Source organism: Bacillus rossius, chromosome 16 (assembly GCF_032445375.1).
Source record: "Bacillus rossius redtenbacheri isolate Brsri chromosome 16, Brsri_v3, whole genome shotgun sequence".
NCBI lineage: Eukaryota > Metazoa > Arthropoda > Insecta > Phasmatodea > Bacillidae > Bacillus > Bacillus rossius.
Genome location: NC_086343.1, coordinates 39,755,898 through 39,877,793, shown reverse-complemented (window position 1 = coordinate 39,877,793; position 121,896 = coordinate 39,755,898). Strand labels below are relative to the sequence as shown.

The 121,896-nt window shown below is 41.9% G+C and overlaps 2 protein-coding genes across 2 annotated transcripts; both read left to right on the top strand.

Moving 5' to 3' along the window:
* The first annotated feature begins 770 nt into the window (after positions 1-770).
* On the top strand, positions 771-59,266 carry LOC134539894 (uncharacterized). Its single transcript, XM_063382242.1, has 7 exons — positions 771-1,163; positions 43,542-45,297; positions 46,569-47,627; positions 49,319-49,437; positions 51,587-51,749; positions 53,007-53,223; positions 59,192-59,266. Exons 1-7 carry the CDS (start codon positions 771-773, stop codon positions 59,208-59,210), a joined length of 3,726 nt encoding a protein of 1,241 aa, XP_063238312.1. The 3' UTR covers positions 59,211-59,266.
* A 32,792-nt stretch (positions 59,267-92,058) lies between these two features.
* On the top strand, positions 92,059-93,687 carry LOC134539893 (keratin-associated protein 16-1-like). The gene has a single exon (XM_063382241.1). It carries the CDS (start codon positions 92,059-92,061, stop codon positions 93,685-93,687), a length of 1,629 nt encoding a protein of 542 aa, XP_063238311.1.
* The last annotated feature ends 28,209 nt before the right edge of the window (positions 93,688-121,896 follow it).

Here is a 121,896-nt window from a genome sequence, read left to right as displayed (position 1 = left end):
TTTAGAATTTTAATAGCGCCTATGCATTCAATAACATATGTTTTTAATTATATGGTTATTGGTAAAGATAATTTATAAGTTTCAGTGAAAACTTTATCTTTAAAACGAAGCTTTACCATTCATATAAACAGATTCAAACAATGACATTAAAATAAAAGTTAGTTTTATTTATTGACTTTACAAATGTCGTCAGAATGACTTCCAAATGTAACGACACAGGAAGCTTAGTTTTTAAAAAAACTTTTTTTAAAAGCTTTCAGTGTAATAAGTCTCCATGCCTCTGTGAATTATAGTTTGAAATCTTATTGACGTGAAGGCCATCTAATAGCGACAACGGCGCAGACACGGAAGGAAGCAGCGGGAAACTGGAAGCACCAAGATGAAACCTACCGTCGCGTCGTCAGGGAACGCCCCTGAGTGGGCTAACCGACACGAACTGACAGGAAAACTTCATAATCATCCATCAGCGTACTTGTGATTCCCGCCATGGTTTGAATACACGTGAACATGAATTATTTATTTATTTCGACTGAAATAATCTGCGACTTTGCGAATAATTTGTTGTTGTATCTCCTTAAGACCGAGTAACAACAACAACAAAAAAATATCGTTTCTTTCCAGCTCGTCAACAATAAACACGTGGAGCGACAAGACGAAGGTAATTGTTTGCTGGTAACCAGGGCAGCAAGTTGGCCGGAGCATGTCTAAATTACCAGTGACCTAAACCACACACACACCTCCACCCCAGCAGACAGTGAAAGTAAGGCGAGATGGACGGATGCCTCGCCGCGCTGCGCGCAGAGGCGGAGGCGCTGATGGCCAGACACCAGCTACTCAGGAGCGCGCTGCTGTCGTCCTGCGCGCCGGAGGACCTCCAGCGCTGCGCCGACTGCAGCCAGCTCTTCAGGGACGCCCTGCAGGAGTCCTCGCAGGAGGGGCTGGAGCAGCAGCTCAGCGGGCTCCAGCACGCCGCGGCGCTGGAGCGCCTGGACAGGAGCCGCCTGGAGGCCCGGCTGGAGTGGTGGCGCCGCCTGTGCGAGCGGCAGGCCGGCGAGCTGGAGGCCGTCAGCCAGGGCGTGGCGGTGGTGCGGCGCGAGGTGCTGCGAGTCGTGGGCCCGGCGCTGGGCTGGACCGGGCCCTCTGGAGGCCTGGCGCGCCTCCAGGTACTGTCACTGCACGTTACCACTCTCTGTCGCGCCGAGCTGGGCTGGACCGGGCCCTCTGGAGGCCTGGCGCGCCTCCAGGTACTGTCACTGCACGTTACCACTCTCTGTCGCGCCGAGCTGGGCTGGACCGGGCCCTCTGGAGGCCTGGCGCGCCTCCAGGTACGGTCACTGCACGTTACCACTCTCTGTCGCTCCGAGCTGGGCTGGACCGGGCCCTCTGGAGGCCTGGCGCGCCTCCAGGTACTGTCACTGCACGTTACCACTCTCTGTCGCGCCGAGCTGGGCTGGACCGGGCCCTCTGGAGGCCTGGCGCGCCTCCAGGTACTGTCACTGCACGTTACCACTCTCTGTCGCTCCGAGCTGGGCTGGACCGGGCCCTCTGGAGGCCTGGCGCGCCTCCAGGTACTGTCACTGCACGTTACCACTCTCTGTCGCGCCGAACTGGGCTGGACCGGGCCCTCTGGAGGCCTGGCGCGCCTCCAGGTACTGTCACTGCACGTTACCACTCTCTGTCGCTCCGAGCTGGGCTGGACCGGGCCCTCTGGAGGCCTGGCGCGCCTCCAGGTACTGTCACTGCACGTTACCACTCTCTGTCGCTCCGAGCTGGGCTGGACCGGGCCCTCTGGAGGCCTGGCGCGCCTCCAGGTACTGTCACTGCACGTTACCACTCTCTGTCGCGCCGAACTGGGCTGGACCGGGCCCTCTGGAGGCCTGGCGCGCCTCCAGGTACTGTCACTGCACGTTACCACTCTCTGTCGCTCCGAGCTGGGCTGGACCGGGCCCTCTGGAGGCTTGGCGCGCCTCCAGGTACTGTCACTGCACGTTACCACTCTCTGTCGCTCCGAGCTGGGCTAGACCGGGCCCTCTGGAGGCCTGGCGCGCCTCCAGGTACTGTCACTGCACGTTACCACTCTCTGTCGCTCCGAGCTGGGCTAGACCGGGCCCTCTGGAGGCCTGGCGCGCCTCCAGGTACTGTCACTGCACGTTACCACTCTCTGTCGCTCCGAGCTGGGCTGGACCGGGCCCTCTGGAGGCCTGGCGCGCCTCCAGGTACTGTCACTGCACGTTACCACTCTCTGTCGCTCCGAGCTGGGCTATACCGGGCCCTCTGGAGGCCTGGCGCGCCTCCAGGTACTGTCACTGCACGTTACCACTCTCTGTCGCTCCGAGCTGGGCTGGACCGGGCCCTCTGGAGGCCTGGCGCGCCTCCAGGTACTGTCACTGCACGTTACCACTCTCTGTCGCTCCGAGCTGGGCTAGACCGGGCCCTCTAGAGGCCTGGCGCGCCTCCAGGTACTGTCACTGCACGTTACCACTCTCTGTCGCTCCGAGCTGGGCTAGACCGGGCCCTCTGGAGGCCTGGCGCGCCTCCAGGTACTGTCACTGCACGTTACCACTCTCTGTCGCTCCGAGCTGGGCTGGACCGGGCCCTCTGGAGGCCTGGCGCGCCTCCAGGTACTGTCACTGCACGTTACCACTCTCTGTCGCTCCGAGCTGGGCTAGACCGGGCCCTCTGGAGGCCTGGCGCGCCTCCAGGTACTGTCACTGCACGTTACCACTCTCTGTCGCTCCGAGCTGGGCTGGACCGGGCCCTCTGGAGGCCTGGCGCACCTCCAGGTACTGTCACTGCACGTTACCACTCTCTGTCGCTCCGAGCTGGGCTGGACCGGGCCCTCTGGAGGCCTGGCGCGCCTCCAGGTACTGTCACTGCACGTTACCACTCTCTGTCGCTCCGAGCTGGGCTGGACCGGGCCCTCTGGAGGCCTGGCGCGCCTCCAGGTACTGTCACTGCACGTTACCACTCTCTGTCGCTCCGAGCTGAGCTGGACCGGGCCCTCTGGAGGCCTGGCGCGCCTCCAGGTACTGTCACTGCACGTTACCACTCTCTGTCGCTCCGAGCTGGGCTGGACCGGGCCCTCTGGAGGCCTGGCGCGCCTCCAGGTACTGTCACTGCACGTTACCACTCTCTGTCGCTCCGAGCTGGGCTGGACCGGGCCCTATGGAGGCCTGGCGCGCCTCCAGGTACTGTCACTGCACGTTACCACTCTCTGTCGCACCGAGCTGGGCTGGACCGGGCTCTCTGGAGGCCTGGCGTGCCTCCAGGTACTGTCACTGCACGTTACCACTCTCTGTCGCTCCGAGCTGGGCTGGACCGGGCCCTATGGAGGCCTGGCGTGCCTCCAGGTACTGTCACTGCACGTTACCACTCTCTGTCGCTCCGAGCTGGGCTGGACCGGGCCCTCTGGAGGCCTGGCGCGCCTCCAGGTACTGTCACTGAACGTTACCACTCTCTGTCGCTCCGAGCTGGGCTGGACCGGGCCCTCTGGAGGCCTGGCGCGCCTCCAGGTACTGTCACTGCACGTTACCACGCTCTGTCGCTCCGAGCTGGGCTGGACCGGGCCCTATGGAGGCCTGGCGCGCCTCCAGGTACTGTCACTGCACGTTACCACTCTCTGTCGCTCCGAGCTGGGCTGGACCGGGCTCTCTGGAGGCCTGGCGTGCCTCCAGGTACTGTCACTGCACGTTACCACTCTCTGTCGCTCCGAGCTGGGCTGGACCGGGCCCTCTGGAGGCCTGGCGCGCCTCCAGGTACTGTCACTGAACGTTACCACTCTCTGTCGCTCCTAAATGAGCTGGACCGGGCCATCTGGAGGCCAGGCGCGCCTCCAGGTATTGTCACTGCACGTTACCACTCTCTGTCTCTCATAGTGGGCTGGACCGGGCCGTCTGGAGGCCTGGCGCGCATCCAGGTACTGTCACTGCACGTTACCACTCTCTGTCGCTCCTAAATGAGCTGGACCGGGCCATCTGGAGGCCTGGCGCGCCTCCAGGTACTGTCACTGCACGTTACCACTCTCTGTCGCTCCGAGCTGGGCTGGACCGGGCCCTCTGGAGGCCTGGCGCGCCTCCAGGTACTGTCACTGCACGTTACCACTCTCTGTCTCTCATAGTGGGCTGGACCGGGCCCTCTGGAGGCCTGGCGTGCCTGCAGGTACTGTCACTGCACGATACCACTCTCTGTCGCTCCGAGCTGGGCTGGACCGGGCCCTCTGGAGGCCTGGCGCGCCTCCAGGTACTGTCACTGCACGTTACCACTCTCGGTCGCTCCGAGCTGGGCTGGACCGGGACCTCTGGAGGCCTGGCGCGCCTCCAGGTACTGTCACTGCACGTTACCACGCTCTGTCGCTCCGAGCTGGGCTGGACCGGGCCCTCTGGAGGCCTGGCGCGCCTCCAGGTACTGTCACTGCATGTTACCTCTCTCTGTCTCTCATAGTGGGCTGGACCGGGCCGTCTGGAGGCCTGGCGCGCATCCAGGTACTGTCACTGCACGTTACCACTCTCTGTCGCTCGTAAATGAGCTGGACCGGGCCATCTGGAAGCCTAGCGTGCCTCCAGGTACTGTCACTGCACGTTACCACTCTCTGTCGCTCCGAGCTGGGCTGGACCGGGCCCTCTAGAGGCCTGGCGCGCCTCCAGGTTCTGTCACTGCACGTTACCACTCTCTGTCGCTCCGTACTGGGCTGGACCGGGCCCTCTGGAGGCCTGGCGCGCCTCCAGGTACTGTCAGTGCACGTTACCACTCTCTGTCGCTCCGAGCTGGGCTGGACCGGGCCCTCTGGAGGCCTGGCACGCCTCCAGGTACTGTCACTGCACGTTACCACTCTCTGTCGCTCCGAGCTGGGCTGGACCGGGCCCTCTGGAGGCCTGGCGCGCCTCCAGGTACTGTCACTGCACGTTACCACACTCTGTCTCTCATAGTGGGCTGGACCGGGCCGTCTGGAGGCCTGGCGCGCATCAAGGTACTGTCACAGCACGTTACCACTCTCTGTCGCTCCTAAATGGGCTGGACCGGGCCCTCTGGAGGCCTGGCGTGCCTCCAGGTACGGTCACTGCAGGTTACCACTCTCTGTCGCTCCGAGCTGGGCTGGACCGGGCCCTCTGGAGGCCTGGCGCGCCTCCAGGTACTGTCACTGCACGTTACCACTCTCTGTCGCTCCGAGCTGGGCTGGACCGGGCCCTCTGGAGGCCTGGCGCGCCTCCAGGTACTGTCACTGCACGTTAATACTCTCTGTCGCTCCGAGCTGGGCTGGACCGGGCCCTCTGGAGGCCTGGCGCGCCTCCAGGTACTGTCACTGCACGTTACCACACTCTGTCTCTCATAGTGGGCTGGACCTGGCCGTCTGGAGGCCTGGCGCGCATCAAGGTACTGTCACAGCACGTTACCACTCTCTGTCGCTCCTAAATGGGCTGGACCGGGCCCTCTGGAGGCCTGGCGCGCATCCAGGTACTGTCACTGCACGTTACCACTCTCTGTCTCTCATAGTGGGCTGGACCGGGCCCTCTGGAAGCCTGGCGTGCCTCCAGGTACTGTCACTGCACATTACCACTCTCTGTCGCTCCGAGCTGGGCTGGACCGGGCCCTGTGGAGGCCTGGCGCGCATCCAGGTACTGTCACTGCACGTTACAACTCTCTGTCGCTCCTAAATGGGCTGGACCGGGCCCTCTGGAGGCAGGCGTGCCTCCAGGTACTGTCACTGCACGACACCACTCTCTGTCTCTCCTAGTGGGCTGGACCGGGCCCTCTAGAGGCCTGGCACGCCTCCAGGTACTGTCACTGCATGTTACCACTCTCTGTCGCTCCGAGCTGGGCTGGACCGGGCCCTCTAAAGGCCTGGCACGCCTCCAGGTACTGTCACTGCACGTTAAAACTCTCTGTCGCCCCGAGCAGGGCTGGACCGGGCCCTCTGGAGGCCTTGCGCCTCCAGGTACTGTCAAGCACGTTACCACTCTCTGTCGCTCCGAGCAGGGCTGGACCGGGACCTCTGGAGGCCTGGCGCGCCTCCAGGTACTGTCACTGCAGGTTACCACTCTCTGTCGCTCCGAGCTGGGCTGGACCGGGCCCTCTAGAGGCCTGGCGCGCCTCCAGGTACTGTCACAGCACGTAACCACTCTCTGTCGCTCCGAGCAGGACTGGACCGGGCCCTCTGGAGGCCTTGCGCCTCCAGGTACTGTCACTGCACGTTACCACTCTCTGTCGCTCCGAGCTGGGCTGGACCGGGCCCTCTGGAGGCCAGGCGCGCCTCCAGGTACTGTCACTGCACGTTACCACTCTCTGTCGCTCCGAGCAGGGCTAGACCGGGCCCTCTGGAGGCCTGGCGTGCTTCCAGGTACTGTCACTGCACGTTACCACTCTCTGTCGCTCCGTACTGGGATGGACCGGGCCCTCTGGAGGCATGGCGCGCCTCCAGGTACTGTCACTGCACGTTACCACTATCTGTCGCTCCGAGCTGGGCTGGACAAGACTCTCTGGAGGCCTGGCGCGCCTCCAGGTACTGTCACTGCACGTTACCACTCTCTGTCGCTCCGAGCTGGGATTGGAGCGGGCCCTCTGGAGGCCTGGCGCACCTCCAGGTACTGTCACTGCACGTTACCACTCTCTGTCGCTCCGAGCTGGGCTGGACCGGGCCCTCTGGAGGCCTGGCGCGCCTCCAGGTGATGTCACTGCACGTTACCACTCTCTGTCGCTCCGAGCTGGGATGGACCGGGCCCTCTGGAGGCCTGGCGCGCCTCCAGGTACTGTCACTGCACGTTACCACTCTCTGTTGCTCCTAAATGGGCTGGACCGGGCCCTCTGGAGGCCTGGCGTGCTTCCAGGTACTGTCATTGCACGTTACCACTCTCTGTCGTTCCGAGCTGGGCTGGACCGGGCCCTATGGAGGCCTGGCGCGCCTCCAGGTACTGTCTCTGCACGTTACCACTCTCTGTCGCTCCGAGCTGGGCTGGACCGGGCCCTATGGAGGCCTGGCGCGCCTCCAGGTACTGTCTCTGCACGTTACCACTCTCTGTCGCTCCGAGCTAGGCTGGACCGGGCCCTCTGGAGGCCTGGCGTGCTTCCAGGTACTGTCACTGCACGTTACCACTCTCTGTCGCTCCTAAATGAGCTGGACCGGGCCCTCTGGAGGCCTGGCGTGCTTCCAGGTACTGTCACTGCACGTTACCACTCTCTGTCGCTCCGAGCTGGGCTAGACCGGGCCCTCTGGAGGCCTGGCGCGCCTCCAGGTACTGTCACTGCACGTTACCACTATCTGTCGTTCCGAGCTGGGCTGGACCGGGCCCTATGGAGGCCTGGCGTGCCTCCAGGTACTGTCACTGCACGTTACCTCTCTCTGTCGCTTCGAGCTGGGATGGACCGGGCCCTATGGAGGCCTGGCGCGCCTCCAGGTACTGTCACTGAACGTTCCCACTCGCTGTCGCTCCGAGCTGGGCTGGACCAGGCCCTATGGAGGCTTGGCGCGCCTCCAGGTACTGTCAGTGCACGTCACCACTCTCTGTCGCTCCGAGCTGGGCTGGACCGGGCCCTATGGAGGCCTGGCGCGCCTCCAGGTACTGTCACTAAACGTTACCTCTCTCTGTCGCTCCGAGCTGGGCTGGACCGGGCCCTATGGAGGCCTGGCGCGCCTCCAGGTACTGTCACTGAACGTTACCACTCGCTGTCGCTCCGAGCTGGGCTGGACCAGGCCCTATGGAGGCCTAGCGCGCCTCCAGGTACTGTCAGTGCACGTCACCACTCTCTGTCGCTCCGAGCTGGGCTGGACCGGGCCCTATGGAGGCCTGGCGCGCCTCCAGGTACTGTCACTGCACGTTACCACTCTCTGTCGCTCCGAGCTGGGCTGGACCGGGCCCTATGGAGGCCTGGCGCGCCTCCAGGTACTGTCACTGAACGTTACCACTCGCTGTCGCTCCGAGCTGGGCTGGACCAGGCCCTATGGAGGCCTGGCGCGCCTCCAGGTACTGTCACTGAACGTTACCACTCCCTGTCGCTCCGAGCTGGGCTGGACCAGGCCCTCTGGAGGCCTGGCGACTCCAGGTACTGTCACTGCACGTTACCACACTCTGTCGCTCTAAGCTGGGCTGGACCGGGCCCTCTGGAGGCCTGGCGCGCCTCCAGGTACTGTCACTGCACGTTACCACTCTCTGTCGCTCTGAGCTGGGCTTTACCGGGCCCTCTGGAGGCCTGGCGCGCCTCCAGGTACTGTCACTGCACGTTACCACTCTCTGTCGCTCCGAGCTGGGCTGGACCGGGCCCTCTGGAGGCCTGGCGCGCCTCCAGGTACTGTCACTGCACGTTACCACTCTCTGTCGCTCCGAGCTGGGCTAGACCGGGCCCTCTGGAGGCCTGGCGCGCCTCCAGGTACTGTCACTGCACGTTACCACTCTCTGTCGCTCTGAGCTGGGCTGGACCGGGCCCTCTGGAGGCCTGGCGCGCCTCCAGGTACTGTCACTGCACGTTACCACTCTCTGTGGCCCTGAGCTGGGCTGGAGCGGGCCCTCTGGAGGCCTGGCGCGCCTCCAGGTACTGTCACTGCACGTTACCACTCTCTGTCGCTCCGAGCTGGGCTGGACCGGGCCCTCTGGAGGCCTGGCGCGCCTTCAGGTACTGTCACTGCACGTTACCACTCTCTGTCGCTCCGAGCTGGGCTGGACCGGGCTCTCTGGAGGCCTGGCGCGCCTCCAGGTACTGTCAGTGCACGTCACCACTCTCTGTCGCTCCGAGCTGGGCTGGAAAAGGCCCTCTGGAGGCCTGGCGCGCCTCCAGGTACTGTCAGTGCACGTCACCACTTTCTGTCGCACCGAGCTGGGCTGGACCGGGTCCTCTGGAGGCCTGGCGCGCCTCCAGGTACTGTCAGTATTCGTTACCACTCTCTGTCGCTCCGAGCTGGGCTGTACAAGGCCCTCTGGAGGCCTGGCGCGCCTCCAGGTACTGTCAGTGCACGTCACCACTCTCTGTCGCTCCGAGCTGGGCTAGACAAGGCCCTTTGGAGGCCTGGCGCGCCTCCAGGTACTGTCAGTGCACGTCACCACTCTCTGTCGCTCCGAGCTTGGCTGGACCGGGCCCTCTAGAGGCCTGGCGCGCCTCCAGGTACTGTCAGTGCACGTCACCACTCTCTGTCGCTTCGAGCTGGGCTGGACAAGGCCTTTTGGAGGCCTGGCGCGCCTCCAGGTACTGTCAGTGCACGTCACCACTCTCTGTCGCTCCGAGCTGGGCTAGACAAGGCCCTTTGGAGGCCTGGCGCGCCTCCAGGTACTGTCAGTGCACGTTACCACTCTCTGTCGCTCCGAGCTTGGCTGGACCGGGCCCTCTAGAGGCCTGGCGCGCCTCCAGGTACTGTCAGTGCACGTCACCACTCTCTGTCGCTTCGAGCTGGGCTGGACAAGCCTTTTGGAGGCCTGGCGCGCCTCCAGGTACTGTCAGTGCACGTCACCACTCTCTGTCGCTCCGAGCTGGGCTGGACAAGGCCCTATTGAGACCTGGCGCGCCTCCAGGTACTGTCAGTGCACGTCACCACTCTCTGTCGCTCCGTGCTTGGCTGGACAAGGCCCTCTGGAGGTCTGGCGCGCCTCCAGTTACTGTCACTGCACGTTACCACTTTCTGTCGCTCCGAGCTGGGCTGGACCGGGCTCTCTGGAGGCCTGGCGCAACTCCAGGTACTGTCACTGCACGTTACCACTCTCTGTCGCTCCTAAATAGGCTGGACCGGGCCCTCTGGAGGCCTGGCGTGCCTCCAGGTACTGTCACTGCACGTTACCACTCTCTGTCGCTCCGTGCTAGGCTGGACCGGGCCCTAAGGAGGCCTGGCGCGCCACTAGGTACTGTCACTGCACGTTACCACTCTCTCTCGCTCCGAGCTGGGCTAGACCGGGCCCTCTGGAGGCCTGGCGCGCCTCCAGGTGCTGTCACTGCACGTTACCACTCTCTCTCGCTCCGAGCTGGGCTGGACCGGGCCCTCTGGAGGCCTGGCGCGCCTCCAGGTGCTGTCAGTGCACGTCACCACTCTCTGTCGCTCCGAGCTGGGCTGGAAAATGCCCTCTGGAGGCCTGGCGCGCCTTCAGGTACTGTCAGTGCACGTCACCACTCTCTGTCGCTCCGAGCTGGGCTTGACCAGTTCCTCTGGAGGCCTGGCGCGCCTCCAGGTACTGTCACTATACGTTACCACTCTCTGTCGCTCCGAGTTGGGCTGGACAAGGCCCTCTGGAGGCCTGGCGCGCCTTCAGGTACTGTCACTGCACGTTACCACTCTCTGTCGCTCCGAGCTGGGCTTGACCGGTTCCTCTGGAGGCCTGGCGCGCCTCCAGGTACTGTCAGTGCACGTCACCACTCTCTGTCGCTCCGAGCTGGGCTGGACCGGGCTCTCTGGAGGCCTGGCGCACCTCCAGGTACTGTCAGTGCACGTCACCACTCTCTGTCGCTCCGAGCTGGGCTTGACCGGGCCCTCTGGAGGCCTGGCGCACCTCCAGGTACTGTCAGTGCACGTCACCACTCTCTGTCGCTCCGAGCTGGGCTGGACCGGGCTCTCTGGAGGCCTGGCGCACCTCCAGGTACTGTCACTGCACGTTACCACACTCTGTCGCTCCGAGCTGGGCTGGACAAGGCCCTCTGGAGGCCTGGCGCGCCTCCAGGTACTGTCAGTGCACGTCACCACTCTCTGTCGCTCCGAGCTGGGCTGGACAAGGCCCTCTGGAGGCCTGGCGCACCTCCAGGTACTGTCACTGCACGTTACCACTCTCTGTCGCTCCGAGCTGGGCTTGACCGGTTCCTCTGGAGGCCTGGCGCGCCTCCAGGTACTGTCAGTGCACGTCACCACTCTCTGTCGCTCCGAGCTGGGCTGGACCGGGCTCTCTGGAGGCCTGGCGCACCTCCAGGTACTGTCAGTGCACGTCACCACTCTCTGTCGTTCCGAGCTGGGCTGGACCGGGCCCTCTGGAGGCCTGGCGCACCTCCAGGTACTGTCAGTGCACGTCACCACTCTCTGTCGCTCCGAGCTGGGCTGGACCGGGCTCTCTGGAGGCCTGGCGCACCTCCAGGTACTGTCACTGCACGTTACCACTCTCTGTCGCTCCGAGCTGGGCTGGACAAGGCCCTCTGGAGGCCTGGCGCGCCTTCAGGTACTGTCAGTGCACGTCACCACTCTCTGTCGCTCCGAGCTGGGCTGGACCGGGCCCTCTGGAGGCCTGGCGCGCCTCCAGGTACTGTCACTGCACGTTACCACTCTCTGTCGCTCCGAGCTGGGCTGGACCGGGCTCTCTGGAGGCCTGGCGCGCCTCCAGGTACTGTCACTGCACGTTACCACTCTCTGTCGCTCCGAGCTGGGCTGGACAAGGCCCTCTGGAGGCCTGGCGCACCTCCAGGTACTGTCACTGCACGTTACCACTCTCTGTCGTTCCGAGCTGGGCTTGACCGGTTCCTCTGGAGGCCTGGCGCGCCTCCAGGTACTGTCAGTGCACGTCACCACTCTCTGTCGCTCCGAGCTGGGCTGGACCGGGCTCTCTGGAGGCCTGGCGCACCTCCAGGTACTGTCAGTGCACGTCACCACTCTCTGTCGCTCCGAGCTGGGCTGGACCGGGCCCTCTGGAGGCCTGGCGCACCTCCAGGTACTGTCAGTGCACGTCACCACTCTCTGTCGCTCCGAGCTGGGCTGGACCGGGCTCTCTGGAGGCCTGGCGCACCTCCAGGTACTGTCACTGCACGTTACCACTCTCTGTCGCTCCGAGCTGGGCTGGACAAGGCCCTCTGGAGGCCTGGCGCGCCTCCAGGTACTGTCAGTGCACGTCACTACTCTCTGTCGCTCCGAGCTGGGCTGGACCGGGCCCTCTGGAGGCCTGGCGCACCTCCAGGTACTGTCAGTGCACGTCACCACTCTCTGTCGCTCCGAGCTGGGCTGGACCGGGCTCTCTGGAGGCCTGGCGCACCTCCAGGTACTGTCACTGCACGTTACCACTCTCTGTCGCTCCGAGCTGGGCTGGACAAGGCCCTCTGGAGGCCTGGCGCGCCTCCAGGTACTGTCAGTGCACGTCACCACTCTCTGTCGCTCCGAGCTGGGCTGGACCGGGCCCTCTGGAGGCCTGGCGCGCCTCCAGGTACTGTCACTGCACGTTACCACTCTCTGTCGCTCCGAGCTGGGCTTGACCGGGCCCTCTGGAGGCCTGGCGCGCCTCCAGGTACTGTCACTGCACGTTACCACTCTCTGTCGCTCCGAGCTTGCCCGGACTGTCCACTGACATGGTATCCCAACCCATGAACCTCTTGGTTTCTGTAACCTGGCGATCGTGCGTGTCCTTTTTTTTATGACATTAGTACATTTTCATTCGTAAAAATAATAAACATTTTAGCATTGCAAGTGAGTGGTAATAATTTACAACAAAATTAGTTTGTGCTACTGAAATTTCGCCTTCCGCTTATAGTTTTAAGAAACCCGTCTTACATGGCGTAGCTGTTCTAGAACCAATCCAGTACTTTCATTTCCTGTAATAGATGTTTCCTCTTTGGTTGATTGAAGTGCAGCAAGAGCTTCTCTCGCCAATATGAGCCAATAACAAAAGTGAGATGTTGCAAATATTTTCCTAGTGTTTTACACGAAAATATTTAAAACTTTAACTTAATCGCTATACTAAATTCTTTATTTTTTTACAAATTAAAATGTACCATAGTATTAAAAATAGGACAAAAGCACATCATTTGTATTAGCATATTTCTCCTTAGTTGTAAAAACGCAAGATTTGAATTAAAATATCTCCACGTTTTTATTATAAACACGTGCATAACCTTTAAGGCGAGCAGACAAAGCTTGTGGCCTGGTATTTTCCATTCAACTGGTACAGGTATGCCCACAGAGTATCAAAAAATAAAACATACTGGAATAACTCTACACGGTGACAGAAACCAAACTTAAGAACTCGCAGCAAAATTATCTGTTTACATAGCATAGGACATTTTGCAATAGTTAAACATGTTGGTGAAGAACTAATACATGGTATCTCCCAGGAGGTATGTGGTGTAAACGTCTGTTTTGAAGCAAGAGTCACCCTGGTTAGCAATTATTAGCAAAACAAGCCGTGGCTGCAAAGCTTGAGAGGAAAGAACGTATGTATCAGTAAGGGATCAGCATTAAAAATAACTATAACAAACAGTGTTTTGCTATCCATATCGAAAGTACAGTTCACATATAATAAATTATTGACATTGCTAAGATATCACACACTCACTCCCCAACTTCTTGCCTCTATGGCTTTTCTAATCCAACATAGCGTTATCCCAGTTTTTAACAACCTGGCTAGTTAATTCGGTTTCCTACAATCGTTCAGCAGATATTCCTCAGTGTTTGCGAGCAAGTTCGTGCAGTGTTTTCGACTATTATGTTCGAGAGTATGTCTTACAGCCCAACCCAGGACCTATGACAGGGTTTCATGTGCATTTGTAGCAGCTACAGCTCGGTCCCCCGGCACGGGCGGTGGGTGCGGGGTTTCGAGCCAAAGGCTGGGTACGCCATCTTGGGTTGTGACGTCACGATGGACATCTTGGATGACCTTGACCTTTGGCTTTATGGACCTTAACCCTAGCAGCCATCTTGAATTCCGCCACTATGAATCATGACGTGACAGCCGCCAACTAGAACTTTTCCACCATATTGGATTATTACGTCATAGCCCCTATCTTGGAATCTAGAACTTTCCGCCATCCTAAATTATGACGTCAGAGCCACCATTTGGTTTTCTAGAACACATTACGTTTTTATTTATGAAGTATTGTTCGCCATCGTGGATTTTAGAACTTTCCGCCCTCTTGGATTCCGCCATTTTGAATTATGACTTTATGTCAGCGATTTTGAAAATCCGGGATTATTAACGACATAAATAAAAAGAATGAAAATTTATAAATCTTATTTATAAAAAAATTTAATAAAAAGAACACTTATTTCATGGACTTTGGTCTCCTTGTCTCGAACCTGGTTAGGGCAAGAAAAATTGCGGCGGCTCCTGGCGGCTCCTCCCTCCACACAGGCTACCAGTAGACTGACACCCCTCCCTCCACACAGGCTACCAGTAGACTGACACCCCTCCCTCCACACAGGCTACCAGTAGACTGACCCTCCTCCCTCCACACAGGCTACCAGTAGACTGACCCCCCTCCCTCCACACAGGCTACCAGTAGACTGACACCCCTCCCTCCACACAGGCTACCAGTAGACTGACACCACTCCCTCCACACAGGCTACCAGTAGACTGACACCCCTCCCTCCACACAGGCTACCAGTAGACTGACCCTACTCCCTCCACACAGGCTACCAGTAGACTGACCCCCCTCCCTCCACACAGGCTACCAGTAGACTGACACCCCTCCCTCCACACAGGCTACCAGTAGACTGACACCCCTCCCTCCACACAGGCTACCAGTAGACTGACACCCCTCCCTCCACACAGGCTACCAGTAGACTGACCCTCCTCCCTCCACACAGGCTACCAGTAGACTGACCCCCCTCCCTCCACACAGGCTACCAGTAGACTGACACCCCTCCCTCCACACAGGCTACCAGTAGACTGACACCCCTCCCTCCACACAGGCTACCAGTTTACTGACCCCCTCCCCAATAATATCGCCTACCAGGATGATGAAATCATGATGGCCATCTTGGATCCGCCATTTAGTTTACTTGAGTTCACTGCAGCCATATTGATTTATTTTTTAACCCACTAAAGTGCAGGTTGTCAATCACCAGACTGTCGTAGCTTGTAACATTTTGTCGGACATATCGGCCGACATTGTCCCCCCTCCCTTCCTTTTACCGTAAATAAAAAGCTTCTTACTGTGGGAGCCCAAATGCGCTTGGGAATCATGACTGTGAGACGGGTTTGATAAAGGTAAAAGTCAAAACTATGTTTTATGGAAAATATTGTGTATATTATAGTTTACTTCATGCATGCGTTTAGGCCCACATATGGGCAGTTTACATCATACTCCACGCGCAAAACACTCGCGAATATTACAGATTTGCGCCCGTGTTGGCCGCCATGTTGAAAATCTGTAATGATAAAATACACGTAAGTATGTAAAAAAAATTTAAAAAAAATTAAAACAGAATTTATAAATAAAGTGATTGATTCGATCGATTACTGTCCTAGTTTCGATTCTTACTGATATGGGAAAGTTATTTTTAGTATAAAAATACTTATTTTATTAAATATGACGAAATGTTCCAAATTATCTTAAATTTCTTATTTTCTGTCTCCAGTAGGACGCTCAAATCTTTTTAGCCAACATCTTTTAAATCTGTAATTATATATTTAAAATACGGAAAATAATTCCTAAACTCTTAAAAAAAATAACTCTTAATATATTTGTTAATTCGATAGATTTCAGTCCTTAGTGCGTTCTGTTCCCAGTGCTGAAGGTAAAAAAAAATTAAATTCTTAATTTAAAATATATTTTTCCTATCTTCGGATGAGTTTATTATACTTCATTACTAAGACCAAGGAATCTTTTCAAGATATGTAACTAAATAAATATGTTTCACAATATCACTATACCTATTTGAAGGCCACCAACGACGCACTTTATGGTAACTAAAGTGCCAACCACAATCATATAGGCCAAGCGTCCCCGAACCACAAGACCTTCTTTTTCGATAGTTGGCATTCCTTTCAACCAAGTTAAAACAAATTAGAAGCATAATCTACAAACGAAGAGACCTTATTTTTCGAAAAAGGTCCTTCTATCCGGCATACTTCTGTTGTAAATAGGCACTGCTCATACTGCAATTGTCTCCTGGACGTACACAATTAACTTATTGGAATATCTGCGAATGTAAAGTCTGGCGTGCAATTGCTGTTTGTCAAATCTGAATTCACAACTCACTGATTGGCTAAAGGCCAAACGTGTCAATGTACTAGAACCAACCATGCACACTGCTGGTTGCCAGTGCACTTGACTGCGCCCGACTCGACACTGGCGGATCACTGGAACGTCGCGTCGCTGCCCAGCGTTCGCGCATCCTCTCAGCCAGTGAAGCCCGCTACGCCAACATTTCTGTACATCTGTTCGCGTCTCTAACGTGCAGAAATATGTTCGTTGCTCAACAGAGGTTGCTTGTTTTGGAATATCTTGCAAACCCACTGAAATCATGCCCCGCAATTTACGAACATTCTGTGTGTACTTATAAGTAGTATAGAATAGGGCATACTGGCACAGGCTTCAGGCTGAGGTGCGAGGTGCCGGGTCAATGGCCGATTGCTCTGACGTCACGGCGGCCATCTTGGATGAGTGTAACGGGTCACAGTGTAACGGGACACGGCGTAACGGGACGCAGTGTAACAGGACGCATTAAAACGGGACACAGCATAACGGGACAAGTAGATCACGGTGGCCATCTTGGATCCGCCATTTTGAATGACGTCATTTTGTTTTCCCGAACATTCCGGCGTTATGTTTTCAGCCAATTTGAAATATTATGACACCGTTGCAGATTCCATTACGGTCGCCATCTTTAAAATCTTTATTTATTATCCGATTTTAATGGAAAAAAAATTAAAATTTATAAAAAAATTCAAATAATAAAAATTTAATAAATTTTTTATAAAAAACAAAAATTTACGAAACGGACTTCGGAGTCCTCGGTTCGAACCCGAAGAGTGCAAAAAAATTAAAAATGGCGACAGGCTCTTTCCCCCGCGGTGGCTGCTGGCAGACTGACCCCCACAACTTTTTTTCAAAGCATATATATCGTCAGCTGATATGACATCATGTCCGCCGTCTTGAAAATACATAATTTTTATGCTAGAGATGCGGGAAAAAGTTCAAAATTCATTAAATAAATTGACAATAAATATAATAATTGATTATATCGATTCCTGTCCTCGGTTCGAAACCTGATCGATGCAATAATGTTTAATTTTATGTAAAAAAATAATAATTTCAATAAACCATGTTCAAAATTCATTAAATAAATTTGTAATCTATATAATGGTTGATTAGATCGACTAAGGTCCTTGGTTCGATTCCTGGCCGATACAAAACAACTTAATATTTTAAAAAAGTACCACAAAAGTGGCAGGTTTGAGAAAATAAAAACACCGCAAGTTCTTTTAAAAAAACTTTATTACATATATACTATACTACTACAAGTACAAAAAAAAAACACAGACAAATTACTAAAGTTTTGTGGATTTCTCGATGTCTGCATCTGCTACCTATGGATTAAAGTGAGGTGGAAAGCCGTCTTATCAGTTTATCAGGTCGACATATTGGTACACCACAATTTTCACACAAAGACGAATTATCAACTTCATTAAAAGGACAGTGATAAATTTCGTGTCGTTGTGCACTTTGAATATTTGCTAATGTTTTGTTACAAAATATACAGCTTGATTGCGATGAATGTATAGCCAGTCTATCACAATTCCTGAGGTGGCGTTTTAATCTTCCATAGAGTATAAACTTGCTTAAACATCTGTTGCACTGATATTTAATGCGTTCAGAGTTACTACTGCAAATGTGTATTACATAATCATGTAATTACAAATTTTTGATCTTCTCGCAGTATGTGCAGCCGGGTGATGGAACACCGTTGGATGCACCTTCCTTCATCAATGCCACTGGAACTGTTGACAACCATTGTAACACCGCTGACATGTTAACTTCTGAAGCCGTTGAGGTCTGCTCTGCGGAAGATGTTGCACGCGTCGAAATCTCCTGCTGTGCTGAGAGAGTAGGTGTAGCTGTAGACATCGTTGTCATCGGGCTCTGCACTGATGATGGTAGACCTTCTATCCAGGTTGGTGTTGATACTGGTAATGATGCCATCGAGTTCTCAAGAATAGCTAGATACTGGTCTATTATGTTATACAAGTCTAACTATCCGATCCGTTCATCACCGCAGCCAGAGACAGACTGAAGTCCATATCATTTGGGGTCTCACTTATAAAGTCTCATTAGCTTGTTCAACACATGAGTCAAAACAATAACCATGTTCATTATACTCGCACTTAACTTTCTCGGAGCATTTTTATAATGAAGATGTAAGCTATCAAGACGTGAAATTAGTTTTTTGCTCTTATTGCACTGAAATTGTATTCTTTTAACATTATTAGAACAACTGCTTCTTTCATGTCTGCGAGCATTTGAGGTGATAGTAAATGATGCGTCACAATATTTGCACTGACGCAATGTACGCTCTTCATTAGTTGAAGAATCCATTGCTGATGATGAAACTTCGGATGATGGTGGTATCACATCTGTTGAAATCTCCTCCAATGTTGACGTCGTCGTTGCCAACGGGATCTGCACCTTCTCCGTCGTAGCTGTCGTCAAGGTTCCCGTAGTCGAAGGTACAACCTCCATCGAGTTCGACGTTAAAGACGGTAAAGATGCCATCGAGGTCTCAAGAACAGCTAATTGACACGACTTATGCACCAGAAGAAACAAACTAGGCGATCCTTACACCGCCGACGTCAGTAACAAACTGAGAGACCTGCTGTCTAGGACTCGCTTATATACATGCACCGTATAGAATAATACGCTAGTCAAATCAAGAACCATTTACAATAATACTAGAATCAAATCTACAAATTAAAAAAGAGGATCATTTGATCGAAAAAAAAATTCGATCTCTCCAATATAAGCCAGGCTCCAAGAGCTACAATTCGCGTCATCAGATCCATCTACATTTTGGTCCTATGCTTCAATTGACCATTAGCTTCAAGTGCTCCAACAGCTCCATCAGCTCTAACACGTAATGTACGCAATGTACGCGCAATACATGCAATGTACGTGCAATAAATGTAATGATCACCCAGTACACACAGGAAACGGAACGTACACACAGTACACACAGGAAACGGAACGTACACACAGTACACACAGGAAACGGAACGTACACACAGTACACACAGGAAACGGAACGTAAACACAGTACACACAGGAAACGGAACGTATACACACAGTACACACAGGAAACCGAACGTACACACAGTACACACAGGAAACGGAACGTATACACACAGTACACACAGGAAACGGAACGTATACACACAGTACACACAGGAAACGGAACGTACACACAGTACACACAGGAAACGGAACGTACACACAGTAAACACAGGAAACGGAACATACACACAGTACACACAGGAAACGGAACGTACATACAGTACACACAGGAAACGGAACGTACACACAGTACACACAGGAAACGGAACGTACACACAGTACACACAGGAAACGAAAAGTACACACAGTACACACAGGAAAAGGAATGATCACACATACAGTAGCGGAAACACACAGGCGGAGTAGGAAATCAGAATACAAGAAATAAAAACATTAAATTTTTACTTTCAATATTTAATTACTTCTCAACATTACACAAATACAAGTAAAAGAAGCCATTATTGTATGTAGCCAGCTTTCCTCAGTTCTTTGAGTATGAAGGATATTTCTTTTTATGCACGAATAGTTTCCTGCACAAAGCGAGCCATGTAGAAGTCTTAGCCGGTCAACCAATATGTTTGGATTTTTCCATGATGTGTAATCAATCTCTTCTACCAACATCTTACTTGCTTGTTTATTATAAATACTTTTAATATCACAATCGTCCCAGTGATCATAATAAGCATTATCAGATGTATTTATTATAACACGTCGTTTCCATCGTTTCGGTCTCAGGACATCGCCACATTCTTCGATCTTGTCAGCTCTAGGTGCTTCATCACAGTCTATGCCTTTGTCAACAGCCTCAGAGTCACTGCAACAATCACTGTAGAAGACATCCTCTTCACCCAGATTACCGTATGAATTTCCTATCGATGATGTCGAAGTGTCTTCATCGTCTTCATGCTTCCTTTTTAGAAGTCCATCATTTTTACAAAGAATGGAGGATCTACTGAATATAGGCTTGAATGTATTCTCAATTTTCACGGTGTTGATACTTCCATTATTTTGAGTCTTCCCGAAGCCATTAGCATCCTTCAATTTATGTTCTTCCTCACGATCGGGTGAGCTAATACCATCACGCTCAGGACAAGGAAAATTATTGTCGTAATGAAGATCACTCTTCATTAGTCTAGTGGATTTATCGGTGTCCTCTATACCGTAAGTAGTCTTGACTTTACATGTTCTGCCATGTCTTTTTAAGCTGTCAATTCGTGTTAACAACCTGCTACAACGATTACAGCTTAACATGTTGCGTAGTGGGTTTATAGCATAATCATTCTTCTCATGACGTCTAGCATTCCTTCTCATGACAAAATCCTTGCCACAGTATCTACAGCGGCTTCCTTCCGATTCAGCTGCAGATAACAAACCATGATCCATGGTAGCTTCTGTGACTAATGTTAGATACAAACTGCCAGTTTTCTCCAATTGGAACCATTTCTTAACTTCTCTTTGATGTGCAAAGTTAGAGTTCTAGTACAAGCCAGAATGTTTGAAATTTTTTTTTTTTTATTTTTAATTTTTTTATTTTTTTTTGGATTTTTATGATATCAAAGAAAACTTGTGGTGGTTTTCTCCTTGTGCTTCCGATTATTCTTGTCAATATTATGGTGGTTTTCTCCGGGTGCTCCTGATCATTCTTGTCAATATTATGTTGGTTTTCTTCGTGTGCTCCTGATTATTATTGTCAATATTTTGATGGTTTTCTCCGTGTGCTTCCGATTATTCCTGACAATATTATGGCGGTTTTCTCCGTGTGCTCCTGATTATTCTTGACAATATTTTGATGGTTTTCTCTGGGTGCTTCTGATTATTCCTGACTAGACAACTGATGGTTTTCTTCGAGTGCTTCTGGTTACTGATGAGGAATTGATCTCTGCACGAAAGATTTTTTTACTTAATGAGGTATGTCATTTTTATTCAAGGTTGCATTTAATTAGTGAACTTCTGCTACTTAATCATCACTAGTAATATTTTTATCAGGTGGAAATTAAAAAAAAAATCATTACTCGGTCGAATAATAATAATCTCTGTGAAATCTAAGAAAGGACAAACTTCCTTCTCCTTGGAGTCTAGTGAAGCCAACCTTCCTTTGCGATCGATAGTGAGTATTCCGCATCCCGCATTAATGAAATAGATATTATTTACCAGCAAGCAACACGTGGCGACATCTGTTGATGACAACCAGAACTACTTGCATCAATTTGCTTTGCATTAGATAACTTAACTTCGCTGATGAAATATTTAAAAAATTCTATTTAAGAAAGGTTCCAATTGGAGAAAACTGGCAGTTTGTATCTAACATTAGTCACAGAAACTACCATGGATCATGGTTTGTTATCTGCAGCTGAATCGGAAGGAAGTCGCTGTAGATACTGTGGCAAGGATTTTGTCATAAGAAGGAATGCTTGTGCTAGAAACCCACTACGCAACATGTTAAGCTGTAATCGTTGTAGCAGGTTGTTTACACGAATTGACAGCTTAAAAAGACATGGTAGAACATGTAAAGTCAAGACTACTCACGGTATAGAGGACACCGATGGATCCACTAGACTAAAGAAGAGTGATCTTCATTACGACAATAATTTTCCTTGTCCAGAGCGTGATGGTATTAGCTCACCCGATCGTGAGGAAGAACATAAATTGAAGAATACTAATGGCTTCGGGAAGACTCAAACTAATGGAAGTATCAACACCGTGAAAATTGAGTATACATTTAAGCCTATATTCAGTAGATCCTCCATTCTTTGTAAAAATGATGGACTTCTAAAAAGGAAGCATGAAGACGCTGAAGACACTTCGACATCATCGATAGGGAATTCATACGGTAATCTGGGTGAAGATGATGTCTTCTACAGTGATTGTTGCAGTGACTCTGAGGCTGTTGACAAAGGCATAGACTGTGATGAAGCACCTAGAGCTGACAAGATCGAAGAATGTGGCGATGTCCTAAAACCGAAACGATGAAAACGATGTGTTATAATAAATACATCTTATAATGCTTATTATGATCACTGGGACGATTTTGATATTAAAAGTATTTATAATAAACAAGCAAGTAAGATGGTGGTAGAAGAGATTGATTACACATCATGGAAAGATCCAAACATATTAGTTGACCGGCTAAGACTTCTACATGGCTCGCTTTGTGCAGGAAACTATTCGTGCATCAGAGAAATATCCTTCATACTCAAAGAACTGAGGAAAGCTGGCTACATACAATAATGGCTTCTTTTACTTGTATTTGTGTAATGTTGAGAAGTAATTAAATATTGAAAGTAAAAATTTAATGTTTTTATTTCTTGTATTCTGATTTCCTACTCCGCCTGTGTGTTTCCACTACTGTATGTGTGATCATTCCGTTTCCTGTGTGTACTGTGTGTACGTTTCGTTTCCTGTGTGTACTGTGTGTATACGTTCCGTTTCCTGTGTGTACTGTGTGTACATTCCGTTTCCTGTGTGTACTGTGTTTACGTTCCGTTTCCTGTGTGTACTGTGTGTATACGTTCCGTTTCCTGTGTGTACTGTGTGTACCTTCCGTTTCCTGTGTGTACTGGGTGATCATTACATTTATTGCACGTACATTGCATGTATTGCGCGTACATTGCGTACATTACGTGTTGGTGCTGATGGAGCTGTTGGAGCACTTGAAGCTAATGGTCAATTGAAGCATAGACCAAAATGTAGATGGATCTGATGACGCGAATTGTAGCTCTTGGAGCCTGGCGTATATTGGAGAGATCGAATTTTTTTTTTCGATCAAATGATCCTCTTTTTTAATTTGTAGATTTGACTCTTGTATTATTGTAAATGGTTCTTGATTTGACTAGCGTATTATTCCTTACGGTGCATGTATATAAGCGAGACCTAGACAGCACGTACGCTCAGTTTGTTACTGACGTCGGCGGTGTAAGGATCGCCTAGTTTGTTTCTTCTGGTGCATAAGTCGTGTCAATTAGCTGTTCTTGAGACCTCGATGGCATCTTTACCGTCTTTAACGTCGAACGATGGAATAATGTTAAAAGAATACAATTTCAGTGCAATAAGAGCAAAAAACTAATTTCACGTCTTGATAGCTTACATCTTCATTATAAAAAATGCTCCGAGAAAGTTAAGTGCGAGTATAATGAACATGGTTATTGTTTTGACTCATGTGTTGAACAAGCTAATGAGACTATATAAGTGAGATCCCAAATGATATGGACTTCAGTCTGTCTCTGGCTGCGGTGATGAACGGATCGGATAGTTAGATTTGTATAACATAATAGACCAGTATCTAGCTATTCTTGAGAACTCGATGGCATCATTACCAGTATCAACACCAACCTGGATAGAAGGTCTACCATCATCAGTGCAGAGCCCGATGACAACGATGTCTACAGCTACAGCTACTCTCTCAGCACAGCAGGAGATTTCGACGCGTGCAACATCTTCCGCAGAGCAGACCTCAACGGCTTCAGAAGTTAACATGTCAGCGGTGTTACAATGGTTATCAACAGTTCCAGTGGCATTGATGAAGGAAGGAGCATCCAACGATGTTCCATCACCCGACTGCACATACTGCGAGAAAATCAAAAACTTGAAATTACATTATTATGTAATACACATTTGTAGTAGTATCTCTGAACGCATTAAATATCAGTGCAACAGATGTTTAAGCAAGTTTATACTCTATGGAAGATTAAAACGCCACTTCAGGAATTGTGATAGACTGGCTGTACATTCATCGCAATCAAGATGTATATTTTGTAACAAAACATTAGCAAATATTCAAAGTGCACAACGACACGAAATATATCACTGTCCTTTTAATGAAGTTGATAATTCGTCTTTGTGTGAAAATTGTGGTGTACCAATATGTCGACCTGATAAACTGAATAGACGGCTTTCCACCTCACTTTAATTCATGTGTAGCAGATGCAGACATCGAGAAATCCACAAAACTTTAGTAATTTGTCTGTGTTTTTTTTGTACTTGTAGTAGTAGTAGTATGTATGTAATAAAGTTTTTTTAAAAGAACTTGCGGTGTTTTTATTTTCTCAAACCTGCCACTTTTGTGGTACTTTTTTAAAATATTAAAGTTGTTTTGTATCGGCCAGGGATCGAACCAAGGACCTTAGTCGTTCTAATCAACCATTATATAGATTACAAATTTATTTAATGAATTTTGAACATGGTATTGAAATTATTATTTTTTTTACATAAAATTAAACATTATTGCATCGATCAGGTATCGAACCGAGGACAGGAATCGATATAATCAATCATTATATTTATTGTCAATTTATTTAATGAATTTTGAACCTTTTCCCGCATCGCTAGCATAAAAATTATGGCGGAAATGACGTCATAACAGCTGACGACATATATGCTTTGAAAAAAGGTGGTGGGGGTCAGTCTGCCAGCAGCCACCGTGGAGGAAGGAGGCTGTCGCCATTTCTAATTTTTATGCACTCGTCGGGTTCGAACCGAGGACTCCGAACTCCGTGTCGTAAATGTTTGTTTTTTATAAAAAATTTATTTAATTTTTATTATTTGAATTTTTTTATAAATTTTAAATTTTTTTCCATTAAAATCAGAAAATAAATAAAGATTTTAGATGGCGACCGTAACGTAAATTGCAACGGTGACATAATATTTCAAAATGGCGGAAAAAATAACGCTGGAATGTTCGAGAAAACAAAATGACGTCATCCAAAATGGCGGATTCAAGATGGCCACCGTGATATACTTGTCCCGTTTCGCTGTGTCCCGTTACGCTGTGTCCCGTTACACTCATCCAAGATGGCCGCCGTGACGTCAGAGCAATCGGCCATTGACCCAGCACCTCGCACCTCAGCCTGAAGCCTGTGCCAGTATGCCCTATTCTATACTACTCTTATGTATACATATAAGTAAACTAAATTTATACAAACTGTCGCTAGTTTATGTTTCAGAAATCGAAGAGGGCGGTGATAGTAGAGTATAAATGACGATACTGGGACTTCTGGCTGCGAATTGATGATTGTTTACATTTCTTTCCCCTATCCGACCATCATCTGACGTCTCGGCGGCCATCTCGGACTCAAAATGACTCAAAATTTCTAAAAATTTCTAGATTTCAAGGGAAAATTTCACGTATTGAGGGAAAATCTCTCGTTTTATTCCGCGAAAAATTTAAAAATTCTGAATTTGACAAACCTTCAATTACTTTTGTCTCAGAAAGAAAACAATTTAATTCCCAAAGGTAGCTTAAATTCCTTAGCGTCAAGCCTCTCTAAGCCGCTAACATCAGGACTTTGACAGTGACTTTGAACTTGACCTGGATGAAATTCAAATTTTTTAATTTTCAACCAAAAAATTTCGAAAAAATTCTAAAAAAAAATATTTTTAAAAATAGCTTACTTAAAATGTTTAGTTACTTAATCTAATTTGGTCTAATTCCCCGCGAGAGTAAACACGTAATTTATTTTATACATTTAATAAATTCTTAAAAAAAATAAAAAAGTGACAAAAATTTTCTTACATCACCCGCCATCATCAATTCTGACGTAATTGCTGAAATTTTTGTTACGGCTGCCATCTTGAAAATCCGTAATTGTTATCAGATATAAATAGGGAAAGAATAGAAATTAAAAAAAAAATAATTAATCAAATTGCAATAACATATCTACTTTAAAAACCATACACTTACGTCTTCCGGTTTGAACCCAGTGAAGGCAATAATAACAATTGCGACAAAACCTTCCTCCACGTAAGCCACCGGCAGAATGACCTCCCACCACTAATACCTATATATATATATATATATATATATATATATATATATATATATATATATATATATTTTCTGTCACGATCCACCTTCAGAGGGGGGGGCGAGAATCGTAGCTCTTTACATAGAAACAACTCGCTTGGCATCAACTAGTCTTAACTTCATAAAATACTTTACTGTACCTAGGATCATAGGTTCGTCATCCCGTACAGGATGTCTGGTGAGAGCTGAACTAAGGAGATTTTGCAAAATAACATAATACTTAATTAAAATTATTTTATTCTTAAAGTCAAATACTCAACATCATTTTAAAGAACATTTAAATAGCGGGATTACAATTTAAAACAATAATCTCTTTACTTCCTTAACGATTGAACGACCTTACAAGAGAGAGAATGAGAGAACTTCACTAAACACTTCCCTAGTCCTTCCGAATACCTCAAATCATAATTAATACTTAAAATTAAAACAAAGATAAGTCCATACTCACATTTTCCGAAAAGCCTTTCTTGATCGATTACTTTAAAAAAATAACGTAGGGGCCTCTCCTGCCCTTGAAATCCCGAACGAACATTACATTTTAAAAACTATGACGCGTGACCCCTGACGAGGGCCATAGCCTCCGCCCGAAAGCTTGACGACTACATTATGACCTAACTTAAATTAAACGACTCGTGGCCTCTGGCGTCGACCATAGCTTCCGCCCGAAAGCTTGAATTCCTACATCACGAACGAACTAACAACTCGTGACCACAGGTGAGACGCATAGCCTCCGCCTGAATGAGCCTGAATTCCTACATCACGAACGAACTAACAACTCGTGACCACAGGTGAGACGCATAGCCTCCGCCTGAATGAGCCTGAATTCCTACATCACGAACGAACTAACAACTCGTGACCACAGGTGAGACGCATAGCCTCCGCCTGAATGAGCCCCGAGTCACCACTCACTTGCGCTTAAATTCGCGCGCCCTGCCGCGCCTACCATAACAAAAGCTCGTTATTGAAGTCAAATTTACTAAACAACTAACTAGAACATCTGGGAAGACTACCCCCCCTCTACCCCAATGTGCAGGCCACACCGCGCGGCTTGTTACGACAGCGCGCCCCAGTAACTGCGGCCCGTGGCTGCGCCAGCGCGCGGCCAAACAAACAAACAAAATTCTGCAAGCCCGCAGCGCGCCGCGCCGGCCCCGTGCCCCAATTACATGGTCACGCCACTTGCGCTGACGAGTGAACAGAGCAGCCAGCCCAGAGTCCCGTCAGTAAAGTCCCTAAATTTGATTTCAACAACCCTGCAAAATTTCAACCCGCGACATAACCCTCCCCTCACAGAGCTCGAGCCCCATCGAGCTACCTCAAAATTACAAATTGTCTTTTTCCATTAAACCATAACTATAAATTCCTCATTTCACAAAAATAATAATTTTCTTAGTTCCTTGCTGTCTGAACATACATCTAGATTCTGCATAAGATTTATTTTAAAACAACAAGTATTCATAAAATTAAATGTAAAACTTTTATCTGGTTTGTTCTCACAGGAACCTTCAGAGGCTCGAGTTCTCAATTCTAAAAAAATTGTTCTGTTAGTGAAGCTCTCTTTACAAATTAAATTACTGTTCTTAGTTTCTCAGTATTCGTTAAACAATGTGCAAATTCTTGATAATTATTATTATTTTTTTTTTTCGGTTTCTGTTTATTACCATACTTCTTTCGTTCTTCAAAAAAAATTAAGTGTCCTTACAGTGTTTCAATTAATTAAACTCTTATCTCGTGAAGGTTGGTGCAACTCCTCGAAGTCAGTGTTGTCGAGAAGAGTAGCTCCCTGGGCTGGCCATCAGCAAACACCACTCAACTCCAACAGCTACTGGACTGGCTTCCAGGGCAGCTCACAACTTCTCCCCACATCTGCTTCGGAGTTGTGCCATCCTCATCACGAACAGATTACAATTCTGAAACATCATCAACAGGCATTACCATCACGCCTGACAAATACAAAACTAACTACTAAACTGCAATCGATGGGCAAGGATGCAAACACACAAAAAAATAAAATTAATTAATTCAACTGCTAACATAAAGTATCCCACCCTTAGCATAATCTAATCAGGCAAATAATTTGATAGGAAAAACTTAAGGAAGGGAAACATGACCTCCAATGATTTTCCCTAACTCTTGAGTCTTGATCTTCTCTATACAGCAAATAGTCCCCACGAAGTAACTGGGTTGAAGGTCAGTTCACATGACCCACCCATAACCTCTTCTACTCTTCTTTTCTTCTGGGGGCAACCACAATGCCCACCAATCTCTCTCCATGGTGCCGAACCAGCTATCCCATGAGAGTAAACAACGTAGTCAATAGAAGCGCAGAGGGGAAACACCAATCTCTGGCTTGTCGAGTCATAAAACTGCTTTATCTTCTTCTTCTTCTGAGTAAAAATATCTGACTAACCTTGCTTCTATTCTTCCAAACAGTAAAAGTTCATCAGGTATCTTCATGAAAGAAACATTCTAACTAATAATTCTTCATTTTTCTTCTTCTTTATTTCTGTTAGTTGTAATAGAAGGCCATGTTAGGGAGGTTATAGGGAAAAAGAGTGGCCAATTCCCACCCCATCACCCACCTAGATCATGACTAATTAACTTTTAAACTTTCTATTTCAAACAAATAAAAAAAACATTTTTTTATTCAAACTTTTAAATTATAATTACTTTTACTTCATAACCTCAAAAGCTAATCAATAATTCTAAATGAAATTGTGATTTACTGCATCCTTGTTCCATCCGATCTGTTTGTTTATAACCTTTCTTGTAAAGTATAAAATTTTCAAACATTACTAATTAAAAAAAAATTAAATTCTGGTGTCCTTTGAGTTACAATTAACTTTACTATTTCTTAGCTTGAAATAATTTAAGTTTTCAGAACTATTTCATTGTCTAATTCACAACACTTAAAAATCAACTCAAAACAACAAATCATCAAAATCAATAAGATCATCTGACCTACCTATCAGTACTGTGAACTTGAACTGTTCGTACACATTTATAATAAGCTATTGTATTTAAATTCCAACCTAAATAAGGTTTTAAAAAAAACTACTAATCCCTCTGTAAATTAAGAAAATTAACTTTAAAAATTAAACTTAAGGTATTAGTTCTTTTTGACAGCTACCACAACTCACTAGTTCCATTACATTACTATAACCTAAAAAGTTCTGTAAATAATGTTTATAACAAAAAAAAACTCCAGTTACTGTCTTCCATAAAAAAAAATAAAACTTTACATGACCTTATTAATCTCCACTTGTAAGTCCATGGCTGCCAGCTTTCTCTTCTCTTGAATCTTCAGTCTTGGCTCTTGTTTCAGTGATCTTGTATCTTGTCTCTCGAACTCTTGTCATCTTGTAAACTGGACTGCTGCTCAGCTCATCTTAAGGAATCTGTAACAGTTTCAAAAATACATGTTAATTTAAATTACATAATTCCTGTTCTTTGGTCCTAAAAAAAATTGTATTATTAGTACACATTACCCTGAAACAACATTATTATTCATTGTTTATTACTTAAAAAAAAATGCTTTACCATAAAATCCTTTTTTGTTCTTTTCATTAGGCCTATTTATTTTCCTTCTTCTTAATTAAATTCTGCTTCAAATGTTAATCCTAACTTAAGACCTACCATCTATTTATTATTCATTACCTACATTATTTATGTTACCCTAAAATTCCCATAAGTTTCTAATACTTCCTATCAAAGACATTCTCTCTCAAAAAAAATTTACTTATGACTCTTAACTTAACAAACTTAAAAAAAACTTTTACACTAGACTTAACTTATTATTCATTCTTAGTTACTAAATTTCTATATGTAAACTTTAGTACTTACAAACAAAAACTGCCTATTTCTCTCTACCTCTTAATCTCTTTCAATTATTACAATAATAATGTTACCTTGCATCTTTAAACTTTCTTCTTTTCAATTAAATTAGACATCTCATAACAATAAAAATTCTGCCTATACTCTTCTTATGGGTGTCCAACCCAACAACAAAATTTCAAATTCTCAAGTTTCCTTATATTTAAATTATGCAATGCACATAACCTCTGTGGTGCCTGTACCCTTTTAGGCCTACCACCTTCTCCTCTCACAGCATGACAACTCTTATTCCTCGGGGTCTGTATTCACTGTTCCAAATCAAATATCTCAAATAAATTAAAAACAAATTTATTATTTTAAGAAAACAAAAATTTACATTGAATTTACTATGGAGCCTGGAAATCTTAATGTCTCACAGCAGCTAACATGACTAAATCCCATGGAACCCCAGGTTTACCTAACCTGTGCCCAAAAATTTAAGCATACCAGGCTTTCCCTGCACTGGTTTTACAGCATCACACACTATTTAGGGCCCCTGATCTGCCATCAGTCCCAAGGAGTTTTCCCACAACCCCTCTCTACACAAGCGCCTACCGCATTCCTCTCAATTGGCTATCGGTTTTACGGCATTCTTTTGGGATCCGACCATCAAGTTAGGGCTAATCGAACACTAAACCTCCATACTTCCAAACTAATGTAAATCAATTAAATTTTCTCTGTAAATTCTAAAAATCAAAAAAAATTATTCCAACATGCCAAAGAAACTTCCAAAAAAAAATTCATAATCTTATCTTCAAACCATTAAAATAAAAATAAATAGATTACTCTGTTTTCTCCTTAATAACTGTAAACTGTCAACAAATATCATGTCGTAAATTTTAACTATGCTTACTGACTCTTAATCATAAAATCTCATTTGTCCTAATTAATAAACAACCGATTTCCTTAAAATCTCACTGTATCTCTCACACTCAAACTTCACTGGCTGAATATCTCAATAAATTCAAAAACAATTATCTAAACTCTTAAAGAAACTCCTCCCCAATTATTCAAATTACTTCACCTTATTTTATTTCATTACTTAAAACACCTTACTCAAAAAAATTAATTAATTCCCTTCCATTATTATTTGACCAGAAAAAACTTTCTCATAAATTAATTTAGTAAAATTCAATTTCACATTAGGCAAGTACACTAACTCTCTACAGCAATGTTTCTCATTTCCCTCCTTCCTAACTGAATCCAATCTTACTTAACCTCCAGGGAATTTACCTCACAAAATAACCAAAAATTTCACTGTAGTGCCTATCTGCTATAGGCCCACTACACAGGGGGCTCTAACCCCACCAACAAACTTCATTGAAATGGTACCCTATCCCATACAGGATAGCCACTTCGGTACTACCATGGGGAACTCCTGCCCCAAACTACTCACAACTCTCAGGATTCTCCTGACCCTTAATTCCGTAGTCAGCCCATCTCCTATGGTCTGCGCTACAATTCCCTTTCTTCCCAGGGATACAACGCCTCACCTTAGGGTCCCTCGCCCTAATGAAAACATTAATTTTGTCTCTCTGTTCTTTTGGAGTAAATTCCCTCTACACACAAAATCTAGCCTTCCCAGTTTTCTCAATGCTTATCGATTTTATAGTGTACCTCCTTAATAATGTTTACAAATCCCAAAAAAATATTTTTAAAACCGAGGTAGAATTTAACTAACAAAAACATAAACAACTTACAACGAAACACTTCTAGCCTATACATCATACACTTCTTAAAATAAATTACTTACATACTGAAAGTTCCTCTTCTCCTAAAACACACTTAAATTTAAATGTATTTAACCAATAGTCTATTTTCTTATCGCTAAGTTACCGTACAGCTGATCAAAACAAGGTCACGGCCTGTCCACGTCTCCGTATGAGCCCGTGACGTCACCGAATTCCATCAGGTGCGCCAACCCTCGCTTGCGGTTCCTCCGTTCTCCGCTAGGTCTCAGCACCTCCCCGTCACGTGTTCATTCTGCCACGTCCACTGACGTGTCGTTCTGAAACAACTCTCAACATTTTTCTAATTAAAACAAAACATCACTATAAATTCTATAACTCTCTTTTACATAAACTCTCGTTTTCTCTTTAATTCCTTTCTAACGTTTATCCTTCCCTCGACTGATTTAATTCGTACGTCTCGTCTCCTACGCGCACGAAAACAAAACAAACTTCTCTTGAAAATAATTCCTATTTACGACAAAAAACTTTATTTTAAATTATAATTCTCTTAACCTACAATCTTAAAATGAACTTCAATTAAATTAAACCACTTGCATTATCTCTAATAAGCATTTAACTTATAACGTATTCTCCTCACGTAATAATCCCCGATATAAATCTACAATAAATTCAACGACTTAAAACAACTTATCACTATAAACTTTATCCTTACAAGTATCCTCAAATAAACATCTGTTACGTCAAAAAAAAAAACTCAAAGACTTCCTCCACTTAGATTAAATTCCGTAATCCTCTCCTCAAGTAAACTCTTAATAACCTGCTATCAGAAGCTGAAACTAACTTAATAATAAACATAAAAATCTACCTCTCTCTCTCTCCAGAAATAGAACCTATCCGGCGAACTCTACCATTTCTGTCACGTGCACCTAGCCGGTGCCACCGCCATTTCTGTCACGATCCACCTTCAGAGGGGGGGGCGAGAATCGTAGCTCTTTACATAGAAACAACTCGCTTGGCATCAACTAGTCTTAACTTCATAAAATACTTTACTGTACCTAGGATCATAGGTTCGTCATCCCGTACAGGATGTCTGGTGAGAGCTGAACTAAGGAGATTTTGCAAAATAACATAATACTTAATTAAAATTATTTTATTCTTAAAGTCAAATACTCAACATCATTTTAAAGAACATTTAAATAGCGGGATTACAATTTAAAACAATAATCTCTTTACTTCCTTAACGATTGAACGACCTTACAAGAGAGAGAATGAGAGAACTTCACTAAACACTTCCCTAGTCCTTCCGAATACCTCAAATCATAATTAATACTTAAAATTAAAACAAAGATAAGTCCATACTCACATTTTCCGAAAAGCCTTTCTTGATCGATTACTTTAAAAAAATAACGTAGGGGCCTCTCCTGCCCTTGAAATCCCGAACGAACATTACATTTTAAAAACTATGACGCGTGACCCCTGACGAGGGCCATAGCCTCCGCCCGAAAGCTTGACGACTACATTATGACCTAACTTAAATTAAACGACTCGTGGCCTCTGGCGTCGACCATAGCTTCCGCCCGAAAGCTTGAATTCCTACATCACGAACGAACTAACAACTCGTGACCACAGGTGAGACGCATAGCCTCCGCCTGAATGAGCCTGAATTCCTACATCACGAACGAACTAACAACTCGTGACCACAGGTGAGACGCATAGCCTCCGCCTGAATGAGCCTGAATTCCTACATCACGAACGAACTAACAACTCGTGACCACAGGTGAGACGCATAGCCTCCGCCTGAATGAGCCCCGAGTCACCACTCACTTGCGCTTAAATTCGCGCGCCCTGCCGCGCCTACCATAACAAAAGCTCGTTATTGAAGTCAAATTTACTAAACAACTAACTAGAACATCTGGGAAGACTACCCCCCCTCTACCCCAATGTGCAGGCCACACCGCGCGGCTTGTTACGACAGCGCGCCCCAGTAACTGCGGCCCGTGGCTGCGCCAGCGCGCGGCCAAACAAACAAACAAAATTCTGCAAGCCCGCAGCGCGCCGCGCCGGCCCCGTGCCCCAATTACATGGTCACGCCACTTGCGCTGACGAGTGAACAGAGCAGCCAGCCCAGAGTCCCGTCAGTAAAGTCCCTAAATTTGATTTCAACAACCCTGCAAAATTTCAACCCGCGACAATATACTAGCTGCCCGACCCGGCTTGGCACGGTTTTATTAATGGGGAAAAAATTTGACCAAATCTCTTATTTACAGTTATAATAAATGAAAAAAAATTAAAATTAATTAATTTTGACAAAAACTTAATACAGAAATACACGCAACGTTGTCATGGAGACGAAGTACCCACTGTTTCCCGGGCTTAAACTCCAATCAACATTGATAATCAGTTTATTATTAATTATAAATTATTAAGACCATTAATCGAAATAAAAACCATCCTATATCTCAAGATGGAAAAAATTACACATAAATGCCAATTTTCAACGAAATCGGTTGACTTGGTGAAGAGTTCACTGGAAACAAACATCAGGACACTGGATTTATATATAAGATATATATATATATATATATATATATATATATATATATATATAGTCAGCTAGAATGACGTCATGTCCACCAGCTTATATTCGTCTGCTAAAGTAAACAGCTATTATGTTAGTTTAATTTTTACACGCTAGAGTGCAGTATTCATTTTTTTATTACTGTGGCACCCGCCAACTTGACATTTTGAGCGCCATCTTGGATTAGCAATAAATTCGTGAAAAAAACTTTAATATACAAATATAATTTATTATTTAATTTATATTCTACTACAGTAACACTTAATAAATTAGCAGTCTTAAAAACATTTAGTTCTGTATCGGCTTGAACTGACATATTCTTAGCTCCAATCGGTTTACTGCAGACAGACCAGCCAGATCCTTTTCCTATATAGTCCTTTCCTTCTCAACAGAGTTTCTGGATACTGTGTTTAACAGACTGCTTCACATCGTCGGAATAGTAAATGGGAGTATTCACTGTCTTGACTGTACACTTCTTCAATTTGTCCTCAAACGGATTTGGTTTGCCATATAGCCTACACAGTCCAACCACAAGTTATATTTAAATGGTCTGTATTTAGCTACTTAATCAGTAAGCTGATTCATAATGTTCTGCCTTATATCGTCCAGAAAAGTAAAACATGTCCTTTGACTCACTAAACGTATTAACATAATAGTAGTCTTTCAACATTCCACGAAATGCAGAGTTCACCAAGTGAAATCCGTTATCATTTAACTGTAATGCACCGAGTACAGTCTCACGCTTAGATTCATGTATAGGACTCATCACATTAGGTTGCTGAACTTGTTTTTGTGCTTGTAAGCAACACGAGTCTCCACTGTAAAGCGAGAGGTCGAAATTTCTGCAGTACGCACATGGACTTCACCTTTACATTTTTTCGCATGCCGTCGCAAACTATCAATACGTGTAAACCAAACATGACACTCATCGCAGCGAAACTTCGTATAAGAAGGATTCTTTACACATTTGCTCCGCTCATATCTTCGTGCATCATGGTGTGGCCAACTCCCCTTATGCCGGGGTAGTTGTACATGTCCGCACCCACCACGCCAGTCCCGTGTACGCGTCACTAATAACATCCTGAGTTTCTATTGGATTTAAGCTTAAAAGACGCGCATAGACTGACTTGACAAATGGCAAGTGCGCAAAAAGCTGTACTACCATACTCAACTAAATTTAACGACAATCCCGGAAAGTCTACAGTGATAGGCACAATAATGAGTTAAAAAATCAATGATCCTGAAAATTAAATTCTTTCCAAACAATGTATAGCCATACCACAAAAAGGGGATGGACCTTATAAGGTAAACTCTAGGTGGCATTTTCAATTGCTATAATTTTATTAACAGACAAACGACATTTGGTTACAGACAAAAATTACAGAATAATAAGTTCTAAACCAAAGTCGCAAAAGTCTCTTACTGCGCGGGGGGGGGGGGGGGGGGGGAGGTGATAAAAATTATGACGTTCTTCAGGCCTTATATTCCACAACGCTAAATCCAGTCGTGTCACTTACTTGGTGCTGAGGCATACCTTTGATGCAGTAGACTATCGGGCCGGGCATAACCCCCACTCACTATTGCGCTACTAGCAGCGCGCTGCTTCTGTGGCTTGTCACCTGCCCCGCAGCGTCGCGCGCTCGTGTAACACCGCCTTTTTTGCTTTGCGAAACTAGCCATGGCATCACCGTCACTGGAAGTGAAGTAGTGATAGCAAAAAAATTACCATCCAAATCGCCGAGCCGTGCGAAATTCCACTTTTCATAAAATCCATTTAAATAACATTGACTGCAGCAAACCAAAGCAATTTTAAATGATTACAAACTATTGCTGTTAACTCTCGTTCACGTAACGAACCAAAAGGCAAGTCCCCCATGGCTGGGATCCGAGTTCGTACGGGCTAACACTGCATACTCCACGAGCAGTGCCGCAAAAAAAAAAAAAAAAAAAAAAAACCTCCGTCGCGGTCCCGCAATCCCCTGGGAGCGGAATCACACTCGTCACGTCACCTGACGTCACGCCCCCTCCTCTCCACCCCCCTCACTCCGCTAGATAGTTCTCGTTAATTATCGTAAGTACCGCTACACAGTAAGAATAATTAACGTTAAATAAACAAAGTGTAATAAAATATTACCATGAATAAATATTAAAATACACCACTAAATAATATAAGTACACTCGTAAAAATTCTGATACCAATGAAAAATATTTTTAAGTTTAGAGTTTGCACACTACCGCGCTCTATATGATGGCAGCCAAGTTTATTAAAGAAAAGCTAGAAACGCTTATAAAAACGTATTTAAAAATTAATGTACACATAATACTGAAACAGTGTAAAATAAATCAACTTGGAATAAACTTTATACAATATACAAATAATTAAATCCAGGGAGACTGACGCCGCGCAAGTGGCCTCAATGGGAAAATGCGAACGACATATCACAGTATCTGAAAGGATGCCTAGGTGATGAAGACGAACCTTTCAGACCTGAACCAGATGATGATGTTGCTGCAGTTGTACCAACTCCCGGTTTGCTGTTAAGAGAATCAATTAATCGCTGTTGCAGAGAAACCTTTCTTTTCTGTCGTACAGCACTACCTCTGCATTTCTTCATGTGCGTGCTTATATTATCTTCTCTGGCAAACTGCTTATGACATTTCTCACAGACAAACATTTTGCGAGGAGGATTCTTAGCACATTCGCTCTTCTCGTGTCATCGAGCATTGCTGTTGTTTGAGAAAATCTTGTCACAGTAACGGCATCGATGCTCGATGGTTGTTGTCGAATCACCAGCCATTGAAGTATTCATCGAAGGCGAAACGTCGTTCATCGTGGTTTCCTGTGCAGCCAGCACTGAATAAATTAGGCTTTCTTCTGCTGGTGGTATCTCGACTGTTGAAGTCTCCTCCAGTGTTGACGTCGACGTTGCCAACAGGATCTGCGCCACAATCGCCATTGACGTTAGAGTTCCCGTACGCGAAGGTACAACGTCTATTGAGTTCAACGTTGAATACATTAAAGATGTCATCGAGTTAACAAGAAGAGGTAATTTCGTGACTTAGGAAATAGATGAGACAAACTAGGTGATCCTTAAAACGTCGCAGCCAGTAACAAACTGAAAGGCCCACTGGCTGAGAACTCGGCTATATACACGAAAACGGTCGATGAATATGATAGACAAAACAAGAACCAATTACTATAATACACGAGTCAAAACAACATTAAAAAAGGAAGCACACTTAAAAAAGGTAGCCGATTTGGAATCAAATTCGACAAAATAAATGGACACGCAATGTAGAGCACGATCAACCTCGCTACTACTAATGGGATGTAGTTGCCTCGTCAAGGGATGCTTTTCCTAAGCTTTTAGAAAGCTATCAGTCAGACTGTGCTTTAGTGTAGAGAATTTAATAATTTTATAAATTTTGTTATATTTAAATTATAAGTGCTTCCTCGTACACCACGCCAATTTCGGTCCGCATTTTGTGGGCATCTTGGCGAGACATCTCCTGAGTTCAAGCTGCAACCCCCTGTTTTGGCGAGTTTTCGACACCCATTCTCTTCCCCGACTAGTCCCTTTTTTTGTGGGAATTTATGCCTATTTAACGACTGGCTGCGCAGCAGGTCTAATTCGTTTTGATCTGGCTTGTTCACAGACAGGGTCCCAGACACGGAGCCGAGATTGCGGTTTTTTTTCTGGTCCTCGGTACTCGATAAGTTATCACTCCCGAATAGCAAGCTCCGACAATACTACCTCCAAATTCTCTGCGACACCCACAAGGGGCACGATCTCGGGATCCCAGCAGTCGACTAAATATGTGATAGCTAAAGTTGTATAATTGCTAAACTTAAATTGCACTAAGTTTTAATGATTATAATTCTGGTATTATCAATATATAGAGGTACTAACTGTAAGCAACACCGGAAAGCGTGAATATATAAATTGGCTATCTGGTTAGTATATAGAATTAAATTTTTATTTTATATTATTGTTTTAAATATTTACGGGCCGGCCACTTGTTAAGGTATTAACCCATATTATAAATGGTAACTTATTAATGTATTAGGTAGCCCTATTATAAATTTTAAGCAATTAAATTCTTTATCAAACCAACTTATTATTATCTAAATTATGTTTATTTACTCTTGTTACAATTAACTATGAAAGCCAAATAAATAGTAGCACAGCTATAGACGAACCTGCATTTTTTAAAATTTATTAATTTGATGCTAATGATCCACTGTCTCCATTGTGTTTTCAGAGGGACATTGACTTTCTTCGTTGTTGGGACTTTTGTGTCACCTATGAGGTTTAACGTGTTGTTGTTTTGTATCGTTTCCAATACCCGCCACTTCCAGAGTAAATTATTATTCTCTTAACTATAAAAATATAACAAACAGACCAAAGGCCATAACACTACATACATACCTTTGAAATATAACTTATAGTTGGACTGTGTATATGGCAAACCATGTCCGTTTAAGGACAAATTAAGGACTTGTGCATTCAAGACAGTGAATACTCCCATTTACAATTCAAACTATGAGAAGCAAACTGTTAAACATAGTATCGAGAAACTCTGTCGGGAAGAAAAAGACTATGTAGACCAATGATCTGGCTGTTCTCTGTCTTCAGAAAACCGATTGGAGTTAAGAATAAGTCAGTTCAAGCTGATGCAGAACTAAATGCTTATAGGTAAGATTGCTAACTTTAGCAAGTGTTACTGTAGTATAATATAAATTATGTAATAAATTATATTTGAATATAAAAGATGTCTTCCCCGAATTTATGACTAATTATGTAATTAATTACGAATTTCCAAAATGGTGCGTGGTGGTCATAACTGCTTACTGGAGACCGGTTGGCAAGGAAACTAAACTGCTTTTAAGACTATTCACAACATTTAATTAAATTATTTTCACATAAAATTAATTTTTTGCATGGATCAAGTATTTAACCAAGGATGGATATCGATCTTGCAATCAGTAAATTAATCTTAGATTTTTTTGATTAATTTTGGAATTTTTCCCGAATATAGCTAAATAATTACGAATTTCCTAGATGGCACACAAATATCAAAATGGTGGGTACAACATTAACAAAAAAATGATTACTGCACTCTACTGGGTAAAAATTATACTAACATGACGGCAGTGCACTCTAGTAGATGAAAATAAAATGGAGGCCTCTAGCAGACGAATACAAGATGGCGGACATGACTTCATACAAGCTGACGATATATATATATATATATAAACCTTGGCACTAGTTGTGGGAGATCAGTCTGCCGGTGGCTTCCGTGTTCGGACCGAGGACGTTAGTGCAGTTTTTAAAAATTATATTTTATTTGTAATTTCATTAAATAATTTTGATTAAATTTTAAATTATTTCTTATTTAAATGTAACAATAATTACGGTTTTTCAAGTTGGCAGCCGTTATAATAAGTTTCAGCTATTATGTCATAATTCAAGATGGCGGGTGTGATGTAAAATGTTTTATCAGGTTTTTATTTGTTATTAAGAATAGGTACATTAAATATATTAATAAATTACATGTTTACAATCGCCGGGAAGCGAACCAAGGACCGAAACTGATAAAGTACCTTAACATTTGAAGTAAGCTATTTTTTTAAAATATTTTTTTGGAATTTTTTCAGAATTTTTTATTCGAAAATAAAAGGAATTAGAATTTATGGTCAATGTCCTGATATCAGCGGCTTAGAGTGGCTTGACGCTTATAGGAATTTGTGTTCTTTCTAAGGCCAAAGTCTTTTGAAGTTTTCGAAGTCCGAATTTTTGAATTTTTGGAGGAAAAAATTGGAAATATTCCCTCAAAAAGGGACCATTTTTTAAAGGAATTTTAAGTTATTTTGAGTAATTTTTGAGAAATTGTGAATCATTTTTAGCCAAGATGGCCGCCGTGATCTCAGATGATGGTCGGGGTGTTACACATAAGTAATAACAGAGTAAACAGTAAGTCTAAACTCTGCTATCATTTTGTCACACTTCACTCTCTCGTGATGACTTGTGTGACTAGTGGATCTTTTAGTTTCAACAGGCAAAATAATGATTTCATCTAGATATAAGTACCTCTATGTTTATTTAACTTTTGATTACTTTCACATAATATAATAAACTTGATAAATTGATTGACATATATATATATTAACATGGGTTTAAAATTACATTATCAAAAGAATGGGCCGGCCCTAATTAGAAAATTACCATTCATCATTGTAAATAATTACAATGGAATCATAAACAAATAAATAATAGTTTAAAAAACTAAAAAAAACACGCTTTATATAGAAAACCAAACTAAAAAATAGAAAATAAATTTTAATAAATTTGAATTAACAATAGTGTAAATTTTTTAAATAAATATAAATTAATAATAGTGTATATAAGAAAAAAATGTATTTTATTTTTAAAAAAAAGCGTGGGGTGCTTTTTAAGATATTATCGAAATGATACTTCTACTCATACATATATGTCAATAAAATATTTATAACTATTTACACAATGCACCCCACGATTTTTTTAAATAAAATACATTTTTTTCTTATAGGTATACACTATTATTAATTTATATTTATTAAATTTTTGTACACTATTCTTAATTCAAATTTATTTTAATTTATTTTCTATTTTTTAGTTTGGTTTTCTATATAAAGCGTGTTTTTTAGTGTTTTAAAACTATTATTTATTTTCTACTTTTTAGTTTGGTTTATTTATAATTTTAAATGATAATTCTTTATCGACGTATGAAAGAAATTTAATAGCAATGTAAAAAAAACTTGATAGTTATTACATCAATTTACTATTAAAGTAAATTTGAATAGATAATGGCTGCAGTTAAAATAAAATCGATAAATATTGTTTTATCTCAGAAGTGTCTCTAGATGTAGCTCAATTTTTAATTTATTACATGACTTTACTATTAAAGTGAATTTGATTAGATATTGGCTGCTTCTAAAATATATATCCAATATAGCGTGTTGAAGAACTACAGTACTCAATAATTTCAATATCCTGCTATGAAAATCAATATATTCTGGAAGTCATTGATGTTTCTTCTAAGTCAGCATATCTGATGGGTGACCATCCTTTGTTTGCAAATGTCTCACAAAAAAAAATATCCCATTTGTTCCAGTCCGATTCCACTGTAAGTTTCATTTGCATGCAGTTGTACCAAACTACACTGGAATATTCTAAGAAATGTTTTAAAATTTCTATTTTCTTTTTGTCTTCTTTGATTAGGAAAAGTTCACATTCTTTGTCGAAATCTTTAATCCAATGGTAAGCATTTGAGTTTCTGCCCGTGAATTTCTCAATCATGGAATCTTTTGCAATTTTACCTAAATTATGAGATTCAGATATAGTTTTTTTTCTTCAAGAAATTTTTCTAACAGTTTTCCAATTTTTTATTTGATCCACTAGGTATACATTCAGCACTTTTTGTTTTTTCCTCAATTTCTTCCAGGTTAAAGTCTTTAAACTGTAAGCTTTGCTCTCTATCCAAATACCATGTTTTTGATATATCATCTGTCAAACTTATCCATATTTTCCGTGTTTGATGTCTTTTATTTAATGATTTACTGACCTTAGCGTAGTTTGGAGTATTTGTAACTGCTTGGTGTAGATTTGCAGGGTGGTGTTCGAGTGGAATTTCAAAAATCTGCCCATCAGGTGTAGCTATTGAGGTTATGCATATGGTGCTTGATTTCCCATCTGCTGTTGGTTTCACAGCAAAATCAAACCTCAATTTTTCCATGTTTCGTGAAATATTTACAGAAAATGTTGTTTTATAATAATGTTGAACCTGAAGATATAAAAAAAACTGAAGGACTGGAGGTTTGACGTTAGCTGGCCGAAGTGAGCTGCTAACGAGTCGTCAGGGCACCTTAGTCGTCCTCATTGCTGGAGGAAGGACTCGTGGGTTTGTGTGGTCAGGTCTACATCCGGCCCTTGGCTTCTAGCATAAGCCAGGGCCCGGAGCTCGCGAACACGCGGTTGTCGCGGATGTTTCCATAATACAAAGATAGAAAATATTAATGAAGTATTATAAACCAAGCATGACTACTTCTACGACGTACGCAGACTGATTAATTACTAATTACTAAAGTTGTAGGTATCACATCTTGACGTGCGGCTCACCGGCGATGCGGTGTGATCAGTCTGCTGTCGCGGCGCGAAGTCTCTTTGGGGCGGCAGCGACTCGTAATTAAAAAGACGAAGTCTATCAAAAGAAAGGGGGGAGGCTTCTGCTTCTGGACCGAAAGGTTCCAAAGATTTCTGAGGACGTAGTGGAGAAATACTATCTTCGATATCTCGAAGTTGGTGGTACTGGCCGATGTCAGCGCGACCTACCGAGGGGTGTCCGAAACAAGGAGAGATCGACTCACGCGAGGCGACTGCTAAAGCATTGGGCTTATGGAGGGGACTAGTGCAGCGCTCTGGTGGCTTGGAAATAAATTACGGGGCACTTTTTGTTGCTTGAGGTGCCAGGGGGCAGGCTTTTAGCGGGCGTTCAAACACCAAGGGCAAATAATTAGCAACTCTGCCACTAGAGGACAGAGGCGGTACATTAGAACAGGCTGGGGTTAAGGACCGGGCACTGCTCTGAGCAGTGTTCCCAGGACAGACTGGAGAGGCGGTGGTGGGTGGAAACTGCGATGACAGTGGGAACGAGGCTCTACTGAGCCCGGAGGCATGACTGAATGTTGGTAAAAATGATTCGAGATCATGCCATGGAGTGCTCACGTCAGGTGAGGTCTTAGAAACAGCCTGCCATGAGAGCTTGCAGGACATAGCAGTTATTGTCACGGCGTAAGGGAGAATTGCAGGCGACGGGCATGTGTCCACGCGGGGATAAAATGATACACAGACTGACTCGCAAAAGACTCGGCAAAATCAGATCTAGGGATGGGAATGGAGTGGGAAGACTGGCCTGACAAACATTAAATGGGAGTGTACAGGAAGCGGAAAAAGTTTAAGTTCTTGCAGCAAAAAATAATGCGACATTATTTTTCACAAATTCAAAATGTATGATTGTGACAAAAATACTAATTAGCGGCACAGGGGGATTTTTTTTTATATAATCATCAGTACAAAGCTTGAAGCTAGCCACAGTATCCCCATTTATACACTACTGGTGATTAATACTTTTAAGGATTAATCCTACCAAGCAACCTTCCTGTAAATGTGCTACTGAGTTGTACAGGATTCCTTCAAAATTACTTTGTTAACATTTGGAGGACGATATGAAGGTTTATTGCCCTAGATAATGTTGTGAGTGTCACTATCGTTATAACACCACACTTATAAATCAAAGCACTTAAGAATTTGTTACTTTTATGAGTTACTAGCTAACAAGTAGTAAAGAATTTTATGAAAATAAATTTTATATTTTCGTCCAACATGTGATATGCAAGTTTTAAACAATTGTTGAAGCTGAAATTTGCCAACCAGAATGATTTAAGAACTAATATTTATGCTTATATTTAAAAAATAAAAAGAACTAATACATACTATTTATGTTTGTCACTTTTATCTTCACGTGATCGTTGCATTGCTTTAATTTGTAAAAAAATATTTTTTGTGCTTTCAGGCTGCAGGTTCTAGTGTCTTGTACCAATGTTTTTAGACTTTTAAAATTGTACTTCTTTTTTCAGGATTATTCACAACAAGTAAATTCGTTAGAGACACAAAACTGCATAATGGAGAGTGGGGTGAAGTCATTATCATCAGAACTGCAGGCTACTAAAGAAAAACTTGAATCATGTGAAAATGAGAAAGCGCAGGTGTTGAAAACACTGGAACAAAGAAACGAAGATATTCGTAATCTAAAGGTGGCTAATGCATCTTTAGAGTCTGAACGAAATAAGCACTTGGATGCTCTCGCGAAGCTTGACAGCAAGCTGAAGAAGGTGTGCAGTTGCTTCGACAAGGAGCTGGAGCTGAAAGGAGAGGTGATTGAGAAGCTGCGGGATGAATTGGGGAAGCTGGAGAAAGACCGAGAGAGGCTGATCTCCATGAACGACGAGGTGGCCGATGAGGTGATGGAATGGCAGGCGATGATCAGGTCTCTGTGCCACCTGGTGAACCAAGTGTCGCAGCAGGCGCTCGCCAAGGTTAGCGCTGCCGTCGAGACCCCCGGCGTCACCAGAGTGCCTCGCGTGCGGGTGCTCATCTCGTCCAGAGAGCTGAAGAGCAGCCTATCCTTGCTGTCATGCTCACGTGAGGAAGGTAGCAGGACTTCCACCAGCTCCCAGGTCGCCCAGATATCACCAAGAGGTACAGTCCCAGGGGAGGAAGTCAGCAGGACTTTCACCAGCTCCCAGATCGCACAGACATCACCAGGAGGTGCAGATCCAGGGGAGGAAGGCATCAGGACTGCCACCAGCTCTCAGGTCGCCCAGACATCACCAGGAGGTACAGGTCGAGGGGAGGAAAGCAGCAGGACATCCACCAGCTCCCAGGTCGCCCAGACATCAACAGAAGGTGCAGGTCCACATGAGGAAGGTATCAGGACTTTCACCAGCTCCCAGATCGCACAGACATCACCAGGAGGTACAGGTCGAGGGGAGGAAGTTAGCAGGACCTCCACCAGCTTCCAGGTTACCCACACATCACCAGGAGGTTCAGGTCTACGTGAGGAAGGTAACAGGACTTTCACCAGCTCGCAGGTCGCCCAGACCTCAGTAGGAGGCTCATGCCTTCGGGAGTTTGCGTCCACGGTCACCCGCACTGAGCAGTCCCAGCAGATCTGCGTGTGCGTGGGCGACGACAGTGTGGTGACATCGGCCGTGAACATGGTGGAGGACATCAAGGCGCAGCTCAAGGCGTACGTGCTGGAGGAAACGAGGAAGAGAAGCGTGCAGCAAAATGCCATCGCCAAAATGGTTAAAACCGAGTCCAAGTTAAAGAGAAAATGCAGAGAGCTGGAGAAAACGAGATTGGAACTTAAAGACAGTAACAACAAAAGCAATTTGATCGAACAAGATTTGCAAGAGTTGAAGAAGAAGAACAAACTCTTGATAAGCGAATTAAAAAATGCGGATGATGTAATTGAAAGAATGAAGCAGGAAAAAAGCGACTTAAGTTCTGAGATAAAGATTCTTGAAGGCGAAGTTATGAAAGGTCTTCAAACAATCAGAAGCCAATGTGACTCAATGAAAAATTTAGAGAGCACTATTGAGGAGCTAAATAGTACAATCACAAGACAATGTAACACAATGATAGATTTAGAGAACACAATTGATGTGCTAAAGGAAATGTTGCTCTCTGAGAGCGATACCTCAATAGAAACAAAAGCCGAATCTGCCGAATTAAATCAGGAAACACATTTAACGATTAACATCACAGGAATCCCAGCTGCAGAAAATACACCAGAAGCACCGGTCGAAGAAATCCCTGAAGAGAAGACAGGTAAAATATCTTGAATTTATTTTACTTTTAAATTGTAAGTAACTAAATAAGAACACATATATTTGTGATACCAATGATGTTCAAAAACTCTTGTGTAATGTCCAGGATTCTGTGGAAAACTTTGGGACGAGAAACAGTGTTCGATAAGTGGACAAATATTTCTGTGACAATGTTTCTGTTCGTTATTTATGCATAAAATGGGGTGAAATACGACTGAGCGAATACATGAAAATTGCCATTAACCATAAAAAAATATTAATGAACCCTAAATATATTAATGAACGAAAAATGTCTTTGTGTTAATATTTGTGCATGATGAAACATATGTGTTAAATACATAGGGGCTATCATAAGACTTCATAAATGAGAAAATAGGACTCACCAATTGAGTTTGTTTGCTTATAGTGTTATCACACAGTTGTTCTCAGGGGCTTAAGCCGATAAGACCTCCAAGATTATAGTGTTTATAGAAACACTTGAGCACAGACTCGGTGCACATAAAGCCTAGCCATGTCGGGATGCTGGAATAGAGCCCATTACACTCGCCAGATGATCGGATCACACTAGCGAGCATGGCCACAGAGCAACCCTGGTCACAAATTTAATATGTGGAGTGAATTGGTTGTGAGGAAAGAATGATTTGTCGTTTGAGAATATTAACTTGCTTGTCGCATTTAACACAAAATGGTGCATTTGTCGACCAACCTCAAATGTGATGTTCACAAGGAAAAAAAAACTTCTACAGATATTAATGTATATTTTATGTAATTGACACAATTGAGTGACATTGTAGCTATTACAACTTATTTTCTGACTTACAACAATCATAATTAAACATGATTCATATATTGCATCCTTTATTCTAAATAGTGCTTTCGTGGGCAGCTTCACAGACATTTCTTGACATGGTTGACGTATCAGATTTACAACCGAAAGCCCAGTGTTCAACAAGCTCAATAGGAAAGGCGTCACTTTTCATCACTTTATGCCACACTTTCTCTGTATGAGTCTTTATTTGATACGGCCTCTGTATTAACCTATAACGTCTAGGTCTTCGACTAATTAAGCTCTATCCATGGCTTAACAAAGTATTTGTACTTATTACTGTTGTAAAATCTGGAATGTTTATAATTTTACTGACAATAATTTTCACTTGCATAAAAAAGAACTAAGTAATGTTTTAGAACCAATACGAATTAGAATACACATACAAAATACAAAACCACACAAATAAATTCTATTTGAAATAATGCAATTTTCTTTTCCAGCAGAGCTGACGCAGCGAGACCGGGCGACTACAGGCGACAGCGCATGCGAGTACCAGACGGTGACCAGCGAGCTGGAGGATAGGATACAGCAGCTGGATCTGACGCAGGGAGAGCTGGTGACAACAGGCGACGGCGCATGCGAGTACCAGACGGTGACCAGCGAGCTGGAGGGTAGGATACAGCAGCTGGATCTGACGCAGCGAGACCTGGTGACTTCAGGCGACGGCGCATGCGAGTACCAGATGGCGAGTGGCGATCTGGAGGGTCAAATCCAGCATCTGGATCTGACGCAGCGAGACCTGGTGACAACAGGCGATGGCGCATGCGAGTACCAGATGGCGAGCGGCGAGCTGGAGGGTAGGATCCAGCGACTGGAACTGACGCAGCGAGACCCGGTGACAACAGGCGACGGCGCATGCGAGTACCAGACGACGACAGGCGAGCTGGAGGGTAGGATCCAGCGGCTGGAGCTGACGCACAAGAGCGAGATCGAGGAGATCACGCGCGTGCACATCGAGAACATGACGGCCTTCGAGGCGGCCTTCGAGCGGGACAAGGCCTCGGACAGGAAGATGTACGATGAGCTGCTCCTGAAGCAGCAGGAGCTGCATGAGCAGGAGATCCAGAGCCTCAACGTCAAGCACGAGGAGGAGCTGTGGTTCCTGAGGAGCCTCTTGGAGCCCGAACACAGCGGCAAGGAGGTCCTCACTTCCGAGGACTCGGTGGAAGACGTCTACCTCAACCTCAGCAGAACCAAGGAGGGGGGTTCTGGACGATGCCTCAAGGAAGTCCTCCAAAAGGACGACGGGAGCTCGGGTGCAGAGCCCGCAGCCTCGGAGCCGAGGACGGAGCGCGCCTCCCGGAGGGCAGAACTCTCCAGGCCGATGGGAGACAGCAGCGCCCAGGACAACAACAGCCTGGAGAGGCTGAAGACGATGAATAGCTTCAGAACGAAGCAAGAGAATCAAAAACCCAGAGCCACAAAGAACAAGATACTGACGCTCGTAACGGGATCATTGTCAGTGGCACCGACGGAGGTGCTGGAGTACAAACCGCCAGCAGGTAAGTCTCTTGTTAGAGATACCATTCCTACTGTGTTTCAGATATGAAAAACTGATATGAGACTATCAACATGCAACCTAAATCTCCCGAATATTTAAGTCCACCGATATAAGACTACTCTACACATTAGTCAAACATTACTTTTTCCAAATAGCCAAGGTTACTGATTAAATTCGTGAAAACACTTGGTGACATATAACACTTAGATATAAAGTATAACAAAAATTACGTGTTTTACCATTGAACAAGCCTTTAGAAATCCTGACAGCAAACATGAACAAACATTCAATTGCTGTCATTGTTTGCAGAGGCTGAACCAAACGAAAAGCTTAGAGAAACCAGATTACAGAAGAGTTTATTGAACCTAGTAGACAATAAATTTATGGTTTTGATGTGAATCTGCTTATTTAGTGTTTTTTTTTTTACTGTTCCTCATATATATGCGATTATTAAAACTAGCAAAGAAAACATGCTAAGTAGAGAAATTAAAACTTAATCACTTTCAGCACCACTAAACAATAATTTTTCGTTTAGACTATCTGAAAAATGTTCTTTCTTCGCTTTTGAATTCATCCTCAACTACCAAAACAGCTGCCAGATTTTTTTCTATGTAGGTTAGTAGCATTAAGCCGTATGGTGCATATATTTCAATAGTTTTTGATCCGTTCCTTTATTAACACATGAAATTTATTTCGTCGAACATTTATTAAGAGTAACACTATTTATCTTTATCATAACCATCCAAAACAATAATATTTACCCCAAATTGAGGTTACCAGGAATAGGAACACTCGAAGAATTAGCACTAAAATGCCAGTAATAATATGGTGACTAAATTTGTGTAGCATTATATTAGTTATATTAGAAAATGTAATAATTAATAGCTAATAAGATGGCTTGAAATCAACTGCCAGGCTCCAAGCTACAATACCACCAGGATTACAGTGAGTTCTGAACTACTTGGATACTGACACCTGACCATGAATTTGCTTCATGCCAGAGTACTTATTAGTTTGAAAAATATTTTAAATACTATTACTTCACTTAAAAAGACTACTCCGGATGAATATTTAAATTTTATTATTAAACAAAATTTTTCTCCAACTGGTCAAATAAAACCAACTTGTTATCAATGATACTGGCCGTATATGTAATGGCAAATAACATTTTATATCTGGGTGTTTGTTTCTGGTTTTCACGCATGTTCATGAGCATGCGTGATATGACTGGCGCAACTACTTCACGACGCGTCCATAGCGTTATTGTGAGCTGCCGAATGATGTGATATTGTTATCGTCCAATGAGCATTTAAAACGGATTGATCATATATTAGCAAGCTGAGTACAGCATGTTGTGAATTTAAACTGTGTAAAAACCCTATAAATTGAAAAATCTTTGTTTGAGAAATTTGTTTGTATATAGCGAAACTTGATGTAACAATAGATTTGGTTGATTGTACCAAATTTAGCGTGTTTCAAAATTGATTTTGTGCTAATACTATTGACAAAACCATTTTTTCGGATGTACCAAATCTTTCTTTATACAAAATATTTGTTTGATTGAATAGCAAGTATTTATTTAGCCATTTTCGAAGACAATTGTCTAGCCTCTCTCTCGGTGTCGCTGTAATGTTTGAACTCGGAGACGGCAGCGGGTTCGAATGGAGTACAGCTTGTGTCCTGCGGCTCCAGGCGACCAGCTGTTCGCTGGGGACCCGCGCGGCCTGGAGCGTCTCCAGCAGAGCGGCGCCATCTTGCTGGACGAGGTCTCGGCGCAGATGCTGCGCCACCTGGTGCACAACGGCCCCGAGGTGAGCCGCCGACCTCTGGCCAGGGGCGCGTCTGCGTGGAGGTCCGGTCTTTCTTGGGCCAAGGGTGGTGTGGGCGATGGTCCAAATACAATGGTCTACTAGAACTTTTCTGTCCCAGTCAGTGTCCTTAGGTTTAAAAAGTTAAAAAAAGATCATAACGGACGGAAGCAAGGAAGACCGTGACAAAGCATTGATCAGTGCTGTCCGTTTGCGACTGGCGCTTCTTCAAAGACCGGACACACACACTTTTGCCTTAAAGAATAAATAAATATTATTCACAAGTTAAATTAATATTTAAAACTTGTTTGCGTATTAATTTACAATGCATGGAAACATAAAAACCAAAAAAATCGAAAAAGCTTTTATTTTGGCCCGGTGACTACTTTATGAATCAGTATTTTCGGACAGCAGACATCGCAATTGCAGACAGAGCAGTTTCCCATGAGACTTTATGACTTCATAAAAATTTGGATTAGGACATGGACCGCCCACCAGTTCAGACTGTTGTAGACGACAAAAAAAAACTGAGTGAAGAGTGTGCGGTGTTAATTTTGATAACACATACTTAAACGTGTTTGCAGTAGCCAAATCGTCAAAAGGAATGAGGTAACGGAATGATTTTGGTGGATGTGTAAAAAATGCAACATGGCCTCAAGTAGCCAGAGAAATTTTCACCGTAGTCTGTAGCATATGTTATAAGCACGGGTTTCCAGGGAAATGCCACACGAATCATGCCTTGTCAAGCATAGGGATGTTACGGCTGTCATCACCGTGTCGTTGCCTGTGCTCACGAAACTCAGTGATGGGTGAAACGACTCATCAACATCATAGTTGTTGCACTTTGTATCAGTGTGTTGTAACATCCTGTGTGTTTTGGGAGCGATCCTGACTCCTGCAGGAGAAGGTGCCTGAAGCTATTGCCAGCCCAAGTATCCGAGGCACAATGCAACAGGATCATGGAAAGGGTTCGTGGATGAGAATATACAGGCCTCTCCTCACCAAGGAAACTCACTACGTCCTCGTGGTACCAAGGGTTTTTACCAAAGTGAGCTCTGCTGGGGAGTCCTTGTCCCTACACATCCTTAGATGTTGAAAAAAATATATCTGTTGAGATGGAAAAGTCCTCTCTGCATGCAACAGCAGATGATTCGGAATATTTACCTGGGGATCAGCACCTTAGGCCTTCGGGTCTTCAGGCCTTGGTCTTGAGTCATAATGAAGAACCTATAGCATAATGGTAAAGGCTAATCTGGGTGCAGCTTCTGCTGTGGAAATGGACGCAACTGGGTGTGAAAGAATGCTGTAAGGTGTGGTAGCGGCGTCGGTGGAGTATTTGAAAGGCTGGCTCTACGGGATCAGTTTCCGAGATATCTCCTGTGTTCTGGACTGCGGCAGTTACCGAACTAGCTCACGGGATAACAGACCGTACAAGCCCGGAAGTGCACGAGGCCTCCAGGTAGCAGTGAGGGGCGACCCTTGTTCATGCTGCGAGTCCCCGGTGAGGGTTCCCCCTACCGCTCCCAGGTTCCACAGTGTGGACTCGCACTGGCGCTTACAGCACGCTCGGAGGGGTCTCCACCCCGTTGAAAGGCGGATGAAGTGAGCGGCGATACAGCTCTGGTACAGGCCTGGGCAGCTAGTAGACGTTTGGTGCACTTCTGCCAGATCACAGGCTCTGTAAGTTGTCTGAGTGGCCCCAGAGATTAAGACAGACTTGGTTTAGCGCCTCGTGATACTCTTGGGATGGAGGTTCCCTTGAATCAACCACAGGTTAGCCGAATGGTTTAAGGTGTTAGTTCTTTCGAATTCCATGTAACGAGATCTTCAGCCACAAAATATGTTAAGCTATTATCGGTAGAATCAAAAGAATAACATCTAAAATGATATCTAAATGTATTGAGCCATTATAATTTAATATTTTTCTTGACTGATACGTGGAAAATTTTGGTTGTTTTATTTTATGTTAAATTTGTGAAGGTCTTCTTCAACCTTTGAAGTTATTATTGCTCAGATTCTAGTTTAAATCGAAGTTGGATCAAATGCGATGCTGGGATGTGTTGTCTCGGCCTCTCGAAACCTCCAGGTTGCGCTGGAATGGTGCTGTAGGGATAACTGGCCAGTGGTGAGGAACTATGGTGGGTCGCCGCAGGCCCTGGCGCCTGAGCAGTGGTCGGCGCTGCAGGGTGCGCTGTGTCCGGCGCCTAGCTCCCTCACCTCGCTGGACGGGCGTCGCGACGCCAGCTCGCGCAGTCTCTTCCGCAGCGCCAGCTACGGCCTGGCCGACGACGCCTACCTCCGCGACTGCACCGCAGGTACCTGCATCTGCCTCACGTCCGTCACTTCAGCGCCCCGAACCAGTGTTTACCCTGCCATCACCTTGATGGCACGTAGGCAATGAATCTGCGAAATAGTCGTGGCTCAAGCAGTAATATACTGGTAGATAGACCTGTAAACTCTCCTTAATATTTGGACTTTGGAGAAAAGCTGGACTACACTATGCATTTGTCCTGCGTCCTTATTGGATCATGGGGACACTGTAAAAAACAAAAGGGGTTTGTCTGTAAAGTCGGTTTACGGACGATAATTTTATGTGATAACGTCATAAGAAAACATCGATGAAAAATTGCATACTTTATAATTTTACAATATTATTTACAGTTTTTGCAAATTTAATTTAAATAATTTGTTTAAAATAATCACGAAAAATTAGTTATAAAGCCCGCCTTAACCTGTTTGATATTATTGAAAATTTTCTCGCATGGTGGTTGGCCGGTTCTTGGATGCTCAGGTCAGGCTGAATGTGGCAATTTTTCGTGCGTGCAGCCAGCGTTGATCGATTTATAAGACGTTATCACGTCAATAAATTTGTGTAATTTTACACAAAATGTATGTGGCAGCAGATTCACACCTGATGTTACTTAATTTTTACACCCGCATGGATTGGTGTGTACTTACACGTATTCCGAAGTAAAAATACAACTTAAGTGTGTTACTGCCTTTGTGGAGTTAATGAAAACTTTACATAAATTTAGCTATCAAAACTCTGGAAGCTGCTTTAATTGGGCGAAACAGTAACAACTGTTTACTCAGAGGAGACAAAGGAGAAACATTTAAAATTTAATTAGTTCTCACAATAGAAACTAGGAAGGTGGATCGTATTTGAAGTGAAAAAACAAATAAGTTTGCTTAAAGGCGAGTGTAACAAATAAATAATAAAACAATAAAAATGACACTTCGTGTTATTAAAATTATCGTAAATTACGTTTGAATTTTGTAACGAAGGGGTCTAAACCAGTTAACAGGTTCATTGTTGGTAATAAAAGGACCGACGCCTTGGGTCAGCCCCTGCTTTGTTATCGACCAATGGACAGTCTCAAATGGTTTAGTTATACATGGACAAGTTGAGTCTAGCCTGGAGTTAAATGGACCCGGGGAATAACCGTGGCTATAGCTATAGTTCCCTAGTCCCTAGACTCGTGGCACTGAGTTGGGTGTTTATCCGTCTCCTTAACGACCTCTCTGCCAACCAGATAAGAGATCTTTGTGACTACCGCCACGATCCTTGACAGAGTCGTCCGTGGACGGCAAGCGCAAGAAGTCGCCCGTGGACAGCCAGTGGAGGTTCTCTGACCGACCGCACCGCTCGGGTCCGGCCTACTTCAGTCACGTGACCGGCATCGCCATGGCCTCCTCCCGCAGTGACGTCACCGCGCGGACCCTGCATCGAGGTCCCCGCTCCGCCGCTGCCGCCGCCGCCGCCGCCGCCACCTCCGCCTCGCTCACCAGGCGAGTGTTCGAGCTTTGAATACTGTATAGAAGTCGCCAGCCCAGGTTAAAATTTCTAATACGGTTTTGAGGTAGTTGGTTAATTCACCGCCGCAATCGCCACCATCTCTAGGGCATCGACTTGTGGTGGTCCCTAGCGGACAAGTGTCGAACTCTTCAAAAACCCCTTCCCCCTCCCGTTGAACGACGTTGAGCTGCAGTGAATGATGGATGAGGGGTGCGGGGAACGACAGCGGGCGACAGTGCTGCGCTCTAACGTGTAAATAACAACTAAGACGATGCAGGGCGTTACGGCAGCGCACTGCAGCGGTGAAGTTCCCAAGCTGCTCATCATACGCTTCTGAAAAACGTAGAGTAAATCCTATCCACTCGCGACTTCTATACAGTATATATATTCAAAGGTTCGAGTGACCGTCCTACCTTGCACCGTACCACCACCACCACCATCATCATGATCATCAGCCTGTGGCCGCGTCAGCAGAGTCAAGTGCCTCCATCTTCCTCTGTCCTTCCACCATTCCTCATCCTTCACTTCATTACATTCATCTCCTCCCTCCCGCACTCTTCAACTATCTGCTCTTCCCATCGTATTCTTGGTCTCCCTTGGGGTCTTGTTCCTGTGCACTTCAACTCCACGTTTTCCCAGGCAGCCTTTCTTTTCCCGTTTCCTGAACATGGACATTTCGTGCCATTCTTGCTATTCCAATGATCCCATTAAAATCCTGTTATTAATGTTCCTGAACATGTAAGGTATTGTAAGGAAAGTCAAACTACCTATACGATGGTATGGAAAATATACCATTCATGCATTGTACATTTCCTATGCATGTCACGTTTTCCTTGAAAAATTTGGGAGAGACACCATGGGTTCATCCAGAATTTCCCATAAAGTCTGTGACATGTAACTTGTCTCAATTTTGACAGTTCTCATAAGTAATACCAGTATAGTAAACAATTATCGAACTCACTTGCAAAGCAACACAATATATTGACATATAAATGCTAATACTCACATAAAGTTGTTTACAAACGATGCACATAGGGGTATTGGACTAATCTAGCGGGACAAAATTATTTATCGCTCTTAAACGTTTGGAAAATAATTCATAAAAACTTGTATGCAAAAGTATCTTCACTTCTAATTTCCAGCAATGCAATGTAGCAAAGGGCAAAAGCGAAAACAAATGGCGAAAGAAAATGAAAAATTCTTGTAAATAAAATTTATATAGGCTAATAATTACAGTAGTCAAATATATACATATCTACTAACTAAATTAAAATAAAAAATTATAATAATAGTTTAAAACTAAAAATATAAATATTAAATGGAAAAAGCCTTAACTTTCTTCACATATCAAGATTTCTAATGTTTCCTTCATAAAATAATTTCGTTTTTTCTTGATTATTGTTCGCCTTGATGCAAGCAGGGGATCAGATGTTAACAACTACCTATTTAAAATATCTGTATTACTGTCTACTCTATTAAATTTCCTTGCGAAATGTTGCCTGTATGAACGGAAATGCTTTTTTCTGGCTTCTGCTGCCTCTTCAAATAATAGGCAAAAGGGCATTCTCTATTATTATAGAACCACGTATCAATAGTTTATGCATGGTAGGCGTCATATTATGCCTACCGTACAGTTTAACATAAAATTCTGCAGTCTCTCTAGTAAATTTTTGAAATTTTTCATATCTATTTTGTACCCGCTTGAAATGCATTCAAGAATCACTTTTATTCTTTGAATGAAAATAACATCCAGGCCTGTTATTTCGGCTGCCAACTTAGGGTCTTCAAAAAATCGTTGACTTGTATTTCCGTCATTAGTGTTCCCGGATGCAGCTTTGGGAATATCTAAGCGCGCGAAGACCTAGCTTGCTTTTAAATTCGTCTTGAATTCTTTCTTTGTTCTTTTAAAAGTTTGTCTGCTTCAGATTTAACGGGTAAATATTGCACGCCAAGTTTGTAAGCAGTATGCAGTAAGCTTTCAAATAGCCGAATCCTGGCGTGTAAAATAGACAAACCGAATTTCAACGAATCTACATTAATCTCACTTGATTTATTCAAATCGTTGAAATCTTTAGATGTAGCTCCACATATATAACATCTAATTGTATATTTTGTGCCTGTTGCTGCATTGCACACTTTCGAGTCTATCATTGTTAGCATCATCTTGTTTTCTACAATATATGGTCTTCCACCAATTGTTACTGTTGGTTCCAATTTATTTGCCGCACTTTCTACATAACTGATTTATTCCTTCGTTATGTAAACTGTCTCCTTTACAAAGCGTATACGGATAGGTCTACAGTAGCGCGGAGACGATGGAGTTGCCTTCTGCCACAATATTTTATTTTCTGTTCAATTTACTATACGCAGAGGCACAAAAGAACTTTGAAAAATGTGTGAGTGGCATCCGCTATCATTTTCAAACTTTTGTTTGAGCTGAGCCTGTTGTGAGCCATCACACCCGCATTTACAAATCACCCGGAAAGTATTTTCACTATCGTCAAGGGTTTTTAAAACTTCTTCTAAATGTAAAAGTAATCTTTCGGCTGTGTGGTTCACAACACCTTGTATATTCACATCGGCACAGGTTTCAGTTATGTTGAAAGATTCGTCGGAAGGATAACAATGTTTTTTATATTGCTGAAAAACTGAGTAGCAGGGAAGATTTCCTGTTGTTTGTCTGATTCTGTCATATTGCGTCCTTGACAAATCAGCATCTATAAACATTGCTAGTGCTTCCTCTGGACAAACTTGCTTGGCATGTGCCTTGTCACACTCAATTGAATTCCTGTACTCCTTAGCACGATCTTTACTTTCTGAAATCTCTTTCATTATATTTGACGTGCATCTATTTCCTTGGGATTTCAATTCCATTTCAGCTGCATAGATAATTTTCTCAGGGCTATAAGACAAACGTATACCCTCAGTCTTGCATCTTTTGCTTCGGTCACTAATGTCTTGAAAGTATTTTGTTGGTCTATCAGGTCTTCTTCTTGCCACTAATACAGGTAATTTAAACACTTCACTCAAACACTTGTCATGGTTTTTCACAAATAAATCACTTCTGTATTTTGCTGTTACCCTACGATTTTTCATTTCTGATCTCAATCGTGATAGATTACGCTTTTTTTCCATAACTTGTTCTTCAGTATACGTTTTATGTGAAACCAAGTAATCTTCGATGTATTCTAATTAACCATTAAAATTGAGACGATTTTTTGATCTCATCAGGTCAAATATTGCCTTACGAGTCATCAAATTATTTCCAGAAGGTCCTGAAATAATATAAATAAAATGTATCGGAAGTATGATTTTTTTCACATTTTCATATTATAAATTTGAAATCACTCTACATAGAGGAGTAGGAATTTGTTGGAACCAATAAATACATTTCTTAAAAGTATAACTACTATATTTTGAGAATATATAAGCATCAAAACCTGGAAATGCCCGGCAGTATAACAACAAGGCTCCCAAAACTACTAATTTGGATAAAAATAACTGAATTTAAAAGCCTGTTTTAAAAGTCAAAAAGAAAGAAAGTGGTGTTTAAAATTATAATATTTGGACTACAAAAACAAAGTTACTTACCAGGAGTTTCAGAATCCATAACCAGAATTCATCTTTTCAAAATAGAACAATAAATACTTAAATATTGAGTTTTAAAGCACGAACATCGAGTATACACAACCACTGCGAGCAATGCCCGAGTTCCGACTGACACTACCATCTGTAAATTGGGGTGGGTGAAATGAAAACATTGTGGTTAGGTCACCCAACTACTTAGCTTTTATAGGAAACGTTTTTTATTTTACCAAAGTGCAGTTCTGATAATTCGACTTTTGGCCAGCTAAATTTAAGAAATACCCCTATGTGCGATGTTGACATAACTTCGGTTAACGAAGGTTACGTAGGACAATTGTTACTGCTTTTGAAAACTATCAGATTTAAGTTACATGACACAGACTTTACAATTTTTATGGGTTAATAAACTTTATTAAATTTTAAGGAACGTTAACAAAAAGGTTTTTTTAGAGTGTACTGTTAAGTTATATTCGAACTCTCGTTGACACTGATGTCGTGAAATAAAAAAAGGAACACAATACAAGGATGTTGGGGAAATATATTAGCCACTGTCTACTACACTCTAACTTTAAAATAGTGGTAAATGCTGCCAATAAGTGAAGTTTAGTGGTAAATCTGTCAAAACTGTGTTTTCGTAGAGTTTGATTCAGAACATCAAGCTTATTTTTCAAACTTTCATTGGTTGTCTCTACCTAGAGATTCCCAATGAATTCCACCAGTCAGAAATATCTCATTAACATGAATTTCAGTTAGTATAATTTAATTTAAATGGAAAACTTAATTAAATTTGCCTGGAGTGACTTGAAGAAACAGCAGGATGGTGTCCTGAGTCCTCCTGCACGCGAGTCCAAGGACTCGCCACTGCCGACTCGCCTCGTCTCTGCTCAACGTCCTTCTTCGGGCGCCGCTCACTATTCCCGCCGAGGCCGCCTCAGCAGTCCATGCCACGTCCCAAAATATATTCAAATAAATTCTAAAACACTGGCGAATATGTTTATAATGAGGACTTGGGTAGGTGTTTCCTAAACCCAGTGTCACGACACAAAATATAGTCGCAAAACCAAACCAACGGTTGCGCCAAGAAGCCAGGGAAACTAGAATCTAAATAACACAATTGAGTTACAAATAAACATTTTTTATGTCTATAATAAAAAATTTTGGCCTGAAAAAAAGAATCACGCATAATAATGTTTGTGATTTAGCTCAATTTTACTTAGAGGGAGACATCTGAGTTTTGGACAAGGCAAGGGATTTCCCTAGGATAGGTAGTTGTGATTCCTGCTCTTAGGTATTTTTGAATAGATTGACGTATTTACGCTTAAATATGAGCTTAGCTTCAGTAAAAATGTAAAATAAATTATTTATTGTCACCAAGGGCGCAGATCCCGGGAAGGGGAATGGAGATGCAATCAAAAAGCCCCTCTCTGAGCGAACACTCTTGCACTTGCCAAATCCTACTGTAAATTGGAATGCTAAACAATATCCCGAGCGCACCCCCACCACCCCGCCCAGAAACCAACAGGTTTCGCGTGTTTTAATTGCGGATGAGTCATGAAACAGATTAAAATAAAACCCAGGGAAATTTTTGCACTATCACAAGGCCTCACTTGCACTATCACCTCGCCTCATTTGTAACATCACCTGGCATCACTTGCACTATAACCTCGCCTCACTTGCACTATAACCTCACCTCATTTGTAATATCACCTGGCCTCACTTGCACTATAACCTCACCTCACTTGCACTATCACCTGGCCTTACCTACACTATCACCTGGCCTGACTTGCACTAACACCTCACCTGACTTGCACTGTCACCTCGCCTCACTTGCATTATCACCTCGCCTCACTTGCACTAACACCTCGCATGACTTGCACTGTCACCTTACCTCACTTGCACTATCACATCGCCTCATTTGTAATATAACCTGGCCTCACTTGCACTATAACCTCACCTCACTTGCCCTATCACCTGGCCTTACCTGCACTATCACCTGGCCTGACTTGCACTATCACGTCGCCTCACTTGCACTATAACCTCACCTCACTTGCACTATCACCTGGCCTGACTTGCACTAACACCTCGCATGACTTGCACTGTCACCTGACCTCATTAGCACTATCACCTGGCCTAATCTGCACTATCACCTAGCCAGACTAGCACTAACATCTCGCCTGACTTGCACTGTCACTTCGCCTCATTAGCACTATCACCTGGCCTAACCTGCACTATCACCTGGCCTGACTTGCACTTACACCTCGCCTCACTTGCACTGGTTCGACAGGTCCTTAGCTATTTTACTGATAAGTAAATTTTAATAAGAATTTTTTATGATGAAAATATCTAAGTGATATGTGTTGTTTCTGTGTGTTTCAGGGCTGAAAGCCATCCTTAACGACTCAAAATTTTCTCTGAACACTTTACTGAAATAAATACTATCTTGGAAAATAAGTTTTTTTTTGTCTTTGATTTCAATTTCTGGTGTAGTCACTGGTTTTTGTTTTTACATAATTGTGTTAAAAACTTTGGACATACAGAACAAAACGGTGTCCAATTTTCTTTTTTTGTAAAAATGTCATGGCGACAATTCTAAGACGTCACTTAATTATTAGAAACTTCTCAAAACTTTCAGATTTAATGGCTTATGTATAATGCATACTTATGTTGTGAAATAATATCTTGACAAATTATACGCATTGTTTAAGGCTACAAGACGTAATCATGTTGTTTCCATGCATAAAACTCGCAATGCATCCAAATAAATCTTTACAATAAGGTTGCTTTACCATAAATTATTACATTTGATGTTAATGTTTCATCGACAAAAAACTTTTCCACAAACAATAAACATTAATTAACAATTGTCTCAACTACATAAAATTTTTCATTTTTCGTTATTGAGCAAGTATTTTAGGTATATTTAGAATAAACTTTAACTATTGGGTTTGTTATCATGTGCGACCTACGGAACAATTTTTTATAGTTCTTATGGACGTAATAACTGCCTTAATTTTTGAAAAATTACTTCCAGAATGAAACATACAATTTATTTAAAATTTAAAATCTATTTAAAATATCGGCCAGGTGAGATAGTTGTGAAAATTGAAACAAGGGGATACAACTAAATTCGGTTTGTTTTTAATTGAGATCATTAATATTTATTTAATACGAATAATTTAACGAATAATTTAAATTATAGGTTGAGCCGAAAGGAGTTTTATGTTTGCAAGTAGAGTCAAGTCGATGCTTATGGGTATGGTCATAAATTTATTGCAAAAAAAATTTGATCGCTCACTAGACTGTAATAAGTAGCGACACCTGTATTTCGCGAATACATTTCGTGTCAAGGTATTTTACAAAATACTGTAGCTTTTCTCCTGTGGTTATTGGCTGAGGTCGGTGAGAGGTGTCGTCCCGCTCTTGACGGGGCCAATGAGAATGTGGTCACCGTACTGCTGCACCCTCACAATTTGCTATGACCAGAGACAGGAAAAATTCGCGGTTCAATGACCTCCAGGATAGACTCCAATATCCTCTACACACTCGGGTAAATGCCAACTGTTCATTGGCTGCTGACTTGTGAATTGTCTCGACCGGTTGGCCTGTGATCCGACACTTCTATGAATGACGGGTCTCTAATTGGCCCTCAGTCCTCCAGATTAACAGTGAACCAATGGCAGAAGCAGCACTAAGGTATAATTATTTGAATTTTAGCATAACACGAAATAAACACGCGAATTTTCAGGTCTCTAGCCATGACTCTTAGAAAAAGCTACAGTTTTTTGTAAAATACCTTGACATGAAATGAAATCGCGAAATACAGGTGTCCCTAGTAATAAGGTATTAAGGTAACAAGCGATTATTTTTCTTGTGATGAGCGGCCGTCTGCAAGAGATGACACTTACTCCGCACTGAATGGCTGTGATTGGTGCGCTGACAGCAGACGTGTACCTGAAATAAACCCAGCCAACCGCGAAACACAGAAAAGGCTACAAAGTTTTAACACAAGGCTGACCTGGAAATATTTTCGCGAAAAATGCATGACACTAATTATGCTTTCACACCTGCAGAAATTTTTTTTCTTCTGTGATTTTACAAAAGATTCCTGTTGAAAACCAGTTTCCAAAAAAAAGTTTGTAATACTACAAGAAAGATATTGTAACTTCGTGCAACACATGGCTATGATTATTTTTTGCATAGGTACATGAAATACGTTACTAGAGATAAAACTGGCCAGGTATGTCTTACGATGTTTCATTCAATCTTAATTTTTTAAACCATGGAAAATATAATCGAATAATCATTAATTTGACTTTATTTTACTTTATTATGGTTATTATGTACACAATTAATACTGTTAAGCTATTGGGGAAACGGTTTAAAATTAACTTTATCTATTGGAGGTACTGGGACAATGCATTGTAAAGATGCCCGGGTAAGAATCCGAACCCAGTATTACTGCAAACACTATTTTGAAGTGATGCATTTTTTTCCCGTGGAAATGTACACATTTACAAATATCTGTAACTTTAATAATGTTCGCAGTCTTTCACGGCCATTGTATGAAGTAGCTTGGCTTCTGGGTTGTAGCCGCGTCCTTGGCGAATAATTCACCGACGTTTCGGCGACATTGTAGTCGCCATCATCAGGGAGCAGAAAACCTACCGAGTAGGTGGTTGAAGTTACCTTGCTCCCTGATGATGGTGACTGCAATGGTCGACCGAAACGTCGGTGAATGATTCGCCAAGGACGCGGCTACAACCCAGAAGCCAAGCTACTTCATGTGTAGAGACCGGAAAAATTCGCTTATTCATTCGGCGATAGGCTAGAATTCAAATACATGTAAAATTTTAGATGATTTGGCTATTGGCTTACTGTTCATGTGGACGAATCTCAACCAATTATAAACCTTAAACCAAAGAAGGATCGAATCACAGACAACCAGCTGAGACGACTCACAAGTCGGCAGTCAATGAACTTGCGTTATTTGCCCAAGTGTACAGGGGAATGTGCAGTCTATCATGAAGGCCATCGCAACCGCGAATTTTTCTGGTCCCTATTCAACTGTAACTTCACATTTGCAACAAACAAACCGCGTGTGTTGACGCGAACAGCAGTCGCATGACCCTCTGCACTGCTGTCTGCTCTGTGTCTCGATACGGGGCTGGACTTGTATCGTCTAGCCGGCTCGTGGAGGTAACGAGGCATCAGCTCGGCCAATCACCTGTTCGCGGCAGACTATCGATTGTGCTGGGGCGTGCCTGGCGTGGCCTCCCATCGGAGACAGCGCCGTGACGCCACTGTTTCGGCACTGCTTCGGCATTGTTGTCCGCCCGCCCGGCTTCATTGTGCGACCGGCAATGCCTCGCTCCTGACTGAGTGCGGCTAGGCAGCCATGGATAGAGACCTGAAAAATTCGCGGGTTCATTTCGCGATAGGCTAGAATCCAAAAACATTTGCTTTCCTTGTTGCTTCAGTGATTGGGCCACAGTTTATCTGAAGGACTCTGGACCAATGGAAAACGTTCGACAGAAGAAGTATCGAATCACAAGATTCCCAGCTAAAACGTGTTACGAGTTAGTAGCCAATCAGCAGGTGTAATCTGCACAAGTACATAAGGATCATGGAGTCTATCTTAGAGGTCATTGAAAACGCGAATTTCTCCGGTCAACTAGCCATGGGCTATGGAGTCACTCCCACCAGACACCAGCATTCAACCACAGCCGAAAGGCCAAACAGCCACCCCCAACTATCACAGACTCCAGAATCATTTACACCCAAACACAACAAAAACGTACACCCAGACACATGCCAAGAGGTGATGGGCGGCAACACGCGGCCTGGGACTCTGTGCGAGCTCCCCTGGATCGATGCCACAGACAGGCACAGACAGGCACAGACAGGCACTCGGACCGGGCAGAGATGACAGTGTCAGTTCCGCGACGCACTGGTCGCTGACTGTGCTGTCCGCACTGGCAACTGCTCTGAGCCACTCCCACTAGGCATTCCGCACCTTCACACCTCTCCAAAACTATTGGAGACAGGACAATTTCACTGGACTTCGAACCTGTTCAACTTCATACTGCTCTAAGTGATTGAACTGAAGAACTCGGAGCCAATGAAAAAACCTCTGCAAAATAAGCACCTCAGTTAGTAGGTGCTGAGTTAGTAGCCAATGATCAGGTGTAAATTTCCCGAGTATAGCCAGGGTCCTGGAGTTAATGAAAACGCGAAATATTCCAGTAACTCAAAATTGTTATTAAAATATGTAAATATCCTTTTCAGAAAATAAATGCTGATATTTCAGCAGGCTATTATTATTATTTATATTGTTTTTGAAACTCTTTTTTAATCGTAAAATGTGAGTTATTTCTAGGGACATGCACAATTCTAGCTTGGTCGGCGAAGAGTCTGGATTGCAAATTTCTGTGCACTTGAAGGACACGGGTTATTAGTAGGGGCGTGCATATTTCGCGAAAAGACTCCGCGACTAGCTGAGAGTTACACTGTAGCATCGCCTGTGTTTCGTGGTTGGGTAAGTTTATTTGTTCCACGTTGATTGTTGCAATACCAATCACAGTAGTTCAGTGCGGAAGTAATCACGTCCTGAATAGCCAGGTCAAATAAGGCAACGACTTCTCTCGCAGACGGCCGCCAATAACAAGGAAGAAACCACTGGTGCGGATATACCTTGTCGCAGTCTAATAGGCGTTTTAGATTTATTTGCGAATTTTTCCTGTCCATATTTATAATTTGTAGGGACCGGAAAAATTCGCGTTTTCAATGACCTCTAGGATAGACTCCATGATCCTCTATTGACTTGTGCAGATTACACCTGCTGATTGGCTACTAACTCGTGACACGTGTTAACTGGGAAACTTGTGATTCGATACTTCTTCTGTCGAACGTTTTCCATTGGTCCAGAGCCCTTCAGATAAACTGTGGCCCAATCACTGAAGCAGCAAGGAAGGCAAATGTATTTGGATTCTATCCTATCGCGAAAGGAACCCGCGAATTTTTCAGGTCTCTAGGTATGCGCTGTAATAAAATCAAGCGGAGTCGACAGAAAGTAAAACTGAAGTGCCAATCAGATCGTTGCATAATCTTCTACGTGATTATATTTGCAGTGTGGCACAGGCCCGACTTTGGTGGTTATTTCCAGAGTCCAACAGTTTAAGATTGAACATTTAGATGGAAACAATATACGTATCATAATATATATATTTATAATAGCAATGAAAAAGTGTCAAATTTACTTGTATTTAAAATAAAAATTTTCTGTACAAAATGTTGCAAAAGATAATAGAAATAAATTATTCCGACAGGTTATGCTAAAAAAAATAATTGGTTGTCTGTAAAGTCGGTTTACGGACGATAGTTTAACGTGACAACGTCATAACAAAACATTGATGAAATGATTGATCCAGAAGAAAATGAAATATCATATTCGGCCTGAGACTGAGCCGTAATAGGTTTTTGAAACCACACCATTTAGGCATTAAAAATATTATATTCTTTGAGGAAGAAATTTTTTAAAAATTTTTCTATATTTTGTATGATATAATCTACCTCTGCATACTTTTATGAATAAAATTGAATCAATTTTATTGAATTATCAGTATTTTGTATGGATACAAAGGAGTGAAATGAAATCTACAATTTAATTAATAAATTTACTTTTATTTGCATTCATTAATTCAAATATATTTATTACTTTCGAAGTGTTGTGCGCGCCATATTTATTTTTACAAGTACAAAAAAAAAAATTTCAGCCGCCGGGATTCGATCCGTCAACTTATTTAGCGTTGCTAACCGCACAGCCACGAGGCCATATTGGTAACAATTGTTTCAGATGTTATAAATTAATAATATTCCACGCACGATATTTGTTTGAATTTATTTAACTAGCATATTCTCTGTTGGACTCGAAATATTTACACGCTCGTGGGCTCATAACTATAATACGGCGTGTGATTTAGTTGATCAAATAAAAACTCATGGCAAATAATTACCAATGTCAAACTAAAGCGTAAAAAGTATCATACCAGCAATAAATATTTAGTTACACAGCTAAACAATACTCATACAACACTGTTTAAATATACTGATTTACACTAGTAATTAAAATAATACGTACTTGTAAGAACGCAATTTCCTTGCGAATATACTCCCGTGGCGCGGTGCACAACAATAACCTCGATACCCCGCTATGTTGTCGTCTGCCCGAAGCCGTGTGTGGCTACATGCGCAGGCGTGATCCAACCGGCGCGACCCGCCTATCCCTGCAGCATGGCGGGGTGAAACCTGAGCAGTATGCCGCCATGTGCCGGCCGAGTTCTCTGTACCGTCCGCAACATACCAGAGAGATGCCACGCATAAAGGCTTCGGCCAGGAAAAAAGAGTTTGCCTTGAGCCTTGGCCGAGGACGGACGTGCGAAGAGGAGCTCCGCGCTTGGTACATGCCAGTGCACTAGTGCACTGGCCAGAGGTGGTATTCAGGGAGTGTATTGATAGAGTGAGCTCGTGAAACGCCCGGGGAGCAGCTGCCCCTATAGCCTAGCCGCAAACCCGGACTCGTCTGGGTTTTGTTGGTCAGTGGGTGTGTCACGTGGCTGCAGATTGCAGGAAAGCGAATTAGAGAGAGAGAGTGTGTAGATGTGCCTCTGCCCTCCGACGACGAGGCGGAGATGCAAAGTGCAGATGGCTCGACTAGCGATGATGGCTTCACCATTGTCGCTGGCAAAAAATCAAAAACGGGGGAAACGAGCAGGATCCGCCCCCCTCACAAACCCAGCATACACCAAGCAGGGCGCGCGCGCACGAAAAACGCCGGCGCGCAGAACACAAGACCCGGCGAGCCAGCCGGCACCCAGCACGAGTGCAGGTTCGAGCCCTGCCTTAGCAGAAACAGCCCCTCAGGCACCCAAAAAGATGCAGGTTAAACCCCTGTTTGTTTTTGTCGACCAGGCACATAGTTACCCGGTCATAAAAGCTGCATTAGATGCAGCCCTGCTTGAAAAGTGGTCGTGCATAAGTAGGGGGCACGACCAACTAATGGTACACACCGCCACAGTGGCAGAGTACCACAGGGCAGTGAAGGCCCTAGAAGTGGCCGGAGTGCAGCACTCCGTGCTATTGCAGCGGGACGAGATCCCGAATAAATTTGTTTTCTGCCCCGTCCACAGCAGCATGGACAAGGTTTTCATTCAGGGGGAGTTCCAGAGAATGGGACTCCCAGTACAAAACTTTTGGTTCCTGACCAATAGGCAGACCAGGCAACCAATAAACCAATTAGTGGTTGAACTCCCGAAGGCCATTAACACAGACAAGGTCTACGCCATCAAGTCCTTCGGTGGCCTCAACATCAGAGTTGAGGACTACAGGCACCCTAAGGGCCCACTGCAATGTGGGAACTTCCAGCGATTTGGCCACTCTGGCAAAGGTTGCAGAGCTTCCCCTGTGTGTCGCTGGTGCAGCCAGGGCCACAAAACTGAGGTGTGCCCCCAGGGAGGGGACAGAAAACAAATGAAGTGCGCGTGATGCGATGGCCCGCACTCTGCAAACTATAGAGGCTGCATGGCCTTTAAGAGAGAAAACTGGCGTCACCTCCCGCAGCAAGAAAGAAAGGAACGCGAGCTGCAATCAAAACGCGCAATGCGCGACAACAGGAGAGCTGCAGCCGCAGCTCCAGTCCCCCCTCCCCCGCAACACGCGGGCTTATCTGGGTACCAGCCCCAGCCCCCCAGACAGGCGTGGCAAGCCCCCAGCTACCCAGTCCCTCAACTGCACAATCAATATGCAGTATTGGCCGACAGGTACGAGCTCGAGTACCCAGTCGTCGCCAATCAGTGGAGGCCTAGAGGCTAGCCCCAACCACAGAGGCCACCGAAGAAAAACCTAACGGGGCATGAAAAGGGGAAGGGGAGAAAACCCTCGGCGGAACAGCCGGCCCCACGGCAGGAACAGCCCGTGACAAGGCCACCTCCCCCCCTCTCCAGCCCTTAAAGAAGCCAATCACGCGGGCAGCGCCTGCAGCCACCGACATGAAGGTGGAGCAGGCACCAGCAGTGCAGCCAACTGCTCCACTGCAGCCCTGCCCCGTAAAAAAGCCAGCCCCTGGCCCTAGCGAATTTCTGAAGGTTGTTCAACAATCCAAAACCTTCACCCAGGACCCGAACCTGGCCCAAGTCCTAGAGACGATGTGCCAACTGATGGCCATCTGGTGCAACCCGGCCATGTCCCTTCAGGACAAAGTACAAGCCACCATGGGCTTCGTGACCACCCTAGCGGCCAGCTTCAATGGCCAACAACCGTAATTTAGGCCTTGTCGTTGACTTAAACCCCGGCGACAATAGACTAAGCACCATCCTTTACTGGAACGCACGAGGAATTAATAATAAAATAACAGAGTTTACAGACCACTTGATTAAAAACAATATTAAAATCGCGGCCATCAATGAAACTCATTTACAACCAACCGATCGCCTCACGATATTAAACTATATTATATACTAGCCGAACCCGCCCGCTTCGCTGGACGTGAAATAAGGTAACTGCATTGAAGGCAAATAATAAAGCCATGACTGTTATACGCAAGACCCCATTAAAATTCGTATAGTAGTTGTGTAGAACACCGCGTACAAACAGACAGACAGAAAAATAACTACTTACTGTTTTATAAAAGTAAGATAGATAGATTATTCTTACATGTTTATATCCATACAGTGTATGAAAAATCAGCATGCATAGCCCTATACCTAAAACTAAACGTAGCTGCTGACCACGCTTTTTCCGCATGGAATTTTGTATTATCTTGCTCCATTTAGAAATTTAAACATTATAACACTACAGTTGTAGTAGTTTTCTTATGTTCACAAATGATAATTTTTCTCACCTCTATTTCAGTCTTTGCAATAAAAATATGTTACTACCTAAATTTTGGGTAAAAATGTTTCTACTTTCAAATGTAATGTCGGGAAGACACTTCATGACATTTCTTTGTAAACCACATTTACTGTTTTCCCGTCTTGAGCTAGAATGTAAAGATTGTCTGCATTACTGACCCGCGAGCAAGCCACATACATCTGGCCGTGGGAAAAACAATCAGACCTTAAGTCGACACCAGCTGCCTTATGGCTCTGACCCTGAGACTTATTTATTGTCATCGCGAAACAAACTGCTATTGAAAACTGTGTGCGCTTGAACCTGAACGGGAAGTTATTCGGGATGATAGGTATGTGTGGTATGAAAACAGTTTCACCTGAGCCACATCCAGTAAGAAACTCAGCTTCGATTATATTTCGTTGTAGAGCAGTTACTTTAAGTCGGGTTTCATTACACAATTTTGGGGGAGTAAGGTTCCTCAGAAGCATTATTGGAACACCGACTTTGAGAACAATTTTGTGAACAGGAAGACCACTTGCAGTGAGAGAACTCAAAAACTCAACTGGATAATTAGTGGCGTCGTCCTGATTAAGGACGCTGTTAAACGATGTATAAACCACTTCAGCTCCATTCAATTCGTTTAAAAAATTTTCATTGATTGCAGCAGCTTGGTCATTTCTTGGAGTGAGTATGGCACGTTCACATAACCACGTATGTTCCTGATGTATGTTACCGAACGTATGAGTTCGTCTTCCGAAGATACGACTGCCAAGTATTTCTGGAAGCGTCACCTGACCGTGTTGCTCAGGGAGGGCACCTTCTCCAACTTTTAATAGAACACCGGAAAATTCTTGCGCATGAGAATTACCACCCAGCTGTGCTCTCATGTTAATTGTTAGTTGCAGTTTTTTTTTTATTTGAGGCCAGAGGTAATAATTCTTCAGTAAAACTTTGATTTCATCGGCTTTAGTCCCTCGACTTACAACTGGTAGAGTTTGCCGAAAATCTCCTGAAAAGAGTAGTGTGACATTCCCCATTGGTCTTTCATCGCGCCTAATGTCCCGTAGTGTCCTGTCCACAGCTTCAACTGCTTTTTTATTCGCCATCGTGCATTCATCCCAAACGATTAGAGAGCAATCTTGTAACACTTTCGCCATATCACAATTTATTGTTATCGAACATGTTGGTGATTCATTAGTGTCTTTATGAGAGCACATTTTCATGAAATAAATCATTCAAAAATAAAAGCTGTTTATTTAATTTAATTAAGCGGACGGGTTCGCCCCAAGGAGAAAATTGAAGCGGCGAGACCTCGTGGACATAGAGAAATGACACACACTCACTATTTATGTGTCTATGAAACATGATTTTTTTCTGCAATTTAAATTGTAATATACAAAAAGGGTATTGAAAATTGAAACAAATATGGCGACACTACAAACTGTCAGGATCTTTATTTTTTTCTTACTCTCTACTTAGTTCCTTACAACAGCAAAACTTAATGGCTTCTTATATTGATTATATTTTATGTCATAAAATTAAGATTTCTCTTCTTTCCTTGAGCCGATTATGATGAAATAAAGCTTATATTTCTTTCTCTGCTACGCTCAAGTTAACTTGAAAACCCCATTAAAATTCGTATAGTAGTTTTGTGGAACACCGCGTACAAACAGACAGACAGACAGACAGAAAAAAAACTACTGTTTTATTATAGTATAGATAGGCGCGACCGCGATACTTTTGATGGGTGGGGGGGGGGGGTTGCCTTAGTGGTCCACAGAAGCATTCAGCACTCAGAATTTCAATTACCTGTATTTAATGAACTCGAAAGCAGTAGCCATAGATTTAAAAATAATTAATAAAAACATAATCCTAATTTCTATGTATGCAAAACCGGGCAGGACACTAACAGAATTAGATTTAGATATCTTATATCAATCAGCTCCTGCGTTTCTAGCAGTTGGGGACATTAATGCTAAACATAGCGACTGGAACTGCCGACGCAACACGGCCAATGGTTTCGTGTTGCGAAGGCACGAGTCAAATAAAAATTATCAAATATATGCTCCCTCAGAGCCAACTCATGATAGTGGAGCAATAAGGCAAACCCCAGACATATTAGATATAGTACTAAACAAGCGAGTTCACACGGGTTTCAAACTCAAAGTCGTTCACGAAATGTCATCTGATCACTTCCCAGTTCACTTAATATTCGATGACGCGGATACTGACATCAATCCGCCGAGAACAGCCAGAGACTATAAAAAAGCAGACTGGAGAGGTTTCCTGCAGCCGATGCTGCCAACTTTGAAACTAAAGAAAATATAGATTCAGCAGTAATTGAACTTACAGAGCAAATGCAGCTTGCGATGAACTCGTGCATTCCAGAAAATGAGGTTAATTATAAGCAGGACGAACTGCCGGCGTATATTCGCGACTTAATTTCCCAGAAAAAAAGATTAAGGCGCGAGTTTAGCAGGCGTCGACAACGGGATGTCAAATGGCGCATAAATGAACTACAAACAGTAATTTCCGAAGAAATTACTCTATGGAGGAGTTCCCAATGGGACGAAAAAGTTTCGAAACTCCAGGTGCAAGACAATAGCACCTGGAATATGACAAAGCGGTTTCTCAGGAAAATAGAAAAAATTCCTCCGCTGCAGACCCCCACTGGTGTCGCCTTCACCCCGATAGATAAAGCCCAAGCATTCGCGAATACACTCGAACAAGCTTTTACGCCAAATCTCGAGCCCTGCGACCCGCGATTTACTGCCGAAATCTATAGGGAAATTAGATTAAAATTAAATCAACCCCTAACCACAGAGCCTTATTTAACTCAGTCACAGGAAGTTAAACAAGCCATTAAGCGTATGAAACCGAAGGCCCCTGGAAATGATGGCATCCAGGCAATTGTACTTAAGAAGCTGCCAGAAGAAATTATTGAATACCTGGCAGCCCTAATAAATGCTATATTTAATTTACAATACTATCCTTCGCAATGGAAAGAAGCGAACGTAATTGTTTTTCAAAAACCTGGTAAAGATAAAACTCTCCCATTAAATTATAGACCTATTAGTTTATTAAATATATTATCAAAGGTGGCTGAGTATATTAATCTTCAGAGACTCAACACCCACATCAAAAATAATAATGTATTACCTGACGAGCAATTTGGTTTCCGTAGCGAGCATTCTACAACACATCAACTAGTGCGAATGACTGAACAAATAATTGATACGTTCACTTGGAATCAATACAGTATAGCAACATTTATAGATATCTAAAAAGCATTTGACAAAGTATTTCATGCGGGATTAATATAAAAACTTTATCAAACAGGCTTTCCCGACTGTTATATAAAACTACTGGCCTCATATTAATGCGGTAGATCATTTAGAGTCACGACTGAAGGGGCTCAGTCAGACGTAAAACAAATCAAAGCAGGAGTCCCGCAAGGCAGTATCTTAGGACCTGTATTATTCAATATTTCCATTTATGACATGTCTAGACCTGAACATAGATATGTCCAACTAGGACTATATGCTGATGATACGGTTCTGTTTAGTAGGTCTAGGAACTTAAATTTGGCTGCTGAAAGGTTGCAAACTGCATTAAATCTATTTGAAAATTGGTGCACAAAATGGCGAATTAAAATAAATCCGACAAAGTCAGAAGCCATAGTATTCACGCGCAAACATCTACCGGAATTAGAAGATAGACCACGCTTAACACTCTTTGATGTAATAATACCGCATAAAAACGTAGTTAAATATCTAGGAGTACACATGGATAGAAAACTACTATGGCGTGATCACATAGAATTCAAAAGAAAGGCAGCTTTCGCAAGACTCATGACACTCTATCCAGTCATGAGTAGGCGACTCGGGAGCTCTGTTAAAAATGGCTTAATAATATATAACGCGCTCATTAAGCCCATCATAACATATGCAGCACCAGTGTGGGCAACTGCGGCTGAGAGCCATTCAATAAAGTTGCAGCGAATACAGAGCAAGAGCATTCGTATCGCGACAGATGCGCCTGTGTACTGCCCCGTCAGGGCTATGCACAGGGAGCTTAAACTCGAACTCTTGAAAGATTATTATGTCAGGACTGCACAGAAATTCTATGATGAGTCACTTGAGCGCAAATATGTATATTTCCTCTCTCGGAGACCGCGACCCGGAATTTTATCGCAAATACAAAATGCCTATTTCAATCCTGGCGCACAGGCCGCTCTAGCTGCTCTGTGATTGGCCGGCCCGCTGGCCAATCACGTCGCGCACAGGTTCACGCGCGCGGAACCCAGCCCTGTCTGCACGGAAAATTTCCTACGCGAGTAATACTTTCAAAAATAATTATTTAACTTATAAATACTAAATAAACAAGTAGGCTGCAATTATTCAGCAATGAAGAGCCTCCTACGGCGGCGGGCCTGCCTTGCAGACGGCTTTAGTATACACCGGCTCCGTAGGGTGGCAAGCTGTCTGCATGAATGGGCATGGCCATGCCAAAGTGCGAGGTGAAGAACTAAATTCACAACTAACTGTAGATTGCGTGCTATTACTGGAGGCGCCTGCCTGGGCAATCAGTGCAAATAAACACCGATCGAGTTGGGGATACCGATACGAGTGGAATGCTGTATGCTAATGGGCGACGTCCTTCGAAAGTGGCACGCATATATAACCTCAATTAATAAAAATAAAATACGAATGCTCGTCCACCATTCGCCTTAAACCCATACGCTGACAGTTCTTCCACTATAACTAGTGAATAGACGTTAGTATAATAATATTATCCTATATTATGATATATAATATATGTTTATAAAAAAATAAAAAAAAATAAAAAAAAATAAAAAACATAGTTATAGTTATGCTTAATTACATATTTACAGTTAATACTACACGCACACAACCTCGTAGGAAATAAAGCGTAGAAGTTGGGGCTAAAGGGCTCGCGATGAGGGAACTGGATAGTTTCGCTGACCGTCCGACTGCCCTTCCTGGCGACAGGAAACAAGTGCTGTGTCCTCTTCCTGAGTGATTCCTGAAGCGCCAACTCGCGGATACACTGTTTAAATTAATTATTCGTAGCTCTGGATGCGTAGATGCTGTGATAATGGGTTAAGCAATAACGGACGAACTAATTTCTCTAAGTGCCGACAGCCATTGACAGGCGACAGGCGACCTGAAGCTATAGTTTCTCCGGAGTAAGGCCCATGTCTCAGCTCACGGATACTTAACGTAATTAAAACATTTAATGCCCACACATGCGTTATAACACATGTTAAGGCATGTTAGCCCGCGCAACATGCATTTACTAAAATTAGTCTAGTCTGTAGGATGTTTAATTTCCTTTCTTTTAGTTATAGGTGCTGCTGTCTGGAGCGGATGTGAGTGGTTCGTGTCACCCTCACCGCCAGGGGCGCCTGCGTCCCAGGCCAGAAAATTCCAGTCCTGGACAAAATCAAAAATCAAGGCGGACATCGAGTCCAAGTGCCCAACCCCCGCATGGAAGACTCTTTCTACTCTGGCCAACTCTTAATCCAGACCATCCTCTGTCTCCTGTACTTTCCTACACTAATGCATGTAAACTTGCATCCCGCATGAAAGTGCCCAGGGTTTTCCCTGTGTCTATGCAGGTTTTACCTGGGCCCAACTTAACTAGTAGTTTAGACTAGAGATAAGAGTGAGGGGAGTTAGTCATGGCAACAATCGCTGCCATGGCTGACCAATCCCCTCCTACCACACCATGCATGTGACCCTCTCCCTGCATGGCTACTCCCAGCATGACTAAGGCGTGATGTGCTTCAGCCTGAGACGCACTTAGGTCCCTCCCTAACCCGGACCCCTCCCAAATACACTTAGGTTTTAGTTAGGTTAGGAAAAAAAAAATCTTCGGCCAGGGACGCACCTAGAGTCTTCCCTAACCCAGACCCCTCCCAAACAAAATTCACTTAGTTTTAGTTAGGTTAGGAAAAAAAAACAGGACACATCCGTAGTGAGACATCCGTAGTGGGACATCCGTAGTGGGACAATTTTTCGTGCGTGCAGCCAGCGTTCATCGATTTATCAGACCTTGTCACGTCAATAAAGTAAGGAAATAATTCCAGACAAAATTTTCTTTAAATTATATAGTAAAGATAAATTAATTTTATAATCAAGCAGTCAGTTTTTTTGTCACATTTTCCACTGATTACTACAGTTACTTTTTTTTTAGAACGAAGTTATTACGGTACAAACAAGTCGAAATCAATAGCTGGGGTTGTGTTTGCAAGTAATCAGCTTGCACACGAATATTCGCAGTTTCTGTCCGCTTTGCTGACTCAAGATTGTCTTCGTATGAGTCAACCACGCTTCGAAATTCTCCGACGTGGGACTATGTGTAAAGGCGGGCATTTTTCGCGGATAAATCTGAACGCCTATTAGACTGCAACAAGGTATACCCGCACCAGCGGTTTCTCCCTTGTGATTGGCGGCCGTCTGCGAGAGAAGTAGTTGCCTTGTTCGACCGAGCCAGTCAGGACGCGTTTGCTTTCGCACTGAATTACTCTGATTGGTGTTGTATCAATCGACAAGTACCTGAAAGTAATTCACCCTATCACGAAATACAGATGGTGCTATATTGTTTTAACTTATAACTACAGACCTGAAAAAATCGCGGGTTCATTTCGCGATAGGCTAGAATCCAAATACATTTGTCTTCCTTACTGCTTTAACGATTGGGCCACAGTTTATCTAAAGGACTCTGGACCAATGGAAAACGTTCGACAAAAGAAGTAGCCAATCAGCAGTTGTAATCTGCACAAGTACATAAAGGATCATGGAGTCTATCCTAGAGGTAATTGAAAACGCGATTTTTTCCGGTCCCTACTTATAACTAGTTTTGGAATCTTTTCGCAAAATATGCCTGGCCCTAACTATGTGTTATTGTATTGTAGTGTTATTATAGAGTCTAGCTGAGAACTAATTACTTGGCATGAACACAAATTCAAGACTTTAAGGGCATTAAGAAGCAGATTGTGTTCCCCTGACTGTGTTAGTTGTGTCATCGAGAGTTGTTCGCCTACTGTCGATAATTTTGTACTTTTTGCCTTGTATGTTTTTACGGTTTTAAGAACATCATTTTTCCATAGGAATTAGAAAAATAATTTATTTTCATCATTAATTAACTAAACATCACTAGTTTAAAGTTATTCGTAAGTATTTCATTTGTCATTCTAGATCAAGCTCTGAGCAAAGAAAATCCTCGAAATAGCACTCTTAACAAAAAACAATTCTGTATATTTAAAAAAAAATGGTTGTCTGTAAAGTCGGTTTACGGACGATATTTTAACGTGACAACGTCATAACAAAACATTTATGAAATGATTGCATACTTTTATGAATTAAATTGAATAATTTTTATTGAATTATCACTATTTTGTATGGATACAAAGAAGGAGTGAAATGAAATCTACAATTTAATTGATAAATTTACTTTTATTTGCACTCATTAATTCAAATACATATGTTTATTATTTTAACGAAGAGATTATTTTAACTATAACTTTTATACATGTTTGCTATTTTTTTAACTTCTTCCAATCTGTTTTATTATGTTAAGGATAGGACGATGATAGGAAAAGTAGGAAACGAATGGGAGTGTTTCAAGTTTAATGTGCCTCGAAAAAGTCAAATCGATTGTTTTTCCAATCGAGTGGAAAAGGGCTCTATGACATTTCTTCGACTCGTCAGCTCCTCGACCGTTTTTTTCTCTCTCCCCACTCTGGTAATTGGCGGGAGGGCTGTGAGGGGAAGTTAAAGTAAAATGGCGGGCACTGAAAATTTCAAGCCAATAGAAGAAGTGATAGAAGAAAAAAAGAAAAAGAAAATAAATAATAAGAAAAAGATTTTTTAGCGTATTTTCGAGCAGTTTCTTTGAGAGAAGTACCAGGCGAGCATAAGTCAAAGAGAGGTAGTGGTCACCGTAGTCCCAGGAGGGAAACGCCGAACTTCTCGGAAATTCACTATCGAGAGGTAGGATGTATACGGCCTGATATTGCGTACTAGGGTATAGTGTTTATAAAATTTATGTTTTTATATATTTAATTACAATTTCAAGGACTTCTCAATCAGCCACGTGTGTTTCATAAAACTACTTTTTTTTATAACACGCGTTAATGATACAAGTCTATAGTTTTACACATTTGATATATACAATTGTATAAGGATCTATCGTGGCTTAAAATATATGTTTTAGACGTGTGAGTGACTTATATGTATCTAGAGTCTTCCCTGGATATTGCATCTCTGAACTGTTAGACTTAGTTTTTGTCTCGCATATAACTCAATAAGATATTTTAGTTTTAAATTGTGCTTAAAAATAATATATTAAAAAATAAGGTTTAATTTGAGCCTGAAGTCTACGTGTTATTAAAATTCTTGGCATTATGCAGTATATATGTTTTAACCGTCTATATTACTTTAAATTTTTTGATGAACTTTGCAACGGCGTAAAAATTGCGTGATTTTAAAGCGGCCGAATTATTTTTAGTTAACCTACTAAATATAAATATTTTACTTTGAAGTGGCGTAGTTTTAACGCAGTTCAGGTAAGTGTCCGTTAATGTCACTATTACAATGCCTTCTACCACATCGAGATGATCTTCATTGGCGTATGTAGATAATATCCTTTCGAGTATAAATGATTAAATCACGTCACTTAAAAAATTGTTATTATAAATATGACCAATTTAATCATATTTATCATCTTAATAAAACATACCCGCAGAAAATACAATGCAGTAGATTTAATAAATACCAGTTTTAATTGACTAACGGCGAAGCTTACTTGGAGTGCTAGAACAATATATTATGAAACAAATGTATTTCCTGTTCATTTGAAATATGCTCATGTAACAGCAAACGAAAAATAAAACACTACCTCAATAGCAATTACGGTATGGCTTGATTTTGCCAGTATTACAATAGTGCATAAACACAACGATTAATTGCGTCCAGAACAATAATTACAATAAATTTCAGTACATACCAAATTTTGAAGTGAATGGCTCTCTCCCATAGCTGTTATTTTAATGTTTTATACTAAAATTTCAAAAATTAATAAACGATATTCCTACGGTTTACATTCTATTAGAACATTACTAATAACATAAGAACAAATATAATCATTTGTTAGAATAAAACAGCACTTATTATCGTTTTAGTTGACTGTGATATGGTAAAGAAATATAATTTTGGCAGTGACAGTAATACAAAATTTATTTACTGAAGTCTTTATTCTTTATTATTTTTAATTTTATGCGGAAATAAACACCGATATCGTGCACGGTTATAGGGTAGATCACTGGGCCAACTACCAACATATTTAAAAATACAATAACTTAAGAGTAGCTGAGTATCAAAGGTACATCGAACTAACATTAATTTCAATAGAAGAAACAAAATCATTTTAAAATCTCAACAATAATCTTAAATATTTTTATTTCCAGCGAAAGTTGTTTAAAGAAACTTATGTGTATTTTCTGTTTGTGTTTAAATTGCCAGTAGGTCGTGTTATCTCAATGCATAACATACTTCGCATATTTCGAGAATAGACATATCTTAAATAATAAAATTACACTGTGAATTTACACAAGAGTGCCAGTGGAAAATAAAAATCTTAATGTTTCTGAAAACCAAATTGATTTTTTCATCAATGAATTTGCTATGAAAAGCAACCAAAGCTATCATTCAAATGTTTATTTTTACATATACTGCCAAATTTAAGTGAAATGCGCACACAGTTTATTTGTTTCATTCGAACATACTGGTGTACTTACATCGGCCTTATATACACAATATATATATACACACACCCACACACACACGTGTGTGTCTGTGTGTGTGTGTGTGTGTGTAAAAAAAACATTTCACGGGAGCTCTTTTCTTTTAGTTTGTCTTTGCCGCGATATAAACAAAGCCTACTAAATATAGTGCCATTTAATAAAATATGGGACTGGGTTTTAATTATTCTGAACAATATACTTCCTTTAATATAATATTGTCTATATTTGTAAAGATATGAAAATATCTGAACAATATACTTCCTTAAAGATAATATTTTCTATATTTGTAAAGATATGAAAAGACCCGAAAAAAGTGCTTTAAAACGTTGTTTCTTTCGTTTTACAGAGAAACGCATTTATGTCTTTGTTTAATTATTCCCAATTAACCAAGGGTGGAACACTATGTATATAAATATATATATAAATAACAGTATTTACAATGTTAAAGAATAAAAGGGAAAAGAGGGTTAGAAGGACATGTCACTGGAGTCTGACTCCGACGTTATTTATCTTCCCTCACTCTTGCGCGCCGAGTCGCATCCTCTGCGAAAGTATCCGGCTGCCAGAAGTCCTGGGGAAGTAGAGAAAACGTGCTTGTCGCGCCACGGGCCAGGAAGCAAACGTTTCAATCTGTGAAAAATGTGTCCACAAGCTGAATTTATGCACAGTAGTGGAGCCATATATGCTTAATAACATACCGAAAGTTAACCGATGTAGACCTTGTGCGTATCACTGAAAATGTGCACAGTGCTAGATGACAGCGTTTTACAGTAGTACATTAAAATTCTTCCCATTTACGCATTTTTTTAAAACGTAGACTCTCCATATAATCACTTAAACAAAAGTTGTTGAATATTTACTAAGCCTAAACATGATGTATTTTAAAAGAGGCTTGTGTGATTTATTAAATCGCTAGAGCGTTCCGAGCGTAGCAGTGCTGTGTATTTACTGAAACAGTGCTGCCGCAGGGCTGGAGTAACTTTCGCTCCCATGAAAACGAGGTGTTTTAATATCTGGTGTATTTGTCCCCAACTGATATTTAGTACAGCGGTTATAACAACGTTTCCTAGTAGCACGTGAAAAAATTACTTTCGCAAACCTTGTAAGTTACACCGAAAACGTAAATTTAAGTCCTGAAAAATAGCGTCTTGAGCGCACCACCATATAGCATTTCGTTAAAATGTCATTATTATAGCATTTCTTCCGTAAAACAAACAACATTCACCTACCATCATTATGCTACATGATAAAATTGAACAAAAAATTTCAATATTTTTCATTAAATATGAAATAATTTAATAATATTAGGCAAAAGTAGTATATAATAGCCGGTCCTGAAACTGGCTTCTGGCTGCGGTGCTGTGTGTCCTTTCCGCCATCTTGGATTTTGACGTCACGGCGGCCATCTTGGACGAGCGTAACGTGACAATGTACGTAACGTGACACTTTTTCGTGCGTGCAGCCGGCGTAACGGGACACAACGTAACGGGACACAGTGTAACGGGACAATGTGCGTAACGGGACAAGTAGATCACGACGGCCATCTCTGATCCGCCATCTTGGATCCGCCATTTTGGATGATGTCATTTTGTTTTCTCGAACATTCCGACATTTTGTTTTCCGCCATATTGGATGATGACGTCACCGTTGCGATTTCCGTTACGGCCGCCATCTTTAACTTTTTTATTTATTATCCGATTTTAATAAAAAATTTTTTTAAAAAAATTATAAAAAAATTTAAATAACATAAATTTAATAAAATATTTATAAAAAACAAACATTATCGACACGGAGCTTGGAGTCCTCGGTTCGATCCCGACGGGTGCAAAAAAATTAAAAATGGCGACCGATCCTTCCCCCCACGGTGGGTGCTGGCATACTGACCCCCACCACTTAGGTCAAAGTATACATATCTTCACCTAGTATGATGTCATGTCAGCCATCTTGAAATCTGGACGCCATCTTGAAAATCTTTATTTATTATCCGATTTTAATGAAAAAAATTCCAAAATTCATCAAAAAATTAATGTATTTGAATTCTGTATGATTATATCGATGTACGTCCTTGGTTCGATTCCCGACGAGAGTAAACGGTCGATCCTTCCTCCATGAAAGCTACCTAGACTGATCTACCACCACCAGTACAAAGGTTTATATCATCAACTGGTATGACGACACGTCCGCCATCTTGTCTTCATCCGCTGGAGTCCACCATCTTGTTTTCGTCTGCTAGAGTGTGCCGATACCATGTAGTATAATTATCTGGTCACCATACTTTTGTCCTCAACTGTTGACATTGATCATTGACCTTGGCCTTTGACCTTGACCTTGAAATTTGACCTTGAAATTTGACCTTGACCTTGAAATTTGACCTTGACCTTGAAATTTGACCTTGACCTTGAAATTTGACCTTGACCTTGAAATTTGACCTTAACATTGAAATTTGACTTTGTCCTCGAAATTTGACTTTGTCCTCGAAATTTGACTTTGTCCTTGTCGACTATCATGGATCCGACATTTTATGTTCAGTAGATGCTACCAGGAGCTACCACCTGCTGGAGTATGCCATCTTGTGTGTGTGTACTCGTATTATAGAGTACATTTCCATCTGGATAATTTTATTCTAACCCGCTACAGTGCAGTAATCATTTATTACTGTGACACACGCCATCTTGAAATTTGGACCCCATCTTGAAAATCCGTAATTTTAATGCTAGAGATTCGGGAAAAAGTTCAAAATTCATTAAATAATTCACTCATTAAAGTAATGATTGATTAGATCGATTCCCGTCCTTGGTTCGACCCCTGACCGATACCAATCAACTTTGATTTTAAAAAATACCACAAAAGCGACAGGTTTGAGAAAATAAAAAACACCACAAGTTCTTTTAAAAACTTTTATTTCATACATTCTAATCTACTACAAGTACATAATAAACACAGACAAAGTACTAAAGTCTTGTGGATTCCTCGATTCAAACAGTCTTCTTATTGTACGGACAAAGCCTTTTACATGACTTTAAATGTCTATACGATCCGTTCATCACCGCAGCCAGAGACGGACTGAAGTTCATATCACCAGGGTCCCACTTATATATTCTCATTTGCTGGTACAACACACGAGTCAAAACAATAACCATGTTCATTATACTTCTCGGAGCATTTTTTATAATGAAGATGTAAGCTATCAAGACGTGAAATTAGTTTTTTGCACTTATTGCACTGAAATTGTATTCTTTTAACATTATTAGAACAACTGCTTCTTTCATGTCTGCGAGCATTTGAGGTAATAGTAAATGATGCGTCACAGTATTTGCACCGACGCAATGTATGCTTTTCATTAGTGGAAGAATCCATTGCTGACGATGAAACTTCGGATGATGGTGGTATCACATCTGTTGAAATCTCCTCCAATGTTGACGTCGTCGTTGCCAACGGGATCTGCACCTTCTCCATCGTAGCGGTCGTCAAGGTTCCCGTAGACGATGGTACAACCTCCGAGTTCGACGTTAAAGACGGTAAAGATGCCATCGAGGTCTCAAGAACAGCTAATTGACACGTCTTATGCACCAGAAGAAAAAAACTAGGTGATCCTTACACCGCCGACGTCAGTAACTAACTGAGCGTCCTGCTGTCTAGGACTCGCTTATATACATGCACCGGATGGAATAATACGCTAGTCAAATCAAAAACCATTTACAATAATACTAGAGTCAAATCTACAAATTAAAAAAGAGGATCATTTGATCGAAAAAAAAAAATTCGATCTCTCCAATATACGCCAGGCTCCAAGAGCTACAATTCACTTCATCAGATCCATCTAAATTTTGCTCCTATGCTTCAATTGACCATTAGCTGCAAGTGCTCCAACAGATCCATCAGCTCCAACACGTAATGTACGCAATGTACGCACAATACATGCAATTTACATGCAATAAATGTAATGATCACTCAGTACACACAGGAAACGGAACGTACACACAGTACACACAGGAAACGGAACGTACACACAATACACACAGGAAAAGAAACGTACACACAGTACACACAGGAAACGAAACGTACACACAGTACACACAGGAAGCGGAACGTACACACAGTACACACAGGAAACGGAACGTACACATAGTACACACAAAAAACGAAACGTACACACAGTACACACAGGAAGCGGAACGTACACACAGTACACACAGGAAACGGAACGTACACACAGTACACACAGGAAACGAAACGTACACACAGTACACACAGGAAACGAAACGTACACACAGTACACACAGGAAGCGGAACGTACACACAGTACACACAGGAAACGGAACGTACACACAATACACACAGGAAACGGAACGTACACACAGTACACACAGGAAACGGAACGGACACACAATACACACAGGAAACGGAACGTACACACAGTACACACAGGAAACGGAACGTACACACAGTACACACAGGAAACGAAACGTACACACAATACACACAGGAAACGATACGTACACACAGTACACACAGGAAACGAAACGTATACACACAGTACACACAGGAAACGGAACGTACACACAGTACACACAGGAAAAGGAACGTACACACAGTACACACAGGAAACGGAACGTACACACAGTACACACAGGAAACGGATCGTATAAACAGTACACACAGGAAACAGAACGTACACACAGGAAACGAAACGTACACACAGTACACACAGAAAACGGAACGTACACACAGTACACACAGAAAACGGAATGTACACACAGGAAACAAAACGTACACACAGTACACACAGGAAAGGAAACGTATACACACATTACACACATTAAACGGAATGATCACACATACATTAGCGGAAACACACAGGCTTAGTTGGAAATCAGAATACAAGAAACAAAAACATTAAATTTTTACTTTCAATATTTAATTACTTCTCAACATTACACAAATACAAGTAAAAGAAACCATTATTGTATGTAACCAGCTTTCCTCAGTTCTTTGAGTATGAAGGATATTTCTTTGATGCACGAATAGTTTCCTGCACAAAGCGAGTCATGTAGAAGTCTTAGCCGGTCAACCAATATGTTTGGATCTTTCCATGATGTGTAATCAATCTTTTCTACCACCATCTTACTTGCTTGTTTATTATAAATACTGTTAATATCACAATCGTCCCTGTGATCATAATAAGCATTATCAGATTAATTTTTTATAACACGACGTTTCCATCGTTTCGGTCGCAGGACATCGCCACATTCTTCGATCTTGTCAGCTCTAGGTGCTTCATCACAGTCTATGCCTTTGTCAACAGCCTCAGAGTCACTGTAACAATCACTGTAGAAGACATCCTCTTCACCCATATTACCGTATGAATTCGCTATCGATGATGTCGAAGTGTCTTCATCGTCTTCATGCTTCCTTTTTAGGAGTCCATCATTTTTACAAAGAATGGAGGATCTACTGAATATAGGTTTGAATGTATTCTCACTTTTCACGGTGTTGATACTTCCATTAGTTTCAGTCTTCCCGAAGCCATTAGCATCCTTCAATTTATGTTCTTCCTCACAATCGGGTGAGCTAATACCATCACGCTCAGGACAAGGAAAATTATTGTCGTAATGCAGATCACTCTTCTTTAGTCTAGTGGATCCATCGGTGTCCTCTATGCCGTAAGTAGTCTTGACTTTACATGTTCTACCATGTCTTTTTAAGCTGTCAATTCGTGTTAACAACCTGCTACAACGATTACAGCTTAACATGTTGCGTAGTGGGTTTCTAGCACAATCATTCTTCTCATGACGTCTAGCATTCCTTCTCATGGCAAAATCCTTGCCACAGCATCTACAGCGGCTTCCTTCCGATTCAGCTGCAGATAACAAACCACGATCCATGGTAGCTTCTGTGACTAATGTTAGATACAAACTGTCAGTTTTCTCCAATTGGAACCATTTCTTAAATAGAGTTTTTGAAATGTTTCATCAGCGAGAGTTAAGTTATCTAATGCAAAGAAAATTGATGCAAGTAGTTCTGGCTGTCGTCATCAGATGTCGCTACGTGTTGCTTGTAGGTAAATAATATCTATTTCATTAATGTGGGATGCGTAACGCTCACTATCGATCGCAAAGGGAGGTTGGCTTCGTTAGTATCCAAGGAGAAAAAAAGTTCGTCCTTCCTGCTAGTGCTTCTCAGATTTCTCACGGTCCGCCATCTTGGATTGTGACGTCACGGCGGCCATCTTGGATGGGTGTGACCTTAACCTTTGACCGAAACCTCAGGAATGATCGCAAGCACACGGATTAACCATCAAAATATTGATAAGAATAATCAGGAGCACACGGAGAAAACCATCATAATATTGGCAAGAATAATCAGGAGCACACGGAGAAAACCGACACAAGTTTTCTTTGATATCATAAAAATATAAAAAAAAAATTAATAAAAAATTAAAAATAATCAAACATTCTGCTAGCTTGTGAACTTCTCATTGTTGAGCAAAGATAGAGTTCTAGTACAAGCCAGAATGTTTGATTATTTTTAATTTTTTATTAATTTTTTTTATATTTTTATGATATCAAAGAAAACTTGTGTCGGTTTTCTCCGTGTGCTCCTGATTATTCTTGCCAATATTATGATGGTTTTCTCCGTGTGCTCCTGATTATTCTTATCAATATTTTGATGGTTAATCCGTGTGCTTGCGATCATTCCTGAGGTTTCGGTCAAAGGTTAAGGTCACACCCATCCAAGATGGCCGCCGTGACGTCACAATCCAAGATGGCGGACCGTGAGAAATCTGAGAAGCACTAGCAGGAAGGACAAACTTTTTTTCTCCTTGGATACTAACGAAGCCAACCTCCCTTTGCGATCGATAGTGAGCGTTACGCATCCCACATTAATGAAATAGATATTATTTACCTACAAGCAACACGTAGCGACATCTGATGACGACAGCCAGAACTACTTGCATCAATTTTCTTTGCATTAGATAACTTAACTCTCGCTGATGAAACATTTCAAAAACTCTATTTAAGAAATGGTTCCAATTGGAGAAAACTGACAGTTTGTATCTAACATTAGTCACAGAAGCTACCATGGATCGTGGTTTGTTATCTGCAGCTGAATCGGAAGGAAGCCGCTGTAGATACTGTGGCAAGGATTTTGCCATGAGAAGGAATGCTAGACGTCATGAGAAGAATGATTGTGCTAGAAACCCACTACGCAACATGTTAAGCTGTAATCGTTGTAGCAGGTTGTTAACACGAATTGACAGCTTAAAAAGACATGGTAGAACATGTAAAGTCAAGACTACTTACGGCATAGAGGACACCGATGGATCCACTAGACTAAAGAAGAGTGATCTTTATTACGACAATAATTTTCCTTGTCCTGAGCGTGATGGTATTAGCTCACCCGATTGTGAGGAAGAACATAAATTGAAGGATGCTAATGGCTTCGGGAAGACTGAAACTAATGGAAGTATCAACACCGTGAAAAGTGAGAATACATTCAAACCTATATTCAGTAGATCCTCCATTCTTTGTAAAAATGATGGACTCCTAAAAAGGAAGCATGAAGACGATGAAGACACTTCGACATCATCGATAGCGAATTCATACGGTAATATGGGTGAAGAGGATGTCTTCTACAGTGATTGTTACAGTGACTCTGAGGCTGTTGACAAAGGCATAGACTGTGATGAAGCACCTAGAGCTGACAAGATCGAAGAATGTGGCGATGTCCTGAGACCGAAACGATGGAAACGTCGTGTTATAAAAAATAAATCTGATAATGCTTATTATGATCACAGGGACGATTGTGATATTAACAGTATTTATAATAAACAAGCAAGTAAGATGGTGGTAGAAGAGATTGATTACACATCATGGAAAGATCCAAACATATTGGTTGACCGGCTAAGACTTCTACATGACTCGCTTTGTGCAGGAAACTATTCGTGCATCAAAGAAATATCCTTCATACTCAAAGAACTGAGGAAAGCTGGCTACATACAATAATGGTTTCTTTTACTTGTATTTGTGTAATGTTGAGAAGTAATTAAATATTGAAAGTAAAAATTTAATGTTTTTGTTTCTTGTATTCTGATTTCCAACTAAGCCTGTGTGTTTCCGCTAATGTATGTGTGATCATTCCGTTTAATGTGTGTAATGTGTGTATACGTTTCCTTTCCTGTGTGTACTGTGTGTACGTTTCGTTTCCTGTGTGTACGTTCCGTTTTCTGTGTGTACTGTGTGTACGTTCCGTTTTCTGTGTGTACTGTGTGTACGTTTCGTTTCCTGTGTGTACGTTCTGTTTCCTGTGTGTACTGTTTATACGATCCGTTTCCTGTGTGTACTGTGTGTACGTTCCGTTTCCTGTGTGTACTGTGTGTACGTTCCTTTTCCTGTGTGTACTGTGTGTACGTTCCGTTTCCTGTGTGTACTGTGTGTATACGTTTCGTTTCCTGTGTGTACTGTGTGTACGTATCGTTTCCTGTGTGTATTGTGTGTACGTTTCGTTTCCTGTGTGTACTGTGTGTACGTTCCGTTTCCTGTGTGTACTGTGTGTACGTTCCGTTTCCTGTGTGTATTGTGTGTCCGTTCCGTTTCCTGTGTGTACTGTGTGTACGTTCCGTTTCCTGTGTGTATTGTGTGTACGTTCCGTTTCCTGTGTGTACTGTGTGTACGTTCCGCTTCCTGTGTGTACTGTGTGTACGTTTCGTTTCCTGTGTGTACTGTGTGTACGTTTCGTTTCCTGTGTGTACTGTGTGTACGTTCCGTTTCCTGTGTGTACTGTGTGTACGTTCCGCTTCCTGTGTGTACTGTGTGTACGTTTCGTTTCCTGTGTGTACTGTGTGTACGTTTCGTTTCCTGTGTGTACTGTGTGTACGTTCCGCTTCCTGTGTGTACTGTGTGTACGTTTCGTTTCCTGTGTGTACTGTGTGTACGTTTCGTTTCCTGTGTGTATTGTGTGTACGTTCCGTTTCCTGTGTGTACTGTGTGTACGTTCCGTTTCCTGTGTGTACTGAGTGATCATTACATTTATTGCATGTAAATTGCATGTATTGTGCGTACATTGCGTACATTATGTGTTGGAGCTGATGGATCTGTTGGAGCACTTGCAGCTAATGGTCAATTGAAGCATAGGAGCAAAATTTAGATGGATCTGATGACGTGAATTGTAGCTCTTGGAGCCTGGCGTATATTGGAGAGATCGAATTTTTTTTTTTTCGATCAAATGATCCTCTTTTTTAATTTGTAGATTTGACTCTAGTATTATTGTAAATGGTTCTTGATTTGACTAGCGTATTATTCCATCCGGTGCATGTATATAAGCGAGTCCTAGACAGCAGGACGCTCAGTTAGTTACTGACGTCGGCGGTGTAAGGATCACCTAGTTTGTTTCTTCTGGTGCATAAGACGTGTCAATTAGCTGTTCTTGAGACCTCGATGGCATCTTTACCGTCTTTAACGTCGAACTCGGAGGTTGTACCATCGTCTACGGGAACCTTGACGACAGCTACGATGGAGAAGGTGCAGATCCCGTTGGCAACGACGACGTCAACATTGGAGGAGATTTCAACAGATGTGATACCACCATCATCCAAAGTTTCATCGTCAGCAATGGATTCTTCCACTAATGAAAAGCATACATTGCGTCGGTGCAAATACTGTGACGCATCATTTACTATTACCTCAAATGCTCGCAGACATGAAAGAAGCAGTTGTTCTAATAATGTTAAAAGAATACAATTTCAGTGCAATAAGTGCAAAAAACTAATTTCACGTCTTGATAGCTTACATCTTCATTATAAAAAATGCTCCGAGAAGTATAATGAACATGGTTATTGTTTTGACTCGTGTGTTGTACCAGCAAATGAGAATATATAAGTGGGACCCTGGTGATATGAACTTCAGTCCGTCTCTGGCTGCGGTGATGAACGGATCGTATAGACATTTAAAGTCATGTAAAAGGCTTTGTCCGTACAATAAGAAGACTGTTTGAATCGAGGAATCCACAAGACTTTAGTACTTTGTCTGTGTTTATTATGTACTTGTAGTAGATTAGAATGTATGAAATAAAAGTTTTTAAAAGAACTTGTGGTGTTTTTTATTTTCTCAAACCTGTCGCTTTTGTGGTATTTTTTAAAATCAAAGTTGATTGGTATCGGTCAGGGGTCTAACCAAGGACGGGAATCGATCTAATCAATCATTACTTTAATGAGTGAATTATTTAATGAATTTTGAACTTTTTCCCGAATCTCTAGCATTAAAATTACGGATTTTCAAGATGGGGTCCAAATTTCAAGATGGCGTGTGTCACAGTAATAAATGATTACTGCACTGTAGCGGGTTAGAATAAAATTATCCAGATGGAAATGTACTCTATAATACGAGTACACACACACAAGATGGCATACTCCAGCAGGTGGTAGCTCCTGGTAGCATCTACTGAACATAAAATGTCGGATCAATGATGGTCGACAAGGACAAAGTCAAATTTCGAGGACAAAGTCAAATTTCAATGTCAAGGTCAAATTTCAAGGTCAAGGTCAAATTTCAAGGTCAAGGTCAAATTTCAAGGTCAAGGTCAAATTTCAAGGTCAAGGTCAAATTTCAAGGTCAAGGTCAAATTTCAAGGTCAAATTTCAAGGTCAAGGTCAAAGGCCAAGGTCAATGATCAATGTCAACAGTTGAGGACAAAAGTATGGTGACCAGATAATTATACTACATGGTATCGGCACACTCTAGCAGACGAAAACAAGATGGTGGACTCCAGCGGATGAAGACAAGATGGCGGACGTGTCGTCATACCAGTTGATGATATAAACCTTTGTACTGGTGGTGGTAGATCAGTCTAGGTAGCTTTCATGGAGGAAGGATCGACCGTTTACTCTCGTCGGGAATCGAACCAAGGACGTACATCGATATAATCATACAGAATTCAAATACATTAATTTTTTGATGAATTTTGGAATTTTTTTCATTAAAATCGGATAATAAATAAAGATTTTCAAGATGGCGTCCAGATTTCAAGATGGCTGACATGACATCATACTAGGTGAAGATATGTATACTTTGACCTAAGTGGTGGGGGTCAGTATGCCAGCACCCACCGTGGGGGGAAGGATCGGTCGCCATTTTTAATTTTTTTGCACCCGTCGGGATCGAACCGAGGACTCCGAGCTCCGTGTCGATAATGTTTGTTTTTTATAAATATTTTATTAAATTTATGTTATTTAAATTTTTTTATAATTTTTTTAAAAATTTTTTTTATTAAAATCGGATAATAAATAAAAAAGTTAAAGATGGCGGCCGTAACGGAAATTGCAACGGTGACGTCATCATCCAATATGGCGGAAAACAAAATGTCGGAATGTTCGAGAAAACAAAATGACATCATCCAAAATGGCGGATCCAAGATGGCGGATCCAAGATGGACGCCGTGATCTACTTGTCCCGTTACGCACATTGTCCCGTTACACTGTGTCCCGTTACGTTGTGTCCCGTTACGCCGGCTGCACGCACGAAAAAGTGTCACGTTACGTACATTGTCACGTTACGCTCGTCCAAGATGGCCGCCGTGACGTCAAAATCCAAGATGGCGGAAAGGACACACAGCACCGCAGCCAGAAGCCAGTTTCAGGACCGGCTATTATATACTACTGGCAAAAAATATTTTATTAAAATTCTCAAATGAATTCAAATACAAATTATAAAAGCACGAAGAGCCCAACGAGAAAATCCTATAAACGTTACTGCATATTTCTTAAGCTTAAAAATAGTTCATTGTTTAAGAGTGTGACACAGTGGACGACTCGAGGTACCCGCCCTCTGACGTCACGGATTCACATGACACGGGGAGAGGGGAGGAACTGTGGGACACGTAGCAGTCGCTGTCTGATGCTCCATACGGCCAAAAGGAAGTATTAATATTTTCCCGTTGTAAGCTTTTAAATAATGGTTTTGTATTATTTCGTTCATCATTGTAAGAGTTCGTGTTTGACGCCTGAAATAGTTTTGACACCTTAAAAAACTAACGTATTAAATAATGAAAATTAAAGTTAACAGTCAATCGTGAAAAATGTACACGTCAACACCTAGAGCAAGGCCTAGGAGTGGTAATTATATAGAGTATCGGCTTTTGTGTATAAATAGTGATATGTTGGAAAATTGTATTTCTGTGTTCAATGTTAGAACCATAATTATTAAATTATATTTCAATATTTTTCTCGTTTATATTGTTTGTACCTCACCATTTCTCTCCATACTAAGTAAATCAAAATAAAATATTTCTAGTTTAGAAATGCCAAATTTTTTAAAGGAAATAAAAAAAACATTAGAAGTACTCATACATGTGTGTGTTTCTTTTTCCGATGGAAAGGCCGTTAGAATCTTGAATTACCTTACCAAATTATGTGAGAGACTGCAAATTCACAATAGATAGAGGGTACTATATATATATATATATATATATATATATATATATATATATATATATATATATAGGTATATATGTTTCCTAGTATCATGCACTTCTCAGTGCACAAAATTATAGCAGGCAACATTTTTGAAAAAGGAGAAGTTAACTCTATAAAAATTAAGGAAATTCCTACATCCACTATATGAGAGATAAAAATACATTCAAATACATGTGAGACAGGAGTTTTTCAAGACGTTATCAATCGATTTCGGCTTGATTAATATGTACTTTAGAATAAAATACAATATATTTTAGTTTTAAAAGTAACTTTATTGTAGAAGGAATATGGGTTTTCTGAGTTATTTACTGGATATTTATTTTACAGTAAACTTTTTTTTTTTGCCATCAGCCAACAGTTTTCATATAATCAACACGCAAACACTGCAACATTTCCATACAAAACGCGAATGAAAACTATTTGACCAGCATCAGGTTTTTCCTCTCAATAAATAAATCTGGCATTTTCGTTTCTTTGCCGTGGATAGCAATAAGCTTGCACAAACGCGTCCTTGCCGCGTGTCGCTATCCACACATCGTTATAGTACGAAGAGTCAGGAAAATTTTACGTTTTTATGCTCCTTGCTTCCCATGTTCTCGAGAAAGCTAAATCCTTAAATCAGCTACGAATTAATTCAAATTAATGAATATTTTGTTCACGACAACTCTTTCAACATAGCTTATTCCATTACCAGTGACTGCTTGTTTACATTCAGTTTCCCACAGTTGACAGTGGCGCTTCAATCGTCCGTTACTTGAAATTCTTGCCTCCGCCCCATTTCAAGTCGTCCATTGATCTAACCGCTGATACGTCCCGAGCGTCGTAGTGTGTACTGTACTGCCGCGGTGCTGAAGTCACTCGGGCTGCGTTGAATTTAGCTCTAAGTAAACTAAAATAGAGAAAAACTAAATTTTTGAACAGTGGTAGAATCAACGTTTTCTAGTAACATATAGTACGTGTTTTATGCAGTAAAAAAGTTGAGAAGGTATTTTACCTAAATGATCTACGGTTTATAAGTTCCCAAAGTAAATATATGTTGAAGATTATCTCAAATATTTTTATTTACTGCGAAAGTACTCTAAAGAAACATAGATATATTTTCGGATAGTGTTTAAATTGTCGGTATGTTGTATTACTTCAATAGGTGACATACTTCGTACGTTTCCATAATAAACATATCTTAATAAATAAAAGTGCTTTGTAGATCGACACACGGATGTAATTGGGGAAAAAACAACTATGTTTCTTAGTACAAAAATATTTTCTATTCAATGAGTTTAATCTGAAATCAACCAAAGAAGAATACAATAGTAAGTAGGTTAATAAAAAAAGTGGATTAAGTTACCTGCTGTTAATAAGGCCTAAGTGACATAAATCATATTTGAAATAACCGCCTCCACTCAAGACCACGCAGGCAGAAGCATACTGCACGAAGATAGCGCCAGACGTTCCCGCATGCGCCATGACCACCCAGGCAGAAGCATACTGCACGAGGATAGCGCCAGACGTTCCCGCATGCGCCATGACCACGCAGGCAGAAGCATACTGCACGAAGATAGCGTCAGACGTTCCCGCATGCGCCATGACCACGCAGGCAGAAGCATATTGCACGAGGATAGCGCCAGACGTTCCCGCATGCGCCATGACACGCAGGCAGAAGCATACTGCACGAAGATAGCGCCAGACGTTCCCGCATGCGCCATGACCACGCAGGCAGAAGCATACTGCACGAGGATAGCGCCAGACGTTCCCGCATGCGCCATGACCACGCAGGCAGAAGCATACTGCACGAGGATAGCGCCAGACGTTCCCGCATGCGCCATGACCACGCAGGCAGAAGCATACTGCACGAGGATAGCGCCAGACGTTCCCGCATGCGCCATGACCACGCAGGCAGAAGCATACTGCACAAGGATAGCGCCAGACGTTTCCGCATGCGCCATGACCACGCAGGCAGAAGCATACTGCACGAGGATAGCGCCAGACGTTCCCGCATGCGCCATGACCACGCAGGCAGAAGCATACTGCACGAGGATAGCGCCAGACCTTCCCGCATGCGCCATGACCACGCAGGCAGAAGCATACTCCACGAGGATAGCGCCAGACGTTCCCGCATGCGCCATGACCACGCAGGCAGAAGCATACTGCACGAGGATAGCGCTAGACGTTCCCGCATGCGCCATGACCACGCAGGCAGAAGCATACTACACGAGGATAGCGCCAGACGTTCCCGCATGCGCCATGACCACGCAGGCAGAAGCATACTACACGAGGATAGCGCCAGACGTTCCCGCATGCGCCATGACCACGCAGGCAGAAGCATACTGCACGAGGATAGCGCCAGACGTTCCCGCTTGCGCCATGACCACGCAGGCAGAAGCATACTACACGAGGATAGCACCAGACGTTCCCGCATGCGCCATGACCACGCAGGCAGAAGCATACTGCACGAGGATAGCGCCAGACGTTCCCGCTTGCGCCATGACCACGCAGGCAGAAGCATACTACACGAGGATAGCGCCAGACGTTCCCGCATGCGCCATGACCACGCAGGCAGAAGCATACTGCACGAGGATAGCGCCAGACGTTCCCGCATGCGCCATGACCACGCAGGCAGAAGCATACTGCACGAGGATAGCGCCAGACGTTCCCGCATGCGCCATGACCACGCAGGCAGAAGCATACTACACGAGGATAGCGCCAGACGTTCCCGCATGCGCCATGACCACGCAGGCAGAAGCATACTGCACGAGGATAGCGCCAGACGTTCCCGCATGCGCCATGACCACGCAGGCAGAAGCATACTGCACGAGGATAGCGCCAGACGTTCCCGCATGCGCCATGACCACGCAGGCAGAAGCATACTCCACGAGGATAGCGCCAGACGTTCCCGCATGCGCCATGACCACGCAGGCAGAAGCATACTGCACGAGGATAGCGCTAGACGTTCCCGCATGCGCCATGACCACGCAGGCAGAAGCATACTACACGAGGATAGCGCCAGACGTTCCCGCATGCGCCATGACCACGCAGGCAGAAGCATACTACACGAGGATAGCGCCAGACGTTCCCGCATGCGCCATGACCACGCAGGCAGAAGCATACTGCACGAGGATAGCGCCAGACGTTCCCGCTTGCGCCATGACCACGCAGGCAGAAGCATACTACACGAGGATAGCACCAGACGTTCCCGCATGCGCCATGACCACGCAGGCAGAAGCATACTGCACGAGGATAGCGCCAGACGTTCCCGCTTGCGCCATGACCACGCAGGCAGAAGCATACTACACGAGGATAGCGCCAGACGTTCCCGCATGCGCCATGACCACGCAGGCAGAAGCATACTGCACGAGGATAGCGCCAGACGTTCCCGCATGCGCCATGACCACGCAGGTAGAAGCATACTGCACGAGGATAGCGCCAGACGTTTCCGCATGCGCCATGACCACGCAGGCAGAAGCATACTACACGAGGATAGCGCCAGACGTTCCCGCATGCGCCATGACCACGCAGGCAGAAGCATACTACACGAGGATAGCGCCAGACGTTCCCGCATGCGCCATGACCACGCAGGCAGAAGCATACTGCACGAGGATAGCGCTAGACGTTCCCGCATGCGCCATGACCACGCCATCTGCACCGGTGTTGCATCATCCTTCGCAACACGTGGCCGCTCAGCGTGAACAATAAAATACGGTCCAAGTAAATCGTAAGTTTTTTTTGTAATATTACACTTAGCTATCCAAAATCGTAGTTTTTATTTATTTTTATATAAACTTCGATTAACTTTAATATTTTAACATGCATCACAGTCCAAATATTTTTTTCTTGCGCATGTTGTTGGCAATTATTAAGGCCTACTAAATTTAAACATAGGCATTTTTATTTATTTTAAATTACTTTTAAGATGTTACGACTGTAAATAAGTAGTCCTGACTTACTTATTACTTTTATAAATTACTTGATTGTTTATATTTTTAGTGTCTCGATCGTGATGCCTCCTACACGAGCACTGTGGTCAGAAGACGACATGGTGTCAGCTGTCCGAGCAGTGGAAAGAGGAACTTTGATTTCGCATAAAGCTTCAAAGAGATACAGGGTTCCCAGAAGAACTATTAGGAACCATCTCAAGAGTGGCAGTTTGCATAAAGCCCTGGGTTGATGAGCCATACTGAGCCATGGCCAGGAAGCTCATCTGTGAAAAGGATAACCAGGTTTGCTTAAATAGGCCTGCCTGTGACACCAGGGATACTCCGTCGCTTAGTCTACACCTGTTAAAGCTACAGCAAAAACACCTACAATTGTAAAAAGATATCAATTACAGAGGTATTCCAGTCACGAAAGATCTGTTTGTCAAAAATAGTGAAGACAAAAATATGAAAAAGTTCTCAACCCCAAAGAAAAAAAGACCGCTTCCGTAAAGATATCGACTTCCAAAAATCAGCGCGGTACTTCACAAAAGCAAACGAGATGGTACTATCATGGCTGTCAAGAGGGCGAGATACCTGATATGAGGCAATGCGCTTAATGCGGCAAATGGCACCATGAGGTGTGCGTCGGTTTGTCGGTGGATGAAACGGATGACTGAGTGCTGTCAGGCGATGCAATTATTAATTTTATTCAAGAATATCTAGTCAAAATATACTCCATTCATGTGATTATTGATCTCTAATACCAAAACATTATTTATAGCTTGATTATTTAAGTACGATAAAGCCTTAGGAATTATTACCCTACCATAACAAAATAAGGCTTACTAGCAAGGTTTTGAAAATGTTTAATTTTGTTTATGATAAAAGTTACTATTTTTCATTTAAGTTTTATATAAACTGTACCTAAATATAAATAATGATTAAATAATGTTAATAAAGTCGGATACTTTTCATTTTAGCCTACTACAAATATCCTTTAGCTATTCCTTACAATTTTTAATAAAACAATGGTCGAAATAAAAGAAATCCTAATTATTATATTCATTCTGATTTATTTTAAAACATATTAATAACATATTAAATCTTATTCGAAATCAAATTTTTATAGAACCGCATATTAGCACCAGGAAAGAAAAATAGTCTTCCAAGGTAAAAAAAAAAAAAAACTTTCATAGCTGCCTTAGTAGGCATGATATGAAATCCTTTGTAAGCTATTCAGTATTGGATTCACTGAGTTAAGAACATTCGAAGCATTTTCGCTGCATGGAATATGAGAAAATGTTTTATCGATCGTTTTGGAACATTGGAGAACATATAGGATGTCATGTACATTAAGTTCTTAAAATGTTCCTTAACTTTTAGAAATGATGGTTTGAAATATACCTACACCTGTAGGCTATGCAAAAGTGATTTCTTTTCTTTATTTTCAATCAATGTTTTTACAAATACAATCAAATACTTCATTTAACAATGACTAGATTATAAGCATCAAAATTCAGTAAACAAGCATTCATTTACACAACAAATAATTTTAAATATATGGATTATTAAAGCTTTAAATGGCCTAGGTCCAGAACTATAAAAAATAAATAATTGATTTGGAAAGCTATTACACGTCCAATACTTAGAACTCTTTTGTATAATACATTGCAGATTCTGCTAGCTTGTGAATAAATTTTCTCATTGTTGAGCAAAGATAAAGTTCTAGTCCAAGCCAGAAATTTTTGTATTTTTTGTATTTTTTTTTTTAAATTTTTTGGTAATTTTATATCGAAGAAAACGTGTGGTGGTTTTCTCCATGTTCTCCCGATTGTTCTTGTCAATATTATGAAAGTTTTCTCCGTATACTCCCGCTTATTCTTGTCAATAAGTTTGCTCTTGAATATTATTGACAATATTATGATGGTTTTTCTCCGTCTGCTTGTAATCATTCCCGTGGTTTCTCCAAGTGCTTCTGGTTATTTATGAGAAACCGATCCCTCCATGAAGGAATTTTACTCTTAATAAGTAACGACAATTTATCAAGGTTATATTTAATTAGTGAATTTCTGCTACTAAATCAGCACTTGCAATATTTTTAACAGGTGGAATTTAAAAAAAGAAAACCACCATTACTCAGTCAAATAATAAGCTCTGAGAAATCTGAGAAACACTAACTGGAAGAACAAACTTCCTTCTCCTCGGAGTCTAGCGAAGCCATCCTTCTTTTGTGATCGTTAGTGATCATCCCACATCCCACATAAAATAAATAAATATTATTTACCTGCAAGTGACACGTGGCGACATCTGTTGATGAAAAGCAGAACTACTTACAAAAAGTACCTTTGCATGAGATAACTTAACTCTCGCCGACGAAATATTAAAAAATTTACATTTAAGTAATGGTTTTTAATTTAAAACTCTTAGTTTGCATCTGCTATTAGTCGTAAAAGCTAACATGTACCCTGGTCCGATGTCTGAAGCTGTATCAAAACGTCATCACTGTAGATACTGTAGCAAGGTGTTTACCTTGAGAAATAATGCTAAACGACATGAGAGAAGCGAGTGTAATTTGGGTCCTTGTCAAAAACCATTTCATTGCAGTCTGTGTCAGAAATCCTTTGGTAGAAGATATTACTAGGATAGACATTGCAAGACCTGTACAACTAAGATGAATAAAGATAACGAAGACTGGGCTACAATATCGCGGAAGAGGAACGAAGGCGAAAAAGATAATGCTAAAAATACTGATCTAGATCATGATAATAATTTAAAATTTAAAACCAACGAAAAAAGTTGCAACCACATTGGAAATGAAAATATATTTACACCAATATCTAGTCGTCTCCATGAAAATGTGAAAGATGGAGAACCACCTTAAGCTTACAAGGCCGAAGGCTATGATGAATCATCTGAAGCTGACATGATTGAAGATTGTGGTGACACATCTGAGGCTGACATGATCGATGACTGTGCTGACACATCTAAGGCTGACATGATTAAGTACTGTATTGAAGCACCTAAAGCAGGCAAGATCGAAGATTGTGATTGCGGTCTGAGACCAAAACGATGGAAACGTCGTTATAAAATAAATTATCCTGATCAAGTTTGTGGTACTGACATGATTGAAGACTGTGGTGACACATCTGAAGCTGACATGATCGATGACTGTGCTGGCACATCTATGGCTGACATGATTGAGTATTGTGCTGAAGCACCACAAGCATGCAAGAGCGAAGACTGTGATGGTGGCTTAAGACCAAAACGATGGAAACGACATAATAAAATTAATTATCCTGATCAAGTTTGTGATAATCACTGGCTCGATGACGAAAGTGACCTTGTGGTTGGCGTTAAAACGAAAGACACCAGAGATAATATTTACTATAAACATGCAAGGAAGATGAACGTAGCAGAAGAGATTGATTATACCTCATGGGAAGATCCTAACATATTGGTTGACAGGCTAAGACGTCTACATGGTTCGCTTTGTGCAGGAAACTATTCGAAATTTAAATAAATATCCTTCATACTCAAAGAACTGAGGGAAGCTGGCAGCATACAATAATGGCTTAAATTAAATGCATGTGAATAAACTTGAAGAATTTTTTTTTTTCAGATTGGATTTTATCATTTCTCGAAATCTGATTTCTAAATAAAACTTATAACTTAAAGGTGTAAAAAACGTCACCACTGCCAGTCAAAATGTATACTAATAAAGACATGCAAGTAATCATGCCAAGTTCGATAAAAAAAAAGTAATTGAAATCAGTTGGAGCCAAATGAAGATGGAGCTGTTGGAGCATTTGGAGCCGATTGAACATTTGGAGCCTTTTGGAGCATTTGGAGCCTTTTGGAGCATTTGGAGGCTTTTGGAGCATTTGTATCCTTTTGGAGCATTTGGAGCAATTGGAGCTGTTGGAGCCGATTGATCATTTGGAGCATTTGGAGCCTTTTGGAGCATTTGCAGCTAAAGACATTTTTATTTTTCTTGAGGATATCAGGTACAACATAATCAATCAGCTTACTGATGAAGTAACAACGTACGGACCTTTAAATTATAATTTGTGGCTGGACTGTTTATATGGTAAATCGTATCCGTTCGAGGACCTAGAGAAGAAGTCATCTTAAGACATCGACGGTTACAATTTACAGTTATGACGATGTGAAACAATCTGTTAAACACGGTATCCAGAAACTCTGCCAAGAAGAGGACTATGTTAGTAAAGATTCTGGTTGGACTCTGTCTAGTATAAACTGATTGGATCTAAGAATTAGTCATTTCGCGCCTATGCAGGGCTAAATGATTATAAGATTGCTGGCTTTCGCAAGTGATCCTGTAGTAGAATAGAAATTATGTAATAAATATTATGTTGTAAAAGAACTTGCGGTGTTTTATTTCTCGAACCTTACACTTTTCTGGTATTTAAATTAAATTTATTTTTAGCTTAGTCCAGGATCGTACGAAGGACATTCGTCGATCTAATTATTCAGTATATTGTTTGCAAATTTATTGAATGAATTAAGAACTTTTTCTTGAATTTCTAGGTTAATTAATACGATTTTCCAATATGGTGGTCCTGATGGCTTATAGGATGATGGTAGTAGAGGATTTAAAGTCTCTTTAAGAATTTTGAACATGTTTATTGACATTATTATTTTTTACATAAAATTAAACATTTTTGCATCGATCGAGTATCGAACCAAGGACAGGAACTGATCTAATCAATTTGTAAATTGATAATTGATTTTTTCGGTAAATTTTGGAATTTTTCCCGCATTTCTAGCTAAATAATTACATGATTTTAAGATGGCACCCAAATTTCAAGATGGCGGGCACCTCAGTAATAATTAATGATTACTGCACTGTAGCGGGTTAGAATAAAACTAGCAAGGTGGTAAGACGAGTACACACAAAATGGTGTCCTCCAGAAGACGAAAACAAGATGGTGGCAATGACCACTAGCAGGTGGCAGCTCCTGGTAGCATGTACTGAACATAAAATGTCGGATCCATGATTGTCGTCAAGGTCAAAGTCAAAGATCAAGGTCAAGGTCAAAGTTAAAGGTCAATGTCAAGGTTCAAGGTCAAGGTCAAGGTCAAAGTTCAAGGTCAATGTCAAAGTGCAATGTCAACAGTCGAGGTTAAATATATGGTAAACAGAAAATTATACTAACATGTCGCCAGCACACTCTAGCAGACGAAAACAAGATGACGGTCTCCAGTGGACGAAGACAAGATGGCGGACATGACGTCATACAAGGTGACGATATATAACTTGGTATTGGTGGTGGTAGGTCAGTATGTAGGTGGCTTCTGTGGAGGAAGGATCTGATGTTTTTTTTTTGCTCTTAGTGGTTTCGAACCAAGGACGGAAATCGATCTAATCAATCAGAATTCTAATAAGTTAATTTTTTGATGAATTATGGAATTTTTTTTCATTAAAATCGGATAATAAACAAAGATTTTCAAGATGGCGTCTAAATTTCAAGTTGGTGGACATGACGTCATACTAGGTGATGATATATATGCTATGAAACAAGTGGCGGGGTCAGTGTGCCAGCAGCCACAGTGAGGTAAGGTTTGGTCGCCATTTTTATTTTTTTTTGCCCTCACCGGGTTCGAACCGAGGACTCCGAGCTCCGTACCGTAAATGTATGTTTTTTAAAATATTTTTTATTAAAATTTTATTAATTAATTTTTTTATAAATTTTAACATTTTTTCATTAAAATTGGATAATAAATAAAAAAGTTAAAAATGGTGGTCGTAACGGAATTTAAACGATGACGTCATAATTCAAAATGGCGGAAATCAAAATTCCGGAAAGTTCGAGAAAACAAAATGACTTCATCCAAAATGGCGGATCCAAGATGGCGAATCCAAAATGGCTGCTGGGGTCAAAACTAATAAGTTGATGAACGCCAGCTGCACGCACGAAAAAGTGTCCCGTTACGCAGATTGTCCCGTTACGCAGTGTCCCGTTACACTCACTGTATGCTTGCGCCGCATCTGGCCGCCGTGACGTCCCACAATCCAAGATGGCGGACCGACAATCACAATCCACATCCTGCATCCTGTGCCAGCTCCGTCATTTACATACTACTTTTGGCCACATGGATTTTGTGGATTGTATAATGTAGACGGACGTTATTCTGTCGTAATAATACTGAACAAATATTTTTCATACTTATTACTTATGTACTAGCAGTTATATTAATATTATTACCATGTGTACGTGGCATATTCGAAAGTACACCGGTTTTTGGAGGGAGAAATTCAGGGAGTTTATTTTGCGTTTAACGTGCGTGATGTATTAAAAATCTAATACATTTTTAAGTGCATTATAAATTAATTGGAAAAGAATGTGTGATAAGTTATCAAAATAAATCTTATTTTTTATTTCATTTTTTTCCAAAAGAAATATGAAATTCCACCTCAAACATAAATCGTGTATTAAAATGTAAATGTGTATTTTGTCACAAACATATGTTCCAAAACATTTAATTTCGTTCCACTTACTGTACGTTGGTTTTGCCGTTTTTAACGTTACATTTGTTTGAGCTATTTTTTCTATTTGGTGTGACAGTTTATTTTAATCAGCATTCGTTTCTAAAACTAAATAGACTAAAATATTAAATTTTAAAATAATATATTTTATTTATTTAATAAGCAATATTGTTAGATTAAGAATTGTGAATACACTCTTTGTAAGTTAGTCAAATAAATTCCTCATTATTATTTCGTTTAAGTGAGGTCAGTATAGTCTGGCACTTACATCAACACACATCAGGCAGGGTGTGTTGGAGATGGAACTGGCCATGACATTCACAGTAAGGAACCACCTCGTTAAATTTGAGGAAAAAATAAATCTAAATGACTTCTCCAAAGTTCACCCCGAATTTTCAAAACTGCACATCGCTACCTAGATCATAAGGTGGCAATTTATATATTTCTTAAGTAATTAATAAAACATAATAATATGAAACAAAATTAAATAGCTGAATAAAGAAACACTTTACCTGAATGGTCTTAAGGAGCTGGTAACATCAGAAAATATTTTTTTTAACGTTAATGCCACCCACACCCAATGTGTTTAATTTATTAGTTGTTTTCTTTTGTGTATTCATTAAAACCTAAGGTTTGTTTTATTGTAGATGATCTTGACAAATGTACCTTCGTATGTTTTTGGGCCAGAAGCCACCGAGGACCAAATAAAATTAATCACAATCATTCTGGACCAGCAGCAATAAGTACATTCCAAACCCAACACAAGCCCGATCCCGATGCTTGTAAATATTCAAGGATATTATTATGTATACATATTGTTGGAATAGTAGAATCAACGTATTTGTGCATGATTTTATGTTTGAATGCGTCATAAAAAGTAAAACACTATAGTATCTGAAACATTTTTAAACCTAAGCCGCATATATACAATACAGTCATTTCATATTAAATCATATTATTTTATATTTTTTTTTAAATCGCCATACAAATGTGTGTCCATGTTTTGTTTTTATCGTTAAAGAAGGTCCCTTTACTGTAGTTTCCATCCCACTTCATATGGTCGCATCCTGAACAGTTTACGAACAACTATTTTACAAAATAAAGAAAATCTTGCTAACAAATGTGCTTTATTAGGCAACATCGGAAAATAGACAAGTTTCCTAGGTCCAAGTCACTTGCCACATCTGTAACCTACCTTCGATCTCTTTTTATTAATATAAACAAAGTCATTTTATATGCAACCAAATTGGAGAGGCTTGGAAACGTGCTCAGCAGAAACAGTTTTTATCCAGAGGAGGAGATCTGAAAGAACACATAAACTATATTCTTAACATCATAGTTGTTTTAGCAGAAGTTCTTACACCTCTTTACAGAAATCTTTTTCTTTCTAAATGTATCATTTCGAAAGAGTTGTTGATCTATTGGATTTAAAACCCAATCTAGCTTTCGGGAACTTCCCGCTTAGGCATCACTGTTCCAGCATGTCGGACTGATCACCCTCAAAGCATGGACAATAGGATCCTATGCTTAGCTAATAAATGTCATTCTGGGACCGAGGTTTTGCTTCGCCTTTTGAGCAAGAATCAAATTCATTCCGTCTTATCAGTAGTATATGATAGCCGGAACTGGCACAGGCGCCAGGCGGAGGATTGAAGATTGTTTACATTGTGACGTCACGGCGGCCATCTTGGATGAGTGTAACGGGACATAGCGTAACGGGACAAGTTTGACCTTGACATTTGACCCTCAAAATTTTCCAAAATTGGGCAAAAATTGCCCAAAATTCCTCAAAATTCACCAAAATTTCAATTTTTTTGAAAAAAATTTCCGCCAAAAAATCTCAAATAATTCCACAATTCAAAAATTTGGATTTCGAAAATCCTCAAAAGTCGCTTTGCCCTAGAAAAAACGAAAACTCCTAAAAGCGGCTTAAAACTCCTAAGAGCTAGCCGCTTATAAGCCACCGACCTTGAAAATAAGGATGTCATGGCAGCCATATTGGATGATGACGTCACCGTTGCAGTTTCCGTTACGGCCGCCATCTTTAACTTTTTTATTTATTATCCGAATTTAATGTAATTTTTTTTTAAATTATAAAAAAATTTAAATAATAAAATTTTAATAAAAAAATTAAAAAATCATACATTAACGACACGGAGCTCGGAGTCCTCGGTTCGAACCCGTCGAGTACAAAAAAAATTAAAAATGGCGACCGATCCTTCCCCCTAGGTGGGTGCTAGCAGACTGACTCCCACCACTTTTCTTAAAGCATATATATCGTCACCTAGTATGTCGTCATGTCCGCCATCTTGTCTTCGTTGCTGGAGACCACCATCTTGTTTTCGTCGGCGAGAGTGCGCTGACGCCATGTTAGTTTAGTTCTTATCCGCTAGAGTGCAGTAATCATTTAGTACTGTGACACCCACCATCTTGAAATTTGGCCGCCATCTTGAAAATCCGTAATTATTTAGCTATAAATTCGGGAAAAGTTCCAAAATTCATTAAATAAATCACTCATTAACTTACATATTGATTCGATCGATTCCTGTCCTCGGTACGATACCCGATCGATGCAATAATGTTTAATTTTATGTAAAAAATAATAATTTCAATAAACCATGTTCAACATTCGTAAAGAGACTTTAAATCATCTACTACCACCATCCTATCAGACAACAAGACCACCATATTGGAAATTCGTAATTGTAATGCTAGAGATTCGGGAAAAAGTTCAAAATTCATTAAATAAATTTGTAATCCATATAATGATTGATTGGATCGACTTAGGTCCTTGGTTCAATCCCTGGCCGATACAAAACAACTTTAATTTAAAAAAATACTAAAAAAGTGTTAGGTTTGAGAAAATAAAAACACCACAAGTTCTTTTAAAAAAATTTTATTTCATAAATTCAATACACTACTACAAGTACAAAAAAAACACTGACAAATTACTAAAGCCTTTTGGATTCCTCGATTCAAACAGTCTTCTTATTGTACGGACTAAGCCTTTTACATGACTTTAATTGTCTATCCGATCCGGTCATCACCGCAGCCAGAGACGGACTGAAGTTCATATCACTTATATAGTCTCATTAGCCGGTACAACACATGAGTCAAATCAATAACCATGTTCATTATACGTCTCGGAGCATTTTTTATAATGACGATGTAAGCTATCGAGACGTGAAATTAGTTTATTGCACTTGTTGCACTGAAATTGTATTCTTTGAACATTATTCTGACAGCTGCTTCTTTCATGTCTGCGCGCATTTGAAGTGAAAGTAAATGATGCGTCACAATATTTGCATTTATGCGATGTATGCTCTTCATGAATTGAAGTCTGGAATGCAGATGGTAAAACTTCAGCTAATGGTGGAACAGCACATATCGAAGTCTCCTCCAGTGTTGTCAGAGGCGTTGCCAACGGGATCTGCTCCAACATCGTCGGCGCCGACGTCATGGTTCCCGTAGTCGATGGTACATCCTCCATCGAGTACGACGTTAAAGTCGGCAAAGATGCCATCGAAGTCTCAAGAACAAGCAATTACACGTCTTATGCACCAGAAGAAACAAACTAGGTAATCCGTACACCGTCGACGTCAGTAACAAAACTGAGCGTCCTGCTGTCTAGGACTCGCTTATATACATGCACCGTATGGAATAATACGCTAGTCAAACCAAAAACATTTTACTAAAATACTAGAGTCAAAACAACATTAAAAAAATAGAAGCACCATCAAAAAAAAGGAAGCACACTTGGAAGCACCTTCAAAAAAGGAAAAAAAAATTGGAAGCACCGACTACGAAAAGGCAGCACATTTGGAAGCACCGACTACTTAAAGGCAGCACATTTGGCAGCACCTACAACGAAAAGGCAGCACATTTGGCAGCACCGACAACGAAAAGGCAGCACATTTGGAAGCACCGACAACGAAAAGGCAGCACATTTGGAAGCACCGACTACGAAAAGGCAGCACATTTGGCAGCACCGACAACGAAAAGGCAGCACATTTGGCAGCACCGACAACGAAAAGGCAGCACATTTGGAAGCACCGACAACGCAATGGCAGCACATTTGGAAGCACCGACTACGAAAAGGCAGCACATTTGGAAGCACCGCCTACGAAAAGGCAGCACATTTGGAAGCACCGACAACGCAAAGGCAGCACATTTGGAAGCACCGACTACGAAAAAGAAGCACATTTGGAAGCACCGCCTACGAAAAGGCAGCACATTTGGAAGCACCGACAACGAAAAGGCAGCACATTTGGAAGCACCGACAACGAAAAGGCAGCACATTTGGAAGCACCGACTACGAAAAGGCAGCACATTTGGAAGCACCGACAACGAAAAGGCAGCACATTTGGCAGCACCGACAACGAAAAGGCAGCACATTTGGCAGCACCGACAACGAAAAGGCAGCACATTTGGCAGCACCGACAACGAAAAGGCAGCACATTTGGAAGCACCGACAACGCAAAGGCAGCACATTTGGAAGCACCGACTACGAAAAGACAGCACATTTGGAAGCACCGCCTACGAAAAGGCAGCACATTTGGAAGCACCGACAACGAAAAGGCAGCACATTTGGAAGCACCGACAACGAAAAGGCAGCACATTTGGAAGCACCGACTACGAAAAGGCAGCACATTTGGAAGCACCGACAACGAAAAGGCAGCACATTTGGAAGCACCGACAACGAAAAGGCAGCACATTTGGAAGCACCATCATCGAAAAGGCAGCACATTTGGAAGCACCGACTACGAAAAGGCAGCACATTTGGAAGCACCGACTACGAAAAGACAGCACATTTCGAAGCACCGACAACGAAAAGGCAGCACATTTGGAAGCACCGACAACGAAAAGGCAGCACATTTGGAAGCACCATCATCGAAAAGGCAGCACATTTGGAAGCTCCATCATCAAAAAAAAAAAAGGCAACAAGGAAGCACAAGTTACGAGATCTAAGTCTTAGAAATCAGAATACAAGAAATAAAAACATTAAATTCTTATAATTTAAATTGTTTATTTTATTGCTTTACATTATACAAATGCAAGTAAAACAAGCCATTATTGTATGTAGCCAGCATTCCTCAGTTCCTTGAGTATGAAGGATATTTCTTTGATGCACGAATAGTTTCCTGCACAAAGCGAACCATGTAGAAGTCTTAACCGGTCAACCAATATGTTTGGATCTTTCCATGATGTGTTATCAATCTCTTCTACCACCATCTTCCTTGCACCTTTATAAATATTATGATCTCTGGTGTCTTCCGTTTTACCACCAACCTCAGGGTAACTTCCATGTTTGAGACGGTGATCATCACAAGCTTGATCAGATTTATTTAATATATCACGTCGTTTCCACCGTTTCGGTCTCAGGACACCGCCACATTCTTCGATCTTGGCAGCTTTAGGTGCTTCATCATAGTCTATGTCTTTGTCAACAGCCTTAGAGTCACTGTAACAATCACCGTAGAAGGAATCGTCTTCACCCAATTTTCCGTAATATTTCGATGTTGTTGATGTTGAAGCGTCTTCATCGTCTTCATGCTTCCTTTTTAGGAGTCCATCATTTTTACAAAGTAGGAAAGATCTACTTGAATTCGGCTGGAATATATTCTCACTTTTCACGTTAAGGATTCTTCCATTGTCTTCATTCTTCCGTAAATCATCAACCTCCTTCAATTTAAGTTCTTTGTCGAGATCGGAAGAGCCAAGAAAATTATTGTGGTAATGCAGATCACTCTTCCTTAGGATGGTAGATTCATCGTTGTCCTCTAGCTTGTACGCAGGCTTGGCGCTACAAGTTCTTCCATGTCTTTTTAGGCTCTCTCCGCGTAAACGACTTGCTACATCGAACACAACTTATCCTATTGCGCAGTGGATTTTTAACACAGTCATTCTTCTCGTGTTGTCATTTATTCTTTCTCAAGATAAAATCTTTACTGCAAAACTTACACCTATGTTCTTTCGATACAGCGTCAGATCCCAAATCAGAATTCATATTAGTTACTGAGACTAATACAAGATACCAATTGAGTGTTTTAAATTAGATTCAATACTTAAATAGAAATTTTTTCATATTTCATCAGCGAGAATTAATATATCTCCTGCAAAAGTACTTTATGCATGTAGTTCTGCTTTACAACAGATGTCGCCACATGTTGCTTGCAGGTAAATAATATTTAGTTATTTTATGCGGGATGCGGGATGCTCACTAACGATCGCAAAAGAAGGATGGCTTCGCTAGACTCCAAGGAAAAGTAAGTTCGTCTTTCATGTTGGTGCTCCACAGATGTCTCATGGCATAATATTAATTTGACTGAGTAATGATATGTGTTAATTCCACCTTATAAAAATATTGCAAGTTTTGATTTAGTAGCAGAAATTATCGAATTAAATGTAACTCCAAATAAAATGACATGTCTCATTAGACAAAAAAAAATCCATGCAGAGAGCGGTTTCTCAGAATAGTCAGAAACACTTGAAGAAACCACAGGAATGATTGCAAGAACACGAGAAAACCATCAAAATATTGACAAGAATATTCAGGAGCACACGGAGAAAACCACCATAATATTGACAAGAATAATCGGAAGCACACGGAGAAAACCGCCACAAGTTTTCTTTGTTATCATAAAATTACAGAAAAAAATAAAAAATAAAAAAACACAACAAATTCAAAAACTGATTCTGGCTTGGACTAGAACTCTATCTTTGCTCAACAATGAGAAGTTCACAAGCTAGCATAATCAGTTTTTGAATTTGTTGTGTTTTTTATTTTTGATTTTTTTCTGTAATTTTATGATAACAAAGAAAACTTGTGGCGGTTTTCTCCGTGTGCTTCCGATTATTCTTGTCAATATTATGGTGGTTTTCTCCGTGTGCTCCTGAATATTCTTGTCAATATTTTGATGGTTTTCTCGTGTTCTTGCAATCATTCCTGTGGTTTCTTCAAGTGTTTCTGACTATTCTGAGAAACCGCTCTCTGCATGGATTTTTTTTTGTCTAATGAGACATGTCATTTTATTTGGAGTTACATTTAATTCGATAATTTCTGCTACTAAATCAAAACTTGCAATATTTTTATAAGGTGGAATTAACACATATCATTACTCAGTCAAATTAATATTATGCCATGAGACATCTGTGGAGCACCAACATGAAAGACGAACTTACTTTTCCTTGGAGTCTAGCGAAGCCATCCTTCTTTTGCGATCGTTAGTGAGCATCCCGCATCCCGCATAAAATAACTAAATATTATTTACCTGCAAGCAACATGTGGCGACATCTGTTGTAAAGCAGAACTACATGCATAAAGTACTTTTGCAGGAGATATATTAATTCTCGCTGATGAAATATGAAAAAATTTCTATTTAAGTATTGAATCTAATTTAAAACACTCAATTGGTATCTTGTATTAGTCTCAGTAACTAATATGAATTCTGATTTGGGATCTGACGCTGTATCGAAAGAACATAGGTGTAAGTTTTGCAGTAAAGATTTTATCTTGAGAAAGAATAAATGACAACACGAGAAGAATGACTGTGTTAAAAATCCACTGCGCAATATGATAAGTTGTGTTCGATGTAGCAAGTCGTTTACGCGGAGAGAGCCTAAAAAGACATGGAAGAACTTGTAGCGCCAAGCCTGCGTACAAGCTAGAGGACAACGATGAATCTACCACCCTAAGGAAGAGTGATCTGCATTACCACAATAATTTTCTTGGCTCTTCCGATCTCGACAAAGAACTTAAATTGAAGGAGGTTGATGATTTACGGAAGAATGAAGACAATGGAAGAATCCTTAACGTGAAAAGTGAGAATATATTCCAGCCGAATTCAAGTAGATCTTTCCTACTTTGTAAAAATGATGGACTCCTAAAAAGGAAGCATGAAGACGATGAAGACGCTTCAACATCAACAACATCGAAATATTACGGAAAATTGGGTGAAGACGATTCCTTCTACGGTGATTGTTACAGTGACTCTAAGGCTGTTGACAAAGACATAGACTATGATGAAGCACCTAAAGCTGCCAAGATCGAAGAATGTGGCGGTGTCCTGAGACCGAAACGGTGGAAACGACGTGATATATTAAATAAATCTGATCAAGCTTGTGATGATCACCGTCTCAAACATGGAAGTTACCCTGAGGTTGGTGGTAAAACGGAAGACTCCAGAGATCATAATATTTATAAAGGTGCAAGGAAGATGGTGGTAGAAGAGATTGATAACACATCATGGAAAGATCCAAACATATTGGTTGACCGGTTAAGACTTCTACATGGTTCGCTTTGTGCAGGAAACTATTCGTGCATCAAAGAAATATCCTTCATACTCAAGGAACTGAGGAATGCTGGCTACATACAATAATGGCTTGTTTTACTTGCATTTGTATAATGTAAAGCAATAAAATAAACAATTTAAATTATAAGAATTTAATGTTTTTATTTCTTGTATTCTGATTTCTAAGACTTAGATCTCGTAACTTGTGCCTCCTTGTTGCCTTTTTTTTTTTGATGATGGAGTTTCCAAATGTGCAGCCTTTTCGATGATGGTGCTTCCAAATGTGCTGCCTTTTCGTTGTCGGTGCTTCCAAATGTGCTGCCTTTTCGTTGTCGGTGCTTCCAAATGTTCTGTCTTTTCGTAGTCGGTGCTTCCAAATGTGCTGCCTTTTCGTAGTCGGTGCTTCCAAATGTGCTGCCTTTTCGATGACGGTGCTTCCAAATGTGCTGCCTTTTCGTTGTCGGTGCTTCCAAATGTGCTGCCTTTTCGTTGTCGGTGCTTCCAAATGTGCTGCCTTTTCGTAGTCGGTGCTTCCAAATGTGCTGCCTTTTCGTTGTCGGTGCTTCCAAATGTGCTGCCTTTTCGTTGTCGGTGCTTCCAAATGTGCTGCCTTTTCGTAGGCGGTGCTTCCAAATGTGCTGTCTTTTCGTAGTCGGTGCTTCCAAATGTGCTGCCTTTGCGTTGTCGGTGCTTCCAAATGTGCTGCCTTTTCGTTGTCGGTGCTGCCAAATGTGCTGCCTTTTCGTTGTCGGTGCTGCCAAATGTGCTGCCTTTTCGTTGTCGGTGCTGCCAAATGTGCTGCCTTTTCGTTGTCGGTGCTTCCAAATGTGCTGCCTTTTCGTAGTCGGTGCTTCCAAATGTGCTGCCTTTTCGTTGTCGGTGCTTCCAAATGTGCTGCCTTTTCGTTGTCGGTGCTTCCAAATGTGCTGCCTTTTCGTAGGCGGTGCTTCCAAATGTGCTGCCTTTTCGTTGTCGGTGCTTCCAAATGTGCTGCCTTTGCGTTGTCGGTGCTTCCAAATGTGCTGCCTTTTCGTAGGCGGTGCTTCCAAATGTGCTGCCTTTTCGTAGTCGGTGCTTCCAAATGTGCTGCCTTTGCGTTGGCGGTGCTTCCAAATGTGCTGCCTTTTCGTTGTCGGTGCTGCCAAATGTGCTGCCTTTTCGTTGTCGGTGCTGCCAAATGTGCTGCCTTTTCGTAGTCGGTGCTTCCAAATGTGCTGCCTTTTCGTTGTCGGTGCTTCCAAATGTGCTGCCTTTTCGTTGTCGGTGCTGCCAAATGTGCTGCCTTTTCGTTGTAGGTGCTGCCAAATGTGCTGCCTTTAAGTAGTCGGTGCTTCCAAATGTGCTGCCTTTTCGTAGTCGGTGCTTCCAATTTTTTTTTCCTTTTTTGAAGGTGCTTCCAAGTGTGCTTCCTTTTTTTTGATGGTGCTTCTATTTTTTTAATGTTGTTTTGACTCTAGTATTTTAGTAAAATGTTCTTGGTTTGACTAGCGTATTATTCCATACGGTGCATATATATAAGCGAGTCCTAGACAGCAGGACGCTCAGTTTTGTTACTGACGTCGACGGTGTACGGATCACCTAGTTTGTTTCTTCTGGTGCATAAGACGTGTAATTGCTTGTTCTTGAGACTTCGATGGCATCTTTGCCGACTTTAACGTCGTACTCGATGGAGGATGTACCATCGACTACGGGAACCATGACGTCGGCGCCGACGATGTTGGAGCAGATCCCGTTGGCAACGCCTCTGACAACACTGGAGGAGACTTCGATATGTGCTGTTCCACCATTAGCTGAAGTTTTACCATCTGCATTCCAGACTTCAATTCATGAAGAGCATACATCGCATAAATGCAAATATTGTGACGCATCATTTACTTTCACTTCAAATGCGCGCAGACATGAAAGAAGCAGCTGTCAGAATAATGTTCAAAGAATACAATTTCAGTGCAATAAGTGCAATAAACTAATTTCACGTCTCGATAGCTTACATCGTCATTATAAAAAATGCTCCGAGACGTATAATGAACATGGTTATTGATTTGACTCATGTGTTGTACCGGCTAATGAGACTATATAAGTGATATGAACTTCAGTCCGTCTCTGGCTGCGGTGATGACCGGATCGGATAGACAATTAAAGTCATGTAAAAGGCTTAGTCCGTACAATAAGAAGACTGTTTGAATCGAGGAATCCAAAAGGCTTTAGTAATTTGTCAGTGTTTTTTTTTGTACTTGTAGTAGTGTATTGAATTTATGTAATAAAATTTTTTTAAAAGAACTTGTGGTGTTTTTATTTTCTCAAACCTAACACTTTTTTAGTATTTTTTTAAATTAAAGTTGTTTTGTATCGGCCAGGGATTGAACCAAGGACCTAAGTCGATCCAATCAATCATTATATGGATTACAAATTTATTTAATGAATTTTGAACATTTTCCCGAATCTCTAGCATTACAATTACGAATTTCCAATATGTAGGTCTTGTTGTCTGATAGGATGGTGGTAGTAGATGATTTAAAGTCTCTTTACGAATGTTGAACATGGTTTATTGAAATTATTATTTTTTACATAAAATTAAACATTATTGCATCGATCGGGTATCGTACCGAGGACAGGAATCGATCGAATCAATATGTAAGTTAATGAGTGATTTATTTAATGAATTTTGGAACTTTTACCGAATTTCTAGCTAAATAATTACGGATTTTCAAGATGGCGGCCAAATTTCAAGATGGTGGGTGTCACAGTACTAAATGATTACTGCACTCTAGCGGATAAGAACTAAACTAACATGGCGTCAGCGCACTCTCGCCGACGAAAACAAGATGGTGGTCTCCAGCAACGAAGACAAGATGGCGGACATGACGACATACTAGGTGACGATATATATGCTTTAAGAAAAGTGGTGGGAGTCAGTCTGCTAGCACCCACCTAGGGGGAAGGATCGGTCGCCATTTTTAATTTTTTTTGTACTCGACGGGTTCGAACCGAGGACTCCGAGCTCCGTGTCGTTAATGTATGATTTTTTAATTTTTTTATTAAAATTTTATTATTTAATTTTTTTATAATTTAAAAAAAAAATTACATTAAATTCGGATAATAAATAAAAAAGTTAAAGATGGCGGCCGTAACGGAAACTGCAACGGTGACGTCATCATCCAATATGGCTGCCATGACATCCTTATTTTCAAGGTCGGTGGCTTATAAGCGGCTAGCTCTTAGGAGTTTTAAGCCGCTTTTAGGAGTTTTCGTTTTTTCTAGGGCAAAGCGACTTTTGAGGATTTTCGAAATCCGAATTTTTGAATTGTGGAATTATTTGAGATTTTTTGGCGGAAATTTTTTTCAAAAAAATTGAAATTTTGGTGAATTTTGAGGAATTTTGGGCAATTTTTGCCCAATTTTGGAAAATTTTGAGGGTCAAAGGTCAAGGTCAAACTTGTCCCGTTACGCTATGTCCCGTTACACTCATCCAAGATGGCCGCCGTGACGTCACAATGTAAACAATCTTTAATCCTCCGCCTGGCGCCTGTGCCAGTTCCGGCTATCATATACTACTCTTATCTATCGCCAGATTGAGCGGGCTAAGTCCCAATGCCTTTGGCTTCTTGTGGAAAGATGTATTGTACAGGTGTTTACATTCCCATTTCAGCTTTTAAGTTACAGGGGTATACATTCCCCACTTTTCACTGAAATTCCTAGGACAGAGCTCCGGATCTTCCTCACTGTTTTTCGGCCATCCTCATTGTGCCCATTTTTGAGAATGACACCATGACCAACAACTGAGATCAACATTCTTTGAGTTCCTCATTCACCATAAAGTATAATTTAACAATAAATAATACCGATAGCTCATTTTAACTTTTCCTGTTTGTGAAAGTTTAGGTAGTTAGGTAAGGAGTCTGACCTATTATTAACCCTGCGCTCCGCCATCAGTGGGGGAGATTGTGCTGAAAACCAGCATTTCGGTTGGCACAAATTGGCCTTTGGCTTTCTACGGTTAATTTTTGTAGGCCATTGATAGGCCCAAATTTCTTTTTAAATTAACTTATGGACCTCTTTCATAATTCGGGTCGGTTAGGACAGCTAGTGCTTCGCCATTCCATCAGGGCTGGGAATTCCCAAGCAGGACTCGCTCCCATCGCTTGCGGGATGTCAGCTTCACGCAGCTTGCCTCACGTACAAGATGGGCTTGTCAGAGCCTCCTTAGCGCCTGCAGACATGCCTCCCTTTAGTATTTCGCTGGTGCCCAGCAGCCCTAATCAGTTCTCGTGTCTTGTTTGTCCCACGTCGGGTCATGCACATTGGATAACGTATCATGCTGTCTTTGCAAGCACACACAGTTTTCCTCGCTTCTCCCCCCCCCCCCCTCAATTTCAGTTTCATGCTGAGTCTACAGGAACTATGGCTCCGCCCAAGAACCTGTGAACAACCCTCCATCCCCTCGGAAGCCATGCACCATCTCTTGGCAACATTTATAACTATCATAGGTAACTCCTAGGTTTGCTCACCAGGTGGTGTCACCTCCTGGAGTCCTGTATGCTGTGCTACTAGCTTAGAGCACCCACCTAGTGGCGCGAGCCAGCGGCAGTTTCGCGAACCAAGTTGTGCAGCCTCGGTTTGTTTTAATTTTCTTGTAGGGCCTACCCAGGCTGTACAATTGAACAATCATAAAGCGTTTCTCTCCCCCGTAAGTCCTACTAGCTCCGCCTATTTTGGTTCCCTCCCCTCCCTTCTGGTCTCGACACCCTGGGGGACAGTTCTTTTGGGTACTTGTGACAATTGCTATCGACGAGTCTCGGCTCAACGACCGCCACGACAACTGATCGTATTCTACCGCGACGAAGTTTCGCGACCCATCGACTCGAAAATATTTAGTTACCTAAAGTAAGGGTGTGATCCCAACTCACTTTACAATATGTAGTAGTATTTAAAGTCTTTACCATGTCGCGTGCGGTAGTGCGTTTCGTATCGGCTCCTGCGGTGCTCCGATCCCCATCCATGGAGTAAATCTTCTGGATCGTGTCCATCTCTCCCATGCTCTCCCTATCTCTCATTAAGCGTTCACTATACCCCCTTTTGGCCTTATAATTAACCTCTGATCCTCCCGGTTAAATTATTTCTCCTTTTTTTATCACTGTGTGACCTTCTGTTTCACAGTGGGTTCCATGTCACGAGCGGGAATTGTTTCCACTCCAGCCCGAGGACCAGTTTTCGGACCTACCCCTACTCTCCGCCTGTGCCATACCCGGTGCTTGCGTCGTGTACTGGCTGGCAGCATGAGAAGACAAAAAGAAAATTAGATATGTCAAATTTATTATCTCTAGACTCTTAAACAAAAACAAATTAATCAACAGATTACCACAGAGCGAAGACCTTTCAAAATGGGTCTTTTAGGATCTTGAGAAATTAGAAAAATAGACAAATATATTTCTGTAATATTATACAGTAATAGGCTTGACTTAATTTATTATCATGCAAAATTACTTAATGTATTTTCCCAACTAACGGGCCGATTTTACATGAAAGATAAATAAAGCTATCATTGAATGCAAAGCTTTCTGGTAAACTACTTTTTTCGTTTTGTTTTCCGGCGCGTACATAAACAAAGATGATGGCTTTCCGACACGCGAATACTCAACATACAGTTGTCCATGCGCGAAACACGGTAACTCCAAGTTAATTCCGCAAACTTCCAACGATTGGCCTTGAGATTTGTTTATGGTCATCGCGAAGGCCAGATGCACGGGGAATTGAAGTCATTTAAAATCGAATGGCATGTCCGTTGGAATCATCGGGATGAACGGAATCAAAACATCCTCTCATTTGTACTTTCCCGTGATAATAGTCGCTTCGATGATGTTGTTCATAAGCTTTTTAACAGTCTCGTTCCATTGCATAGTCGAGGTTGATTGATGTTACATAACCTGATGATGACTGAGCTTACTTTCAATTGCAAATTGTGAGGTGGTAATCCAGGCAATTTTAGGGAATTTAAAAATTCTGTCGGATAGTTGACTATCTCATCCTGGCTGATAACAGTGTCAACCGATTTGAAAGAAAACAACTGTCCCGAAAAAAATTTTTAATGGACACATTAAGATTTTCGACATCTTTGTTTTTCGCTGCCAATATGGCTCGTTCGCGCAGCCAATTATAGTTTTTGAAGTTCTGTGCTAAGTTCAGAAACACACGCCAAATGAGCTCCTCCTTCGATTCGGTCAACTGACAGAAATCAGTGGGAAATGTGAGTAATCCAGTCGAGATGTCAACTGCAATTTTCCCATTACCAATGTCCAACAATTGCTTTAAAAACACATCTGTTTTTCGATCTTGTTGCAAAAACACTTGCATGTTAGTCGTCAATCGGAGTGTCTTCACGTGCCGCCACAAATTTGATGATTTTAGCACGCGTTTAGTTCGTCAGCTAAAGTTGATCGTGGAATAACTTGAAGAGTCTGACGAAAATCACCGGACAACAGAATCATGGCTCCAACCAAAAATGTTTTGATTGTCACGAAGATCTTTCAATGTTCTGTCCAGCGCTTCCAGTGACCTTTTGTGGGCCATCGTGCATTCGCCCTAAACGATCAATTTGCATATCTGTAGAATCTTTGCCATTGCGCTGTTTTTGGCGAGGTTGCTAGCTGGTGTCGCGTTGATTTGCATGTTCAGCGGCAATTTCAAGGCAGAATGTGCAGTTCGTCCACCTTCTAACAAAGTCGCTGCTATTCCAGATGAAGCCAATGCTAGGACAACTTCATTCTACGATCGAATCCTTGCCAAAAGCAATGAAATTAAGAACGTTATCCCAGTCCCTCCGGGAGCATCCAGGAAGTAAATTCCACCAGTTCCATTGTTCACAGCTTCTATCAAAGAGTCGTATACAGTCTTTTGTTGTTCATTCAATTGCGAAACATTTGTACGAACTGCTTTGGCTAATGCTTCGGTGTCGTATTGTTGTTCTTTTTGTAACTCGTGGTTAAATACATCTTGCATTGGACGATTGGGTGATATCATCCCCAAATATGACAACATTTTACTCGCCATCAATAAACACATGTCTTATATCATTGTGAATTTCTGCAGTCATTTGCAATGTCGGATTTAAAGTTTGGTGACACACACGATGCAAAACATCTTCAGACATGTCGTCCTTATATTTGTCCCACAAATCGTTCGGATTTGAAGGGAAACATGTGGATATGATAATCGTAAACAATGTGCAAATTTGATGAGGTTATGAAGATATGACAGAATCTTTGAGCGTATTATACCAATGCTAATCGTTCTCATGCAACTGTAAGAGTTGATACACCGCACTGTAAGTTGCACACAGATGCCCATTAAGAGTACTTAGTTGTTGAAACGACGTCGGACCACGAACATTCGCCAACAACAATCGAAGATAGTAACATTCGTCATTATTTGGATGCACAGTATATATGCGACCCAGAGCATCTGAGGCAAATACATTTAGATGTCCTTCAACTGGTGTTCCTTGTTTCCGATGCTGAAATGATTTCGATGATGTGTTCCATGTGTAGTAGCGTGGCATTTCAGCATACAGCAAAGTGCGAGCGAAAGCATCTACTTGACAAACCGAGAAGAAGCTTGTCAATGTTGTCTACGGTGGCCATGCCGCTCTGTCGGCTGCGTTCTCTGGATTGAAATACACTCGTCCGTTTTCCAGATGTACTGCCAAATGTTCAACTATGGGGTGTCTTTTGTTGATCGCAAAGGAAAAGATGCTCCAAATCGCCTCGTTGCTGCTGACATAGCGGCCCATGTGATACTGAGATACTTCTTCGTTAGCATTTGTTACAGCGAATAGAGCCATATCGCTGCCTTTATTCACAAATTTGCATATGTACTTGATCGACTTGACGGAGTTACAGTATTCCACATTGATGTGAGCCTCAAAAGCCTTGGGCAATATAGGCGAATACGGCACAATCCAACGATTGTCCACTTTAACATCTTGCCCTTTGACCTTCACAACTGCAAATCGCCCATTGTCGGCAACTGATCGCCGACGATACAGTGGGTATCTGTCATTGCCTGTGATAGTGTCAGCAATCAGGTCTCTCGGGTATCGCTTGGAACACTTGCCATCGATCATACAGGGCGAGTCGTTGTTGAAAACTCCGCAAGGTCCATGGATCATATTCTTAGTCACCACTGCATGCCATTTCGGATCAACAGCTTCATCCGGGATTTGGGCTGAGATGATTGAATCGATTTCATTAGGCATGATTTTTTCTACAAACGAAACAAAAATGTGCGCATGAGGCACACCACGCTTTTGCCATTCAATGGAGTACATCCAACAACGAACTTGACCATATACACGGTTCTTTATGATTAAATCCATCAGAGATTTTAATTTTTGTTTAAATCTCTGGCAGTAATGTCGTGACTGTCAACTGAAGTTTGGCTAGGTAGCAGTTCATTCTTGATTTCGATCCACTGGGGGTTACAGGTGAATGTTATAATTAGGTCTGGGCAGCCATATTGTCTAACATACACCATCGCATCTTGTGCGTATTCGTGCATGTGGCGTAGGCTTCCAGTGCAAGTGGCCGGCAAAATTGTCATTCTTCCTATGTTGTTTACATCGCCGTCGGCATTAATCGCATCGCGGAGATGAATGTTTCTTCAGATCGGACCAGCTTTTGGTTCAAACGAATATATGTCAATCACTCAGTCTCATTTTTTACACAGGTACATGTAAACTGCGAACTGGTGGAAAAGATGGTGACACTTCAAAATGTGATTTATTTTGCCTTCACGAATCATAAGTCTGTATGAATAAAAATTCATAGCACTTACTTTTTTATTGGTTTCAGCGCCTGTTAGTTGATTAACCATTTTTATGTTGAAATGGTATCCGTCCTCGCCCTGCCAAAATATCAATGGATATTGTAGCACATCATAAGTCCTGTGCGTTTCGGACACGCGTTTCAATTCATTGTTCCGACGATGAAGCATGATAACTCTAAATTGCACATTTTCTCCGACAATAACCACAGCCACTTCGTCAATTGTCGGCGAATTGAACCTTCTTGCGTGTTCACCCAAAGGCATTTTGTCAGCCCTAATTACGATATTATGGCTGTCGGACGGCATCCGATCCAATGCAAGTTTGAACAATTTGATCAGTTCGTTATTCTGATGAAGAAACGTTTGTAATTCTCTGACAATTACTTGCTTAATTATCGGATTGTGAGCACAACGATGATTAACTTCCGCATCCGAATTTCCCATAAAATAAATTTGTAAGAATTGATGGTGCACATCCGGTGGTAGTAACAGCGCTCCTACTAAATGATATATTTGCCCTTGAATCTTGAAAGTGGGCATAAAATTGTCTCGTGCAATGTGTGTTGCGCCAAAAGACGTCATTTGAAAACAACTATTGTATTTTTGGATGTTGGCCAGAAAATGGTTAGAATCACTTCCCGTTCCAGAAACTAATGAGTGCAATGGCTCTGGTGGCGGGATCAATTGAGGCAATTTCACTTTTCCATCCGCACAACATAATCCAGGAGATTCACCACTGAATTTCAACGCCTTGCAATGCGGACAAACGACTGGCATTTCTCCAATAGGTACTGACATGTCCGCAAGGTAATCGATTTCTGGATCGTAATGAAATGCCGCTCGTTCCAGGTTCACAGGAGCACCGCGTGGGCGCAATCGGTCATGTTCATTTTGTTGTGTTTGATGTGCACGAATTCGTTGCATTCTGAATCTATTCGCTTGTCGTTCATTTTCAGTCGCTTTCGAACGTAATTCGGACATGCCAATACGACTGTTTTCATTATCTGTCTCTCGTTGGCATCGGTGTGGTTTGCACGTGAAGTAGCTCTCTGCGCATTTGACTGACTTCGACGACCTATGTCAGTTCGTCCTCTCCTTGGCATTGTAATAAACCTTGTAAAACGACACGGAATTGTTTTCACAGTCACTCAAATCTGTCGATATTACCTTGAGATCTTTACAATATTGACATTCTCAAACTAATTTCTCGAGTCTTGCTAAAACACATTTTAATGAATTAGTGATTGATAAAATTATAATTCTGTTCTGTAAAAATGAATTGTTGACTGTTACAAATTTAGCTTCCATTAATGGTGATTGACTAATTATTACCATAACAAAAAGTAACCTGTTTTTATTTATATGATGTATCTTTGTACGCTTGATTATGGTGAAAACGAAACTAGCCAGTAAATTAGAACCAGATATCCAGTTTTTTATTTAGATTGCCCTTGCCGATCCACACTCACACTCAACCTGAGCGGTGTGTGTGCCAAATTTATGTGTTTTTTCAGATCTCCTCCTCTGGATAAGTAACTGTTTATGCTGAGCACGTTTCCAAGTCTCTCCAATTTGGTTGCATATAAGATGACTTTGTTTATATTAATAAAAGGAGATCGAAGGTTGGTACACATCTGAATGTTAATATGTATACTTCATTGTCCGACGTTCCTGTCCACATGAAAGACATTTCTGTTATTTTACATCTCTTCCCTTCCCACCAACATCGTTACTCAATAAAGATAAATGTTTAAGTAACATTCTTTTTTCTCTTTATAATTTACAATTATTTTCCTGAAATATTCTTCAGCTATATGAGGTATAATTATATCAGCAGTAGTAGAGTGGGCATTAAAATTATGAACAAGGACAAGTTGTTATCTTGTAGAATACTAATATTTATTTTTAAAGTCTTGCGGGTTTACAGCTGTCAAGCACGAAATATAAATATTACCTTCTTTTCGTCCTTGTTCAAGAATAAATTAAACTGTCACCTGAATTTCTGATATAAGCCTACTATATGTAGTGTACTTGTGTTCCTACAGTATGATCGATTTAAAAACACAAAACTCCAAAAGAACGAATAGCACATTCTTCATGAATTTATTATCATGTATAGTAACTAGTAGGAAAAATTTACATTCTTATGTCTGTTTCGGCTTTCAGTTTTTAGCTGGGAACATATTCGATGTTTAACGCGGCCGCTACGAATACATATAAGAAAGTAAAAAAGACTTGCACCGAAATTGCAGTTCAAATTAATTATCTCTAAAGTGAACCGAACAAACATTTGTATATTTATTCTGAATAAAGGAATCCTGGTAGATTTTTGTTCCTCTCACTTTATAGCGAACTAATTACTTTTCGCGGGACGGAAAATTATGGAAGATTACTTTACTTATCACGTAAGGCGCTATTTCTTCAGCTAAAACAGTTCAAAATAATGCTTTCAGGCATTAAGAACCGAACTTCTGAAAAAGAACGTCAAGCGCTGTCGCTTCTCATATTTAACACGCTAAAATCTCCAGAACCACATGTCACACGGAGCTCATATTTCCACTGGTATTTTCGCAACATAAGCACATTTCGAATCCCTTTTAATTCTATCGTTGCCCACTCCCTTAAAGAATTATTTTCATTTAAAAGTATTACGTTTTAAAAATTACAAACATCTTAAAATTTCAACGTAGTTTAACAATTACTTAAAATCATAATTTTTCTTTTTGAAAGTATCAATTTCGACACAAATATTTGTGGCCTACTACTGCAGAAACTGATAAATATTTATGTTATAAGTAATTTTCTAAACTAATGTACACTTATAAATTGTTGTTTTGGAATATTTGGGGATGTAGGCTATGCTCCATAATTTCTTAACAGTCAATAATATTAAAAAATTATTTTTTCTTCTAAATCTGTATGCCTGGTTTTCAAAGGATGTGTGTTATGGCCATAATATATCTGAAATATCAAAGCTAGCAGAAATATTTTTGATGCTATTACCACAGAAACTTATTAGTTTCAAGTTGTGTTAAACAGATATACTGTTCTTCATTTGTGGTTTGGAAACTTCAGATATGTATGCTCTATCGTATAATTAGAGTCAAGTTTAGAGTCAAGAGAAGAAATAAAATATTTAGAAGATAAATTTTGGCATCAAAATTTTTATACTTTGACTTCAAAGAATGGGTACTACAGTCCATGAAAATATACATAGAGTCTTCGGAAAAAGCTGGATATAAATATAATGGGTGGCAGGGAATAGCAAAACAAGTAATATTCGCTAAGTAACTAATTTACCAAAATAGAAACTTGCTAAGTTACAAGCGCAAACACTTGCGCTAGTTTAAATTTTGCACACATCCAGGCATTAAGGTAAGAGCACCGGTAGTTGACACTTTAAGGAGAAAAATTCAGAAAAAAACCCTTTTGTAAAAATTAAAAACTTTACTAAACAAATTTCTGGTATGAGTCATATTTGTTGATACTTGACGAAAGTATGTATATGGGTAAATCAGTCATTGTATACTATTTTATATTTTTTTAATGATATTATGTTGATGCATGTAAATGCATCAGTAGTTGACAATAGCGAGACTGCTGAATTTTAGTAGTTGACATATAGTTGCACTAGTAGTTGACATCCTTTACAAACACTATGCATTATGTATTTAAAGTCATGTTATATACAGAAATGACTAAATGTAAGTTACATTTCACATATAGTTTACACATCGCATGACACAGGACAGTGAAATTCATATTTTACTAGGTCATCAACCCCAAAACACCGTGGTTGAGGTAGAACTTCAATGATCTGTTTTGGCTCAACAACACTTACATCTTTTGTATCTCTGACAAAAAAATTTTTCAGGCTATTGCATGATCGTAGTGCCATTACTTCAACTTCTCCATCATCATACACTTTCTGAACAATACAGACATATTTAAAACACTTTTTCTTTCCAGGGAAAGAAACGAGCACAAAATCACCTTTCCTATGAGAAAATGTTGTAGGTGTAATATCATTGGTTTTTACTAGCTCACTTAAAATACTTTGCGCAGGTCCATTTTCATCAACCATATCCGAGTCACTGTGGTCGAAACTGACATCATCCATACTGCTTCCCTGCTCTACCCACTCTTCATCTTCTTCAGTATCAGACACGTGAAGTGATGTTTTTTTGTATTTTCTTCTCATTGTCTTCTTGTTATCATGTAGCTTCAGTTTGTTAGCACTTTCACGCTCTTCTTGTTTTGCCTTGCGTGCATTAGCTCTTTCTTGTTTCTGTTTTTCTTTTACCATTGCTGCTGCTTTCTTTTTTTCATGATACAGCTGCCATTGCTTAGATGTCACTACACTTGGTATTTT

Bases quoted from the DNA above. Each gene is read 5' to 3' on its own strand.
- LOC134539894 (XM_063382242.1), top strand. From the start codon at position 771: ATGGACGGATGCCTCGCCGCGCTGCGCGCAGAGGCGGAGGCGCTGATG. The intron at 1,164-43,541 runs GTACTGTCACTG...TTCTTTTTTCAG, and splicing joins GAGGCCTGGCGCGCCTCCAG to GATTATTCACAACAAGTAAA. The intron at 49,438-51,586 runs GTGAGCCGCCGA...GGGTCGCCGCAG, and splicing joins TGGTGCACAACGGCCCCGAG to GCCCTGGCGCCTGAGCAGTG.
- LOC134539893 (XM_063382241.1), top strand. From the start codon at position 92,059: ATGACCACGCAGGCAGAAGCATACTCCACGAGGATAGCGCCAGACGTT.